The 144,179-nt window shown below is 41.2% G+C and overlaps 1 protein-coding gene and 2 long non-coding RNA genes across 13 annotated transcripts; 2 read left to right on the top strand and 1 right to left on the bottom strand.

Moving 5' to 3' along the window:
* Window positions 1–5,392: 5,392 nt before the first annotated feature.
* On the bottom strand, window positions 5,393–82,409 carry IGF1 (insulin like growth factor 1). Of its 11 annotated transcripts, none has more exons than XM_008256718.4 (5): window positions 81,906–82,404; window positions 76,655–76,811; window positions 27,553–27,734; window positions 25,971–26,022; window positions 5,393–11,612 (listed from the first exon to the last, which is right to left on the bottom strand). In XM_008256718.4, exons 1-5 carry the CDS (start codon window positions 81,966–81,968, stop codon window positions 11,587–11,589), a joined length of 480 nt encoding a protein of 159 aa, XP_008254940.1. In that variant the 5' UTR covers window positions 81,969–82,404; the 3' UTR covers window positions 5,393–11,586. The 11 variants fall into 11 exon arrangements, 9 of the variants coding, with proteins under 9 accessions (XP_008254940.1, XP_017197106.1, XP_008254941.1 ...); XM_017341617.3 differs by lacking the exon at window positions 81,906–82,404 and adding an exon at window positions 77,622–79,150; NM_001082026.1 differs by lacking the exon at window positions 81,906–82,404 and adding an exon at window positions 80,085–80,099 and having other exon boundaries at window positions 11,587–11,612.
* LOC127491067 (uncharacterized) lies at window positions 32,887–44,646 on the top strand. Its single transcript, XR_007919556.2, has 4 exons — window positions 32,887–35,533; window positions 36,884–37,069; window positions 39,053–39,111; window positions 43,755–44,646. It is a non-coding gene; the product is annotated as an uncharacterized lncRNA (long non-coding RNA).
* Window positions 82,410–82,855: 446 nt separating the features above from the next.
* LOC108176710 (uncharacterized) lies at window positions 82,856–111,715 on the top strand. Its single transcript, XR_001793427.3, has 5 exons — window positions 82,856–83,315; window positions 83,970–84,064; window positions 103,936–104,102; window positions 105,174–105,270; window positions 110,927–111,715. It is a non-coding gene; the product is annotated as an uncharacterized lncRNA (long non-coding RNA).
* Window positions 111,716–144,179: the final 32,464 nt, after the last annotated feature.

Raw genomic sequence — 144,179 nt, forward strand, 5'->3', positions numbered from 1 at the left:
GTGAGAGAGAGAGAGACAGAGAGAAAGGTCTTCCTTTGCCGTTGGTTCACCCTCCAATGGGAGCCGCAGCTGGCGTGCTACGGCCGCTGCACCGCGCTGATCCAATGGCAGGAGCCAGGTGCTTCTCCTGGTCTCCCATGCAGGTGCAGGGCCCAAGCACTTGGGCCATCCTCCACTGCACTCCCGGGCCATAGCAAAGAGCTGGCCTGGAAGAGGGGCAAACGGGACAGAATCCGGCACCCCGACCCGGACTAGAATCCAGTGTGCCGGCACCGCAAGGCAGAGGATTAGCCTAGTGAGCCACGGCGCCAGCCATTATTATTATTATTATTATTATTATTTCACTGTGGCTTTCATGATAGCAGCAAGCTCTTGAGATACCAGAGGAGACTTTAAAATATTAATAGTCTAAGAGAATCCATCTGTGTATAGAAAGGGGATGGGAATATTTATATTTCCAAATGACCTTTAGAGTGGAGAGAGGCAGAAGAAATAAGGTGACAAATTTGGTTCTAGGGTAACACTATCTTTGAGTATATGGAAGCTCTGGGCCATGTAAGATAGGCAAATTCGATTCTGGGTAATGTTTCTGTGTCTCTTTCGGTTGGCTCCTTCTTTTCCTCAAGGAACAATTATCACTACCCTCCCTTTTATCATTTAGAGATTTGTGGTTGGGAAAGGCAGTTCCATATTCCTGGAGAGGAATGATGGGTTCAACCACAGCACTGGTATGGAGAAGTCAAACAAAGCTTTTAAGACTCCAAATTTTCATCTGGAGGGAGAGTCCCTGTCCATGACCCCTCTGAAGGAGGTTGAGTCTGAAGCAGGAAACATTGAGTTCAGTCAGCAAAGCAGAGTTAGGAAATCACAGAACCGTGAATCTTTAACCCTCCTTTCTTTAACTACAATAGAGAAACCTCCCTGCCAGGCCAAATTTCCTACCTTACTTGAAGTCCAAGGTCGAATTTTACTTGTGATGTATTGCTGCAATTGTTTTAAATCCAATTTGCATCTGTTTCTGTTTTTAGTGATTGCTTTATTCTTTTCAAAGTCATCTCATCCCATCACGGAGTGAAGGAAAGAACATTTAGAAACCAGATGTTGTGTTAATCGTAACAGTTATCCTTTATTGGATCCCAAGAGGTTTAATTTTTATCTATAAAAAGGTGAGGAAGATACGAATTTTCAGCTCAACCTTATGCTTGGGAGCTCCATTGAGAAGGCAACAAAGGGTCTGCCCTCTATCTGCCATAAGACCCAGGGAGGCTCAAAATTAGTGTCCATAGCCTATTACTTTAACCTCATCAGAACCAAAACTCTCCTGTTCATAAAAATTTTTTTCATGATATACTCTCTAATGTTCCAAAGTGAAATTCATAAATAATACCACCATACACCATTTCAACAACAACCAAAATATGCCTGAACTATAACATAAAGGAGAAATGAAAGAGAAATGATTTATAATAAAATAACATGTATCACAAGCTACAAATGCTCAGATACAATGCTACCAGAAAATAAAATAAGGTAGTCAAATGTTTGCACCTATGTGGAGAATCAGAAATGTCAGAGCTGGATGTGCAAACTGATACAGGTGTAGAGCAGAGAGTTTCCAACAGTACTATTAACATTACCAATGATCAACTGGTTTTCTAAAACAGTGGGCAACACTCGGAAAGTTTCAAATAAAATAAATTACACTCTTCCCGTAGTTTACGTGGTAATTGCACTCACAAAAAATTCAGCTTAAGTTAAGATCATGCAAAAATACCTTGAGTTTATAAATAAATTGGGGTTATATTTTAGACTTAGGTTGTAATATACAGGGTGGGGGCCGGCCGTCATGGCTCACTTGGCTAATCCTCCGCCTGCAGCACCAAAATCCCATATAGGTACTGGGTTCTAGTCTCAGTTGCTCCTCTTCCAGTCCAGCTCTCTGCTGTGGCCCACGGAGGGTAGTTCAGGTTGGCCCAAGTACTTGGGCCCTGCACCCACATGGGAGACCAGGAAGAAGCACCTGGCCTCTGGCTTCAGATAGGCACAGCGCCGGCTATAGTGGCCATTTTGGGGTGTGAACCAACGGAAGGAAGACCTTTCTCTCTGTTTCTCCCTCTCACTGTCTGTAACTCTATCTGTCAAATAAATAGATAATAAATAATCTTTAAAAAAAATAAACAGGGTGATCACCTATATAAAAAGAGTGGAGCCCTAGGCCCTACTCAATGGATGCCAGTAGCAGTTTCCCAATCATTCTGACAACTCCATAGGTTCCCACACAGTTCCCAAAAGACATCTAGGGCTGGTAGTGTACCCATTGAGAACCCCTAGTGTGGGCTGATTGAATCTGTTTTGAAGGTCAGGGATATAAGAATATGGGTTTCATAAAACTCCAGGCTGTGAGTGCATATTTTCTCCCTTGAAGCCGTAATCCAACCATGCTACCAACTTGTATATGCTGTCAAGAGAAAAATAGGTGAATTGTTGCCAGAACTCTTAATAAGATTTTTATGATCAGCTTGCAGTTTTATTTATGTAAATGGCTTATCCCTGTACTGTGTAAGCATCCGAGATATAACCTTCCTCATTTGAGGTTTCCTGAGATTGGTTTACCTGTGGTTGTTACACAAGGTGTGATACGTTGTTGAGAACTAACATTGCAATGTGAACAAATAGAGGATGGAATGCCAGTGGGTAATGGTAAAAGTCCAGTAAGGTACATTGGTGACTCTGCAGAATTATCTATTTATCTAGATAATATCATAGTCAAAGGTGGTTTATCACTCAAGAATGTACTTTGCTACCTGTAACACATAAAACCAGTTGAATGAGAATCTTTCAGTGTACCAAGTTGTTCCTATGTCAGGATGGGAGTATAAATGGTAAAGTACTACAAACACAGGCTTTCATGTCCTCAGACCCTGATTCAGGCCTCCTCTGCTTATGACCTTCAGTAAGTTAAATAATGTCTTTGGCCTCCATGTCCTTGTCTGTAAAATATGGTTCATAATAATGTCTGATGCATAAGATTTTTTATAAGGACAAATGAGATAATATGGTTAAGTTGTTTGGCCTAGGGATTGACCACAGTATGTGGTTGGCAAATATTAATGATTATTATTGATAGTAGTAGTATCACTCACACATATCCTATTTTTTTAAAAGATTTATTTTATTTATTTGAAAGACAGAGTTACAGAGAGAGGCAGAGACAGAGGGAGAGGTCTTCCATCTGCTGGTTCACTCCCCAGATGGCTGCAATGGCTGGAGCTGTGCCAATCCAAAGCCAGAAGCCAGGAGCTTCCTCCAGGTCTCCCACATGGGTACAGGAGCCCAAGGACTTGGGCCATCTTCTACTGCTATCCCAGGCCATAGCAGAGAGCTGGATCGGAAGAGCAGCAGGGACTAGAACTGGCGCCCATATGGGATGTTAGCGCTTCAGGCCAGGGCTTTAACCCACTGCGCCACAGTGCCGGCCCCCATACATATCCTATTTTTAAAATATTTATTTATATGAAAGGCTGAGTGACAGAGACAGAGGGAGGCACAGAGCTCTTTCATCCATTGCCTCACTCTCCAAATGGCCACAAAATCCAGAGCTGGACCAGGCCAAAGCCGGTAGTTAGGAACTCCAACAAGGTCTCCTTAAAGGGTGGCAGGGGCCAAGCACTTGGGCTATCTTCTGATGCCTTCTCAGGTGTCTTAGCAGGAAGCTGGAATGGAAGCTGACCAGCCTGGATGCAAACCAGGTCAGGGATGTCGGAGTCACAAGTATCATCATACCAGCACCCAAAATTAGATTTTTAAAAATAAGGCTATGGTTTGACCTAGAGGACCTTGAAGGAAGATGGAATTCCTCTTAAGGACAGACTGACCCTTTTGGGTATGTTCAATAATAAAAGATGAGGTAGCCCTGCCTGCACTCTGCAAATCTGAATGGAGGAAGAATGCTCTGCATTAGAACATCATAGAATTTTCCCACAATTTATTTATTTTTATTTTTTATTAGACAGGTAGAGTTATATACAGTGAGAAAGAGAGAGACAGGGAGAAAAATCTTTCTTCAGTTGGTTCACTCCCCAAATGGCCACTACAGCTGGCGCTGCACAGATCCGAAGCCAGGAGCCAGGTGCCCCTTCCTGGTCTCCCATATGGGTGCAGGGCCCAAGCACTTGGGCCATCCTCCACTGCCTTCCTGGGCCACGCAGAGAGCTGGACTGGAAGAGGAGCAACCGGGACTAGAATCTGGTGCCCATATGGGATTCCGGCGCCACAGGCGAAGGATTAACCAAGTGAGCCACGGTGCTGGCCCTCCCCCAATTTCTTTCTAAGGGAGGAGATCAAGTGTTGGATATGAAGTAGTTCCTGGAAGAGGAAAAAAGTAAAGGAAGAAGTCTTGCTAAGATGAAAGGAGGCACAAAAGCATCCAGAAATTCTTTGATGGTTTTGTAGTAATAAAATGTTGTCTGACATTGGATTGGAAGCCATCTTCTGATCTTTGCTTGAGTGCCTTCCACTTCATTATCTAGTAAAAGGATGAACTAGGTTAGCCTAGTTTGAATGGGGAAAGGTATTGTTCTGGTGGGCATAGCAGGGAAGCAACACAGAAAACCATGGCTATGGGGGGGCAAAATGCTGAGATCCTGAACAGAACATTTAGAGGAAGAGGGGATTTGAAGAATGCTAGTCCTGGAGAAATCCCTGAAAATTTTGAGGGAGTGAGGTTGGTCGTGACCTTGAGTTGAGGTACCAAAGGTGTGTGCAAAATACCAAGGGAAACTTCTCTCTTTATTTTCTTAAAGCTGAGCACAGGGTTCATGACCCTTTTTCACATCTAGTTAACTTTCAAAATAGTACATGCCTTTATATATATATAGAGAGAGGGGATTTGCTCATTTTTACACCTTGTACTTCTACAAATGCTACCATGAGTTTAATATTCTTGGTATCCATCTAGTAAAGAATTAGCTAGTTGTTGAACATAAATTCGGTGTTGACAGCTTGCATTCTTATAAAATTTCTTGATATGGAAGTATATTAAGTGATATTTGTGTTTTATGATATGTTTGGATCTTTTGACATGAAAATCTTTTCCCGAAGGCTTTGTGTCAAGGATTATAACACACTGCTGGGTTACAGTGAGTGGGCTTGGTTACTTAAGATTGCTTTATTCTCAATGCATATATAATTCATACATTTCTTACCTGTACCTTGTTTGTACAAGTCCTTTGAAACATTTATTTTTAAATATCTAAAAATTCCTTAAGATACCTCCATTATGGTATATGATTGTTTTTATTTTTATGGGTATACTTTGTTGCAATGACTCTAATGAATGAAAGCACTATACAATAGTGAAATTCTAAATAAATGACACATTACACCAACATTATCCAAAGAACCAGTTAATCAAATATGATTAATTTTAATGTACTTACTAAAGAAAGATATACCATTTTATTATGACACTCTAGCCATACATTTTCAAAATATGCTTATTAAACAGTAAATGTAAGATAATGATTCAGTTAGTTACATTTTTAGAAGTCATTAAGATTGATATTCCTCTGCCATAAATGAATGAATAATAATTTCAAATACAATCAGAATTAATTTAATAAAAATATGCTTTTGAGCTAAAATGTATATAATGAATGACCTATCATTTTCTGGTTTCAAAGTAGCAGGGAAAATTAATTCAGTGGCTGTAAGTTTATCACTCTTGACCTACGAGTGTGATAAAAATACATGAAGCAAACTACATGATGTAATCCCAATTCTCATAGTTCATCAACTCTCTTAGTAAAAAGAGATCTGACACGGAATTTGGAACTTTTGTGTAAACTGATTATAAGCTGCATGATGTTTGAAAGTTGTTGATATTTTGAATAGACATTTAATGATACATAAACACAAATAAGAAACACGAGTAGACACTGAAGCTTCAGAGTCCCTCCTGTAGTGTGTTTAGCAGCAGGTACAAGATAAATATCCAAACAAAATCAGATTAAAGGATTAAGAGAAGCAATCTTGTTATGAGTGGGTGAGTGGGGTCAGTGATAGCTTGGAAGGGATCACAGAGTTCTATTTTTTTTCTACTTTGTATCAGTGCACTTTGGGCAAAAGAAAATGAGTACTATTTCCTTTGGAGTCCGGGCAAGTTTGTGTTTTAAAGCAAATTCTAAGGGTTGTGAAAGGTCATTCTGAAGGTGATAGGTGATTCAGCCTGGGATGTAAGTAGGAAAAACTTTATTTCCATCTTAGCTTGTGTTTCAGTTGGGCAATAACATTTGTATTTTTGTGTTCTTTCATTTTTTTAAATTAAAAAATGTTTTTGTTTCCCCTTGGAAGATGATATCAATGACTGTTGACAAATGGGGAAGGAGAGGGACCATGCCCAAGATCAGTGTCATCATCCATTAAGAGGCAATGGTGTGAAATACATGTTTTTATAAAGAGGTTCCTTTAATTTTAGGGTTTCAGCTTAGACAGCCCTCTACAAAAATCTGAGGCAGACACTAAAAAAACAAGGACTGGGAGGAGTAATAAAGACAGTTTCAAAAATTCCCTGGGCCTCTGTCTTAGCTATGAGAGGTTTCCTTAAAAATTAAAAAAAAAAAAAAAAAAAGAAAAAAAGAAAAGGATTGTTCCAGTCAGGACTTGATTATTTAAGTTGATATCTTTATCTTGTACCATACATAGTTAAAGCTTCAGTCAGTCTTTTTGTCTCCTTTTTTTTTTTTTAAAATAGAAATCACACAAAAATGATATCTATGTATCAGTTTCTAATATCTAACAGGAAAGTCTTATAGAATATTAAAATAGCAATAAGCAAATATGTACTATAGGATTAAATACTAGCATTGAAAACAAAAACAATAACAAAGAATCAATGAAAATTTCCTTTTGGTTTTCCCCCTCAAATCTGAGATTTCATGTTCATTGCAGGGAGGGGCACAAAGGCTCACGATTCTGTTTTAAAATAAATGATGCCATAGCATAGGTCAGATTCATCTTTTGAAAACATTAATGGGAAAGCCCAAGTGATTTCAGTGGGAATAGTCTTTCTTATAAGGAGAGCCAAACAGATTCTGCTATAATAAATTAGTGCAATCTTTTATGATTAAAAATAGCAAAACATTTTAAATAGTCTGATTCAACAAGTCAAACATATATTTCTATCTAGCCTATAGGTTAAAGAATCTAAATGGGTTTAACTTACTATACCTCCTTCCAATATGAACATAGAAGAAAAGGACCAAGTCATTTTGAACATTAAGATTTCATAAAGACTGTATAAGGTAAAAAAAGAAACCAAAAACAGAAAACAAAAAATCTTCACAGATTGTTAGCCATCTCTTTCAACAATTTCTCATAAATTCTCTCTCTTTTTCAGTAGATAACTCCCACCTCATAAGGAAATACTTTCCAAGATTTCCCAATGAGATCAGTGATTGCTTTATAGGAGAGCTACTGCTCTTTGAGATGTTTGGGTGAAGGGAGAACATGTTCTACAAACCAGTGAACACTAAAGAGTACCCAAGTAGGATGTGGCAGAAGCTGCTTCTAGTAGATGAATCTTTGTATGTTCTTCTCTTTGTTTTAATTTTCTTCACTTGCTGAATATCTGTTTTAAAGCAGAGAGCGCGCGCACACACACATACACACATACACAATCAATAACAACTTAATCATCTGTTTAGTTCTGCCATTTGACTAGAAGTTTTTTTTTCCCCCATTTATACTCCATGCTCTTGATCAATGTGTTCCAATTGGATCATATATTGCTACTTTGCTGAGTTGGAGAGGCAACAAAATAATGGAGCCTTCTAACTTTTACAAATTTCCATCTTCTGCCCCTCTACCCCCAAACTCACAATTTGGTGAACAGTACACTACTTGTGAGTGATAAAACGTTGAAAGGTGGTGGTGGCTAGACCTAATGCTATTTTATTAAGCCCTCTATCTATAGAATTGTTGTTTTCATACTTTAAAAAAATATGTCTATGCTTTCTTTTTTTTCTTTTTTTCTTTTTTTTTTAGTCAAGTACTTTCTTAAAGAAACAATAGCACCACATTGGCATAGCTGGCCAAACAATAAATGGGAAAGCAAAATGTGCTACATCTTCCATTCTAAGCAGTTTCCCAAGTGCATAAACTAGTAACAGAAACCCTGGAACCACATGCATGGGATGGTTTCATCTACACAAACATTGACATTCCAAGGAGGGGATGGATTCTCAAGGGAGGCCAGGCTCTTTTGTTTTTAATAAGATTTTCAAGGAAGTGATTTCTTCTTAGAATGTGTGTGTGTGTGTGTGTGTGTGTGTGTGTGTGTAGGGTAGGTATTGAGAGTTTTTCTTTACCCCTAGAAGAGTACTTTCTAGTGAAGAGAAGCATTAACCTTTTCAGAGGAGGTGCCTCATCTTAATATTCAAACAATACTTTATACTACTTGTGAAAGTGGGAACAGAAATTTGACCTAAGTATTGAGTAGTTGTAATTACATTGAAACTAAGCTTTAAATGGAAAGCTCATCCTTCGCAATATTTAGAGTCTTTTTATAACCGCCTTGCAATTTTCCCATTCTAAAATTTAAACCAACATAATTCTAAAGCAGAACTTACTTAGTTTTGGGTTGAGAAATTTTAAATGCTCACTTCTGTCAATCCCAGGTCACTTTGCTTCATTATATAGTGGTCAGTTGACTTTCAGAGTTCATATCAATTTTTCCTCTACTATTAATTTACATGGAAATAATTATGGGCTGGTATAATTACTGAATTTTTAATTATTTGATTTGTGATCCAGTTGGAGAGGATTATGTGTTGGGAAAAAGTTAAGAAGGATCCCATAGCATCACCTATTTGAGCTTTCCTCATTTGGGGGAGTTTTTGACAGTTAATTGAGTACAATATATCATAGACACTTGTAGAATTGTCAGGGAACTCATAAATCTGCAGAAGACTGACTGCAAAGTTTGGTTGGGAATAAATTGTTTTAGAAGGTATATACTGGGAACAAGAAATAAAAACCAAAAGTGTCTTTATGGGGAAAGTGGGACAGCATCTTATTCCATTGGATACATGTATCTGCCAAACAAGCAGAGGGTGAAAATGATGTAGTTTCTTTGGCATTAGTCCATGATGATGAACACACTGGTCAGCAGGCCCAGGGTGCTCGATTCAAATAACTCAGTGGACTGAGATTTCAGTGCTGCTTGACTGAACAAGACTGGTGCACAAACGAGGGCCTCTTTTTTGTCATTCAGTAGAGATCCTGAAAATCATTTCTTTTTTCCTGGTCTCTGAACCACAGAGTAGAAAACCAAAGGTGTTATTTGTTTGTTTTTCATATATACTTTCCAAGAACATAGATGCTAAAATTTGCATGAAATAATCATACCTGGATGCTTTTCACCAAGAAATTCTAAGACCAGTAAAAAGATCTGAATGCTAGGTAATTCTGTTCTAACAAAATCTTGATCCGTACATGGATAACATTTTTAGGCCGTCCTGGGCCATCCTCACCCTTTGGATTTTCTTGACACCCATTATCAGTGCATAAGACATATCCACGCAGAGCTAGGGACTACCTTTCTAAACCAATAGGAGAGGAGAAGGAAATTTTGCTTCTCAGTTAGTAACTCTGGTCAGCACATTTCAACGACAACAAAATTTTTTGTTAAAGTTATGTGGATACAACCAAAGAGTAAAGTTCATGTAAGAAAGTAGCTTTCAATATTTTAAATCTTGGACCATTTTCTTTGCTTGCCTAAAAAGAAGGAAAAACTGATTTTTAGAATGAATAGAATGTCACTTACAACACTAAAAGAGGTATTACTAGATAGATAGCAACTGTCTGGAAGATTCCATGAGTGCTAACAGTTGGAGTAACCAAGAACCACTTCACTGGTAGGAATCCTGTTGGTTTCTCCCATTTTTCTCTTCCATTCTCATCTTCATGTATTTGTATATTCACAAATCCGAATGTAGAATTCAAAATCAAATGGTTCTAACTTATTTTTAAAAGCATTTTAAAAGAGAGTGAACTGTGAGCTGTCAACAACTAGCAGTGGGGTGGTTTCACTGACAAGAATTGGGCTGTCAGAAATGTTTGGTTAATTAGTCTCTAGGTAGGCTGTGAATGGGTTTAAAGAATTCCTGCATCCTAGAAACTCAAGCAAGGGCTCTGATTTTATCCCCTCAAAGCAACACCAGGTAAAAGTCTGAAGCTTCAGCTTTTGCATCCTCATACCACCCCTTTGAGGTAGGTAGATGACGTATTGCCCCCATTTTGCAGATGAGGAAACTGAGGCACAGAGAGGTGAAGTGACTTGCCCAAGGTCACACAGTGGTGAGTCCGTGGCAGAGCTGACAGATGTTTGTTTCTTCGGTTAGATAAAGAAACCAGGTCTGTTAAAACTCCTGGCCTTCTGCTTTTTCCATTCCACGGCTTCCTCTCTGGTCTCGCCAAGCAAATTTGCATCAGTGGATTTTTGAAAAGCATAATTGGGGGTGGGGGGAACCCTTTTGCCTTCTTTCCCAAATGGATGGACTTTTCCTTCCCTTCCTCCTTGTGTTATCTTTGGCTCCAGGTTTTCCCTTTTGTTTTGCTTTCACCTTTTACCGTTTTGGCCAGACTCTTTCATATAACAAACTACAAAATAGCACCATTGTACTAAAAAACAGAGTTTTACATACTGTTTGATATATCCTGTATTATTGATATACTAAATTTACATAGTGCTCTATATGGAAAAAAATAAAAAGAAGTGACTAATCAGGTTGCACTCTAACTCATCATTTGAGGGAACCATTGAGAGTTTACGAGACTTTCTATGTTTAAAACATAAGCCTAAAAATGATTGGCCTCAAAGTCACAATGATCTGCTTGAAGCTTTTAGCATGATGTGGAAAAATAAAGCTTTGTGCCTAAAATAAATGCATCCAACTTATATTTGGTACAAATGCCACAGGTTGAATCTTGCAGGTTAAGAATCGGTGTGCTACTTTGCTGCTGCTTTTGAGGAGGCCAAATTTGGCAAATAAAAACATTATGAAAGGGGTGGTGGAGATAGATGAAGACGACTATTAAACACCATAAACACACAGCCTGTGTTGTATAGAGAGAAGTGCAAATAAGAAAACAATTCATAAACCACTTAGACAAGGTTGCTGAATGAATGGCTCCAGCAGCCAAGATTCAGAGAGAAATTTAGTGCAACTGGATCTCTACGACACCCATGCATTTGTGGCTCTTGAGAGGCAGGGACTAAGATATATATGTATTCTCTATAGAACATTATTGATAAAGGATCAACAGCAATCTACCAACTCCAGGACCATTTTTGCAAGGTGCAAAGCTTTGAACAATCACGCCTATAGACAATATTGGAATGTTTACTTGTGTATTTCATTGGGGGAAATGCCCATCTTTGAAATGTCATCAAACTTATTTTTTGGCCGGTATTCCAATGTTTCACAGGTAACTCGCGCAGAGCAAAGGGTCCTGCGGTGGCCTGTCCTTCTTCACTCCTCAGAAGGGTCTTCCTACATCCTGTAGTTCTTGTTTCCTGCACTCCCTCTACTTGTGTTCTTCAAATGTACTTCCTGTAGATAAAGGAGAAAGAGTGACATGAAATCAATGAGGTTTTATATACCGATCTGTTTCTTTAAAAAGCTTTATTTTTTAATTATTAAAATGTAGTTTTATTTTTAAGTGATCCATAGTAATTGAGTGCACTCATGGGGTACAGTGTGATTAGTCAACACATGCATACAATATGCCATGATCAAGTCAGGGTAATTAGCGAGTCCCCCCTCAAATACTGCATGTGTGTGTGTGTGTGTGTGTATTGGGAACCTTTGAATCCCTCTCTTCTTGATCTTTATAGAATGTATTATAAAATGTTATAAACTGTAACCATCCTATTGTGCTACAAAATAGTGCTATTCCTTCTATGTAACTAAATCCATCCATTTCTAACATTAGGGCTCAACCTTTCATATCTTATGATTCACCAGTCAACCTAAAAGAGATCCCTGGGCTTTGGTTTTTCTGAGAAAGATATATACAGGTGGATAGGGCTTTAGTTAATACTTGGCAGAACCTCACTCAGGCTACTTGCATGTACCCCTGGCGTGGATACCACAGATTGCTTTATAATCACACAAAGATGCACTTCTTCCCATCTGCCTCTGCCACAGCTTAATTGATAGGAAGGGGACATTACAACATCCAGCCTTCTGGCCTGTAGCATCTTTTCCTAGTAAGAAAAAGAATGAATCAGATTCTGGGATCAGCCTCTGCTGTTTTATCTTAGATTGTTCTGTTTTGATTTTTTTTTTTTAATTTTTCATCTTTGCTTCCCCCGGAAAGAGGCAGAGTTTTAGAAGTAGAAGATCAGGAAGTTTAGTCATTGATTTAGAGTCTGTAAAATCACAGACATCCTGAGCTGAGGTCAATCCTCACTCATCCATTTTCTAGCTATATACATTTGTGCAGGTGATGATCTCTTGTATCTTAGTTTCTTCATGCATAAATGGAATAATAATAGTATCTACCTTATAGGATTAAAAATGAAAGGGTTAGGGGCTGGTGCTGTGGCATAGTAGTATAAGCCGCTGCATGCAGTGCTGGCATCCCATATGGGCAATGGTTCAAGACCTGGCTGCTCCAGTTCTGATCAAGCTCTCTGCCATGGCCTGGGAAAGCAGTGGAAGATGGCCCAAGTCCTTGGGCCTCTGCACCCAAGTGGGAGACCTGGAGGAAGCTCCTGGCTCCTGGTTTCAGATCAACACAGCTCCAGCCATTGCGGCCAACTGGGGAGTGAACCAGCGGATGGAAGAACTCTCTTTCTCTTTCTCTCTCTGCCTCTCTTTTTCTCTGTGTGTAACTCTTTCAAATAAATAAATAAATAGTTTTAAAAAACATGAAAGGGCTAATATATAAGAGAGCACATCAATAGGCTTGGCACATGGTAAGCACTGCATACTCAGTGTTAGTAGTAGCAGTAGCTGCTAGGGTTATTTGCTCATTTTTCCTCCTCTTCTTATTATGTCAACTTTATTGGGCATTAACCATTCCAGGACTAAAAATTCTGGGTTCCCTGCACTGATGTTCCATTCACTCATCAACAAACAATGCTGTTGTTTGGAATATTGAGTTTTGTTCAGAACAGAGCTCCTGTGAGAGCAGATGCCTATCTGTCCATTGAAGGTTGAAGTCTCAATGTTTAGAACAGTGCCAGGGTTATTTCAGGTGTTCAATAAATTTCTTTAGAATGAATTAAATGAATGAATGAAACTGAAAGATCTCCTCATGACATGTAAAACTAAGTTATTATACTTTTCCTATAATTATTTTAGCTTTGTATACATTTTTTTTGGCAGGCAGAGTTAGACAGTGAGAGAGAGAAAGATAGAGAGAAAGGTCTTCCTTTTCCGTTGGTTCAACCCCAAATGGCCACCACAGCCGGAGCTATGCCGATCAAGCCAGGAGCCAGGTGCTTCCTCCTGGTCTCCCATGCAGGTACAGGGCCCAGGGACTTGGGCCATCCTCCACTGCCTTCCCAGGCCACAGCAGAGAGCTGGACTGGAAGAGGAGCAACCGGGACAGAACTGGAGCACCAACCTGGACTAGAACCTGGAGTGCCAGCGCCGCAGGTGGAGGATTAGCCTAGTGAGCTGCGGTGCCGGCCACTTTGTATACATTTAAATAGTAAAGTATCTAGAATATAAGGAGATATGAAATAAAACTGAGGAGAAAATCGCATTTACAGGAATACATTTAAGGTATTTATTTATGTGGGTTTACCTCTAGCCAAAAGGCCTTCTATATGAGGACATAATGGACAATTATTTGTATATAATGAGGTTCATGGAATAAGTATCCCTATTCCTAAAACATGTTTTTATTAAGATCAAAACGAGAGCTCTCACTATGATGGGTGGCATCTCCCAACTGTTCCTCTGGCTAAGGTAATGGCCATCCCCCTCCAAGGCATAAAATTATTATATATGTAGAGACCTTTGATTACTCATATCTAAGACCCAGAGTTAGTAGATTTAATACTAATCTAAATGGGGAAAAATCAACTACCACTTCTTGGAAATAATGCTTATGGTCCCAGACCCTTAGAGATCTGGTGATGTTTTTCAGCTCTGCCTGGAACATTAAACTTCTCTCCAAGTCCTTCATGAAAGGTAGCTAGCCCTTTGTGAATTGATGGTCAATATCCTTTAATGACCTACTAGAAAGAAGATGGCATCACTGTGTAAAAACATGTATTAAAATACCTAGCTCAGTGACCACTGCAAACATGTCCTGGTCAAAAGAAAGTGGGCATCTGTATCGAATATTTTGAAATGCCATCTGGTGAAAATCCTTCTCCCTGAAATAGCACACAAATTAACTTGCAAATGCAACAAGTGCAGTTAATATGTATTTATTGCTGTGCATTTACCACTAAGCCACCAGTAAACTTGTGTTCCTAATCCTCCGTCTCATTCTGCTTTCTTATAATATTCCTCTAGAAAAAGTGAAGAAAGGCATATGGGATCAGAGAGTAGGATCAGTATTGTTTCCAAACTCCATGAAATATTGTTGGATTCTCCTTGGAAACTGATGATGGGATATGGCTCAGCAAAGTTCTACAACAACCTTTATTAGGATACTACCTCTCTGCCAAATTGCTGACCAAATCAACTGGCAGGTAGAGAAACACACGGACTTGAATTTTACCTTTTTTTCCCCCTGCTTAAGGGGCATACTGGGATAAAGAAAGATTTTTAAGAATCTAGAATGCTCAAACTTCCCAAAATGTTCAAGAATGAAATGGCAACAAATGAAAAGGAAGCCTCACAAGGTGTTTAATCTTTAGTTTTCCACTGAAGCTGAAGTACTTTAAAATTTCTAGAAGAAGACATTCAGTTACTGTCTATGTTTCATCTTCAAGTTCATGAGGGCTGTAGCAAAAAGAACCGAGGTCAGATTGGCTGACCATGTAGATTTTATCTGCTGTCTCCCAACAGAGAGCTTATTTCTTTTCTCTTGGAGCAGAAGGTATAAAGTGTAAGGTCTTGGCAGAGCTATCCTCTGGTCTATTTCTTCTGGGTCTGTCTCAGCATCACAGCAGGGCCATGGCTGAAACTCACTTGAGTGGAGCCGACACTGCTCCAAGTAGCATGGTTCCCATGCACACACACGTACAGCTGAGGCCATTCAAGACCAGCTGGGATGTTGTCTGGTTTGCATTTGGCTCTCTTCCCAGGCTCTCACATGTCACTTCTTTGTTACAGACAATGGCAGTGACAAAACAAAAGCACTCAGGGACTTGGTCTCAGTTACATCTGTTGCTTTGCTCATTGTCTTAATTACACTGCCACCCTTGACAATGGGTGGCAAGCAGAGGCGCGTTAGAAGCAGCCGTCGTCAGAGTCAGAGCTGGCACCCACCTTCAATGCACTTCTTGAAGGGTTATGAAACTGTCCCACATTCAGCCAAGCAAAAACTTTTCACTTCAACAGCCTGTCCAAGACAAACAAACCAGCTGAAGCTGTTTCTAGTATGCAACTAGACAGTTTTTTGAAAGGAAAACAGTAGTGAGTAAATACTCTTTCCTATTGACACCAGAGAAGGTAAGAGTATTCAAAAAAATGTTGGTCCAGTTCACTGGGATTTAAGAAATGTTTCCTTCTGAAGGAAGAATTAAAGAACTCATTAGGGAATAAGTCTGGGAAGGGCTTAATTTGTGACATACGTTATTACATGTTTTGTATGCATGCGTATAACCAGATATTCAGGAAGATAGGAAAAGACCCAGAAGAGGCCATTTGCATTCTTTTATTATTTCCTGATACTTGTCCTGTCCAAGCTTTCCTCTGGAAATCTATCTACCAACATTTTGATTAAGTTCACTGAAGGTTAATAACAAAAAAAATAAGCTTGCTTAACATTTCAGGTGAGTTCCCACTTGAAGAATAATCTGAGTCTTTATGATTTGTGAGGTGATGCCATCCACAGACATCAGTCCCATTTACAAGCTAAGGCTCAATAGGACTTAGTGATGTGCTTGAGGTCACATAGGAATTTCCTGATAGACCTGGGACTGCAAAAACAACACTTCCCAATGCTTCAACCCTTACTATGTGCTGTGGACTATATGCATGATCAATTGCATCTATTTTTTATTTAAACCTCACTGTTCTTTTAGGGTCTGATACTAGTGTACTCACCATTTGAATTTTAAGAGATCTAAAGCTTAGAAAGAGTAAACAACTTGCAGAATTTTTTACAGTGAAGATGTGACAATTGTTGGGATTTGTGCCAATTCCTTCTGACTCCAGAACTCATCAGTTAGCCACTCTGCTATAATGCTTTCTCAAGGGATAAAACAACATTGGGTGCTTGAGAGCCCAAATCTATTTCCAGTAGCAATAGTGGATAATGTCATGAGTTATCCATAATCCCAATGGGTGGTAGATGCTGGTTTAGAGGGTAAGACAGTTCCTTGTGGGTAGAAGTCTCTAAACGTGGAGGTGCCCTCCCTTTGTGAGCTGAGTGCTTTGTGTATGATCATTTATAGAGGTTTAGTAGCACAGCATTCAATTAGCAAAAGCTACCCTCTTGGATATTATAACCCCTTCTTTTCTCTTTGACCGATTTTTTGAGATTTTGCTCAGGAGTTTGAAACTAAAAGAAAGATGATAATAGGCTCTTTAAATTCAGGGAGGAAGCGGTGATGTTTTCAATAGACTGTGTTTCCATCTCCACCCACTCCAAACAAGTTAAGCATTGTATGATATAAAGTCTAGGAAAAGCCTGGCACCCAATAAAACTACTGGGAAAATACTGTTCAGCACGGAATATTAGCAGCCTATTGTATAGTATAAAGTGCTAAATTTAGCATTGACTCTCTCCCAAAAAGGGCAAGATGCGGGAAAAAGAGCAGCAGATGATTGGAGAAATGGCCCAGATAGCAGCTCTTAGCCTCTTAAAAAAGATGTGCTGTAGCTATTTTGCTGGTTTGGCCTGCAGACATGTGAAATTGTACAGAATGATTTAGATGTCTTAGTATCAATTTTGATATCTCTTTACTTCAGGGAATCATAGGTTCAAATTCCAGGAGAATTGGGTCAGCCTCTCATCTCTGGGAGCCAAAGAGAGTGAATGTCACGCAATCTTCTCAGCACTTTGGGATGTGACTTAAAACCAGAGGACAAAATGCACATTTGGAGAGGTCTGTATTCCCTACATGTATGTCTGCATCTGTAACAAAGGGTGAAAGGTTTGAAGTGATGTTACACACTGTTGGTCTGTCCAGTCTCATGTAGGAGTGACTCCCTGCTCTGCCTTCCCTCCTCCCGTATGACTCTGTCCTTTGGCTTTGGTGGACTGGCCCAAGATGGCTGGCCAACTAGTACAAGCCAATGACTGAATATGATGGGGATACCAAGCAGACCCATTCCTGGAAGACCCAGAATTCCTTTATTGGCCAATTTCAGCTCAAAGACTCCCTGGTAGCTTTACTCAACTTTCCTTAGCAGTCTAGAACATTTCTGCCCAACCTTCTCTCCCTCTCTCCTTCACTTGGCTCAGACTTGCAATCTGACTGTTAGGAAAGGGCTCAGGGACCATGAACTATTTCCTTTTTTTTTTTTTTCCACAGGCAGAGTAGACAGTGAGAGAGAGAGAGAGAGAGAGAGAGAGAGAGAAAGGTCTTCCTTTTGCTGTTGGTTCACCCTCCAATGGCCGCCGTGGCCGGTGCACTGCGGCCAGTGCACCGCGCTGATCCAAAGGCAGGAGCCAGGTGCTTCTCCTGGTCTCCCGTGGGATGCAGGGCCCAAGCACTTGGGCCATCCTCCACTGCACTCCCGGGCCACAGCAGAGAGCTGGCCTGGAAGATGGGCAACCGGGACTAGAACCCGGTGTGCCAGCGTCGCTAGGCAGAGGATTAGCCTATTGAGCCGTGGCGCCGGCCCCTATTTCCTTTCACACAGGCAGTCCCCCCCTCTGATGAAGCCTTTGCTAATTTAATCTCATCTCATCTTCTATTTCTTGGAGGACCTGTGTTTACACATCTGGTATGTATTCCAGTACCTTATCTCCCACAGGAGTTGTGTGACCTTTGACAATCACTACACTGTTTCTTCTTCTGTAAAAATGAAAGGGTAGGGTAACACCACCTACCTCATGGCGTTCTTCTGATTGAATGTGATAACCTTTGCACATGTAGCTGGCATAAGGGAGATATCTATAGGTATGTTTAAGAGTGCATACTGTTTCCACAGCTCTTAAGTTAGACACATTTTGTGCACTTGATTGTCAGCAATGTGAATCTGTTTTGGTTTATGTGCCGTCAGAGTCCTTTCTGCATCTATGTTTGTTAGAGTCTTGATGTACTGGAGAGAAAATTCTGCATGTCTCCTCACTAAAAGGTAATCCCTTGAGGGTAGGTAGCATGTTTTCATCACTCCCCAGACCCAACTGGGGTGCTTTGAGCAAAGTTGAAAATCAGGAAATGCTTGTTAAATTGATTTAAATTTCTTGCAGTAGTGATGAACTAGAGTTCAGGTCAACAGCAAGTATTTTAGGCAGGCCCCCTACTTCTTCTTGCATTCTGTACAAGGACAAATAGCACCCTCCTGTCTTGGAACTTCCAAGTGTTAGCCTATGGTGTAGTAAGCATCAACTAAGAAGTGCAGGAGGGGGTTCAGGGAATAGTGAACACACTGGTGTCCACCTCAAGTTTAGATTCTGACCTGGCCACTTGTCAGAACAAGATATTTAGCCTTTCTCAGCTTGAGTTTTTTTTTTTTTTTTAATCTGTACAATAGGTATGATTATAGTGTTTACCTATAGGCTTATGGTGGTGATTACCTTAGTGAGGTGATTTGTTATAACCCTTACTGCAGGGTATCTGCCTAATAAATATTGGCTATTATCTTTATTTATTTATTTAAAATAGTTACTGTTGTCAGAACACTTCTTGTGCTAGAGTGTTGTCCCTTCTGTGGCCGAGTTTGGAGAGACAGTCACTACTTGTTGGGTTTTTTAGCATTCCCTCGAGTGCAGGAATAGAAGTAGAGCTCTTTGTTTCTAGTAACTGATGCACCCTTAGGAATCCCCAGGAATCAGGGAACATATTCATCCCATCACTATTCCAAGATTATCCTGATTTAGCAACTTTCTTACTCTTTAAAAGATATCACCTGGCTCTATTTCAACTATTTCTGCCTGTGATGTAATAAACTACCACCAGAATAATTAAGATCCTGGAGAAAACAAAAGAAACAAATACTGAAGGGTACATTCCTTTGCTGCCAAGAGACGTTCATATTGTTTTCTGTAATCTTCAAGGATGTTGTAAAACATGTTAGAATTCAGGGCTGCTTAGACTATTGATTTTTATGGGCAGCTTATTTAGTTAGCTGTTTTATTATATTTTTAAATTAAAAAGGGTTTAAGTGCAGTATCTGTCCCAAAGGGAATTGATTTGAGGACTGCTGAAAGGTTCAACTGTTGTGGTATTTAAAAAAGTGAAACACCAGATTCTAGTAATTTCACTGATATGTACTAAAAATTCAGCACATTCTTACATAAAAACTGCATTTATTCTTTTTCTCTTAAGCCTCCGAAATTGCATTGTTCCATCTGACATCTACTGATGCTAGAATTACTTAGACTAGTGTGTGCTGTAATTTATATTACAGTGTCCTTGGGAGATGGGAGGCCCAAGGTTTCTGGTGTTATTTCAGTGCAATAGTGATGAGTTCACAGGGTTAGTAGGAAAGGGTGTTGCTCTCTTCTATTCATTCTTTGTGTGTGTGACAAATCTGGGCAGAACATTCAAACTCTGTGTTCGAAATTTTTCTCCTCACTGAATTGAGAGACATTTTGGAAGTTTGGAAGGCTTACTTGAACTTTTAGGATGAACAAAATAACACTATGACAAGTTGAAGTGATTTGCATCTGTTTGAGGTTGATGGGAGCCTCAGCATATAAAAGTAAACATGCAAGGTGCCAGCCAGTGCTTTTCCAAGACAGAAAGTGGAGCAAGTTCATGTGTGCATACAGTTTTAAAAATCAGAACTGTTATATTGTGCCAAAAGCACCTCTACCTCCATCCTAGCATTCTTTTGAAGAAGGAAACAAACATTATTTATACAGATGCTGCACAGCGCTCAATAGTGACCTTGGTCAACCAATACTGACAAAATAACAATAATGATGCTATGCATTTATTGATTTAATAAATTTCTTCTATTCCTGCAATGCCTCATGCACTGTTCAGACATGCCACAAACTTGTGGCGTGAAATAAAGGTTGTACGTATCCAATGAACAATTGTCAACTGACTAGGAATCCTTACCCAGTGCTCAACCTGCCACAGTCTGACTCCTAATTATGTCAGATTTTTGTCTTGCCATAATTGTTATCTACAACTGTGAAAATAGCACATCACATTTTCACAGATGGCAGGACTGGTTGGTCCTTAATTACTTGACCTCTTGGTGTTGGCTTGACAGAAAGCTCCATGAGAGCCTTTGTAGATTTTACACAGAATTCTATTCAAGCTTTTGGCATATGAATCCCATCGTGGACTCTTGGGTTACTTGACCAGTTTGGGTTTGATGTAAAATATCTGGGTTTCTCGCTGGGAACTTTGGGGCTATTTTACTAGAGATAAGAATTGCTGTCATGCCCAGCCTTTCCTACATCTTGCCCTTAACATCCCATCTTCTTATGGAAATTTTGACCATGCTGGTTAAAGGAACCAAGGGAGACATTGTCAGTGCCATCTCCCCCCGCCCCCCACCAGAGTGATAATAACGTGTGCCTGCTCAAATAAATATGTTACTTTATGTGACCCAATGGGAATGAAGCCACATGCCAAAGCAAATACAGAAAGATAGAGGTTAAGAAAGGGGATAGTGGTGGAGGAGGCAAGTGATTTGCTTTTGTCAATAATCCCAATCTCTAATCGAAGTAGGGACAGGAATGATGGAAGGAAGATGGGATGGATGCACTGACCCTTGGTTGTAATGGGTCATGAGTTAGACCTGGAAATTTCTAGAGTTGCTAATTGGTCCTATGGGAAAGTTACTGGGATCTGTAGATGAGAAGGATCCAGAGAGTTCCTCTCTGTAAATCAGATGGGAAGTGAGTAAGCCCTGGATCCTGAGAAGGCACAATGGAAGGAAAACTAAGTTCTTCTTGCCCCTCTGAAAATGTTTGCTTTATTTCCCCAGTAACATTTAATTCAGGCCTGGAACTTGGGCCTTTGAGAAGACAAAGGAATCCTTTGGTTTCTCCTGAATAATCCCAATATGGGATTCCTGGCTCCTGGCTCCTGGCTCCTGCCTGGCCCAGCCCATTTGGTAAGTGAACCAGTAGATGGGAGTGCTTTTCCTTCTCCCTCTCTTTCAAGTAAATAAATAAATAAATCAGGGAGTAAAGGAACATGATTATGTTCATAGAAGTATATGTATCAACAATTGATAACTAATATTGAATCTGTTCTCTGTATTAATAGCACATTAACATGAGAAAAAAGAAAGTATTAAATAAAAGATCTTTTAAAATTTCCAAACTAGACTTGATTAGGTCAATGGAATTACTAACTGGATTTTAAGCATCAAAGCAGACATATGAACGTGGCAGAAAGTTTATGTAAAGACAGAATGCAAAGATCAATTTATTTTGTTGCCAATAATTTTTGAAATCCAAACACAGGTTTTTTTTTTCACAATTTGCATTTTCTATAAAAGTTTTGAGGACCCTATATTTCAGTTGAGGAATTCTAGGGTGATATTCTGAACTTCATAAAAAGATATTCCGCTTCATTTGAAACTACTAATCTTTTCATTGCCACCAAAGGCTTCCACTTTGACTTCAGACTATCAACTTTGCCCTTTGATCAAAAGTCAACTCCATGTTATCTCCTAAATATTGCAAAAAAAAAAAAAAAAATCCCTGTTCCTTTCACATAGGCAAGTAGCGAGAATAGACCTCATCTTCCCCCATGCATAATACTGGACTTTTATGACCAAAGAAACAGCAAAATTTAGTACCTAAGCATACATTATTTCTGGGTTGGTGGGGAGAGAGATGATCAGTGCCTTTTGGGAGCTCATTTTATGTATCCTTTTCCACCCTTACATCCTAACAGTACACACATTCGAAGCTATATGAGGTTTTATTTGTTTTCAAGAGACATTTGAAAGATCAAATGCTTCTGAAAGGCACTGGATCAGCAGCCCTAGAAACTGAAATGTCCCGGAAGCTGTGTGAGCCCGGAAATATTCCACATTTCTATTTATTTTGGCAATTTCACTTAAAACTAGAAGAGCTGGAGTTCATGCTACAATTAAATTTTCCCCAGGCACCATGAAATGAAAACACATATTACATTTGATTTTAACTGGTTGAGAAAAATGGTGGTTTTCTCAAAGTTCACTGTATGACCCTGAAGTAAAAGTTAATAGAGCTTCACCTGGGAGAGCTAACCTATCAGTCACTCTGGAATTATTGACAGAACCAGGGGTTCCTGGATTGGAAGGGGTCTTAGGTCATCCAGCTCTCTTCTTCTCCTATCCTATACTTGAAACTCTACTACAACAGCAACAAAAAATATTGGCAAGCATAGGCTCTAAGCTTGTAGTGATATGACATCTGCTTTAACCTCAGAAAACTGATTTCTTTTTCATATGGCTCTAATTTTCAAGAGTTGGTAAAATATTCTTAGTAAAACTTTAATAGTGCTTACTTTGTGCCAGGCACCCTTATAAGCACCACATACACACAAGCATGCATACACATTAACTCATGTTATCATTATAAATTCAATTTTATGATGAAACTGAGGCACAGGTAACATGTACTTGTCCAAAGACACACAGTAAGTGAGAAATCCAGGATTTGAACTCAGGCAGTCAGTGCAAAAGCTTTCAGGGCTCTTATCAACTACATTTTTCTGCCTCTCCAATGATCGTAACTCTCCTTCATACCTGGTACAGAGGTCTGTACATTGTAGTTGCTCAATTACAACTATTTTCTCAGGAATGTTATTTCAGCATAATTCCGTATCTATTCCAATTACTTTTATGTACAATCATCAATTTTCCCCAAGAGAAACAGTTGAAGTTGAAGCATTGAAATTTTACATGATTTAATACTCAATTTACTTCAGGAAAACATTCTCATTATCCTAATTAAGATGAGAGAAATCAATCTCAGCTATGCAAATGTTCATATCTTTCTACAATTATTCTTCTGCCTATACCATTTCATTTAATCCATCTACCTACCTACCCACCTGTCATTATATGCCATGATTCTCTAGGGGCTTGAATATTGGTACTAGAAAGGAAGAGATGGAAAGACAATAATAGATTCTTCCTGTTTTCTTATTTCATATTATTCAGTAATGTCTTATAGGTATTCAACGCATTGGCATTAGACTTGACAAAACAACTTCCAGAAAGAAGTGTGTTCTAATGCACAGCATGGAAGTTACGCATTCCTTAACATTCTCTTGTCTGCCTGCCTGCCTACCTTCCTTCCTTCCTTTCTTTCCTTCCTTCATTTTTGCTTTATCTCTTGAATGGAGTTTGGTATAATTACAGTTTTCCCAATCCTTTTACCAGACACAAATTCTTAATTCTTGTGCTGAACTGTGGTTCCTTGAAGAGTCATCTGTTTACAGGCTACTCCATGGTGATGGCTACAGCAGGTATTGGCCTGTGTCTGGCCCCAAAGCATAGATGTCTTCTCATGAGAACTCAGCCTCTCCTGAAAAAGGTAGCTGACCAGAAGGGCTCAGCCTGGCTTTTGTCTTTCTGTTCTCATAATCCTGGATCCACTTTGCAACCAGCCTGGCTTTTGTCTTTCTGTTCTCATAATCCTGGATCCACTTTGCAACCACAGGAGCAGTGGTTTGGCTCTCATCGAGGGTTCTGATGTGATTATGATTTGATCTTTTACTTCTGGATCTCATGAGCCTCAGCCATCTCCATTATATTCAAAGGATGCTGGGTTTTCAGTGAATCATGAAGGAAGGGTGATCCTGATGTGGAAACAATGGCAGGTGTATGAATGACCAGGCAGAAGAGACTTTTCTTTAACACCATGTCTTCTAGGTAGGCTACTTGGATGAAGTGCTTCACTTCTGGATTTGCCATCTTCTCATCTCAAGCATTTGATTGGCTGAGTACTTTTATCTTGCATCTTTTCTCAGTTATTATAATCCATGATTTGGATGATCTTGAGACTTCCTTATTATCTATGAGGACCTTAATCCCACTGATTAAATAAATAAAGGTGATGGGAGGAGAAGGTTTCTAAGACTTGAATTTTGTGATTCTATTTAGCTTTTTTTTTTATCCTCATGGAAATCCAGTAATTTACTCTCAATCATTCACTGCCTTCCTTCTGGTGTAATAATATTAAACTAATGGAAGCTTCAAGGGCCCATTTATTCCCCCTCTCTTCATTTTGGAATTCTTTCTTAGTTGACCTACTTTGATTATGTGCTATTGTCTGGTGGCCAGAAGAGCAGCCAAGAACCCAAGTATGTCTTTACTCATTTCTGGGTCTCAGTGTCTTTGTCTTTAAATGAAGGGATTATATGCAATGCTTTATGATATCTCTTCCAGCTCTAACATATCATGGTTCTAGTTTTGTTATGGAGCAAAACTTCAGACTCAGGATTTCACATCTAAAAATCTAGATCTCTGTGTATGTGGGGTGGTGGAGTGATAGAGGGAATTTCTAGGAGATGCAATAAAAAGGTACTATCAGACATCAGAAGTCTTCTGTTATGGGCTGAATTGTGGTCCCTTTCCCCCAAACTCATATGTTAAAGTCCCAACCCCCAGTAACTCAAAACATGACTGTAGTGTAAGGTCTTTATGGAGGTAATCGAGTTATAATGAGGTCATTAGGGTGGGGCCTGAATCAATCTGACTAGCATTCTTATACAAGGAGGATGTTTGGATACAAAGATATGCATGAAAGAGAAGGAAAGGGAGAGGAGTGGGGGCAGGGGAGAAGGAGGCCATTTATAAACAGAGGAGGGGGCTTGGGACAGATCCTTCCTATTGGCCTTGGAGGGGTTGATTCCTGAGTTTAGGACATCCAGCCTCCAGAAGTTGTGAGCAAATAAATGTCTGTGGTTTAATTCACTGTCTGTGGTGCTTTGTTATGGCAGCCCTAGCAAACTTATACATCTTTTATATCTGATTCCAAAGAGTTGGGGTTGGAGAGGAGTTCAGTAACCTTCTCTGAAATGTTGTGTGACAGGCCTTTCGGCAAATACTGGATGCCCTCTGGCCTAAACCTTGGACTTGACTCAGAAATGCAGCCCCCAATGACATTGCAGGAAAGGAAATCTGGGAAATTCTATGACACAATTCAGTCTTGCTGAGAATTTTGGGCTAATAGTTAACTCTGAACATATATTGACATGGACGATTCTTCCATTACAGATTCAAACAAAATTTTAAAGTGCATTTAAATATTAAAATTAATCTGAATTCTTTAATTGTATCTTGGGAAGGATGGGAGAAAGAGTATGTCTATTATAGTTTTTATTTATTTTTGCTTTTCATTTTTGCTACTGTCTTTCTTTGGATTTTCTTAGGTATTAGATTTTTCTTTTTAATTTTCCCCACATTCGTTAGTCCCATTGGGTAACAGGTTACTTTCATTTCTTTCAGTGTACTATCTAGCTCCACCAGGCCTACTTGTCTTCATTTCCTGCTTTGCTTTACTGCTCTCTGCTCACTCCTCTCTTATCATCCTTGCCTCTGTCTGCTTAGTCCTTCTCTCCTCCAGTTTCCTTTTTTGCCTCTGTGTTCAGTTTCTAGCTCCAGTCTCCCTTCTCTGCTCTTTCTTCTTTCCTCTGATCTGCTGACTTGCTTCTTTCCCCTCTTTCTCTTCCCCTCCTGGGTGTTTCTTTGGCCCACCTTTCCTTCTCCTCTGAGACTTCATTTTCTTGTTGGTAGATGGAGGCTGATACTGTAAACATCACAAAAATAATTGCATTGAGAAAAGGTGGTTCCCGTGGTGTTCCCGAAGGCAAAGACTTTGAATCATCCCAGAATGCTCAGGCTCCATATGACATGAGAGACAGGAATGGCACTGGAAGGGGTCTAGGCCTCAGTCATAGGACCCAACATTCCAGAACTTTGGGACTCATCACTAACACCCATTTACCTCCACCCCTACTATAAATTAAGAGGCACTGGGCCACTTGAGAAGAGACAGAATGAGGCTGTCTTCATCCCTTCAAGCACCCTTTCCAGTGGTGTTTACCTAGAAGTTTCTTCTGGGGTCCTAGCTCTCTGGCTATGTTCTATGCACCAGGTCCTGCCCAGTCCCCTTGCATCACTTGGGGTGGTTCCCTGGGGTTGTATCTCTGCTACGTCACTGAAGTCCTCCTCTAGTCTCAGCTGTGGTTTAGGACCAGGAAACAGCAAAGGTGTCATTCTGAACTTCTTGGTTTCCTATCTTATGCTTTCTGCTCAGTATGAGCTTTGGCTCCAAACCTTGAAACCACACATTGACAATTTTCTTTTCCTTTTTTTTTTTTTCTTAACAGAGTCCCCAAGGAGACCTAAATAAGTTTTTTTTTTCCTTTTCTTACTCATCATCTTTACTTCTCTTTTTTTCTTCCTTCACCTTCTGTTTAGTTCTCATTCTTTCTACTTAATGAGGAAAACTTGAGTTAGGCAATTATTTTATTCCATTCTTTACTCACTCATTTAACAAACTCACGTGCATTGGACATTTTATGTCCTTCTAATATGATAGATATTACCTCCAAGCTCTGCTTACAGCTTAACTCCTAGAAAAAAATGCCTACAGATTTTGATCATTAGAAATCTCTAGGCATTTTATAGTCAAATGGAAATTTCTATTTTTGATATTTGTTTTAAATTTACCATAGATTGTGAATTTTGAATCATTCCTGTCAGACTTTTTATTTGCACCATTGCACAATCTAAGAACTTGAAAGTTCACATGCTTTGTTATTAATTACAATTATGAAAGATGTTAACACTGGTCCAACAGTTACCATGCAGGTATATGAAAAGCATCTTAAAATGTACACATTAACTTAATGTTGACAACCAGATATGGTAGATATTATCATTATGTCAATTTTATGGATAAAACTGAGGCTTGGATACATTACAATATTTGGTAATGGACTCTCAGCTGGTGAGTTGTGAAGGCAAGATTTCCATTTTATCAAAGATTTCAGTTTTTATAACAAAGCCCACATTTAGTCACTGTTTTCCACCATCTTCCACCTATCAGACCTTCCAGAGAAGTGGAAGTTTAAGATTCCATGTGGAGTGACCAAAGGGCTGGCCATGTAAGGCAAGGCTTTGGTGGGGATGGAGATTTTAATTAATTTATTTAATTATTTATTTATTTTCTGCTGTCAGCCAGGACACCATGGGCAGAATTTAAGCTTGGCCTACCCACACCTATACTATGGAGAGTACCTGAGGGTGGCTAGATCCTTCCCTGGGGGCTTACCTTCTGAGTCTTGGGCATGTCGGTGTGGCGCTGGGCACGGACGGAGCGGGCTGCCTTTGCCGGCTTGAGGGGTGCACAGTACATCTCCAGCCTCCTCAGATCACAGCTCCGGAAGCAGCACTCATCCACGATGCCTGTCTGAGGTGCCCTCCGACTGCTGGAGCCGTATCCTGTGGGCTTGTCTGTACAAATCAAATGCAGAGTGGCCTGATGTTAGGGGATCTGCTGTCTTCAGAATCTCCCATCGAGCTCCTGATGCCTCACCTCTCCCCTTGTCTAGCAGCCCTACACCACCTCCAATGTCTCAACCTCCTCTTGAAGCCTCCCCAACAATTCCTGACTCCACAGAACTGGACTTCCGTGTGTCTCTTGTAGTTGGTACCACCCTTGTTAGCGCTAACTCATTCACAGTGTACTTTGTATTAATTTTCCCCAAGTTCTCAGAAACCTATAGGCAAAGATCTCGTGCATGCTCAATTCTAGTCTTCCTCATGTACTGTCTGAATTAAGAGGCTGCTAGGATTATTAATGAAAAGAAAATATGTTTAGCAAATCTGCATTTATGCTGAACTGCTACACTGTAAAATAAGATTGTATATCCAAGAGGTTTTCAGTCTAGAAATGGCTCTTCGTTTTACTGATGTGAAAACTGAACCTCAGCATGCAAGGCCATTCATGCAGTTATTGATGGAGTCAGGAGTCAAACCTGTTGTGGGAGCCTGAATAAGCACTTCAATACTTTAAGTCTCATTTTCTGCCCATTTCTATAATAGTGATAATATCTTCCTTGTAAGAGTGATGACATAATCCATGAATAGTGGTTAACACAACACCCCGTGCATAATAAGTTTTAAATAAATATTGGTTCATTTTTCTAAATATCCCTTTTTAAGATCTTAGGTGGTCTGTGAACAGGCAACATTACTATGGTTACATCCATAAACTTAGAATGGGAGAGGACTTCCTTTCCTATCACTCCAGAGATATCTGAACAGTTTTCCTATAAATTAACAACTTAGACTGAGGCAGACTGAAATCAATGCCCTTCTTTCACGTGATTCTGATTGCTCAGAGCAAACATCTGAGTCAAATTTCTTTTGATATTTGCAAATCAATTAGGCCTCTTTACTTGGCAAGTAGATTTTGATTTGGTTTAATTTTGTTTTGGGCACACTTTTCCTGGCTTTGGAATTAAATGAGAGGGCAAAACAAGCTTACATGGAACTTAAAATGCTCCTAAATTACTTGGAAGCCTTTTTTCAAAGAAGACTTTTGTTAAACCAAATCTCACATATGCACTAGAATATGAAACAGACAAAAATGAAGTTTCTCTGGCTCAGACAAGGCTAGAGGTACTGGATCTAGGTCTTTTCTCATAACCCTTGCCTCCTTTGAGAGATAGGAGGCCTGGATTTTCTCCACTGATGTCCAGGCTTTGTGGAAAAAAAAATTGTCCATGAGTGATCCAGAAGAATCCACTTAATGAATCTGACATATATTCCTGACAGAGGAAGCATTATATTTTAAGCATATATTTTATATGTATATAGTAATGACACCATACTTAAGGATAGGGTTTTGAAAGTCAAAATTCTCATATATATTTTGAACTCTCTCATTGGGAGAGATCAAAATCATGGTTATGGCCTCCTACCAAGTTTGGCTGCCTCCCTGCTCAGAGGGCCAGCAGTTCATGGCATCTCCTAAGAAGCTAATTCTTTCCTGATGCTTGGCGCAAGAGCCTGGTGGCTACTTCCTCCTGTAAGGCAGGTTTCTTGTCATTCCTAGGGCAGCTGGAGGTAGCAACTTAGGCTTCATTTGTGATATCTGTGGTAGATTTCCTTCTCTACCCTTACTCCAAAATGCTGTGGGCTCCTCATGATTGTGGGATTTCAGAGGGGCTGAGCAGCTGGCCAAAGGTGGAGCCTCAGCAGTACTTTCACTTGCCATTGGAGGATCAACTTAGCACAGAAGTCAACTCTGCTTCTGCTCGCCAGCCGCGCCCTGGCAAGCGAAGACTCAGCTGGTCCCCTGAGCAATGTAAACAATGTTTTCTGTTTTTTTGTTTTGATAATCTTTTCCTGGGATTATAAATTAGAACAAAGACACAAATGGGCTGTGATGGTTCTTTGGTTCTTCATAATCCACAAAGGACTTCTACATGCTTTTTGCTAAGTGACTAAGCCAGCCAAGGAAAGATGATAGACATTGGATTTTCTCTTGGGGGTAGGGAGGAAAGAAAAGGGGGCTTGAACTTCTTTGCAGTAATTTTCCTTGTAGTCCACAACAGGTTATGACTGTTGCTTGTTGAAATTACAAATTTCTTAATGAGACATAATTGGGATTTATTTTTTGAGGATGGAAGAGTAATTTGATGTTTGGGGGTGGGGTGGTAGGAATGGTGCCAGAAATTGTCAAGCTTGGCTAACTCAGAAACAACAGATTTCAAAATTCATGCTCATGGGTTGAAAATAGAGAGGGATAGGTTATGGGATTCTGGGACCTATTTAGCATTTCCATTGCAAGTAACTCACACATAATCCTGCTTCTGAGTTCCCATAGGTGCTCAAGCTTCCCTCCTGCTACAGAAGGAAGGCATCAGCCTTCATCTTAGGATGAAGAGGACTTTTTATGTATTACATATTCCTCCCTTGGTGACCACTGACAGCCATGAAACTCACCACAGGTCTATTTCCTCTTGTGAAATAAAGAGTAATCATTAACACAGTGAAATATAATAGCACACACCAGACATCTGGATTGTCACCTCTATTAGATGACTTTTGAGTTCAAAATGGCACAGTGTATGAAATAGCTGTGCCTTTTAGTTCATAGATTGATAAATTTTAGAATCAAGAATTGTAGGACTTTTCTGTAATGTCTCATAAAGAAAGTTATCTTATGTCCAGATTTTTAAAAAAGAGTGAAGTAGTGATACATAGGCTTAGATTTTGCCATAAATACAACTGCCAGTTATCTAGCTACCAAAATCTTAGAAAGATGTTTTTCTCTGTTCATAAGATCTACAATGGACTCCTTGTACTTCATTGGGAATATATGAATACAACAAGTGTTTACCTATTGCTTTTTAAAGTTCAATTCATCCTTTGAAGTGTTCTATAGGTTTGATTTCTGGTTCTACATCAAGATATTTAACAAACAACCCTTTCTCATCAATCAAGAGGCCACAATTAAGGGTCAAAGTTTTGTCCTTTATCTTCAAATGCCTCATATTACTTCTTTTTCTAGAACCACAATAGAGATAGTTACTGCTAGTGGCTAAAATAAGAAACTTTATACATTGTGTTTTATTACGCAATAAAACAGTTTGCTGCAGGATCAATGTTGACACAAATAAGTATTTTTAGTGATCTCTAGAATATAGTCATTTTGACTAGTTTTTAAATGAGATGCAATTAATTGCTCCATTCTTGCCTTAAAGTACTGCTGATTAATCAATATGTAATTCTACTTCAGTGGGCAGAATCATATTTGATATGTAAATTAAAAACACATTTGCTTAATATAAGAAAACCATTTCTGATAAGTTGAATTCAAAATGTTAAAAAATTGGACAGATCTCCTTGAAAACTAGTGAATTCTCTGTTGCAGAAAGCAGATACGCTGAGATCCTAGCACTGGGTACCTGAATTGAATAGAGTGGTTGATTACCGTGGTCCTTTCTATTCTGAAGATTCTATGGTAAGTAAAGAGAAGAAACACTCATCTAAGCTAAATATTTACTACAGTTGCATTGTCTTCAAGAAAAGGCTTTACATATTTTCTAACTTAGAAAGTGATAATTTGTTTTCTATTTATGTTTTGAGATGTGCTGCAACAAAAGACACAGGATTTGAAGAGTCTCTTCTACAATGAGATACAGTGCCAGAGTTCTGTTCTACTGGCACTATAAAGGGTCTACACACTTACTCAACTGCTAGCGTGAGCAGATATGCAAACATACCACAGAGTTTTTCTTGCTGACAAAGACTTGACATTGAAAATGTATATATTTATATACATATTTGGTCAGTAGTTTTGCTTCAGAGGTTTCATAGTATGTAGACTAAAGATTGCTTACCAGACAAGTTGGCCACCACCTAATCCAGACTTTGATTCTTCTATAAGTAGACATAATGTTTAGTCAGAATGCCCTGCTGAATCTTGAAAGTTGGCCAACAGACAAAATTCCAATGGTTAAGCAGCTGGCTTCTATAATAACAGCACTTCCCTTTAAATAATGCATGGTCAGTGAAGTAATTCAATAATCTTTAGGACAAACTTGCTAGTTACAAGGGTTTTGGGCAGAATTGTGGCATCATCAAAACCATATCAATTAGCTGAGTCTCACATTTTGTCATAGTTGCAAACAACCCTCTCCCTTCCATCTCTGAAGAGAAATGTGCAAAACTGAGATTTAACCAGGGCCATTGCTTCTAGAGCAAAGAGTTCTAGTCATCCATCACTGGTAAACATGGTACTACCTCCACTGGTACTATATAAAGTATAGTACTTTATAAGCTTGTTTTTCTTATAAATTTCTGGGAATGCAGTTGGCACACTCTATTTGAATTTAATATCTTTTGAAACCTCCCCTGTTGCTATTGAGAAAATTTTCCTTTAGTTAACTCTACCATTGGAAAGAAGGGACATCAATTTGCAGAATTAGCATTTAAACAATGAAATATGCAAATATTTTCCAAAAAGGGATACATCTGGGTTGTGACGACATATCCTTGTAACTCTTTGGTTTCTGAGTAGTGAAACTATTCTCTAGAAATTTGTTAACAGGAAGGGATTCCTAAATGGATCAACTGTTTCAAATCAGGAAAGAAAAGGTAAGATAAATAAAGTTGAATTTTGGGGGCTATTTCTAGAAAATTCTTAATTATGAGTCTCATAGAAGAGACCAATAGGATTATTAGCTATTGAGAAACTTATCTGCATTTAATTTTGATTACCTAAGGATTGACTGCACAACAGATATCATAGTTAAGATCTGTAGGTGTCAGAAAATTAGGCTTAATTCACAATGCCTTATTTCAGAACTCCAGAAACCTTGAACATTTACAAAACTCAAAATGTTTAACTTCTTATGGCAATATTTTTCTGTATACCATCTTATCCAATAATGCATTCAGTTGACATAATTTTGTGTGTGAAGGTAGCATAAAATTGTGTGAGATGTAATCTTAAATTTGTCCACATTTTAATATTTTAATTGTGATTTTATTTTGTGGAAAAAGAAAAAAAATCGCTTTCCAATTTGATAGCTTTATATGAAAAACAAACTCCTTTCATGAGTTCTTACTATAAGGAAAATTGTGGTAAGACTGTTATCCAGTTCCAAAATGTAATACATTGAAAGAGTGATATTTCTTGAATTCATAGGATTTGTATTTCATTTAAGACCTTTTGAGAGTCAACATTTTACCTTTCAAAAATTGGATGGAAATCATACATGGATTAAAACAACTATTGAGATATGTATCATTATGCACTTGGTAAAGGTATGGAAAGAAGGTTTTCCTATTGGTCTTATCATTATACCTTTAGCACAACATAGGTATGCAATCATATATACTCAGACACATAGCAAGGAAGTGATTTATTATTGTCAGTATCAAAGCTGATGTCAAACATTTTGAAATTAGAATTGTTTTTGAAAATATGAATATATACATATATACATATGGGCACATACATATATAAATGACCTGTTTTATACTTTGCTCATGGGTCCTACATTTGTGCTTTTCCTGTGGAAGTATCTTTCCAAGTAAGATTAACCTTTGGCATCTGTAAAAGTGAACACTGAGAAATGTTCTCTTTTCTATGAACTGTGTGTCATAAACTTTTCTTGAAAACCTATCAAATTTAGGCATTGATTTCAACTTTGGGATTGTGTTAATTTTTAATTGGCAGTGTTGGCAGGTCCCACTACCTCTCCGTTGGACGAGGTCATCTTTTCTAGGAATCATGGCCCTATCTGACCTGCCACCAGACTCTTCACTCAGCAACTCTTTCTCAGCTACTAATTCCCCATAACCCAAAACAACAAAGTCTTTCTGTTATTCAATAAAGTCAATGTTTGTCTATCTATGGGTCTAAAAGGAATGAAGTGAAGCTCTCTGGGGCTTCCCCTTTCTTGAGAGCCTCCCTTCTTTTGGAAGCCCAGCTCAAGGACAGGTGTGAAAAGGGTGCTATTCAGCCCACCTTGGCTTCCAAGACCAGGGAGCTGAAAGGAAGGCTTAAGGGCAAGAACAACTAGAGACTCAAAGCAGAAACATTACTTTTAGGACTCTGGAGAAATGGGCCGACAGAGTGGGAAGCAACATGATGTATTACTTTAGCCTAATACAATGCCCTGGAGGACGAGCGTCTTGCCAGGACAGCACAATTTACTAGCTTAGGTCTGATTTCAGGGCTTGGAGGAGATGGATGCAGCCAACAAAATTATACTTTGGCAAGAGAAATGCTTTGCTGGACAGAAATGTTGTCCTAAGGGAATGTTTTATCAATGTCTAAGGTGAAAGATAATCAAATGCCAAGAGGTCATTTTATGCCTGAATTATTTCAGAGGGGCCTGTTATATACATCAGTTACCATTTTCTAGGTAGGTAGTTTCTATTATTTAGAATACATTGCAGGATTTGGGTAAGGTCATCCTGTGACATCTGACAGGCAATGTACAGAGTGGTTAAAAGCACAGGATTTAGAGTTGGGCAGGTTTGGGATCTGCCATGTATTCATGTTTACCTTTGATTTGGCAAGGTAACAAATCTTCTATGACTTAGATCCTCATAGAAAATGGATGCAATAGGAGTCCCTCCTAGGACTGTTATAACCATTAAATGAGAATGTATGTAAAGTGCTTGCACAATGTCTGGTGTGCAGTATACAACAAAAATGTTGGCTCTTAGTATTATGGAGTTGAGTTGCTTAACATGGCTAGTTAGGCAGGTATCTTGTTCTGCCCTTACTCTTAAAAATGCATCCTTTCCAAAGTTTGGTTGAAACAGATGGCCTTTCTAGATAGAAGAGGACTGTTCTCCATTAAGAAGAATGACTAACTGTTCTCTTAAAAGGATAGCCAACTTTGTGTTGCATAGACTATCCAGAATAGTTTTTATCCAGAATAGACATCTTATGAGAATGGATTTTCTAATCAAGTCAAAAACAGGCAGAGTCAAATGGGCTTATTTTAGCCTTTGTTACCTTTGATTTTTCCCAAGTAACCCACTGGCTAAAATCATTGATTTATTTATTTTTTAGTTTTAGCTTCTATTCACCTTATTGCAAAGTAATACTGCAAGGCATGAGATGGGTGTGGGTAAAACTATGGTCAAAAGTTATTTCCCAATTACTTTCAACCAGCATTTGGATTTCTCCCCCTTTATCTCCACTTCATGTCTCACCTCTTTCTTTTCCTTTCTTTGTTCTTTATACTCCTTTCCTGCTATTGACAGTCATTGATATTTTGTTTTCTCACTGATGAAATTAAGGACACAAGCTTATGCCATGATGAATTAATGGTAGCTAGGATTTAGAATTTAGTTCTCTCTCCTGATTGACTAACTAGGACTCCCTCTCTTGCCAACCCTGCTTTGGGAATAAGCAGACACAAAGCATACCATACTTCCAGGCCCACTTAATCACTAGTCCATCTCAGACCCATACCTGAATGATAGGAGAACAAACAAAAGAAAGAATAAAAAAGGTTGAGGAATCCTATGTATGTACCACAGTTATCTCGAATTTTTTTTGAGAAAGACGGTGACGAAAATTGTAAGCTGAGTCTGGCTCCAATGTGAAGATTGTAGCCACACCACAGGCATTATCTCCTATACTTACATTGTGGTTGTTAGTTTACTCTTTCAAATGTGAGAAGAGAGATCTTGAAGGCAAAACATAAGGCATTCGTGAACAAAGAGAAGCGCCCTTCTTTCTGGTGCCACAGAAAGGTGAAGCAGCCAAAGAGGTATTAAAACACATTCTCTTTATTTTTCATTTCACTCTCTAAAGTCTAGTCTATCATTTCTCTTTTCTTTGCAACTTGGCACATGCCTTGTGTTCTCAGGGGCCCTGCTCCCTTTCAGTCTTCTCATTCAGGCCTCTGTTTTTTGCCTGGGTACATCTGGACATTTTCCCATGGGTGGGTATGACATGGTCAGGACTGCAGGTGAAGAGGCCCGGTCTGGCCTGTCTGAAGAAGTGTCAGGAGGTGGAAGCCCAGTAAAGAGAGGCATCCAGGCCTGTATCAGGAAGCCAACTGGTAGAAGACAGCCTCCACAGCAGCAGCAGAAACAGCCCTTGGTACCATGGCAGAGAATGAAGCAGCCAGAGACAGTGACAGATTGAACACAGGGAGAGAAGGAACTAGGGTTATGGCTTGGGTATTGCATGTTATAAATTATTGCGTAGTGTGTACTGGAATGCCACATGCATTCTATGTGGTGTCTTTCTTAGGCTGGTGTTTCAGCATTGTTCTTTTTACATCAAAAGATCCTCCTGGGGTGGGGGTACTTCTATATCACTATGTAGAGAGGGAACAGAAAAAAGAAAATATGGTATAATTGAAAACAACACTGTATTCCTGCCATAGATTCTTTGTGTGAGCTTACAAGTCACACAAACTCTCTGAGCCACAGTTGTTGTATGCAGACAACAAAAGCACTGGGTAATATCAAGTATACCTTCTATAAATATGTCCTTGTTATCTGGATGGTTATGATTTTTAATCAGTAATGCACTTATGGGACATATGAGTGCTTCTTCTTAAGTAAAAGGGAGCTACAGTAACAAAATGTAGCTGTGCTAAGAGAACCAGGATTTTTCTTTTTGTTAGGCTTGGTTTTAGTTGTAAACCTATTTTATAGGATGAATTTAAGGAAAGCACCTGAGGGAGGAAAATGAGAAAATGTCTGAATTGGAAGTGGGCTTGAGTGAGGAAGGGAAAGAGACAAAGCTGGCCATGAGGACTGCAGAAGCCAGCCAAGGAAGGGCACATACACTTGTGAATGAGAAAGAAAAGAAAAGAAAGAACACTTAGGAGAGTAATTTGCTGCAGCTGTTGAAGCAGTTGATAGAATTAAGCTACATTTTGAAAACCAGAGTTCTAAAGGAAGAGAGATGGGTACTTGGAAATGAGAATTACTGAGAAGAGTCCCTCTAGAAATCCTTGAGCATGACACTTTACCATTAGTTGTTAATATTGTTGAGCAGAAGGCTTAACTCCTAGCACTCAATGTAGGCTAATGTTTTATTTTGTTAATTTCCTTGGTGTCTATCAATCCACATGAGTCCTCTGTTGACATTCCCTTCCTTTCAGGTAGACAGATGAAGAATTTCCCTGGGAATATCTGGCTACAACTACATATTACCTCATCTCTGGAAATGTGAATGAACTTCCAGACAGGTCATCATCTAGTCCATTGCTACTCAACATCTACCCAGAGGACAAAATCAGAACATAAAGATTATCAGCATGGTTTGTTGAGTGCTACCCTCTTTTTTGGTAAATAAAGTTAATGCTAATGTTACTAAAACTTAAAAAAAACACTATAAAAGGGTTCTCAAGTGGTAGTATTTGTCATCAAAATAGCAAACTAGTGTGCAGACTGAGGCTGAATGGTTCATTTAGAGTGTGATTATATTATTTCAGTGAATTTCAGATAAAATCTAGACTCATCAGACCATTATTCATTTTTTGTTTGACAGGCAGAGTGGACAGTGAGAGAGAGAGAGAGGAAGGTCTTCCTTTTGCCGTTGGTTCACCCTCCAATGGCCGCTGCGGCTGGCGCGCTGCAGCCAGCGCACTGTGGCCAGTGCACCGCACTGATCCAATGGCAGGAGCCAGGTACTTCTCCTGGTCTCCCATGGGGTGCAGGGACCAAGCACTTGGGCCATCCTCCACTGCACTCCCTGGCCACAGCAGAGAGTTGGCCTGGAAGAGGGGCAACCGGGAAAGAATCCGGCGCCCCGACTGGGACTAGAACCCCGTGTGCTGGTGCCGCAAGGTGGAGGATTAGCCTACTGAGCCGCGGCGCCGGCTACCATTATTTCTTTCCTTTCTGTAGAAGTTTGCTGCTATTTTTCTCTTTTCCTCAGCATTCAATTGCTTAAACACGACTAAGAAGCTTTAAGTGCCTTCCTTAAATTATGGCATTTTATAATTTCCTATAACTATACATTAGAGTAAACTCAAGGTCAGCTGAAGAAGTTTCTTAGTAATGGTCCAGTAATGATTGAGCCTGTTAGGTTTTAGTCACCACACTTGCCACCCTGAGTTTTCTGAATTGAAGTGAGCTATGAATAAGGAGAGAGAAGGGTACATCCTGGCTTGAGTCCAAGGGGAATTCTGTTCTCACCTTTATTTTATTTGGGACCAACCTCATGCTTCCTTCACTGAATCTCATTTAATGCTTTTTAGCAAATAGAATTACTCTTCAAGAAAAATATCTGATTCTAAAATTCACCAAAGAATTATATTTTCAGTTTGAGATATTACCTGGAGAAATCACACCGCTCCATTTTTATTTCCTGTACACATTCAAACCCACTGTCAATGGCTACACGACTCCACTCATGACCCAACATGAGGAATGGCCAGTCACTCAGTTCTGTGAATTTCCTTTCTGAGAATTAGACACTCTTGCCCCAGAAGTCATTTTCCAATTTATCACAAAACCTATCTGTGGTTGCAGAATTAGTTGGCCTCTTTGAGAACAAGCAACGTGAGGCCTAATATGACACACAGCTGGGGAGGCTCCTTTGGTGCAGGGACACTGGGCCAGGAGAACTGCTGGTGGGCCATTTTATTTCCCCTGACACTTGTCTTCTGTCTGCTCTCTTTGGCTCAGATTTGTGTTTGGCAAAGCTGCATGGAGGCACTGATTATGCTAATACTTAGGCATGATTAGCTCTGTCCCAAATCTAGCAGCAAGCAAAGGACTACGTTCAGGGTCTAAATACAGTCTTTCTTTAAAAAAAAAAAAAAGTTTACTTATTCATTTTATTGATTTGAAATGTAGAGCAATGGGGGCAGTAGGGAGATGCCCCATTTCCCAGTTCACTCTCCAAGTGCCCACAATAGACATGGCTGGGCTAGGCTGGAGCTAAGAGCCAGAAATTCCACTCAAGTCTCCCATATGGATGGCAGAGACCCAAGTACTTGAGCCATCATTTTCTGCCTCCCAGGCACGTTATCAGGAAGCTGGGTTGAAGTAGAGGTGGGACATAATCCCAGGTCCTCTGATATGGGATGTGGGTGTCCCAAATGGTAGCTTAACCTGCTGAGCCACAAAGCCTACCCTCCTGATACATTCTTGCAACAGGGAAGCCTACATTTTAATCTCCATTATATAAACTAAATGTTTATTTGAATGAAAACTGCATACATAAACTTTAGGAGGATATGACCCCCAAGGTTCTGTAGCAACTTCTGTATAATTGGCATGGGAGGAGACAGGTAAAGGTTTGTTTTTGTTTTTTGTTTTAGCATTAGGAGTCCTGATACGAGAATGTGGAGCGAGCTACTGACATCCCTCTTCCTGAACTGTAAGTTCAAGTCAAGAAAAGGATGGTAGTAAAAAGGGATATCTTAGTTCAGGAACATTTTAATCTACCTCTAAAGACTAGCTAATTTATGTTTCTTCTCAAACAACTCCTCCTCCTCCTCCTTCCTCTTGGCCTCTCATTCAAGAAGATACACTGGCAAAGTTCACTTGTGAAGCTGTGGTCTTCTCATATCTGATTGCACCAGCACTCCCCCAGTCCAATGAGATTTGCCTTTGGCAGGCATTTCCTGCGTTTGGACTACGAACTGTCATAAATTCCTTTCGTTCTTCAGAACATCTGTGCCTTCTTTTGCCACATCTTTTTTCCTGGTACTCAACAGGCCACAAATCACCCCGTTCTTCTTTTTCCAGGCTGTTGATGTCTTAACACTCTCCTTTCAAACCAAATTCCTCTCTTGTCCTTGGCTGTGGCTCTTGGCTTCCCAGCTTTCTCGTCTCCCCCATCTGTGTTAGTCATTTGTGGGATCACCAACAGTGTCTCCTTCTTCTCCTGGCCAGAAATTTTGCATTTCTCTAAATGTCACAGGTACTATGCAGACCATGTTACCTGGTTGGAAGTTAGTTAAACTTCCTAATATGGTTTAAACACAGTGGTGCAAACAATGCCTCCATGCAAAGAAGAACACTCTCAAATCTAATGGATATTGATTAGCTAGTGAGAGAGAAGGCATTATAATGTAACTTGAAAAAATATAACAAAATACAGTTACAAACTTTTCCATTAAACACAACTTTCTCTTTGACATTTTGAAAAAAAAAAAAAAAAAAAAAAGAATCCTTTGCCATAACACACTACCAAGAACTTCCCTTTACTGAGGACTTTCTATTAAGCTACTATAACAAATGTTACTTTTTATTTCATTTATATTCTTACAGTATCTACATGGAATCAACATTACTATTATATTCTTTTTACATATTAGGAAGCTGAGGCTGAGCAAGGTTAAGTAACTTAACTAAAATCCTAATCTAGTTAGCCAGTTCACCTCCATGAACACCTTGGAAGTAGGAAAATTCTCTGATGATGAGAAAGTCTGAGGTTGATGCTGTCCTGGGATTATTGAGGGCACCTGATGCTAGCATCTATGAAGGAAATAGGTGAGGTCAGGTAAGTCAGCCCATCATCCTCAGGTTCTCAGCACATACAGTAGACCAAATTTTATCCTAGCTATTCTGGAGAATGCCAGAGGGAATACTATATGTGACTTTTGCCCTTGAGAAAGAAGTTTTGCACTTGTGCGGTTTAGAAAATGAATGAATATTATTAGATGCTCACACCCCACCTAGGTACACTGTAATGCTTTCAGTTTCAGTTGGAGCATTCAGTTCTGTCACATATCCAGACCATCCTGCTCCCAATACCCTTGAAATGTTTGAAGTTATAACAACTTTAGCAGACACTGAAAAGAGAAATTTTGCCCATAATCATGATAGCCCAACAAGTCACATTATCTTCATTTTTAAAATTCTTTCTTATTCTCATCCAGATGCACACATTATTCCGACTTAGCTACAACTGCTACAGCCCAAAGTCAATGTAGTATTAGATTTTTCCACTTGGCATTATATTGAAAACATTTCCCATTTTGCTTCATAGACTTCATAATAATTTTAAAACTGAAGGACATTTTATTTATATATTTCCTATGACTAGATCTTTGGGCTACTTCCAGTTTCATTATTTTAGCTAATGCAGCAATAAGTGTTTTTGTACACATAACATTCTACTCATAGATCATTGTCAGAATAAATTCTCTGGAATGGAATTACTGACTCAAAGAGTATTATCAGACAATCCTATTCTGATGAAAGCACACAATTTTGCATAAGGACCAGAAGGAATTTAATCAAAAAAGCAGAGAATTATATCCAGATTTTCTCCCAGGATTAGAAAGAGACAGCTAAGGTAAAGCACAAACAGGCTCTTACCTGTATCCCAGGAATTAGAAAAACAAACCCATTTCTGTTTTCAATTACTAGTGCAGTTTCCTCTGAAGGAAACATGGGGCATAACCAAGACTTGGGCTTGAAATCCAAAGGTTTGCTAAGTACTTGAAAAATAAAGGAAAATGAAATTGATGACAAGAGACCTTGGTTCTCAACTATCAAATCACCAAGTGCCTATAAAGTTTCTTCTCCAGGGTGTATGTGGGTGGGGATGGGGAGACTCAAGGAATGCAGCTGCCAAGGTATTACCACATCCCCATGGTATGGAGTTGGAGTTTGCATCCTAAATACAAAAGCTTTGCTCCCATAATCCTTCTGAGCCCAGATTCTCTTTGGAGAGACTTTCTCCTTCCCAGTCTGTTGTCTCTCAGTCTTCTTTCGAGGCATAATAATCCTTGGTAACCTGTCTTCTTATCCAGCCCAAAATTTGGCCAACAGCATCTGCTCTCCTTTTTACTGCATTCTTCCTCTCCTGTTTATCATCATTCGATCACAAATGTCTATTAAGTTCCTGCTAAATTCTAGACACTGTTCTCAGTATTGGAGATAAAATGTCAACAAAACAGGTATAATAGGGTAACAGGTCACCATTCCCTTGTAACCTGGGTTACTATGGCAGCCTTAAATGAAACTGTAATGTGGGGATTATATGCTCAATAATTCAATGACAGTAGCTTAGAACAATTGTTGAAGTCTGGCAAGAGAAGTTTCCTTCAGGCCCCTGGGAGAATTCTTATCTGATTACTCAACTCCTATTAATCTCTCTGGATATGTAAAATGATAATTTTGTTTATCACAAATTTATTCTTAATTACATACCCACACTAACCTTTATTTTCCATATTTTGAAGACTGGCCCATTTCTCCAACTTGATTACAAGCATTTTTAGGGCAGAAATCGCAACTTCCTGTTTCTGTGTCTAGAAGAACTATCCTGAGCACATAGGCACTTCCTAAATACTCGCTGACTAGTGGATGACAAGTGAGGTACACAAACAGCCCAGAAAGAAATAAGAACACTGGAAAGAAGAAACCTAACATCAAGATTAGTGTCGATGGCACCATTTCTTCTGGTGTTCAACCCTGGGGGTTGCTGTGAGCTAAGGCACAAAGAGAACTTGGAATAGATTGTGGCACATGGCAAGCCTTCACAAAGTCACCTTATATCATCTCATTAGCATCACTACTATGAATTCAGTGTGAGGTTGTGTGGTAATGTTATTAGAGCTCCATCTCTGTAGCCAGTCTGAATGTGTTCAGACACTGGCCTTACCATTTCTAGCTACATGATTGTGGGATGCTACTTAAGGTGCTAATGATGAATGAATCACTAAACATTTGGCAGCAGTGGGCTCTGTGGTGCAGTGGGTTAAGCCATCACTTGAGATGTCCACATCCCATATCAGAATGCCTGTCTTGAGTGCTGGCTACTCTACTTCTGATCCAGCTTCCTGGTAATGTGCCTGGGAATCATTGGATAATGATCCAAGTACTTGGTCCCTACCACCCATGTGGGAGACTCGGATGGAGTTCCTGGCTCTTGGTTTTTGCCTGGCTTAGCCCTGGCTGTTGCAGGCATTTGGGGAGTGAACAAGTAGATAGAAGATTCTCATTCTCATTCTCTCTCTCTCTTTCCCATCCACCCTCCCTCCCTCCCTCCTTCCCTTTTCCTCTTTTTACACTTCCCTTTCTCCCTCCCTTGCTGTCACTCTTTCAAATAAATAAATCTTTAAAATAAATCACTTAGCAAATGTTAAATTCATTCAACAACTAATCAGTGAACGGCCATTACCTGTCAGAATTCAGGAGGACAAAGAAGATAGTTCCTTTCCCTGCTGCCTTCAGGGGCCAGCAGTTCATAATGTGTCCTGTCATTCTGCATCACGTTAGCAAAATAGTCTGGACAACCAGCTCCTGGCTAACTCCAGGGAATGCCTAGCAGTTCACAGTGCACTCTGTCCTCCAGCCATTTCAACAACCCTATGAGTCATATCAAATTATTCCCATTGTATAGATGAGAAAACAGAGTTTAAGTGACTGGTGTGTCTGGAAGTGCCCTTGTTTTCAAATGGCAAGACTTCTCCACTCACATGCCTGACCTCAGGACCTATGGGAGGACAAGTGTTAGGTTCATGAATCTGTGGGGTTTCATGAGGCAGCTCATGCCCAACATGACTAATACACCATGAAGTGGGTGGGTGCACAATGACTGACACATATCAATGGTTCTTAAACTTGAGCCAGCATTGTTCTCACCTGGAGGGCTTTTTAAACACAGAGATTGATGGGGACCACCCTCAGAGTTGCTGTTTCAACAGGTCTAAGTTTGGGCCCAAGAATTTGCATTTCCACCATATTCTCTGATGGTGCTAAATCTCTTTGTGATGCCAACTTGCAATATGTAAATATATGACCAAATAGTAGAGCACTAGCAAGAAGGAAAGAGCTACCTAGGACTATAGTCCTGGCAATGACTTCTTAAACTTTAAGAACTCCAGGATGACTTCATATTTCTTTTGATAATTGCCCAATAAAGGCATCCATATGTTAGTCTGGTAGCAGAACCAGTTTTATTGAAAAACAAAGAAATAATCATAACCCTCAAATCAGAAATTTTGGTGAAATGAAAATCACATGTTGACCTTTTTCCCTTCCCTGCATTTTTTATTTGCACAGTCTGTGTCATTCTGAATTCCAGCTAGCACCTGAAGACAACAATCCAGGTCTCAGGGAAGGAAATTAGAGCCTTAACAAATTCCCCAGCCAAATGGAAAGCTTGAGACCCGGGGATATCCTCTGATATTGAGAGCTGCCTTTTCAAAGTACCACGTTCAATCTGCTGCTAAGCCTTCAAAATTGTAAGGTGGGTATTTAAGCCAATTTGCTCAATTGTAGAACTTAGCTCAGAAGACAGACTTCATGAGGGCCCAAGCCTATCTTTTCTATGTTTTCACCCTTTTGTACCATCTAGGGTAAAGCAGAGAGGCCATAAAGGTGGTCTGGGCTTTGGGAACACCTTCAGCACCACATCACAGTGTGTTTTCATAGATCATTCAAAACTCACGGCAAAAGAGAGGAAAAGGAAACACACCACTGATGAATGCCTATTCTCCAAACCAGAGGACATTCAATTTTTCAAAAAGAGAAATGATAATTTGTTATATGTCAGGCCATACGTAATCATCAACATTTCTTAAGCTAGTGTTCAGATCATTTTCACTGAGGGAAACTGGGTTAATTAATCCAATTGCTTCCATGCGGAAGTGCAGCAAGACAGTAAGTGATGGTCTATTTAATTTTCAAGCCTTTGCCATGAGATGTGTGGGAAGCTCTCATAGCTTTAAATCAAATGATGCCCCACAGGCAGGAAATTCATATTGGGAACATGAGGAGGAGAGACAGGGGCACTGCTGGCTTGACAATTGTAACCTGCCTCCAGGTCCCTGTTTCTATTTCCCTTTAAAGAAGAAACTGAGTTGTTCACCATTCTCTTTCTAGTCACTTCCTCTTTGTGGCCTTGCTAGGTTATTTCAGCATATGCCTTCTTCATTGGTCTATTTTTGGGAAGGAACAGAGGAAAAATGACCTCATTGGCATATGGAGAAGTCAACTGGGTATCCCCAGGGTTGGCTGGTAACCCTGCATTGAGGGGTCTCCCCATCCTCTCCTGCTGTTTCTTTCACAGCAGTCAGTGCAGGACCCTCTGAGGAGGAGCCTGTTGCAATCATAGAAATATGAGGGACCTCTAAAATTTCATGAAAAATTCACATTACATTATCTTTTAATCATCGTCCCACAAATTTTTGATGTTCCCTTGTATGTATTAGAATCCCTTGTGCCTTGAGCTCTTCAGCAAGGCTGAAAGGAATCTTGAGAGGATGTATGATACTTGGTCTGGTTTCAGGGTGTTCATAAGCTAATCAAAAACAGAGACCAAGAGGTCAACATATTCTGAGGGCAGAAACTTATTCACATTTTAGCACTGGTTAGGTTCTTAGAAGTCCTCCAATCCATGGATATGTTTTGGTAGGAGGCCTGTGAACCTTCTGCATGATGTATAATTATGTGTGTTAATGGATTTTCCTGGAAAGAGGGAACTGAGATATACAACAGTTTTCAAAAAGCTCCATTATCTGAGAAAACTAGTGAAGTCTAGTGCCTGTCTCATAGAGAAGCTGAGGCAAGGTCAGGATTCCCGCTTCCCACTACAGCCTGCTTTCTGTTATACATTTCAGAGACACCCAGGGCTAGCTTCCTCATTAACTGCTTGTGACTTGTAATGGCATTCTAAATGCCAACTCCAATGTCCAAAGACACTATAGGATCCAAGATATCTCCTTAGGTGGGCATTCATCAGAGTGTGGTTCCAGAGGTTGTATGCACAAAGCTTAGGAGACAGATGGGAATACTCATTTGGGAGAGTCCTCAAGTTCATTGGCCCATTCCAGGTTATAAGTTCTAGAGAGAATTCTATTTTATGGTACAAAGTCCACCTGCTCTCCCCACATTAAGTTAACCACTGGACTCCTGTTTTCCAGTCATGTCGATTAACTTCCTGAGGAATTAAGACACATCCTGAAATTCCTTCCATTTATCACTTCTCTTGATTAAACAACATGAAAGAGCAAGTCCTTTAGGAATGGAAATAATTAACCAAGGAACAGTGCATTATCAACCATTAACACTGCAGCAAAAGTTTGTTCTGGGTCTTGGAGAAGACAAAATGAGGAAGGTTGGTTTACTAAAGGGGATTGGTTCAGAATAACAGAACTTGGCTAAGCTGTAAGGTCTTCAGGGTCTCCTCCTCCTTGAGGTCTCCCCTGTCTACACTATCTAAGGTAGCCACCTCCTTCAAGTCTATCATCCCATTGTTTCTTTCAAAACATTATCAAGATTTGACATGGCCCTGTTTACTTACTGGTTGACTTGGGCTTTGTCTCCTTGTTCCCCCATGCTCACTGGAATGTGAGATCTGTGAAGCCAAGAGCCTTATGGTCCCTGTTCTCTGCTACAGCCATGTTTCCCACAATAGCTCTGCATAGAGTAAGTGCTTAAAGAATACATTTTGTATAAATGTGTGCTCACATGGATGAGTGGATTCAGAAACTGATTTGCTCATCTCTGAATCCTCAGTGTTTATTGTTGGGTGCTCAAAGAGAAGGTGTTTGTGGAATAAATGAATGGAGAGGGGTGATCTGTGTTGTTTTTCATGTTCAAACCTTGCTTTGGGAATGGGGAGAGCTGATTGAATGATATTCACACCTTCTAGGATGGATATAAATCAATATTCCTTCCTTAATAACAAATAATAGAATAGAATGCTCTCCCAGAGTGTTCCGAGTCAGGAAAAGAGCTTCAAATGTTGGATAGTAGGATTCAAATTTAAAAATGCCTTTCACAATGTAGAAAGAGGGTGTCATTAAAAGCAGAAAAAATGTTGAAAATGGACAAAACAAGTATTATAGTAAAATATTTGCAGGCCTTGAGTGAGAAACTACAACAAGTTGTCATATGAAGCGGGTGTGTGTAGAAAATTATAAAATGAAAGCCTCTAGAGTAATTTTCTGTAAAACTTGGCATGGCTGAGGTTTTAATTAGAGTGGGAACTCAGATTTCATCCTCCTATTTTAAGACTCATTTGGAGAATCTGGAAAGGATCCAGCTAGGAGTAAGAAAGAAAATGATTAACTGGGTGGAGAATGAAGTTAAAATCTATCCCCAAAATGAAAAGGCTAAGGGGTGACTTAATCACCACGGCCAGGTATATGAAGGGTTCCTGTTACATAGAGTATTCTTTCTCATCTCCACTGAGGACTAGACAAGGGTAAACAGACTTGAGCTGCATTGAAAGTATTTCCACTTTAAACATTGGGAAGAATTTCTTGATTATAAGGGAGAAGCATGTCGACCCTGGGCGCTGTGGGAAGCTGAGCAATTGCTACCCTGGAGATCTTTAAACATAGGATGACAACCATCTGCCTTGGAAGGCTTTGCAGAGGCAGGGGACTGGACCTACGGACCTCTTGGCTTTCCTTCCATCTTTGATTCTGTGTTCAGAATCACGACCACTCAGCACCCTCATTCTACAGTAATCCTTGGTTCCCGTCATTAGACAGACCCCACATTGTCCAAATCCGAAGGGCTTCCCCCGGGAGGAACGCGATTGTTCTCTTCTGAATGAGAAGGAAACTGATAGTGTTGCTTCAGCTGCTTCTCTTCTCCAGCCCCCACGGAGAGAGGCCAGCATTTGTCCTGATGGCCTCAAATGTGGGATGGGCCTGTTTCTCCATCTTGTGTGGGACTGGAAGACATGAATCCAGTTGATTCCTCCAAGAATCATGGAATGTTAGAGTGGGAAGACCTTTTAGAACTAATTCAGACCTATCCTCTTGCTACTCAAGTGAGGAAACTGAGAATTTGGGAGATTAAATGCCTCTCTCCAGGCCACACAGCCAGTTCTTTTTGCGTGGAACTAAGATCCAGGCCTTCTGATACCTTATTCCACACTATTTCCTTACTACCTCTGTTTGTACTTTGGTCAGTAGGAACATTTTTAAGGCAGATAGAATGTCTAAAATCATGTTTTCAGTAGTTGGACTGCAGGTGAAAAAATGAGCAAGGGAGAGCGGAAATTCTAGTAGTAGGATTTTTGGCAGCAGGATTCAGCTTGAGTGAGCAAGGATGGGTCACCCAGACTCTCCAGTAGGTCAGTTTCCCCATATGCAAGTTAGGTATTTGAGCCAGGAACATGTTAAGGTTTATGCCAACTGTAATATATTATGATTCTGTGATTTGAAATTTTAGTTACAGAAATAATAATGAATAGAAATTCAAGAGCTGGTCTAAAGGAATGAGATTTCAGGGGAGATTATTTGTGATGTAATTGGATGGTGTTCAGCTTTTTTGAGATTTAAAATGGCAATTTTCTTTTATTTCCATTTAAAAGTAATTTACAAATTCAGTATTGGGAGGGCCACTCTTTAGCTATCACCTATACAAAGAAACTGCAAGCCTATTCTTCTGTGCTGCCTCTGAGCTTTGAATCAGTATCTTAATGGTTCATCTTCTGAACAATCCACTGTGATTCAGTATCTCTAAAACCAAAGCCAACATCTCTGCCATTGGCCAAAGTCACTCTCAACCAAAGTGAAGCAAATCAAAATCAAATCCTCCTCGGGACCCGCTCATGCCAGTACCATTATTCTCTTGCTTATGCAAACTCAAAATCTTAAAATCATCTTTGACAACTTTCTACTACTTCTTTTTATACAGACAGGCAATCAAGCTCTCCACTATCACTGGCCTCAGCTTACCCTTTTAATGCCTATTCTTTCTGCTCCTGCAAAATTTCAAGCACTCATGACTCTCTTGTTTCCAGCTTTTGCCCATTCTTTAGATCAGCTAGAACGAAGAGGGTAGGTAACAGGATGGCAGTTTCAGGAGTCATGAGTGACAATTATGAAAAGGCAATAGTTGGAAGCAGACAGTGGAATGGACTAACGTGGGAAAAAGGGAGAAGCAAGATGCATCAATTCTTCAGAGCTTGTGGGCAGAGAATGAAATATGAAAAGAGATCACAAGTCATTTAATGTGGACATGCGAAAGAAGTATACCCAAGGAGACTGGCAAACCTGAGGACATCTGGCTTCCATACACACTATCTCATTTAGCTCTAACAACAATCTTATGCAATGGGCACTGATATTATTCTAGCTTAACTGTTGGAAATACTGAGCCTTGAAAAGTGTTATATTTCCAGGTCTGCCTATTAAATGGCCAGGATTCATTAAGGAGTTTCAAAATTCAAATTCAGGGCTTTCTGAGTATCATTTTACTATACTGCTTCTCAACTTCCTGCCTAGAGAGAAATTTCCTGCCTAGAGAGAAGCCAATGTGTGGTGCATCTTAGAGTATCTTCTTAGGGGAACTTAACACGAAACAATGTACAAAGCCCAGTATGCTCTTTTATCCATTTACTTGTATAGAGTAGCAGATGATACCAATGGAGTCACTTTCCCCACAGTAACTTTTTACATTAGTTTTCTTGACCTGATAAGCAAGGTGAAGCAAAATGGATGCTCTTTCCATTCTAAACATCGCACTACCCCCAAACCCAGCATTTAAATCTTTTTTTTTTTTTTGAGGTCTGCCAATCCTAATTGTTATCTCTTATGGCTCTAAGAAATTTATTAATTGCCTTTGTCTTGTTTAACACCATGCAACAAAGACAGAAAGGAAACGGCAACTGAGGATAATGATGTTCTCTTGAGTAGCCACTCATTTGCTCTAACGCATCTGCCTAATGGATGGGGTGTGAAATTGCTCAAGAAATACAGCCGTGAGGAAGTTTGTTAGTGTTTGCATGCCCAAGTTGTTCTAAAGCCTGGAGCAGAGCCAGTCTTATACACTGTCATGCAGGCAGAAATCATCATCATAATAAATATTGACTGAATATCTATTATATATCAGGCACTGTGCTAGCTCTAACTCCCTATCTCATTCTACAGGGATGTAAGAGGAAGGTATTATTCCATTTTTGATAGCATAGAAAATAGTTCAGAGATCCTATAGCTAGTTCATTAAGTAATGATGTCATGTTTGATGTCTGGATCAGGCTGACTCTAGATCAACCTTTAATTTGCACTGTCTTGATTTGAGCACCTAAGTGGCGTGACTTAAAGAGCTCAGAGATTGTCCTTCTGGGAGAGATTTCTAGTCATTGCTCAACAGCCATTCTTTTTCTTCCCCCCGGTACTGGAGACTCTAATCTGCATTCTCCTGGCAGCTATAGATGGCCAAAGTTAGTGGCTGTAAGTTAATGGGATATAAGTGAAAGTGTCCCTTGACAGCATCTGGGATCTTTCCTTAAAGAACAACCGAAATGTATCCTGTGATTTTAAAAGATCTTCCTGTTTGCTGGAGCATATGTGTACTGTTGGGTCTTCAAGCAGCCATCTTGGGCCATTTGGATGAGGACCACAATGAGAAGATGGCAAAACAGAAAGTAGCTGGACCCTTGTAGATTTTGTGGAACAGAGATGTTCTGTGTGGTATACAGCTCAGCAGCCCTGAACAATGTATCTTGGGATTACTTACATGAAAGAAAAGCAATATTCAATATTGTTTAAGCCAGTGTATTCTTGAAACTTATTCCCAGAGTAACCTCTTCTAGCATGAGCAAAATAATAAATTGCTTCCTGTTTACTGATGCCTTAAATGTCTCTACTACAACATTATTTTGTTAAATGAGGATACACTCTTACAGAGATTTTGAGGAGGAGGGTAATAGATCATCAGGGTGCATTAATGGAGTAAAAAGGAGTACAAAAAGTCAAGCTAGAGGTGCCTATAATTCTAGAGCAGGCCTCAGTGCTGCTGTGGATAGTGAGGGGTGAAGATGGAAGGAAAAGAGCAAAGCTAGGGTCTTCTGTCTTCTTGCCCTGGACCATATGGAAAGAGGAGACCCAATTTACCTTTTTTTTTTTTTTTGTCACTTAAAAGTGTCCAGCAGCTCTTTGCTTCCAGGAAATTCACCAGATTTGTGATTGCAGAGACCAAAAGTACAGGTTACATCAGCACTGGATTACCAGTGATGATACCTGTGGATCAGCAATTCTAGGCTGAAACAGCCCAGTCAGGGTCAAATAAATAAAGCATTCTACTAATGCTGCCTCAACTTCACAGGGGGAAGGGGAGAACCCACTATCAGTAGTCATTCCTTGATTAAATCACCTTAAATTCACTCAATAAACTTATTTACTGTCTACAATGTGTCAGGCCTACTTTTTATGGATTAAATATTATATAAATTTAAATATGTTGTGACAATGATTTCTAATCTAGATACTCTTCTTACATAACTAAACTGCAAGACAGCTTTAAAATAACTCACATTAAAAAGCAAATAAAATTATTGGTTGCCTGCCATGTTTAAGACACTTCCTTAGGGATTGTGTAATATGTGAAAATGGATGGGTAAGTCAAAGTTGTGACTTTCAAGGAGTTTATAATCTAGCAGGGAGATGCAATAACTCATAAATAATTGTAATTCAAAACAGAATAAGGTCAAGTTCCTAAGCAGGTACAAACCAAGAAGTTCAGATGAGGAGTCATTGAAAGGTGGCCTCCATTCATAAGGAAGGCAGACAAGTCACAGATTGGCATGGTGTCCCATTGCTGTGATTTTCTATTTGCAGAACAGGGGAGGGAGTTGTTTGTTGTCCCCATCTCGAGAGGATTTAAGCACAGGCCTCTCTCAGAATGTCAAAAAAGGGACTGCCTTCTCAGCAGTGACTTGATTAGTTCAAAGGTCTTTTCCAACCCTATAATTCTGCAGTTCCTCTTTCTCTCTTGATACAATTATCTTCGGAATATCTGGGGTTTCCAGTCCTCTCATATTATATCCACTTGGCAGAAATGAAGCACAAGTATAGGGAAGTAGAGGGACCTCCAGGGAACACCAAACACCACCCCCCTTTCTTCTCATCCAGTAGTGTAGAGAGAGGGCATGTTCCCACGGAGAAAGTGCCCAACCATGTCAAATGCAAGGTCACCAGATGAAGACTGAAAATTACTTTATTTTGAATAAATTCATCCAGAGTATATCTGTTTTATAGGTGTGAATTTTTACATAGTAGATTCTCTAAATAGGAGGCACTCTTTTCCAGGGCTTTTATATTATTCCCCTGTCCCTCTTTTTCCTTGCTAAATTTCATGCTTTCCTTGCCCAGTTCACTCATTTGTTGATAAAGCCTAAAAAATTCCTTACTTTCACACAACTCTCCTAGAAATTATTCCATGACAAAGAATGAAAGAGTAGCACAAAGAGCTAAATGAACTATTTTGGATGTGACAGGGGCTGTGTTTGCCTTTTGGCTCTGTCTAACCTTTGCTGCAAAGTCCCTCTTGCTCTGATTGGTCTCAGCAGCTTTCTGCCATGAATGGAAACATGGCTACCATACAATGTTCCACTTGAAGACAGAGGGGTTCCTGATGGTTCTGCAGCTAACTTAGACCTGATCAAATGCTGCTCTGAACTTCACAATGTCCTGTTCAATATCTATCTGAAAGCTAAGGTGGTGTACCACCTAATTTGGAAACTGTGGCTGTGACAAAGAGTAATGACTAGCAATTACAAATAAGTGACTTATTTTGTCTTTTATGTCTTCAATCTCATTGCTATGCTCAAATAGCTTCTTTGCTATTTCAACTTCATTTTCTTAATATCTATATGCTGCTTGCCAATACAATATCCTTATGTCTATGCATCTAGTTATTAGTTAATTCATTTGAAAGGTAGAGAGATAGAAAGTGAAAAACAGAGACAGAGAGGTCTACCATCTACTGGTTCACTGCCCCAAATGCCTGCAACAGCCAGGGCTGGACCAGGCAGAAGCTGGGGATCTGGAACTCAATCTGGCTTTCCCACATGAGTAGCAGGAATCCAAACTCTTGGGCCATCACCTAATTCCTCCCAGGGTTCATTATGAGCAGGAAGCTGGAATTGGAAGCAGAGATGTAACACAAACCCAGGAATTACATATAGGATGAAACCATCTCAGCTGCCACACGAAACGCCTGCTGCTATGCATCCAGTTTTGATTTTTTCTTTTCAGCTCTAATAGGACTCCAATAATGCTTTGTGTGAAGTTTTAGAAGAAGGGTTTTTGAAAGTTGCTCCTAAATCTCTGTTAATTGGAGTCAGGATTTGGGATCTAGGGTACAGAGTCGTGGAGGTTCAGCCTTGAAAGGGGCTTCTGAGAGTCTTGCTTTAGCAGGTTAGTATAATGACGTTAAAGGATAGCAAGAAGGATTTTGGAAAATCATAAAGGCTACTGGTGATAAAGTGAGCAGATATCAAAACTCATGCTCTAATTCTCCATCAAGTGAGTCACAACTGTCGTATATAGAATTGGCCAATGGTTCCCTACGCCTAGTTTGGCTTGTCTATTCCACGACCTTTTATGAGTAGACCAATTGGTCCTTGCAAAGGGATTGGGCTCATCAATGAAATTGTATCGAAACCTGTAACATCTTTATGCACTTTATTTTCAAAGATCAGAGACTATTAATTTCCCTTCTGCAGAGCAGTTCAGTATTTCTCTAACAAATAATATGAGAACTACTGAATGTTTCTTATTGTTCTCTACTCTGTTTAAACAGGACAAGTAATGAACTTCCAGGAAGTCAGTGCTTTCACAAACCTGAGATCGAGGTGCCAAGATCTAAGCCCAATGACATGTTATGGTTTCCTTTTCTGAACACTTCTGGAATTGTGAGCCTTCCCAAGACAAGAGAATGCAGTGTACCTGCAATGTCTCAGTGTGTAAGAAAACAGTTGGAGGCCACAAAATCACAAAATCTGTTATTTGTCTTGGCTAGCTGGGATAAAAAGAGGAATGATCAAGCCCAACCAGAACCTAACAGAAAAGTTTCTTTGCTACCAGGAATCTAAAACCAGTGACTCTAACAGTGAGTGTGCAACAATGAATACTGTAGAAGAGAAACAGGGAGATTGATGGGAAGTGCATTCTAACAGGTGGGAGGGAAAGCCTGGCAAATATACTATGGAGTTCTCAGATGATTACAGTACACAACAGTTGTTCTATTCCTTATTCTCCCCCAGCACCAGCCGTCTGTGCCTTTGTGGCTAAACTCTCAGTGGCTAATGCAGGAACCCCGCCAGTTTGCTTCGATATCATATTCTCATACAAGAAATCCTGTCATGGAATAGATTCTCAGTAAATATCTGTGTATGTACCAACCACAGTTTAGCACTAAACTTTCCAGATCTGTAATGCTGAAACTATATTAAGTTGGTTTCGTCTATTAGACAATTGTAGGCCACAGCACACGTTTATTTGACATCCTTCCAGAAGGTCTAATACTGTTCTTACCACTGTCATTAACTCTTTGAGTTTCAAGTTAAGTAAAGGCAAACATTAAACATACACTTTAAAAAAGATAACATTATCTTCCTATTAGCTAACCTCACCTATGGGAGAAAGAAATCTGGGCCAGAAAAGAACAGAGTGAAAGGGGAGAGCTTGGGCTGGAATCTTCCAGGTGAATTTGGTCCACAGAGACATCTATGCAGCAAAGTAATTTAAGGACATGGGCCCTAAAAGGAAAACAGCACCTGCCTTGCTGAGCAGTGTAGTCTGGAAACTGCTGGGTTAGCAACACGTTGCACCCTGTGAAAACCTGTGACTTCAATGTGAAAAAAAAAAAAAGGCTTTAATTAGATTGGATGTTTTTGAATCTCCCTCAGGAAGTTTGAGTTTGAGGGTTGAGAAGCTGAGAATTTGATTAGGATGAAGGGAGCCTTCTCAGAAATCTTGGAACTTCACAGCCCACGGTGAGCTACCTCACCCACGTGTGGCCCCGTTTTTGCATTTAGAAGAACTGTTGCAGCTTCTGCAGCCAGCCAAGGCTAAGCCTGGAATAGTGTGCTTGGTCTGTGGCCCAAGATTGTCTACGTTGTGCCTTTCCAAACTGTTTGTTATGGGTTTTAGGTTTTTAGGAGGGGGGAGAGTTCCCTGTGGGGCTCAGCATTTCTTAGTTTTCTGTTTGGTTTTGTTTAGATTTGATTTTGGAAAGATGATCTCAAAGACATATGGTTGGATCAGGGATATTTCTTCATGTCTCATCTTGTGGCCTCTGGTATTTAAATCAATTCAGTCAATGATAATTGAGCACTTTGTACATGCAAAGCAATGTCTCAGTTTCTGAGAATGTACAGAAGAATTATGGCATCAATTCTGGCCTGAAGAAGTCCACAAACAAACACACATTTTACTATAACTATGGTTGGGAAAGTTACTGTAAGTACAAATAAAGAGGGGCCTGGAGGAGGAAAAGATCAATTCTCACTGTTGAAGTAAGAGGTCTCCCCAAAGAAGGAACAGATGAGCTTGGCTTAACAGTTACCCCATATTTACACTTCTAGGGAAGAGGAGGTAGAAGAAAAAGCACAAAATAAAAAATAAAGATGCATTATGAACAGTATGTTGTAAAAGTTACCAGGTACCCTAAGTGCTTAGGTCAGATACCGGAGTTAAAACTCTGGTTTTGTTTTACTTAAAACCAATTGTCTTCAGGTACATTGTGTGCTTCTCTGTTTCAGTGGCCTTACCTATGAAGTACTGATAATGAGACTCCCTTATCTACAGAGAGGTTTGATGATTAAATGAGTTAATGCATGTAAGGGTGCCCAGGAAGACAGTGGAGGAAGGCCTAAGTGCTTGGGCCCCTGTCACCCTTGTGGGAGACATGGATAGAATTCCTGGCTCCTGACTTTGGTCTGGCCCTGCTTGGCTGTTGTGGTCATTTAAAGAGTAAACTAGCAGATGGAGTATCTCTCTCTCTCTCTCTGCTGTTTGCATAAATAAATCAATCTTCAAAAAAAAATACACATGAAGGCTTAGAACAGTATCATACATATAAGAGCTCTGACAGTGCTATTATTATTCTTCAATTTTAAATATTGTTCAACCTATCTTTTTGAGCTTATCTAGCACTACTCTCTACTAGCATAATCCCCAAGCACCTAACGGAATGTCTTGTACCCCTGCAAACACTTTGCTGTCTATGTGTTTTTTCCCTGGGGCAGTTTCTCTGCCCAGAATTTCTCCATCTACCAAAATCCTACCTGTTAAGGCCTAGCTTAAACACTAGTTGTGATGTGAGTATGCTCATTGGCTCATGGCACTTCACAGGCATGGTGGCAACTTTTCGAAAGCTCCCCTTCTGAAACTTAGCATGAACCAAAGTTATTACTGAGCCTCAAGAGTGAATCATGAAGCCTGGTGAATACAGAATTTTCCCTTCCTTCTCCCACAAGGGGAGTACATGCAGCCGGGGCAAGGGAAAAGTCATCTTTCTGCTATTCCTAGATTTCCCTGAAAGATGACTGCAGCACAGAAAGAACAAGATAAACACTAACATCAGATGGCCACCTGCATGTGCCAATGTTTGATTGAACCAAGACTAAAGGCCATTGCCACCTTTGTGAACAATCCAGGACCCAATGCTCTTCATAAAGCTCCCAGGAACATTCTAGGCCAGCCTATTTAAGATGGAAAAGGACTTCATTTCCTCAATTTTGAAAATTGTTCTTAAGTGGAGCCAGAGGAGTGATCCAACGTGAATGGAATATTCCCCATCAAGAGTCAACCGTCAGAGGCTAATATTGGATAGAGTCCGGTTATTGGATAGAAACCCACATCTTTGGGAATGCAGAAACAAGTGGGAAGAAGAAGCCTCTCCTATTTGCTGTTTACATAACAATCTGGGAACAAATTGGCTTCTTAAGCTCATGCCCCCACCCTCCACTGTGTCTGAGTCCACCATTAATTCAGTGCTCAACATAGAGATTCAGGGCTGAACACACAGGGTGGGAGCTACTTTTCCACTTGTGCTGTCTCAAGCCTGGAGAATCTTGGCTGGGAGTGTGGGGGAAGGGAAGGGGAGAAGGGAGCATATGGCCCCCAGCCACCCACCGTGCCATTCCTGGGATTTGATTAAAGGGGAAAATATTGGCTCTGACATTCTCAATTTGCAAGATCCAAATATATTTTGACTTTTTAGAAGAACGGAGAGCTCAGGTTTCAAGGGAATGTCTTGCTTAGAACTTCTGACTCAAAACTTAAAGCCACTGGCTTCTCAGTAGTCAAACGCACAGCAAGTGCAGTTAGCAAAGTGACACTGCTATGGCTGTGAGTTGCACAACAGCATGATGTCAGCTTTCTGATGGGAGTTGGGCTGTTGAGCAATGCTGCTTGGAAGAGAGAGGTCACACACAGAAACCTGTCCAGCAGTTCTAAGAATTTTATATCTTTAAAAATATTCAATATATTTCTTTATGTGCTGGGATCTAGGCTTTCCAAATCCCTGATTAGTGTTTTTCCACAAATCTCCCCTGAATCTCAGGTCAGGCAGTGAATTTCCAGTTGACAAGTTAAATTTCTTTAAAAATATCCCCCACTGAAACCATTGCAACCAGGGAGGAGTTTTCCAGAGGAGCCCCTTTGCATTGTATCTGCTTTCCGCTTCCAGCCACCTCTACCTAAAGTTCCTTTCTTCATACTGGTGGGCCTGGGAGATCCAGAATTGGAAGCTTCCATGAGGCAACTTGGATAGACTGGAGCAAGATTTCCCATCCTCTCAGGCTAGCAGGGAGGAGGCACACTCTCCATTGCATTCCAGTGTGCCTGGTTAAGGACTGAGGCACCCTGCTGCTCCATCCACAACCCCTCGTCCCAGGATGAACCTAGCAGACAGCTTGATGGGAAGCTGCCATTTCCCTTCCTGGCTCTGGGAAGAGATGAGTCATGAATGCGAGCAGAGGACAAGGAGTTGGCTAACCAGACCCAAAGAGCTAGAATCCCTCCAGATATTTCTCCCTCTACAATGAGAGAAAAAGGGCTCCATATCGGACCAGCGCTCAGTAGCAACTGTCTATGGGATGTGGCCCTTCCCTTACTAATGGTTTCCTTTATCCCTGTGGTCACTTTGTTCACTGCTGATGTGTGTTTACCAGAGATTTACACGTCTGTGGTAACTTGCTAAAGGATCTCCTACATGAAGAAGAGAATGTCTGCACTAGGTCACACAGGCGTCTTGGGAGAAAGTTTTGACCTCCTTTGAATTCCCAATATGGGCTTTTAATCTATACGTTTTTTCCATTTATAGAGAGATGTGTGTGTGTTTGTGTGCATGTGTGTGATCTAGAAAATAAGGAGAGATCCTTAAGAGCTGATGAAGTATGAACAAACTTACTTCAAAAACAACTAAACTGAATTCAAAACTCCAATGAGAAGGTGCTCATTAGGGAAAATCAGAGACAATACTTTAGGGAGGAAAAAGTATCAAATCAAAAGTATTACCATGTAATAATATTTTGTTAGGAGTTTTCCTCATTTTTGTTCAACTACAGACTTTTAGCTAGCATTAGTCGTCTAATCAAAAGAGAACGAATCTATTTATAATTGACATAAATGATAGTCCTATTTATAGTTCTCTTTGGCGTTCCATGTTTCTCTGTGGGAGATTTTCCCTGAAACAAAAGCCTACTTTTTGTAACAACTGTGTTCCAGGGGCAGCCTTGATCATTTCTGTTGCCCAAGAGATGTAGTTAATTAACCTCCTATCCCTACTTATGGGATGTCAGAATATGAAAAGCACTGACCAATAATACAGCGACTCCTAATTTTGCCCTTGCAATTGCAGTCCACAGAAATGACCCAAAAATAAATGGCAGTCCCCAAGCTCTTGTGGAAGGTGCATGAATACTGTCTTGGCTAACCCACTTTCAAATTCAGAAGGTACTCTTGTCCAGCACATCTTCCCTTCTAACAGCTTATCTCTTCAAACTGGTAGTGGGCCTTATTTATTTGAGATTTTTGTGATGATCCACAGGTATTATCTCTCATCTGACGCTCACAAAAACTCCTTTCAGTGGGCGGGTAGGGCTAACTGTAACCATTTAAAAGGGGTCAGAATTGCCCAAAGATATCCAGCTTATAAACAGCTAATTCAAAGCTTTCAGGCTAACCAGCTCTCCTCACCTCATAATCAGAACTTTTTTTGTTATCCAATGTTGTCTTTCCTGTACTAAAATAAATATTATTCAAATATGCTCACACACGCACACAGGCGGGCTTCTGCTTAATTCAGAAAAGTCGCTGTTTGGAGGAATCCTGGTGCTGAAAGAAGAGGAACCAATGATGCCTGCGTTCTCTGCATTGGAGCCTGTCTGTACGCGGGCATACAGAGGGGCAGGTGCAAGGTGAACCTGATAACCCCTGGTAGAATCTGGATTTGTCATCACATTTGAGTTGGAAAGACTGGCCTGGAAATTTCTTCACAATAGGAGGGCTGCTTTTATGAGCTTTGCATCAATCCAAAGTCAAATCAGGTTTTCCCCACACAGTATTTCTGGCCTTTCTCATGCTATAGATCACATCCATGCCTCTACTGGGCTGAGGATCAGGAAGGCAGAGAATGCATGAAGGTGAAAAATTCTTCCTCACTTTTAAATATCAGGAGAATAATTCACAGGACTATGTGCATGTCAGAAGAGGAGAATGACAGTTCTAGATATGCATTTGGGAATTCACTAAATCTGTTTTGAGATCAGCCATGTCTAGGAGCAAAAGGAAAAAACAAAAAATACCATTTTGTTGAATTATTATGTTCTTTACTGTATAGGTTTATGATAGTTACTCCTACATATGTGCAAGGTTGCTTGCTTAACCAAGTTGAAGGTCACCTTTCATATGCTGTAGGAGCATGGTAGATACTAATATTACTGTCTCCTCTGGCTGTCTCGTTCCAGCTTTCTCTTGCTTTCTTGCCCTATGCTGGGTGCACAGTAGTCCTTAAAGCATCGCTAAGTTTCCCTTTAAAGAGTGACTTTCTTCCTTCTGGTCAGTATTTTACAATTGGTCATTCCAATCAAAATTCATTAAGTTGGTTCTATTTTGGAGCCTGAAATTTGACTCCATTACCTTGTGACTTGTTGACAGCCCTCTGCCAGGGCGGACAGAAACAAGAGCCCCTTCCTAGGTATTCAGGACCGTTAGAAATGGACCCTTTTGAATGTAGCACGCAGAGCTACTTGTTTCATTTTTTTCCTAGGGTATTTGTACTCGACTTGGCATTGGTTCCATTCACCATTTTAGCCAGGTCCCCAGGAATCGAATCACTTCTGTAATTCTAACACAACCAGAGCATACTAAAGGGTTTGCTGATGTTCCTTGAGAGGCATACAATAGTGTTTTAATCTGTAGATCACAGCCAGCTTCCTACAAAAAGGATCATGTTTTGTTTACCTATGATTTCTCAGTAGTTCCCATTAGATACAGCATTTCTCACTCCCTACTTGGAAAATGCCTAGAAGTCCATGGGGCCTTCCTACTCAGCCATGTCTGCATTTGAAATGAGTTACTGTTTCTTATGGGCACACATGCCTAATCTAAACCTGTAAGACAAAAGAAAAATGGGTAACTTAATTAGGTCCATGCAGACATTGACTGTACTGCATATGACAGACTAAGTGGGACCTTATAGCAATTAATAAAATGTAGCCTTCACCTTTGAGGAGCTTATAGCTAACCATATGGTATAAGGCATGAACACTCACCAAAAAGCACCAAATAGAACAGATTATACATGCTGCAAGAATCATATTATTGCTTTTCTCTTCAGAGGAAACAGAGTTGACATCTGGTAGAAGATTTTACAGAGGAGGTGACATTTGAGAGAACAGGAGGAAAACCCAGGGAAAAAACACAGGCAGTAGTATGTAATCTAGATTGGATGTTGGCATATGTAGGGAGCATTTGTAAATCTGCTAGTCCATTGAGCTAATGACTCCAGGCCGAAAGCAAGTCATGAAGAGGTGAAGTGGAACAGACTAAGGCAACAGAGTGGTAGGAGTTTGGGTAAAGCAGATAGCATAAGCCAATATGAAGGAAAGAATCATTTAGTAAATATTGGCAGATAATTCAAATTTTTATAAAACTACTATATTTGCCAAGCTAAATACTTATAAAGACTGGATACAACTTACAGACTGTTAGTTTGTGAGCACTGCTGTAGGGAAACATTAGGAAATATAACTGGAAAGTCAGAGACCTTTCATAAAATGCCTCCCTGTCAAATTGGGGAGTTCGGATTCTATTTACTTAGCCATGGATGGTCACTGGAGGTTGTTTAGAAAAGGGATAAAGTGATTATAACTGTGCTTTGGGAAGATTAATCTCATGGGTGGGATGACTGGTGTCAAGCATGATTGGACACAGAGTGATCATTGAGGAGGCTGTTGCAATAGTTTGGGTGAGTGATGAGGAGGACCCAGTGATGGGACTGGAAGTAAGGATACATGTGTAATCTTCCAGTGAATTGGTAACAGCTGTTCTGGATCTTGGTGCAAAACAAACTATAATGCTACAACTTGCTTTGTCTAAGGAGTTGGGTTTGATGGTCTCTACTGTCTTAAACACTCTGGGTGATTGCATAACCTGTCCATTACATTGGCTGGGAATCTGGCCTTTCCTGCTTTACAAGGTCACTGGCCAAAACTTCTACTTGCTCTTGAAGAAATATCCCTTTAATTATCCTTAAATTATTGAATGTCCATTTTTTTTCCAGTTCTGTGATCTTCCTTCAAGCAGGTGCACTTGAGCTTTTAGCTGAGATATACCCTTGCTATGTTTGAGAACTATGACAATCTGTAAAGACAAGGCTTGGGTCTTACTCATATAAAGCAGCAGTGATTACTGTAGCACCTGGATGATAGTACAAAGGCAACTAATGTGTGCTGAACTGAATAAAAGAGAAAGGCAGAGGGGTAGTAGACAAAGAGATCTGCATTTCTGAAGCAGGAGTCTCATGGGTCACTCTGTGCTGAAGCCAGGAGGGTAAATAAATGGATAAAGGCTCCAAGGGCCCAGCTGTGAACAGGAAGGGCACACTACACCTGAAAAGCTCCAGAGGATCCTGCACTCAGGAATGCAGGTCTAGCCATTCTAGCTTGCTCTGTTTTTCAAGATAAGTGACTAGTCTTTGCTTTTATTCAAATATCTTGATTTTTATAGTTCTGAAGTTAAAAAAAGTTTGGCAGATAAAAAGAAAACATTTCTGTGGGCTAGATTCAGGTGGGTTTGGAGTGGGGATTGAAGCCATTTTATGACATCTACTCTACAATATCAAATCCATGAGCAGAGGATTTGTGCTTTTCTTAACATTTCCATCACCAGTGTATGGCTAATGAGAAGGTACACAATAGATGGTATGGACTGGAAAAATAGAGGGGAGAGATTTGACTCAAGCATGGGGTTGTACAATTGCTATTTAAAGGATTATTGTAAACTTGAGGGAAGCCTCTTTGAAGGTATGGCTTTATCTTCCCTTGGGTATTATGTAGCACAGAGCAAATGACCAAGCTGATGATTCTATAATTACATTGATTATTTCTGTAATTTTACTTTCATACACTTTGCTAAGGCACTGAGCAATAGTGCCAGAGAAGAATGCTAAAAGAAACAACCAATAAGCTTACATCCTGTTGAATTTCTTAAACAGATTTGTTTAGGGATTTCCATGAAACAGTAAATGTTCATTCTAGAAAAAAATTAGAGAATCTCTTGTCAACATTCACTCAATGAGTAGAACCTCAGGAGTTGGGAATATTGTATTAAAATAATTTGTATTGGAGGGAGGGAGGAAGCAAGAAGGGAATATCATGTTCTTGGATTCATATCTATGAATCATATTGAATCTGTTAAACATTAAAATAAAAAATGAAATAAATAATTTGGATTAACTCTGAACAAATCAAATACATAATTTTGGCCAAAGACCAATACCAACTTATTCTAGATTTGAAAATAGTCAAAAATAGCAAGTGCCTTAAATTCAATGGAAATGTACATGAAAACTGTTTCAATGACTTACTTTTTTCCTTGAAAAATTGGAAAAAGATCACAATTATTACACTTCAGAGGTGGACTGTCTTGGTTCATCTTCATATAATTACTCCAGTGGCAACAGGTTTTGAGACCGGGAGGAAGGTCACCAAATTGACCAGGTTATTGAGTGGTAGATTTCCTAACTCTCTAATTTAAGGCCCTCCCTTTTAACCAGTGTCATTTCAAGGGCTACCAGTTACAAGCCGGCCCTCTCTCACTATGACCTGTTGTGCTGTGAGATGATCTTATTTTGGCAAAGCAAATCCTTCAGGTACCTTGAACTTCTTTAATAGGTTGAGGCAGGGCAACTTGTCAAGTTCCAGAATGGGTCTAGCAAGGGCTGGAAGCCAGCTGTACCTCTTTGAAAATCAGTTTGGAGTTTACTCTTCACCTTCCCAAAGGTGTCAGAAATACAATTTTCTAGTCTTAAAATCATCTCTCTCTAATTTCAGAACGAACCCCATAGGAATGGATCAACTCAAGCTCATAAGCAATGATGTTAGGATCTGGCTGAGCATTAACACAAAGCAATGTGACATGAATAAAATGCACATTTGCCCACTCAATGCAATTAGAAGTATTTTTTGAAGCACTCTTACTTGGCTGTTCTTGAAAAATGTAACTATTGAAAAAGAAACTGGCAAGATCTTAAGGACTGGAGTTCAGTTCCTGGCCCCAGTGATGGGTTTGGAAATTGCAGTCACAGCAATTAGGAGTTCCAATTTCCAGTTCACGGAAAGTCAGGCCAAGAGGTTATCCTTAGAGCCATTCTATAGTTCTATAGTTCCTCTCAGAAAAACTCCACCAACTTGAGAGAATCTGGATTTGATGCGGGTAAATCAGTCCCTTTATTGTTAATGACCAGGAACAAGCTTGGCCTTGACATCATTTTTCAAATCTTCAGTGAAAGTTGAGCGCTATTTTGTATTCTCTGTTATCAGATGAGAAATACCAATTAACGTGTACCTATTATTTCCTACTGACTAGGCCAGGGATCCTCAAACCCTATTTCCTGAGTATCTGGTTAAAGTTTGATGAATTGGTTTGGGGTCTCTAGGGCTCCTGAATCTGCATTTCTTTTCTCTTAAGATTTATTTTATTAGAGAGAGAGAGAGGAGAGAAAGAAAGAGTAAGAAAGAGAGAGAGAGAGAGAAAGAGAGGGAGAGAGAGAGAGAGAGAAAGAGAGAGAGAGAGAGAGAAAGAGAGGGAGAGAGAGAGAGAGAAAGAGAGGGAGAGAGAGAGAGAGAAATCTTCCATTGGCTGGTTCACTCTCCAATGGCCAGAGCTGGGTCAGATTGAAGCCAGGAGCTTCTTCTGGGTCTCCCACAGGGTGTGGGAGCTCAAAGACTTGGGCCACCCTCTGTTGCTTTTTCAGGGGCACTAGCAGGGAGATGGGTTGGAAGTGGAGCATCTGGGACTCAAACTGGTGCCCATATGGGATGCTGGCATCACAAGCTTTACCTTATGCGCCACAGCACCAAATCCTGCATTTCTAATGAATTTTCAGGTTGCTTTAATTCTTGATCTATTATCACACACTAAGCTTCATTTTCATTAAACATTAACACGTGCCCCCTTAGAACATTTGCTAATCAAACCAAATTTGCTCATTATAAACAAGAGTTTTGCTTGCTGCAAAACACTTGCCATAGCTATGAACCAAATTCAGTTTTTTCTAGGAGATAGACTTCTCTGTCCTTTATTATTACTGCTGCTGTTTTATGCAATGGTGGGGGCATTGAAGTAATTTATATTGATTAAAGTCAATCACCCCCTGAACGACTTTATAACACTAAGTGTCCAGTGCCTACTTCAGAACCACTCAGAGGTAAGGTCCTCTGTGTCTTTAGCTTACACATCATGGGGGCTTTACTGAATTCTCATCTGCCTTATCTGGAGGGAGATTTTCATAATTGCTTGCAAAGCACTAATAATTTGCAGAAATTCCAACTAGACATGGCACTAATACCTTCCACAAGTCTTACTGTTCTTATGACTCAGGGTCCACAGACTATCTTAAAGGAAACCTTAAATGATGCCTATTCTATGAGTGTGAATTGATCTTCTCAGAACTTATCCCTAAAGATCTGTTCCATACTTTGAGGCAAAAATCAGGAGAAAAGAAGGAATCTTTGGAGAGCCAAAAACATCTCCACACTAAATTGAGAGAGTGGAATTATAAGGTGAATGCAATTAACTGGCATATGCTGAAAACAGTCATCCCTTTAATAGGGAACATTTGCTGTGCTTGACAGACTCAGAGTGGAATGGCTGGATCCATAGGAAGGAACATGCTGAAAATGGTTTCAAGATGATCCTGTTTTTTCACTTAATAGCCATTGATTGAGGGTGTCTAGCCAAAAACAATGAGACAATCAGCCAACAATAGTCTTACCCTTTGACCATATTAGATATAGTTGCAGCTGAAATTTGTTATGTGTTTCAGGAATAACAAAGCATCCATATGGAACAAATATTTGGCAGTGTGGCAGCTGATGAAACCAGGAAAAATTAGACAAATTATCAATTGCTCGCTCCCAAATTACCCCAAAGAGAAATTAGATCCATTTTCAGTAGCTTTGCCTTCAAATTTCTTAATTCCATGAGTCACCACTACCTTCTGCCAAACTAAATATGTCTATGAACGGCTGGAAAGTTTAATGGAAAGAAACATAAAACTAAAAATACGTAGGAAAATTTAAGCTTCTTCATGGAAGACCTTCATGGAAGACTAGCAAATCAGGAATGTGTGGAGACAGAGACCATGTATCATTAATACCTTTTGTTTCAGGTAACTTCTGAGTTAACAGGTAATACAAAATGCAACAAGTAGTCATCCAGCTGAGGTAACTTCAAATCAAAATTAGCTCTAAAAGGAAATTAGGTCTTTACTTTTTAAGAGCCTCTAGCCCATTAATTTACTAGCCTATTAATTTATGAAGATTTACAGTCAGATTGATCATATTTAAGATTAAAAGACTCAATAAGGTTAACCAATGGGTCATTGAAATTGCAAAAGAAGCCTTTATGATTGGTTAAATGCTTCAGTTTTCAAAGGCTATCTGATATATTATACCAGAAGAATATGACAGTCTCGGTTTATGAACTGTAGTTACCAGCACTGTCTTTACACGAGTTCATCAAGGCTAACTTTAAAGTGTCCAGCTGTGCAAAGAGCTTTGTACTGAGTGTGAGGTGACTGAACTGTAATCTTGGCTTTCCCACCAGTATGCTTTGTGACCTCTTGCACATCATTTTTTTCCAGACCTTGGTTCCCTCATTTGGGAAGAGAGCGCACTGGGCAAGATTGCTGTGTGTGGTTCTTTCTAGCTCTCTAATTCTTCAGTTCTGCTTTGCAAATAAATTACTTGTAGTGTTCTCTATAGACGGTTGCTCCAGCTGTTTTGCCTACTGTGAAGCTTATTTGCCAGCGAGGTACCATTTGTTGCATATCTTCCCTTGCCAGTTACAACTCCTTTCAAATAAATGGAATAATTGAGGAATTGAGCGGAGTTTCTGATCTCACAACTACAAGTAGCCTTTGAAACTTCCCTGTTGACTAAGGTTAGCTTACTATTGAGTTAGGAGTTCTCAGGGAGACAACAGTGAAGGGGTCCCCAGAGGTGACATCAAGTAGATTTGTAGACTTTTCCCCCAGTTCCTTCAATTTTAGATCCACAGTGATGGAAGTAGTAAATGGAAAGTCAGGGGGTATATTCTAGGAACTGGTAGAAGGAGACAAGTTTTGGAATGACTTTTTCAATATCAAATCAAAGTATTTGTTAAGTGCCCCATGCTGGATACTGTGGAGGACAGAAAAAAAAAATTGTTAAAATTTACTCCTTCTTTTTGGGAAAGAGCTCAAAATAAAACAGAAAATGAAATTCATAGCAGAAGCCAGTACTTGATTGTGTGGTTCAAAAGTTTCTTAGTTGCGTCAAATCTTGTGTCTCTGGGACATGAGGCTCCTGTGATAGAAGAACCACATGGCCCCTGGTCTGTATGGTAACAAAACTGTTTCATTGTCATCAAAATCATGCTCAAACAAAAAATTCAATTCCCCTGAGTTGAGCTGTGAAAAGGAAGTAGTTTAGATGGGCAACTCGAGAAGTCAAAGATACTTTTCTGATTAGTGAGTATGTTCCCTCTGCTGAGCACTGCTTTCTCGAGGCTCAGCAGAATTCACCAATAGCTGACTTGGGGGAATGGGAATCTTTTGCCTGTGTGTGATACCTCAGTGAATAACTAGCTACCTCATGGGGACACACACTTTCAGCAAGTTCAGTATGGTAAAGTGATAGCCTCCAATTCTTTTGTGCTTTGTCCAAAGAGAGCAAATGAAGAGCAACACAACCTGAAGATCTATATTTTAACTCTTGGGTGGTCTAAGTGCAAAGCGACAAATGAGCAGGAGATACTAGCCTGCTTTTCTTTTTAAGAATGTGGAGAAGCTACACTGCCAAATTAGCTTTTACAGATTATAATTGTTTATAAGGCTTTAAGCAAGTCAAACCATTGAACTAATTTTTGGGCCATGATTAGGGAGGCAAGGCAAAGTTTCCAATTCATTCCTTTAATAGTGATATGTCTGGGTAGCCCTTTCAGCTTCCAAATCTCTGTATGGTTTAGCTTCACAGTGACTCTGAGATATAATGTTTTTATTCCCATTCACTAAGGCCCAAAGATGTTAAGTAGCTTCTCCAAGGTCACAGAGCTTTTCAGTAGGGGAGCTGGGTCAGACCCAAACATGGAACTTCTGACTGTCACTGGGCAGTGAAATGACTGAGAATACTCAGTAAGGAAAGGCACAAGAAAGGAGGAGGAGAATTGTGGCTACTACCTTTGAACCAGACTTTTTCGCTGGTGAGGATTTGAGCGTTTATTTATTATGTGACTGAGAAGGGAACAGCCACAAATATTGAGGTCAAAGACAGCCAGCTTCTCTTTCATTTGCTCCAGATGGTCACCATCAAACTTCTAAGCACACAATTTTGCTCTGGACATTTCTGCCTGCCTTTACTTCTCTTACTAAAATAAATGAGTTCCATAGCTATAAGGCAAAAGGCAAGGCCTGCAAATGTCTTTGTGTAGCTTATAGGAAGAGCTTTTATGTTTTCAGAGTAAAGTTTTCAAAACCCAATGACTCTTCTCATTGCTTATGCTGGGCGAGGGATCACAGATTCCTAGTTAATCAGCGACTGATAGTTGGTATGTTACTTTCATTTATGGTTTTCCCTCCTCTCTAGTTGCTGGATGCTTGTCTACTCCTGTGGTTCTCAAAATCTCCTGAGGGTAATTTTGTCCCTCAAAAGGGACAGGCAGCCATGTCTGCAGAGAGTTTTGATTACCACAGCTCAGAGAAGAGGACTACTGGCATCTAGTGGGTAGAGATCAAGTATGTTGCTAAACATCCTATAATGCACAGGAATGCCCCCTTCCCTGCCCCGACAGTGCTGAGGTTGAGGGCCTCTGCTGCCCATGGCACCTCTGGGAAGGGGGAGTGGGCAGGATGAGACTGAAGCAGGACTTAAAAACAAGTCCCCTGGCCTCATTAAGGAGTTGGGGATAGGGTCAGGGGAGAGGGAGAAGAGAAATCCACCATGTCGTCAAAGCAGTTGAATCCAGAATTCTAACACTTGGTGCTCCTTTCCCCAGTTTCGTAGATGATCAGGAGTTGGCCACATGTAGTTGGCTCAGGATAGGCTTTCTAAATAACTTTCCTCTGAGCAAAGAGCCATTTCATCAGAGTAAAAGGCACAGGGGTAGTACCATCTTCCCAGAAAGACTCACAGAACAGTCTCCATGCCTGACCAATTTTCCGAGTTTACAAGGGCCCATCACACAGCCTCTCTGGTACCTCAGGAAGGCCACAGATAAAAGAAAATGAGGAGAGATTCATAGAATATTTGTTTAGAAATCTGAAAGAAATCAGGTGTAAATTTCTTTTGGCCTGAGACCATCAGGGAAATCTCCAGAAAAAAGTTGATCCAACAACTCGTCAGACTGTTTCAGATTTTCCAGGAGTGCAGCTTTGCTAAGTCATTCCAAAGCAGTTCTACCAAGTTGACTTTGGAGAGAGTGACCAGAGAGTCAGAATAATATAACATACAATACAGAGCCTAAATTATGACCTTAAGTGGACTTGGAATGCCTGAAGCATATATGAAATCTTTGTGTACCATTTAGGAGTCAGGCGGGGAGTTGCTTTTCTCTGTGCAAATTTCAGCAGCAAGGAAGAAAAAGGTGTTAAGTCTTAGGTGAGTTTATTGGAATAAAAGATATATCAAGATTTATGATCATTAGGATAAAGTTGCATGGAGGCCTCTCCTGGTCATATAATTTGCAGGAGGATTTTGACAGAGGCATGGTTAACTGATGCTAGATGGAGGAATACTGCATTGGAATCCAAAAACAGAAACAACAGTATCTCCTATTTCACTAATAGGATGTGTCACTTCTATCTGAATTTCAGTCTTGATGTTTGATAAAAATATTTTTTAAGCTTTCCAAGCTTGTAGCAACCTTAATTTTATTTACTTCCACCAATGATGTAGTTTTATATAGGAGATATAAGAGATCTGTTTTCTTTAATCAATAATGGTGTTCCTGGGTATCTTCCCAGGGATTTCAGAATGCCATTTTTTTGGGGCATGGAAACCCTTATCTCTGCAGAATTCTCAGCATTTAATGCAAAAGGTTTTAATTTAAAAGACTGTGTGGTCTCTTTTGGTTGCACAATTTCTCTTTGTGTCCTTGCTTTTGCTGATCAGATATTTCAAAGCCATTAATTACCTTAGGACGAATGCAGAAGGCCACGTGCAAAGGTTCTGGCCAATTGCAAAAAACAGTATGCCAAATGTAAAGTAAGTGGAGGGTTCTTCTTGGTATTTGAAGTTAAGTGAAAAAGTAAGAGGGAGCAGTTATGCCAAGAATGCAAAGCCAGATCTTGCCAAGTGCTCCTTTAAGTGGCTCTAGCCAATATGAGACTAAACAATGCATTAAATAGGCACACAACTTACTGTAGTTAGGGAATTATATGTCAAATAACAGTTCTTTGCTATGTTTTAAACACTATCTCACATATATATATAAAGACAAACAAAATGCCATCTTGTCATCTCCTTAGACTAACAGTTAATAAGGACTGGGGGTTTGAACTTTCCAGGCAACCAAAAGTAATTATTTGGGATGTAAGAGTTTGCTGTTGGTTCATAGAGATGTGTGAGGTGGAACTATGCCAGCACAGCAGCTCAATACAAAAATGATTTTTCGCCACTATGGTTGTCAAAGACGTCTGGCTGCATAAAAGAGCAAAGCCTTTGCAGTCCATCATTGAGAACAATGATAAGTCTCCTTGGGAGAGACCTCGTGCCTGTTTCCAGTGTATCTGATGCTTTGGTGTAGGCTGCTGGAGAGGAGTTTGGTTTTCATGGAGGCCCTGAGGAATGGTGTCTGGACAAGGTGTTTGGAGGCCCATTGAATTTGCAGAATGCCAAAACTCTTTCTTGGATCTCAAATGTCTGCCTTACCAGCTACTGAAGATAGGAGGCATTCTAATTCTACTGAAGATAGGAGGTCTTCATACAGATGGTTAAGTGATACCTGCACAGGTGGGAGACTTGCAACCTAAACTCCTGACTTCCCACAGTTCTTGTCATTGTCAGGTTAGGAAAGACTCTTCCTGTCTGGCTCATTGTCTGGGTTATGGTGCCCTGCAGCCACCTCCCTTTTACCACCACTCACAGTTCTCCAAGGAAGATTTTGGGAGTAACTAAACAAATCTTCCTCAGTAGGTCTTTGGGGAAAAAAAAAAAAACCAATAGCTGCAAGAAATGAATCTGCTGGGGTTTGCTGGCAGAGGAAGAACAGAACTTGAAGTTGTCCAGAGGAGAGCCTCACCCAGGCCACACTGCGTATTCTGGTGTTCACAGGTGATCTGCAATGTTCTATCAGACTGGGTTCCTGGACTGTAGCCTATGAAGGCTCTGGTACAGCAGTAGCCTCTAATCAAAAAAGACTTTTTGTGTGAACCCTGAAGATTTCTATTACCACTTCCTCGAATTTTCCAGAAGGCAAAATTTAGGGTCATTCCACGGGTCTCTTCCTCACTTCTCTTTTGAGGGAAGTATTAAAAATCAACTGGGTTACCCTGGGATGCCTACTCTTAATCTCTCAAAGGACTGAATTGGACTTTGGAAACATCTGTCTGTGCTGCGATGCCTGTATACAATGTGAAGAACTGAATGGACAAACTTCTTAGAGACAATAGGCTTAGCTTTGGTTTTGGATCCATCCAGCAAAGTAATTCAGAAAATCTCCATGTTTCACATTTCTTATTTGTTTAATGAAGCAATATTCCTTGCCCATCAAGAACTGGGTAAAGACAAAGTGGAAAAGCTGATACAACTTGATTTTGAAAAAGTAAATATATTAGACAAACACAAAACACTCTTCTTGTTACTATTACTAATATGACTACACAATTGCTAATACTACTAATAGGTTTCATCAGCTGTTGCCAAGAAGAGAAAATGAACATATAATTGGACTGTTCAGATACCTCAACCTTTGCCACAAATTCTGAAACTGATCCCAGAAGAGAATAAGTATAATAACTAACATGTGTATGGTGTTTACCAAATGTCAGAATCTATTCCAAGTTAACATATTCTAATTTGTTAACTCATTTAATCCTCACACCAATTCTAGAAAGCAGGCTCCATTTTATAGATGAGAAAATTGAGGAACAAAGAGGTTAAGTAAATTGTTCAAGTTTATTCACCAAGATTGTTGCAGAGCTGGGGTTCAAGGACTAGACAATTGGCAATAGATACAAAGCTCTTCGTTTTAAACCATTTACTTTCCTGCTCATAATTCTCCATCATGGAGAAAGTGGTATGGAAGAGCATTACCATGTTAGAAAAGTATAAATGACTTTCCACTCTGGCACAGAAATCAATGCCTTCTTAATGGTCCCTTGGTTGCACAGACTGGTCCTCTTGAGCACATCTAAAGAGCAGTAGCAAGCATTTGGAGTCAATGCAAAAATGCACTGCTTTTCTCGAACAGTATCTGTGGGCTATTAGCTTCGTGGCACTAAAGAGTCTAAGATCATAAGGGCAAATTCTGCAATAGTACCAATTAGTTTCAAAGATAAAAGCCTTATCACAGCTAGCGACTGCACCCCTAACTTTGAACAGCTACCACATAAATGTATGGTTGACAGTCTAAGGAGTACCAGGAAAAGGAAAGCAAATGGTACAGCTTAAATTCAACCCCTGTCAAAACAATGCTGATACTGGGTGAAGGTATCTTTGGGTGCCTCAAATTGGACATGCTTCTTCAATTGAAATAGGGTTAGGAGCCTATAGAGTCTTATTTTTCTGTTCTAACTTAATAAAGGGAAATTGTAAAATGAACCTATTCACTTGTCCTCACTGCCAAGAAAGTGAAAAAAAAAATGTAAAGATGAGAAGTGTCAGCCAGCTCTTCCCAACAAAACAAAAACCAAAACACAAAAGCTGGTGGTGTGGTTTCCACGAAGCGTGCTCCTTTGACCAGGTGACCTGCGTGTATTGCATTATTTCTGGGCTTCTATTCCATCTCTGAGGGGTTGAAGCCCAACTTGAAACAAAATAAAACAAAGCAGCTGGATCCTCTTTCCTCAAGTGGGTGGAATCTCCTATCTTTGGGGACCAACAGAAACTATGTACAGAAGATAAAGGAGCCTGAATGTTCTTTGGTCCCTACTTAAATCCAAGGTTCCCCTTTCTTTAAAAGAACCAAATCCTTGTTAATTGCAACCTAGACTATGAGTCTGTTAAAGTTAAAAGAAGTCATTTACTTTAACAAAATTCCCTTGTTTCATAGACAAGGACATCCCAACCTCGTAAGTGTAAATATCAGCCAAAGTCATATAGCTAATGAATGACAGGTCTGGGAGGAGTTTTCTGGGCATTATATGTTGAAGGGAAAAAGGTTGAATTAGCAAGAATAATCTCAGGCTACGAAGGTTGTTGCAATCCATAATGATGAAAGTTAATCAAGTTGCAAAGTTTCACTTAAACTCTCTACAAAATATATTTTAACACAGGAAGAATGCCATCCTTTTATTCAAATGTGTTCTTAATAACTACACATTGGAAGTATGTTTTACAAAAGCTATAAATCTGGAGCAGCTAAAAAGGTTTCCAACTTTCTTTTCTAATTGATTTACTTCTCTTTTTCCCCAGACTGCTGAGGTAAAACATATACATTATTTAAGGGACTGTTTATAGACTCTTAAAACTAAAAAGGACCCCAGAAACTCTCTTGCTTTTGGTTGCTCTTAATTGAAACCATCCAAGATGGTTGGTTGTCCATCAATTTTTAAAGTATCTCTAAGGAGAGAAATTCCACAAGCCCCTAAACAGCCTGTCAAAATGGTTAATCACCATGGCTGTCAAAATTTATGTCCATGGCAAGCTTAACTTCTCCTATTTCATTTTACCTCTTGCTGTGTTTCAGGCAAAACAAGGTTATAAGGAGCCAGCCTCTACAAGGGCTCCATCAATCTGGTGAGATAATAGCTAGCTCTTTCTGAATGTGCTTTCACCTCCATTAAGCCACCATTTTTCTCACAGGACTATGACAGCGCAAGGCTGGTTGATAACTCAGATACACAAGGCAGAATCATTAATTAGCTCTACACTGGATCTTTCATTTCACAACATGTGTGGGGAAGCCACATTAGTTATAGTTCCACGTACATGGGGAAAATGTACACAGCACAGATCATGTGGAAGGTTGCTTCCACTGTGCTCTACAGGAACTTGGGCTTGAATTATGAGCTCATTCACAACACTCTATCAATCTGTTAAAAATAGGAATTACAAAAAATCTTTACTCGGAACAGTTCTAGTAGCATTAGAAAACTCTCCTTGTTAAATATTCTGGATTGACTAAAAATACAGAGGGAAGCAATTTTCTTTCAGAGGTTTAAAATCCAAACTAAGATCAGAAACTGCTTTCCACTATTAAAAACTCCAAAAGAGAGTTGAAGCAGCTTATAATACAAGGCATAGCCACAGCAAAAGTTTGAAAACAAAGCTAAGAAAAAAAAAAGTGTCAACCAACAGGCGGTAAAAGTGGGGAAGTAGGGAAGAATGCTTTTCTTTAAAAAGTATTTCAAAGACTGTAAATGCCAAGATTTGACTTCTCTACACACAGTAAGTCTCAGGGGACAAAGAGGAAACTCAATAAAATTTGTTGACAACAGTTAATGCCTGTAAGAATAATTGGCTCAGACACAAAACAGATCATCAGTGTAGCTTGGGGATGACCAAAATATAGTTTCTAAGTCATTGTTAATATACATTATATTCAATTGAGAAAAAAAAAGATGGCTAGTTTTATCAAATAACTGGGCAAACATGAAGTGAGGGGTAATGTCCAAAGTGTTTGACAACCCTAATTCTCAATGGTTCATAGCACAAAGATCCTATGAAAAAAGTAATTCCATTATATTGAATTGGATTCAATCCTGTCAGCTCAATAGTCAAATATGAGTGGTTACTCTGTCAGCCAGGCATGAACTAGATACTAGGATCGAAAATATTCAAGAATGTGGCCTTTGGCATCAAGAAGCCCATTGAGAAGGTGTTATTCATGGGAGGGTAGAACTTGGTAAGGTGATGTTAAAAACTGAAAAGAATATTCAGAGAAAATGCAGAATATACAACCTATTCTTCCAAGACTTTTTCTTATGACACTTGATAATATTTATGTGCATTTTTTTTCACCTCCCAACTAGACTGAGTTCCTTGAAGTCAAGGTCAACCTTCCATTCATTTCTAGGCATCTAGAATAGTTTCTTGCACATAACAGATGCTCACTTGATGTTTTGAATTAAATTAAAATACCTTAAAGAGGTAACTTCTCCTGGACAAACAGGATTATCCAGTTTATTAAAAAGCTAACAAGAATAGTTTTGAGGGTCTATGTCAGATGGGGTATTGAAATAAATCAAGGAATTTTGTAAGACAAACATATGAAACATATCCTCTTCATGACCATACTGACAATAAAACATTATTTATAAAACCACTTTCTATCCAAAGTCATACTCTAAACATAGAGTTGCTATATATACATTTCCCTTTCAAGTTATTAAAACAAAATTAAAAATATTTGCTGAAATTTGATTGTGGTAGTGACAGAGTAAAAGAACTCCTTCAGTGCCTTGAAATTGATTTCCATTACAGTTGTCTAATTCTCTTAGGTGTTTGTGTGAACATATATAAGGATCATAGAGTTACTTAGGGTCAAGTCATTCTTTCCATTCTCATTTTTCATCATCTAATGCAAACATCACTGGCATGGAAGGATCTAGTTTCCATGTACCATGCATGGAAATCCTGGAGCACATCAAGCTGAGCCTCATAGTTCAACCTAGCATGTAACAGAGGACACTTGTGGGCTTGGCAATTATCCACTGAACTAGATGAAAGGAAATCTCACAAATAGATTGTCAATGTAAAAACAACAACAACAACAACACTCATTTAAGGCATAATAAGTGAGAACCACTTCTTCATTGAAAAAAATGCTGATCAGAAGCAGCAAATTATAGAACAGTTAAAACTTACTGTTGGGTCATGTTGGTGTCACACATTTACCTTCCATAGGATTTTTTTAAAGGCAAAACAAGTCTGCTTTTGGAAAAGCTTCCACCCAATGAACTCACTCATCTGCCCTGCTATAGAAAACTGGATAGAATAGCTTTATTGCTGGAAAATAAATGAATTCACTTAGTTAAAGCACTGGTTGGAAGCAGGGAGTGGGAATTTGCCCATTTAAATGACTGAAGGTACTTCTGGTTGTCTGTCACTAGCCATTTAAAGATTGTTTCCTGCCAACTCCATGATCAATATAGACCATCAGTCCCCTTACCAGCTTCTTCCTTCCTATATGCCCTACCTACCTCCAATCTGGCATACACACTCTCCACTTTCAGCATACACTATTACACACACACACACACACACACACACCACCTACCCAGAGACAGGCTGATGTTTGGGAAGGAGATGAGAGAGACTTCAAGTGCCTGAATCATCACAGGAGCTAGTCAAAGCTTAGTGGGTAGCAGAGGTAAGCTGTCTACACTTGGGTGATGTGAACCTTTAAGGATGATTCATGCTCAGTTTCCTGGAATCCTTTAAAATTCCAAAGAAGTATACAGAATGAGCATCTGGCTTTACATCTTCCACTAAATTGTAATAGACAGTGAAGCAGATGCCTGTGAGGTAGATTCTTTAAGTGATCAGCTCCCTTAGGAACCACTGACTTTTGTTTGCATTTGTTATTTGCAGGCATTGACTTGGCTGTCTACTTTTTATTGACTGTCAAGTTTCTAATCACCTGAGACCCACTTAGGAGATAAGTGATGCTGCACTTGTCAGATACCCTTGCCCAGATGGAGATGTCCCTGGCAAGTCCCGAGAAGAGCTGTGCCAAAAGACAGCGCTGACAAAAACATCCAGGGCAATTAGCATGGATGGAAAATGAGTATGGCATTTTGGCACGCCTTTAGAGAGAACCTGCGGATTTGCAAAGGTGCCTTTGAGCGAAGTTCACCTTCTGGCTGTCCGTGGTGATTTTGTATAGCATGCAGAAACGTGGGATGTGCCCTCTTAATTCTCTCCCCTGGTGCCCTGGACTGGAAAGTCCTTCCTATGCTACCCCAAATTATGTACAATTAAAACAGCCCTAAACATATTCCACAGGTTTAGAAGGGTCTCAGACTCAATACCCCAGGGCTGTTCTGCCCTTATCCTTTTATTGAAAGAACCGAAGAGTGAGGGAAGTTCATAACAGCTGAAAGAAAGCTCCATAAGAAATAAAGACAAACTGTTAAGGAGGAAAATTCCATCGTAAATCTGCAAAACCTGCCACAGCCCCGCTGAAACTCTATGCTTACTTTAAGGTGAGGAATCTCAGAGGCTGAGGATGGCTGCCAGCCACGGGCAGTCATTCAGTTATTCACACACTGCCTGCGGTTGTAAATTCACAGAGCCATATACTTCAGACTTGCACGGCGCAGAGAGAGGGAGGGCTACTTACTGAAATAAAAGCCCCTGTCTCCACACACGAACTGAAGAGCATCCACCAGCTCAGCACCGCAGAGCGTCTCCGGTCCGGCTGTGGCCGAGCTGGTGAAGGTGAGCAAGCAGAGGGCCAGGTAGAAGAGATGCGAGGAGGACAGGATGCGCATCTTTACCTGCCAAGGAAACAGCAGCAGGGTCAGGGCTCCTCCTGGGTCCTTGCGCGGGGAGTGAGGGTGGGACGCGGGTGCTTTTACTCCCAGTTTTCCAAATCTGACGCTGATCAGAACCACCTGGCTCACAAGCGCAACCCAGTGTGTGAGCGACAGCTGGGGGTCACGCGCTGAGCATGTCTTGCATCAGACAACCTGTGTTTAATTCCCTTGTTACTTGGAGTCCTGGCAGGAGTCCTCTCAGACCCCTTCTTTTGGGATTCTGATTACAGCTAATGGAGATAAAACATCCAGAAACACTCACATAAATGAAAGATGCTTGCATTAATTACCATCAAGTATTACCCACACCTCTCTGAAATCCTGGTAGAACTTTTGAATGATTGAAGGTTAAATTGTCATCAGGACAGATTTGAGACCAAATATATTTGTTAGTTTAAAATCACTAAAAATTGGCAATCACACATGGCATATGCATTCGTTACTGAACAGAATATGAAATTAATCAAGACATTATTCCCAAGCTACTGAGGAAAAATAAATTGCTGTGGCTAAAAAAGAACTTGTGAACACACTATACAGCATTATATTTTCTTTAGAGAGGGAGAGAGAGACTGATCTTAGCTGGGGAATATCAACAATTAATACAACCACAAGTAGAAGGAAAAACCAGAAACAGGAAAAATATCAGGATTTAGAAATGAAATTGGCTCATGCTGCAACAGGAGCACCCATCGTTAGGGTCACGTCCAATACCCCTATAACAAAAGGTTAATAAGAGAAAAGCATAACATTTTAAAATCAAAGTTTTACCTGAACCAGGAGACTTCAGAATGAAGACCCAGAGATCCAGGGGAACTCTCTGATTTTTATGCTTAGGTCCAATGAAGCATGGACAGTCATGTAGAAATGTGATTGGACAAAAAGGGTATGATCTAATGCTAGGAGACTGAGGTGGGGAAACCCAGCAATGCTTGTCTCTTCAGATTCTTCGTGGCCCCCCTGTATAACAGTTCTATCTCCTGGGTATAGGATGTGACCCCTCCTGGAGTGTCTTGTGACCCACTATAGGACAGGATAATTTCTTTTTGGCCAGTTCTCACACAGAGAGTCACAGAACGGTGAGAGTAATATTTCTAGGTTTTGTGTCTGGCTGTGGGGAGGAGGGGTTCTAGTTTCTGTGGTCTGCTGGGAGCAGAAAGAGGCGCAGTGGAAAGTCAGAAAGAGATTTTGCTTCCAAGGTTTTCTTATTTCTTTTAGTTCAAAGCACACAGCATGCCTTAGAGGCACGCTTTGGGGTATTGTTTCTGAGCTTCCACACTAAGTAAATGCTACTCCTTCTGCATCCTTGGGCCCTTCCCCCATGTCCAATATCAAATCCACACAGGTGGAGAAAGTCTCTTCCATGGCCTGGGCAGTGGGCTCAAAACCTGCCAAAGCCTTTCTTCTTCTTCTTCTTTTTTTTTTTTTTTTTCAACACAGGAACTCTGACTTCATCTCTTGGAGGGACTTGCATGTCACTGTATCCATTTTACAGCAAAATCTACCAAGGGACCCTGGTTGGCGTGACTTCGCCAATGACAGCCAGCCAAGTGGCAGCCCTGCCAAAGTCAAGATTCCTGTGGCTCAAGTCTCCCCCTCACTCTAAGCAGTCAAAAAGAGCTAAGATGATCATTAAATTTTTCCATATTGCTACTTGTGACACAGGGATGTGCTTTTTTCCAGGAAGCTCCTAAGGTGAGCAACTTCGCCTTTCTCTCACCTTTCGCATCTACTTTCAGCAGCACAGGAAGAACCACAGACAGGAAGTGAGGTGAAGGACCCTATCCCAGGGGTCATGGACTTAGGCTGGAAGCCATAATTATTAAAGAGCCTTGTTTTGAACCTCTCCAGAGGGGCAGGTCCATTGAATCCCATCAGTTTTGGAGAAACAGGCTCAGTCATTGATTTTCTGGCCACCCGCCTTGTCCTCCATGAACTCCCAACTTAATGGCTCTGCATCAGTGGCAGTGTTTGCTCCATCATTTTAATTAAGATTTCCATTTTTGTGGCCAGACCTTCAGCCCAGCAACTGGGAAAAAAACCCAAACCCTGACTCTTGTTAACACAGTATAAATATTTAGTTAATGCTTGTAAAACAGTGGAAGATGAAAAGCACCCTCTATTTGCAAATCATCATAAATAATAGACATAAAATATAAGAGGAGGTAAAAGCTCATCTGGACATTGACTCCATTTTGACAACTCATTTTCTCAGCCTCAGCATGGAACCCTCCACTCCCACAAAGCCAAAGCTGCTGGGGCTGTGAGGAACAAGTCATCACCCAGTGCTCATTTGTCTTAGTTGTAAAAGAAGTAGTTGGGGGTTTCCCCTTCAGTCTTTGCAGAGGGAACCTCAGCCAACCCACCCCACTGTACTTCATGGCTCTTTTCAAAAGAGCAAAGCCGTGACTGACCTTACAGAGCGTGTCCCCACACCCTGGCAATGGGCCAGCTCCAGAACCTATGTGATTTCACCAGTCCTGCTTCTCCACCCCTCCCTTCCTGGAGGAGCTGATGATAATGCTGAGAGCTAAGCACCTGCAATGGTGGATGCCTTCAAGTTCTTTACTTTTTGTGCAATCCAGGGTGGGGGAGGGGCTGTCTCAGTTTATAGCCTTAGTGAATTCAGAACTTGATTAGGTGGCAAAACCCTATTTTTAACAGCTATTTCTGATAGAACACATTTAAGTCCAGCAATACTCCTATATCTCTAGCATTTACAAATTTAAGCTTTCTAGATAGATTTTCCCCCCTCTTTTTCTGAGTTCTATTGTCAGATAAATATCAGTACTTATAGTTCTTGCCCAAGATAGAACCTCCTGTGCATTTCCTTTTGGTTCAGGGAACAGTCCAGTCCACCCCCAGAGAACCAGAGGATTTATCACATCATGTTCCCACCAAAGAAAACAATAACGAACTTGCTTAAGAGTTAAAAGTTTGAAATAAGTGTCCCCATATGCTCCTCATTCCCCTGGCCTTTTATTTTGCCAAATACAAAAGCCTTGGCGATAGAGAAAAACAGAAGATGTGATAGAGGGGGAAAAGGAAGAACCAGAAAGAGAAGAGAAAAAAAAAAGCAATATAGTTCCTCAAAAATCAGTCACCAATCCAGATTTTTTAAGAGTTCTCTCTTTCTAGCTCAGAGAGATGGCATATCAGTCGAGCCCAGATGTCTACACTGCACCAAAAATGCCCAGTAAAATTTGAGGGCAATAGTCATAAGAAAATACTCACTGTAGGTGTAATCATTTTTGTTTGTTCCAGGTCTTTTACAGCAGGTTAGGGTGGGTATTATGAGGCTGATGTGCATAGAAAACGAAGGACTTAAAAGCATGTGCTGCCTTGGGGGTGGGGTTTGTGAAAGCTTCTAGTTACATTTGGACACCCAGGCAGGTATGCTGTGAGCCTGAGTAAACTGCTTTTTGTCAATTCAAACAATGAACAAATTGCACAGCTGGCATCTGAGTCCATCCTCCCTCCCCCCACCCCCCCAGTCAAACCACTCATTTCCACCGTGTGTCTCCTGCAGCTGGCCGGGAAGAGTGGCCCGAGCCCCAGCCTGCTCCTCTCCTCCCTTGCCCAGGCTCACCAACTTGGAAATACCTTGCCACTGGGCGTACAATCAGCATCTGGTTTCCTGGGGGGTCTGTCTCTAGACAGGACACTTACGCTGTTTGAATTATGTTTGAACCAGCACACAGTTCCCTCGAGCCACTTCCTGCTGTAAGTACAGCTGCCAACTCCACTTCTGAAACGCTTAGCGTACACGGCATGAAAAGTTCACTTGGAGACAATTTCCCCAACTTGTACTGAATGCAGACAGAACCCTCCACAGCCTGGCTGCTGCTCACCTAAGCAGGCAGACAAAACCCCCAGCTGCCTGACCCCCGAGGTGATATATGCACTGCCTGCCTTTCTTTCAAAGCAAGTTGGCCAGAGCGTGTGTTGGCATCTCAAGGACAGCAGAATCAGGTGCCTGACAAGGCTGTATCCTCAACTCCCAAGCCACTTCCTCTGCTAAGAAAGATCCGAGTGATGAAGTACTGAAAGCAGCGAATGAATGCTGCACTAAGTGGCTGGGACGGTTTATGAACTGAGCCCTCAGGCAATTGCTTCGGAGGAGCCAGTGACAGCGGCTTAAAAGTGCTTGCAAATTGAAAAAACACAAGTCGTAAAGGATATAATTTTGCTGAGAATGGAAACTTGAACCAGGGCCAGTGATCAAAAACGAGAAGTTGGTGCATTGACAACGGCAGCCAAATTTACCTAAAGAGACTTTGCAACAGGGCAGATAAAATCAGACATTTACAACACAAAATCCCAAGTCCAAACTTTGCCCAGAAAAAGTCCTCTCCGGGAGAGAAAACACTGGACAAGCAGCTGCTACAAAGTGTCTGCTTCCCGTATACAGTATGCATTTGTTTAGATTGTACGAATATGCAAGGTCAGCAAGAGTTGTCAAGGACTTCTTTTTCATAAGAGCAAATTAAACTTTGCTCTAACTTTGTCTCTCTGGGCAGTAAGTGCAGGGAGTTCCGGAACCTTAGATCTAAAGATCATATTTAAAAGCTTTAATACCATCTGAAATGGAACTCTTTACATGAGGCATGTCTTGTAAAATAAAGTCCTGACAAGCACACACACACACACACACACACACACACACATACAGCGGTCTTAAAAATAAAACATCTGCACCTGCAAAAGAAAGAAAAGATCCCAAAGTTCATATCCACGCTCTGTAGCCCTTAGCCATAGACAGGATTTAAAGGAATCTTCTATAATGACACCACCGAAGCCCTGCAGAAGTGGAGGATTTAGCATAAGTACCTTGCAATAGTTTCTACTCATAAAGATATCTATGCGAATGCATCCATCTCCCGGAGCTATTTTTTCAGATCCCACAGAACTGCATATTCAGCAATTTATAAATAACTCCCAGTTCCGAAACAATGAAAAATGTAAAGTGAATATCAGTTCTAGGCAGAAGAAAAACAGTACACAATTTAAGTAAAATTCCCCCAATGACTTCAAAGAGAAAAAAAAAATATTTACCTTCAAGAAATCACAAAAGCAGCACTTAAATAATTGGGTTGGAAGACTGCTGATTTTTCCCATTGCTTCTGAAGTACACAGTCTGGAAATGAATTGGTTAGCAGGAATAATGAGGCAAAAAGAGATCCAGAGAGATGGGAGATGTTGAGAGCAATGTCACATTTCAATTTTGAGGACTTTATTCCATTGCGCAGGCTCTATCTGCTCTGAATTTAGCAGTGACAGTGAGATTTAGCAAACAGAAGAGGGATTTAGAGAAAATCCTCACATTTATCTACAAAACACAGACACTGTAGACAGGAAACAGCTGGGGGAACATTTGCCTTCTCTCTCTCTCCCTCTTCTGGCAAAGTTATCGAGTAAGGACTTTTTTGGGCATGGTGACAAATAACATCATACCTTTGCATTTTAAAACTAGAGCACAGAAGAATTTTTTTCCCTTAAAAGAATGTGTGTTAGTGACAGGGTTAGTAGGCATGAAGACACTCAGACTGCCATGGAAAATAAGGGTCTGCTTTCTGAGCAAGTCTGCGAATGCCACTTACCAGTATGACAGGGATACACGTGGGGGATGGGTGAACAATTTTCTTTTTATCTTAGGGAAAATACAGTTTTTTTTTTTTTTTGAAAATAAAAAAAAAGAAAGGAAGGAAGGAAAGACCACCTCTAGCAAACGCTACAATTTTAACCCTGAAATGACCAGAGATTGGCAGACAGAGCTCAGGTGACCCCTTGTCACAGGTGCCAAATGAGGGAAATGATCTCATTTCCTAGAACCTACTTACAGAAGGGGCAGGTGGCATTGGATTGGCTCCCTTTAGGATACTGGCCGACGCTTTTTGCCCAGGTCGAGGCAAAGACTATGCTGAGCTGTAAAACGAACTGAAAAATTAAAATAAAATCGTGTTCTTCATTTTTGTTACCATTAAACATTCTAGGGGAATGGCACTTGAGGGGCAAACTATTGTTCATATTTTTCTGCAAAACTGGAACCTCTGTGTGTGTGTGTGTGCGTGTGTGTGTTCTTTCTCCAATCTGTCTGCATTCTAAATAACACCAGCTGGCTAGCTTTACCCTCTCAAGGGTTATGATGTCATTCAAATCCCTCAACTGGGTGAGTGGCCGGCAGCAGGGTCCAAGCCAGCTGTTTTGCTATTTATAATGTATACTTGGCTTGGCCCGGGAGAATCAAGGTCTTATCTTTTGTGGATACAATTTGTACCTATTTCTCTTTGGCTTTCCGAGGCACTTGATAAGAAAGTGGATTATGAAACGTGGTTGCAAAAGCCCAGATCAGACATAGTCCTTCTCCTGGATGTTTCACATGCATGGTGGAAATACCTGGATCTCGTGTGTTACTTGTCACTGTCAGGGGACTTGACAACACTGACACGTCGACTGAACCCCAAGGTGGCTGTTTATATCCTCCTGTAGCCAGAAGTTTGTGTGTAGAGGGAGACACTTTCAAAGGAAAACTTATTTGTTTTTGCAGAGGGTTGGGTCTGGTGATGTCTCCTGCATGGTTAATAACTCAGCAATATTTACCTTCCAGAAACACCAGTGAGAGATCTGGGGTCATGTTTTATTCAGCATCATTTTTCTGAGGACCTACTATACGCCCAATGACACAGATCCATAGAGAGACAAAAAGGGCCAAGCGTAGTCAAGACTTCTTGGGGCTTTTGGCTGAGGGACAGGGAGGGAAAGTTCATTGTCATGTGGTGAGTATGTGCTCTTTTAAAACTATGAACAGTACACAGTAGGAGGGAGCGACACATTTCTCTGGAAAGACAGGGAAGTGAAACGTTTTCGAAAATCCAGGATGGGGGAAGAGGGATTGCCTACAAGAGGTTTGAGGTACAAAATTGGGACGGGTCAGGGAAGACCTGAAGAGTATACAAAGTCGTGTCATCGAGAGACAGCCGTCTGGGTGAATCCAGATATGTGAGCAACCCCTGCATTGAAAGAATCATCCAAGGCTTCCTTTCAAAAGTTTTCATTGCGCACTTGATTTATGACTTGACTTACCCCATGTCTTTTTTTTTTTTCCTGCCACTTTCCCAGATCCCACCCTCTGCAAAAAAGCCAAGTCCATGCTCTTCTTAGGGACCTTGATGACATAGTGCATGGAACCAGAGTTCAACTCATGTGTCTCGCAGGTAAGAACGAACTTTGATTTCCAGGTGTGCAGGGTCAGGTGCAGGCTGGAGCCTTGGCTCTGGTCCTTTGTTCCACCACAGGCTACCTTCCCAGGGGCAAGCCAGCACTTTGTCCCATGCTTCCCGTTGCTGTGTCGGCATCCCATGACCATTCCAATTTCTCCTGGAGGCTCACTACATTTGCCTGAGTCTGTCCCCCTGTCTGATGTGCCCCCTTGGTACACACTGGGCACAGATTACCTTATCCTCAGACCCTTCTGTATGAAATACTGCTCTGGGGACAGAACACCTACCATCCCCTCACACACAGCACTCCTGCAACATCGACACACCGACGATCTTGGTTTTATAACCCCAATTACCCTTAAAGGATAATTGGGTTTTAATTTATGTCCCAGTTTTTGTCACAATCAAAGAAAACTGAAATTTCAGTGGGTCATAATTGTCATCAGCTGTGCTGTGGAACCATTCCGATGTGAGCTATCAGTTTCCAATGGAGGAAGCAATTTCCTGAAGTGATTAATGTAGATTTAAATTTGGAGAAGGGTCTATATTTCTGGTGGGGGGGGGGGGGACTAGCAACAGAGCAGGGCTGTCGTTCCTAGAGAAACGGCCGTCTTCTTGGCTAATTCCAGGAGGCAATATGAAAGGAAGGGCAATAACTGGGCCACGTGATTCCTTTTTAATGACTGACGGCTGTCCCTGATTAAGGGAAAAGGAAACAAATGCACCTATTCCTAGAGACTCGGAGGTGCTGGTAAATCTGGCGCCGGGGGCAAGTTCAGGTCAGGAAGTCCCACTGGAGAGGAACGTTTAGGGTCATTCTGAAACTGCTGAGCATTAGGCAGCCCTTCGCCTGGAAAAACATCTGACGAGGAGGCACGGGAGTTGGGTGCCACCAAAACAGCTAACTGCCAGGATGTGCTCATCCTGAGAACATGCACTCCTGGAAATTCAGATTCACAGCTCACTTTTTGCATGTGTAACGCCTGTGAGATATAAATGACCCTCTGTGAGCTGGCTTCCTGAGTAGCGCATTTGCATAAAAGCTACAGCCTCTGGGGACTTCTGACACCTTTCTTAAAAAAAAAAATGTTCATTTCCTTAAAGGGCAAGCTGGCTGAGGTTCACAGAAAGGGGAACCCAGGGTCTCCCTCTTTTGCTATGTTCCCTGCCTAACCTGGAGAGGAGGTCACCCCAAAGGTAATTTCATACCCATGTGCAATAGGACATATTTGCGATTTATTTCATGAATAATCTTTGCTGACTCCCCTCACCCCCCCCCCCAAAAAAAAAACCCTTAGAATGGATATTTTAAGGAAAGAAAACTTTGGAATCGAATACAGGGTGAGGCCTAAGGTTCCAGGGCAATCTATAGGGGAAAGAACTTGTGGGAAACCATTGGGTATTTCTCTTGGATCATGGTTGGTGAGGACTGTAGTCCTGAGATCAGGTAGTGCATTCTCCAGTGTTTGAGGTCAAGAACTTGTCCATCCGGAATGTGAAAGAGGAAAAAGCTGGACCTCAATCTGCAGCAAGAGGGCTGATGTTAGCTCTGAAAGATCTGCTCAGAAGGACCCCTGTCACCTCTCCTAACACACACACACACACACACACACACACACCCCACCCCTAGAAGATCTTAGCTCCAGGGAGCATTCCCCCCACAGCTAGGAAAATGGTAATAGGAAGGAGAGAGAACTCCTCGGACTAAAGAAATCAATGCTTTCTTTTCAACACCAAACTTGGATCTTATTTCTTCTAAAATGTCAAAAGGACAAATGCTGGAAACAAACGAAATTGTTGTGGTTTTGTGAGCAAAAGAACTTCGTTATGGCAGCGGAGAAGTCACTGCATGGGGTAAAGATGGGTGGGTGGAATGAGAGAACTTGAGGGCTCACCACATTTGCCCCATGTTGAATTCAAAGTGGGAAAACCAGACACCAATTCCAAACCTCAGGGGTACAACCCACGTAGGCGCTTTCTTTGGGAATTGAAAAATGTGCGCGCCCTCTAGTGGGCTTCTGTAAAACTGTCGCGGCTATCTCAGCTCGGGATTTGGGGGTCTGGCTGCAGTAGGGGGTATTGGAAAGCTCTGGATTCAGATACGTTTGAAGCTGCTTCCGTTGATTAAGTCCTATGAAAGAAATAAGACAGATACGCGACTCACTGTAGTCTACCAAGGGACAGAGTACAAGATGTATAAACGGGGAAGAAAGATGATAAACCTCATGAGGACATTGTCTTCTTTATGGCCATATTAATAATGCTGAACTCCTGGTATGAGCACAAAGCACTGTGTTCAGTGAATACAAGTCTAAAAAAGAAATGAGTAAAGTATTTAGAACATCATGTCACTCTGCCTTTCAAATAAATCAATACGTAATAAATTTATTTTAAAAAGGAGGTGGGCATTGTGGTACACTGGGTTAAGCTCCTGCTTGGGACATCAGTGTCTCATATCAGAGTGCCTGGAATAGAGTCCCACACCCACTTTTTTTTTAAAAAAAAAAACAGATTTATTTATTTGAAAGGCAGAGTTACAGAGAGAGAGAAAGAGAGGCAGAGAGAGAGAGAAAGAGAGGCAGAGAGAGAGAGAGAGAGAGATCTTTCATCTGCTGGTTCACTCTGCAATTAGCCGCAACGGCCAGAACTGTGCTGATCCGGAGCCAGGCACTTCCTCTGGGTGTCCCAAGTGGGTGCAGGGGCCCCCTCTTACTTGGGCCATCTTTTACTGCTTTCCCAGGCCATAGCAGCGAGCTGGATAGGAAGTGGAGCAGCCAGGATTTGAACCACCACTCATATGGGATGCTGGCACTGCAGGCAGCGGCTTTACCCACTATGCCACAGCGCCAGCCTCCCACCTCCACTTTTGATCCAGCTTCCTGTTTTCTGCTAATGTGTTCCCTGGGAGGCAGCAGGTGATGGGTCAAGTGCTTGGTCCCCTGCCACACACATGGAAGATCAAGATGGAGTTTGTGGCCCCTTACTTCAGACCCAGACTTATCTCTGGTTGTTGTAGGCATTTAGGAAGTGAACCAGCGGATGGAAGATCTCTATCTCTTTCCTCGTCTCTTTTTGTCACTCTGCCTTTCAAGTAAATCCATCTTTATAAAAAAGAGAGACTGAGATGGGTATAGGTGCTGGATAGAATCATGAATGACTCGCAGAAGGAGACAAACGTAGCTCCTGACAACCCAGGCTTCACCACCGGCTCCCTGTCTGTTCTTTGTGTTTTTCTTTTTTCTTTTTTCTGACAGGCAGAGTGGATAGTGAGAGAGAGAGACAGAGAGAAAGGTCTTCCTTTTGCCGTTGGTTCACCCTCCAATGGCCACCACGGCTGGCGTGCTGCGGCCGGTGCATCGCGCTGATCCGAAGCCAGGAGCCAGGTGCTTCTCCTGGTCTCCCATGCGGGTGCAGGGCCCAAGCACTTGGGCCATCCTCCACTGCACTCTTGGGCTACAGCAGAGAGCTGGACTGGAAGAGGGGCTACCGGGACAGAATCCGGCACCCCGACCGGGACTAGAACCTGGTGTGCCAGCGCCGCAAGGTGGAGGATTAGCCTATTGAGCCACGGCACCGGCTCTTTGTGTTTTCTACCCTCAGCTTTCAGTGTGGGCTCTCACACCCACTGTCAAAGACCGTGGTGTTAAAGTATCACTTCGGCATGGAAGCAGCTCCATTTTAAATTCTTTTTCTATCCTGAATTTGCCAGGAAGACAATCTCATTTCAGTACAAGTCTGTTTGTAACGCCTTGCTGACACTTCCTAAGCCCCAAATCTTTGCAGGTGGCAGTTTCTGTTTAATAAAAAGTAGGAACTGCATAATAGAATTTAACAATGCCATTTTGTTTTTATGGTATTTGTTTTTAAGAATACCTTCTGTGTAGGGCAAGAGATGCTGTAATTAACATAGACATTTTTAAATTAAAAAAAGAAAAAAGTAAAACAGATATTTTAAAGTTGAATTTAAAAACATGTGCCTCTAAGTCTTAAAATATCCATGTAGGAGACTATGTATTTAAAGTAAGTAAATAATATTGCAGGTGGCCAACTGTTAGGATAAACAATGTGCAGTTGGTATTTGCAAGTCTGATGTATGAGATTATTCAGTGCAGGGTAAACCTTATTGTGTTAAGAAAGTGCATTCATAGCCACAATGTAAGAGCTGGGAATAGGGGCCCTGCCTATTACAACGGACCACCAGACAAATGTGTTCCCATGTTCCTAGATGGTTGAGAGCCCCTCCCCTGGGGCATCTTTTACAGGGCCTGGAGATGTTGAAAAAGCCTTTGCTGAGAGAATAGTATTTGAATTAGGCCTTGAAGCGTGAGTTCACCCCCAAGATAGAGGGAACAGCATGAGCAAAGTTACACAGCAATGCGGAGAGTTTCAGCCTTGGGGGCTAACTGGCCATGAGCTCAGGGTCCTATGCTGTGGGTCCTCTTTGTTCCCTCCCTTCCCCACCAGCCATCTTCTGCACATCTTGGAAGACTGGAGAGCAATCTGAACTCCCTCATGTTGCCCTTGTACACGAGCTTTATGTGTAACCAAGTCTGTGATGAACCCTGGGAACAGGCGGTGCCTCTGACAGAGCTGGTTACCTGATGACCTAGGTCCCTCTGAGCAGTTTCGGGGAAGCATCCACCTGCAAATTGACCACCCAGTGGTTTTGCCGGACACTCCATTGTGAAAGATTTAATTATAGCGTTTACACTTGGAGAAGTTTTTTTTTTTTTTTTTAAAGATTTATTTGAAAGTCAGAGTTACACAGAGAGAGGAGAGGCAGAGAGAGAGAGGTCTTCCATCCGATAGTTCACTCCCCAGATGGCTGCTCTGGCTGGAGCTGCACCAATCTGAAGCCAGGAGTCAGGAGCTTCTTCCAGGTCTCCCACACCAGGTGCAGGGGCCAAGAACTTGGGCCATCTTCTACTGCTTTCCCAGGCCATAGCAGAGAGCTGGATTGGAAGAGGAGCGGCTGGGACTAGAACCAGCGCCTATATGGGATGCCAATGCTTCAGGCCAGGGCGTTAAGCCACTATACCACAGCACCATCCCCAAGTTGGTTTTAATCTTAAAAAATGAAGAGATTATAGCTGATAAAGATTTTCCACTGTAAGGGTGGAGGCCAAAAGGTCAAGGCCTGGACTCTGTAGGAGTGATGGTTTATCAGCATCGTTGTCTTCATGTGGATCCATCCAGGAAGTTCTCCTGTGCTCGTGGAGAGCAGGGTGCACAGCCTCCAGCCTCAGTTTCGTACTTCAAGGTGTTGCCAGGGAGCCTTGCAATCTGCCTCCTCTTGAGGTCTATCTCCTAGAACGCAGTTTGAATGTTCAATTGAAGAGGAGATGCTATGGAAGGAAGCCCTTGGCAATGATCCATCCTTGGAGATGGTGCCTCATCCTTTGCCTGATACAGACCCTTAAACACCTTGCAGATGCTCAGCTGTGCCTATAGTACACTGTCTTCCTTTTTACAACACCCCAGAAAGTCCTCAGCCTCTCTCAGAGATCAAAATAAAATTTTAAACTCGGGGGGGGGGGGGCAACATTGTAGCACAGTGGGTTAGGCTGCTGCTTGTGAAACCAGCATCCCATATCGGACCGCCTGTTCAAGTACTGGTTGCTCTACTTCTGAGCTGGCTTCCTGCTAATGTGTCCAGAGCATATGCCAGCCCTGAGTACCTTGTCTCCTGCCTCCCGCGTGGCAGACTGCTGCCTCCTGGCTTCTACCTGGCCCAGATCTGGCTGCTGTGGCCATCTAGAGAGTGAACCAACGATGGAAAGGAAGACATCTCTTTCTCTCTCTCCACTCCTCCTCCCTTTATCTTCAAATAAATTAATAATTAATTAATAAAATAAATCTTTTCCAAAAGCCCAGTTATGTAGGGTTTTCTAGAGAAACCAAATTGCAGGATATAAACATGTCTATGGTGAGAGATTCATTTGAAGGAATTAGCTCATGTGATTGCAGCAGCTTAACAAGTCCAAAACCTTCAGGAGCCAGCGACCCAGCAGGCTGAAGGCCTGGAGGAGTTGTCATTGGGTCTAAGGGCTGTCTGCTGGCAGAATTCCTGCTTGCTCTGGCAAGGTCAGTCTTTTCCTGCAGCAGGCCTGCCACTGATTGAGTGAGGCCCACCACTGCCTGGATGGTGATCTGCTTTACCCAAAAACTACAGATCTAAGCATTAGTCTCAACTCAAAACAATCACAGAAACTTTTAGCACAATGGCTGAAGAGATATCAGAGTACTGTGGCCTAGCTAAGTGGACACGTGAAATTAACTTGCACTAGTGGCTACAAAGGTGGTCTTTTGTCAGAAAAACTGAATAAAATAATTTTTTCCCAGTTGCAAAAAAGACAACTCAAAGAAATGGATTATGTTTTTCCATTTCTAAATTTTCTTCCCATGCATTTTTCTTAAACCTCTGGCTCCCGAACTTCCCGTTTCTTGAAGATTGCTAAAAGGAAGTCACGGGACACTTGCCTCAGCTAAGTCAGTAATATTCCACAAAAAGGCTGCTGATTGGCGACAAGAAAATAAACAGTGTTTTGCTTTCTTTCTACCACTAAGAGGAACCAGTGTGTATAGAACATACACACACATGCCACGACTCAAACCCATGCACATGAACACGTATATCACATCTGTGCCTACTTCCTCTGGATACTAAGACGTGTGTTCATTCCCTTCTAAGAACTGTCACTGTTTAGACCAATAGGAGAAGTGTCTGCCTAAGGTGATGTTCAGGGGTGATCTACCCTTCAGCAATGGATCAAGAGGTTTTGTCCATGCTTAGGACTTCGGGGACTGACTCTGTGCCTGGTCCTTAGTGGAAAGATGTAATCGGAAGGTGATAAATGAATTTTAATTTTATTAACACCTTTCTGCATTTAACACATGGAGCAAGTATGACTTATATAATCAGGAAACTTAAGAAACAGCCATTAGAACATCATTAGTGGATGCTGTATTATCTGTTTTTAGTGTAAGCTGAAAATGTAGCAGGTATGTGTGTGTGTGTGGAAGTCTCTTTCATTGGGGACTCTCTATTATCTTGGTCTTGGTGTGCTTTCTTGGCTTTTGTATCCACTTGCTCACCAAACTTCACTCTCAGTCTTCCACCGCTTCGTTAAGTGTCTATAAAATCCACACCCTTCCTTTCCTTTGGCCTACTGCTTTCCACACTGGACTGATGAACTTCTGATTCCTGAGTGGGCTTCTAACCAGTCCTCCCTCCCGCTGATCTGGCCACTGTCTGCTTGCTGGAATCATCTCCCTCACATGTTCCTGGGTCTCGTGCTTTCTCAAAGCCCTCTTCTCACATCTAAATTTGCATCCTGCCACTTGAAACACTCCCTTCTTCAGCACCCTCATCTCCTGCTATGGCCCAGCATGGCTTCTTAGCAACCAGCCTGTTACTGTTTAACAGTACATCTCTACTCTCAGCATAGTGTAAACATTTAATTAATAATCATAATGATAAAATGCCATCATTGAGCACCTATTACATTCAACTCTTTATTTCATATTATTTTAAGGATATCACTTAATTCTCACACACCTCAATGAAATACTAGATTTCTTTTTTCATTTCAGAGTCCCTGGTGCAGTTCTTGGAACACACCAGATTCTCAAAACTATTGTTCCGGGAGAAGTTAAATGATTTAACAGATGTCACATGGCTAGTAAGTTAGAGATTCAAGTTCAGGTTGGACTACTACGCAACACTATGTGGCTTACACAGGTTCCTCCAGGTTTGCTATCGGCAAGACTATGCTATAGTCATGTTCATCCCAAAACAGGCAGGCAGCACAGCAGAAATAGAAAATGACTCCACAGAAGTCCAAACCAGAAGCCCAGGCAAAGACTGACTCTGACCAGAGATCACTTCTGTTCTACCAGTTACTATAAGAACACAGGATAGGTTTCCTGGAGGGTGGTCTTGCTGGAACTTCAGCTGTGGGAAGCTGAAATAGAACAACTCACCATGCCAAACATCTGTCCACTGTTTTGATCAGCCATAAGGCCTTCATGTATTCTATTAATGCTTGTGATGCTCCACTCCTGAGAGTCCAGAGTCTAGGTCGAAGCAATCTTTGGTGTCTCTATTCCCAAAGGGTAAAGGAGCATCCACAGGTTGTTCTAGACTAGAGAACAGCAAATCTCTCCTAACCTTCCCCAGAATCTGTGAAGTTTGGCGGTTCTCAGAAAGCTATGAGTTTTCCTATTTGGCAATTCCCAAAAGGGTTCATGACAGATTATTGACAGTTCCTGAAGTTGTGCTTACTTTCCTGCAATTCAAGATGGGGTAGTTAGAGTGGGATGTATGCTTATTGACCTGTATTTTGTCTTTTTGCTTCTAATTTTCCTTCCTTTGTCTCTTTCGCTAGCTAATGAATACTAGCTGAACTAGCTCTAGCTTCCTTAATCAACTGCTCTCTGGCTTCACATCTCTGATTCTTTACAAGGAAAATGGTGACTTCAGATTTGGATCTTGCTAGAGTTAGAACACTGCCAGCCCAACTGGCAGGTTCCTTCCCCTCTTGGGTTCCCATCAAGGTAGCAATCCCACATCCTGGACTGGCCAGCTCCTCTGCAAGGCGCCAGTGTTGTTAAACTCACTCCACTGCTTTGGAAAGCAAGAGACATCCAGAAGCAACTGTAGCATTTGCAAAGTTTGAAGAGGCTAGGGATTTCAAGTGAGGGCATCAGTTTTTCCAAAGAGGCTATCTAGGTCAAATCTTCTAACGTCTGACCTTGCTCAAACCCCTCCATTTTGCGGATTTTGCAGATAAAGAAAATGTTTTTCAGACCACAGATGATTCACCAGGTGCTACCGCAATAGACAGGCTCACTGGGGCAAGGAACTCCTGTGAGCCAGACTCAGCCAACTCTTAGGACCCAAAGGCAAAACAAACAAAACATAAAGTCCAACACTCCCAGGGATTGAGGGGAATTTTTGCAGTGGGAGGGAAGAACTGAGAACAGATGCTAAGTATAGTCAGGAATAACGAGATAATAGCAGTCATCAGCATTCAGCACCAGTGGTGATAAGTTTGCACTTTTGCAGTTTATAAAGAAGAATTCCACAGGATCTCCCCTGAGCCCTTTTGAAAAATGTCAATGGTACCTATGTCCCAAGCATGCCAAATCCAGTGCTCCACACAGGGATCTTCTCTGGGAAGGGAAAGCAATTACTGAAATGAATGACTAGGTTGTAACTCACCAGCGGGCCAGTCCAACCACCCACGTGGAACTGGGTCACCCCAAGCTGGAGAAAACTCATTCTCCTGGAACTACTAACCTACATTTCCTGGAGAATAAATCTACACAGCTCAGTGTCAAGTAAGTTGCTGAAGTCCAGAAAATGGTCAGGAAATGCCAGGCTGGGCTCACATGGGTGCTTTGAACTACGGCATCACTTTGAATGGGACTATTATGTACCTTAATAAATCAATGTCATGTGGCAAAATCCTGCCTTATACGAACCAGCTGAAGAGTGTGATGTAACTATGTTAACACTTCTTTTATAGTCCTGGAAGAGTACAGTGGGGTTGGGTCTATCAGTAGTCATGTAAAGAAGCTGAGTATACATTCCAGATGTTCATTATGTCCCAACAGTTCACTGGGAGCTAAGTGGGAGCATTCTCATTGCCCAAGAAGTTGATTTTAGTAATTGCGAGAGAAGCACACTTGAATACGTTTGGGATTATAATGCTAAATCCCATATATCTTATTAAGTAAGTGTGCATGTGTAAAACAAAGCAAGCATACAAAAAAGCCATGAAAAGAAAGAAAGAAGAAAAAGGAAAGAGAAAAAATAAAGAAAAAAAGAACAAAAAAATCAAGCAAACATAATGTGATGGGACCTTTCTGTCTGAGATCTTTCTTTCCCAGTTCAACCTTATAACACCACGCTCATTTCTGTCCTCAAACTGAACCTTTGCTAGAAGGGTCTAGGGACCCAGAAGTCAATACAGATGCAGATCAGATCAACCAACTCACAGAGGAACTGAACGGTGCAAAAGCAGACCATTCAATGATCTCCACTATCAAAAATATTTTTATTTGTTATGTTGCTTAAATTTCAAAATCTCTTCCAAAAGAATTAGTTTTAAGCAAACTCTAATGAGTTCCTTTAAAAAGCATTCAGACTTTTAGACTGTAGAAATTTGTTTCAAAATGTTCTTTTTTTAAAAAAAATATTATTTATTTATTTGAAAGAGTCACAGTGAGAGGGAGAAACAGAGAAGAGATATATCTTCTATCCGCTGGTTCACTCCCCAAATGGCCACAATGACCGGGGTTGGGCCAGGCCAAAGCCAGGAGCCAAGAGCATCCTCCACGTCTCCCGCATGGGTGCCCATATGGGAGCCCAAGCACTTGTGCCATCCTCAGCTTCTTTCCCAGGTGCATTAGCAGGGAGCTGGATTGGAAATGGAGTGTGTGACTTGAACTGGTGCCCATATGGGATGCTGGCACCACATGCAGAGGCTGCTGTGCCACAATGCTGGCCCTTCAAAATGTTCTTTATCCTAGAGGCTGAGATGTTGAATCACCCTGACTTTTTTGTTGAAGATGTCATGGAATTCATACAACATCCTAAGCCCTTTAGACTTCAGCTTGAACTGATCTTTGCAAATAATCACACAATACATGACATTATTTTGACTGTTCTGACCAAATTAGACTACTTATTTTAATTATGCCTTGTCCTGTTTGACTTTTAGTTCCTGCTAAGGGATCTTCATCCCCATCTTGACCCCAACTCTTGGCTGAAAATTCTAGCACATTTGCCATCTGTCCTATATCAGTCTTTCTCTCTCTTTTGTGTTCCTATGTTTGTACCAGTTAGATGCAATGGCTCATCCCTGTGAGTTTCCCTGCCACTTTGTTCATGCCTTCTCTTTTTGTACATATGTATGTAAATAGATAGGCTTTTAGGCATATATTTATTTATTTCTTCATTAAAAAATCATTATTGAACATAAGGCACACACTGAGAACTAAAACATAATGGTGATTAAAACCACACACCAGCTCTCCTTTCATAAAACTTAGTCTAGTGCAGGATATATTAATGAAATAATCATACAAATGACTATATACTTATAAGCTGAGTTATTTATCCTGCAGGAAATTGCTCTTCTTTACTTGCTCTTCCAAAAAGGGCAAAAAATGTATTTGATCAAAGTGTGGACTGAGAGGGTTGGAAGCAAAGGAACAGAGAAGTAAAGAACTGAGTTATAGTTATTTCTTAAGGTAGCATTTACACAAAACTCTTTGTTCCCCAGGATTCCAAAAAGAGGGAGATGCTCAATCCACTTTTTTTTTTTTTAACAGTATGAATAAGAAATAGGTGTTTTGAGTTTTCATTCATCTACGCATTGCCCACTCATTCATTACATATTTATTGTGCCCTCCTACTTAACAGATATATTTCTTTGTGTGTTTGGGAAAAGATGAAAAAAAACACACAAAGAAAAAAATTTTTTGACAAAGTGGACAGTGAGAGAGACAGAGAGAAAGGTCTTTCTTTGCCGTTTGTTCACCCCCCAAGTGGCTGCCAGCATACCGCACTGATCCAAAGCCAGGAGCCAGGTTCTTCTCCTGGTCTCCCATGCAGGTGCAGGGCCCAAGGACTTGGACCATCCTCCACTGCACTCCCAGGCCACAACCGAGAGCTGGACAGGAAGAGGAGTGACCGGGACAGAATCTGGCGCCCCGACTGGGACTAAAACCTGGTGTGCCGGTGCTGCAGGTAGAGGATTAGCCTATTGAGCCGCGGTGCCAGCCATACACAAAGAAATTAATAACAACCTATGAAGTGCTAGGTACAACAGATAAATGAAAACAGGAAGGGTCAAATAGTCTAATTTGGTGGCGATTGACTTAGAGACATAGTGGAATTGACCTAAGTTGGCCTTCATTGAGAGAGAGGGACACATGTCTGTCTCAGATACTTAACTTTGTTTCAGAGGCCATCATTATATTGACTGATCTCTTAGAGTGGAGAAAAAAAATACATTTTCCTCCCCTATTCAACATTTATAGTTATGGCCCCTCTATCTATAGGCATATTAACAAGAGGAAAGCACACACATCTATTTAATATAAGGAGCCTACATTACGAAATGAAGACCCAAAGAAATAGGTAAACCCAAATATGTTTATGCTTGGTTTGATGAGAAATATGATGAGGGCAAATGGGAATGCTGTAATGATAATAAGCTGGGGCTAACTTAGCAAGGCTTTTTTGTTCAGATTCTTCTCCATGTACCTTTGTTCCTTTTCTCCAGTTATAGAGTGGATGCCTTTCACCTGACTGCTTCAGGAGAAAGTGGTGGGGGAAGGTGAAAGTAACCTTCTTGCTTCTCTTGTTATTTCAAGTATCAAGGTGCTCTATTTTGGGAGCTGGGTTTTCTTAATCCTCATCACTTTTTTTTAACTTTTATTTAATGAATATAAATTTCCAAAGTACAGCTTATGGATTACAATGGCTCCCCCCCGCCCATAACTTCCCTCCCACCCGCAACCCTCCCCTTTCCCTCTCCCTCTCCCCTTACATTCACATCAAGATTCATTTTCAATTCTCTTTATATACAGAAGATCAGTTTAGTATATATTAAGTAAAGATTTCAACAGTTTGCACCTACATAGAAACACAAAGTGAAAAATACTGTTTGAGTACTAGTTATAGCATTAAATCTCAATGTACAGCACACTAAGGACAAAGATCCTACATGAGGAGTAAGTGCACAGTGACTCCTGTTGTTGACTTAACAAATTGACACTCTTATTTATGGTGTCAGTAATCACCCTAGGCTCTTGTCATGAGTTGCCAAGGCTATGGAAGCCTTTTGAGCTCACGGACTCTGATCATATTTAGACAAGGTCATAGTCAAAGTGGAAGTTCTCTCCTCCCTTCAGAGAAAGGTACCTCCTTCTTTGATGACCTGTTCTTTCCACTGGGATCTCACTCACAGAGATGATTCATTTAGGTCATTTTTTTTTATTTTGCCAGAGTGTCTTGGCTTTCCATGCCTGAGATACTCTCATGGGCTTTTCAGCCGGATCCGAATGCCTTAAGGGCTGATTCTGAGGCCAGAGTGCTGTTTAGGACATCTGCCATTCTATGAGTCTGCTGTGTATCTCACTTCCCATGTTGGATCATTCTCTCCCTTTTTAATTCTGTCAGTTAGTATTTGCAGACACTAGTCTTGTTTATGTGATCCCCTTGACTCTTACTCCTATCATTATGATCAATTGTGAATAGAAATTGCTCACTTGGACTAGTGAGATGGCATTGGTACATGCCACCTTGATGGGATTGAATTGGAATCCCCTGGTATGTTTCTAACTCTACCGTTTGGGGCAAGTCAGCTTGAGCATGTCCCAAATTGTACATCGGAAGCCAGGAGCCAGGAGCCTTCTACAGGTCTCCCAAGAGGGCACTGGGGCCCAAGGTCTTGGGCCATCCTTGGCTGCCTTCTGGGGAGTACCAGTAGGGAGTTGATTTGGAAGTTGAGCAGCCAGAACATGAACTGGTGCCCATATGTGATGTCAGCATCTCAGGCTGCAGCTTTAACCACTACACCAAAATGTCAGCCCCTTAATTAATTTTTTAAATATTGCTAGGGAGCAGAAGAGAAAATTTCTCAGAGTTTAAGATTTCTAAAAGTCTAATTCCAATAAGATCAATTTTCCTTAGGAAAAAAATGCCTCTGAAAAGTAGGTACAATGGAAAGAAAATGGGATGAAAGTCAGTACTTATATTTATTTATTCTAGGATGACTATGCAATCAACTGCTAGCCAGTGAATAAATATCCTCAGGCCTATTTCTTCATGCAGCTCTGATTTCTTGGAGTCAATGAACACTTGGAACCCAAACCATTAGTAGATCAGGTACTGTTTTATATATAACTATAAATGTGATCATTTCAGTCTATTAACAAGGAATAATTTGTCTTATAGAACTATACCAAGATTGTAGTAGAAGTAGGTAGATTGCTATTTATAAAAGTCACGGAGAATCAGAAACTACCACAGACCAAGCTCAAGTGATAATGAGCCAGAGGAGTTTTTAATGCAATCAACCTGTAGCCATCTAGGGGCAGAACATGAGCCACTTGTGAAGTAGGTGTCTACCTCAACCTCAAAGGTAAGCCAATCAATGGTATCTTTCCATCTTACTACTGAGTGCTCAGAATTCTTGGATTGCAAATGTAGAAAGCCATGGCCATTGTCTCTCTTGATGCTCAAACCTTATTACTTGAAATTATAGAAAAACAAGAGAAATGGAAATCTAACATTTAACATAGTCACTATTTATATATTTTTTCGAAGTGAGTGAGGGAAAAGAAACAAAAATACATGTCTGTTACCAGGGTTAATTTTACCACAGTTCAAGATAAGAATCAAAAGTATAGCAATGATAGACTTGTGGAATTTTAGAATTTGAAGGGAATTTAGAGGTTATCTCAAGTCCAGCTGCTTATTCATTTGGTATCTGATGGAGATGGAGAAAGGGAGTATGATGTGGGATAATATATAGAATAATGAGGTGTGGTAACCTCACTGAGGCAAGAAAACAGGAGGAAAAATGGGTATTTCATAACATATTTTTAATAATATGCCTCTTTATGAAAGAGGCAATGTATGGATGTGCTGCATTCTTGGACATAGTGATGGGCACCTGCTTGGTTAAAGCACTTCTTCTAGATTTCTGCACCTTAGAGGAAAAAAGGCAACATTAAAGGAAAGGAAATTTAGAAACACATTTTTGGGGGATAGGCCCAGATTCAGAATGGTTAAGTTAGGGTCAGAGAAACATTGTGTTTGAAAGGGTAAATAAATATCTCCCCAAATAGGTTTCCCAGAGGTTGAAATAAGGCCAGGGTTTATATCTGAGAAACATCATTGAGTAGTTCTATGGCCTTGAGAAAGTTGTTCTCTCTGAGTTTTCCTATTAATAATTCCAGGTTGAGATGGACTGGGATTGATATTCCCAGCATCATCACTGTGTGACCTTGGGTGACCTATTTATTCTCTGAGAAACTCCTTAGCTTATAAAATTAAGATAGTAACACATACCTCAAAATGTAAGCACACAAAAAGAGTAGGTGTTACTAATATAATTATTTTCACATATTTCATGCAAGCCATTAACCTATAATGTTATCTAATTTGGAACCCATTGTGCTGTGTCATCTGTAAGCAAAGTTTCTTGATGGTCTGCCCTTGGCAGAAAAGTTGAGTTAAGGTCAAGTTGACCTCTTTCAAGTTGATTTTGGTTCTCTCAAATTTATTTGAGCCTTGAGGAATAAGCCAGCTAATATGAATGATTGCAAAGCTCTCAGGAAGTATCATCTACTATAAAGTTCACCATCATTTTCACCAATCCAAAATGGACACCTAATTTGAATGTTCAACATGAATAGTTGCCTAAAAGAATTATAAATTCTGCAGTTTAATTCAAACCACACATAGTCACATTGATCTTTCATATTTATTAGCTGTCATGTGAATGTGAAGTCCACTATTAGGGGAACACCATGCTTGACTATTTGATTTTGATGATTTGATTATTGGAGAGATGGAGCAGTAATCTTTTGTGTCATATTAACTCTATTTGGTTAGCTGAGCAAAGCAGGAAGCACACAATTTGGGTCAAATGAGGCAAGAGGCAGAGGCTCAATTTCTCTTCCCTCTTTCCGCTTAGGGAAAATGGCCTTGTTTTAAAAATACAGACCCTGGGAAGGTTATGCTTCATGGGGAGCTTAAAAGGACTTGATTTAGGGTTCCACGTAAAACTAACAAGGTTTCTCATAGATTTTAGCAAAACTGTGATGCCTTCCAACACTCCCCATTTCTTTACTGAAGATTGCCTTGGAGAACAGTCTCACAAAGGAGTCCACAGCCAGAACTGGTCGCTTACTTCCTTCTAAAAGACCACATTGACTAATTTCACATACTTTGGGTCCCTCTTTATGTCCTGTAATTGGGACTGGCTATATTTCTCTGCACATTTCTTATTCTGGCTTAATGTTATATATCTTTCCCCAGATCCTTCTTTTGAGCCCTTTGGAACTCATAGCACAGCATCAGCAAAATCCCCAAATAATTCATCTTTTTGTGCTTCCCCTTTTTGCTTTGAAAATCATCTGCCTCTAGAGGATGCTGACTTTGCCCAGCCTTCTCTGTGGACTTGAATTTCATATACACAAGTTCTGGAGATAATGGCTAGGTGTTCTCCTTTATTCCCTGTGACTATTTTCAGATGATCTTTGCCTCCTCTCCCCTAAACCACTCCATCTCCAGCTAATCTGGTGCACTAACAGAATATACCACCTTCTTTCACACTTTGTTGCCATTATACGTGGTCTTCCTTGTTACTCTCCTTACTTCATTAATTATTTGTTGCCTGTGTCACTGTCTCTCTTTCTACCACTGTTTTTGTTAGCATTCTTGAATACTTCCGTACCTATGTAGACATTTCTCGGACAACTTGGCCTCTCAACTCCTTGACCTCCTTGTGTCCAATCATCTGTGCCTTCATTTTGCCTCAGCTTTCAACTCCTATTATCAAACTTGAGATTTTGTTGACTACATTACCTATGAAAGCTCCATTTCAAGTATCCCACTTCCTGCATGCCACCTTCGATTTTTTCCAGTTTATTTTGTCTAATACTCCACCTCTGAACAGTCAACCCTCATTGAGATTTTGAACGCTCTGATTCCACCATGATTTCCTCTCTGTTATCCCCTTATGTTCTCAGTTACCCTGTACTCAGATTTCATGACCCATAAAGTTAGAGTACATCTATTGTTGTTGCCCACCTAGACTCTGTTAATCCTCTGTTAACCCTCTGTTACCACTATCCTGTTATTCTGGAAGAAACTAATCTTGTTCTCCATTCAGCAGCCTCATCTTTCTCCACCACATTGTGCTCCTATGCTTGTATTTGCTTATCTCTGTGTTTTATATACTCTGTGTCTCCCTCTGGAATAATAGCTTCTCATGACTAGGGACTTTATTGTTCCTTGTTGTGCTTACAGAACACAAAGCAGTACCTTGTACCGTGGTAGCCACTTAGTGTGTATTAAATAAATGAGTGTCAGTTTAGGTCTGGGGTTGATCCTTAAGCCTACCTCCAGGGTTGATGATGTGACTCAGCCTTAAGAAAATAATCACATTTTACTCTGTTGCTTTAGGATGGACACCCAAGGCAATATATCCCTGACATTGTTACTATGTACTTTTGGAGCTCCAAGGGGTCACTTAGAGGAAGCTGGGCTGAAAATAATGTCACTCAAATGGATGTAGAATAGAGAGAAAGAGAATAAGGACAAATTCTGATGATCTTTTTAAGATCCTGGATCAACGCAAGTATATTACATAAAAAAATTCTAATTCCATCTTTTATTTAACTTTGCTTCATTAAACTGAATTGTATTTATATCATTTAAAATCCAAAGAGTCCTGCCTAATACAGGTTGTAGCTTGTGATGATGTTAATAGAGGAAGAAACAGACGGAGCAGATTATGTGAGAATAGAACTTTATGAATAGCCGCCTTTAATGGATGAATACAAAAAGGAGACTTAATACAATCAACTTAAAAGGTAAAAGAAGACTAGTTCACAGCAACAAAGTGAAGAAAGAGTATCAAAAGGAAGAAGTGGCAGTAACTTTCATGCAGTGGTTAAGAGGATGCTTGCATACCATATTGGAGTGTTTTGTTAGAGTCTGGCTCCACTTCCTATCCAGCACTTTGTTGCCATTATACATGGTCTGCTTCCTGAGAAGCAGAGGCTGGGGAAGTGTAAGACCTGAGTGCTAGCATAATGTATTGGAGGGGCCCAGAGAAAATAGATGAGGGCTGCAGGCAGAGGGGCCAGCATTTATGAGCAGTGGATGGAGGCAGGTGTGGAGAGGTTTGACTAGGGAGGAACCCATATTTGCACTGCATAGTTCTTTTCTTAAAATAGAATGCAGACTCATGTACTTAGAGCAAGGAGAAAGGAGTAGAGCAGGGAACTTAAAGAAAAACAATAAAGTTTGAAATAAGTGCTGGGAAGAGAGAGAGTGTTGACCATTTGAAAGCACAATTTTTTTAGGGCATCCAGGGTGAGCTGAGGCTGTGACTACAGGATGTAGACAGACTTTGCCTAAACAATGCATGAAAGCTTGGTTTAGAGCAGAGAAGCACTCTGTGGGTTTTATCCAGGGTAGGGGTGACTCTTTCTTGTTCTTTTGAAAACAATAATACCTCCATTAACGAGTGCTTTGGGAATACAGCTCTTTACTATGAAAACAGGCAGTGTGGAAAACAAAAACATGCCCATAAATCATGAAAGCAAAAACATTTGTAGTTGTATGACAAAATTGCTCAGTATGCAGTTTCTTTTTGTGCTGGATCAGAGTCTAGTCTAGATCACCATGTAAAATCTTGATCATCTTCTGTCCAAGGTCCTCTTGACCCACTTCAAAGATCTGACATCTCTTACTCTCTTCAACCCCACCCCTTAACAAACCTGGGAAGGATTTCATAATCAGTCTTGATCATGCCTTTTATAGATGGCTATGGTATGGATATAGTTTGAGAGTCTTCCAAAGGCTTAAGTTGGGGGTTTAGTCCCCAAGGTGGTGATATTGGGAGATGGTGTGGAACCTTTAAGAGATGAGGTTGAGTGGGAGACACTTAGGTCAGTTGGAGACATGTCATTGAAAGGATTAAAATGCTTGTGTGGTACTCTGTCTCTTTCATGAGCATCCTATAAAAGCCTAAACCTGGCCCCTTCCAGGATCTCTCTGGCTTCCTAATTCAAAATTGCTTCCTCCCACACACACTTTCATCATCTACTATGCAGTCCTTCCAAGAACATATACCATGTTTTGTGTGGACTTTCAGCTTCCAAACCTGTGAGATATATAAGCCTCTTGACTTTATAAAGTTAGTCTTTTTCAGGTATTTCATTATAGTAATGAAAAGCTAACACAGAAATATTCACTATCCTTCACCCATGTGCTACCCGAGTCAGGCTTATGTATTTTCAATGATTTTTCTCCAATTGTGGAATAATGTTATATTTTTCTTCCTTAAGAGAAGTTTAGATGTTGCTATGATTTGGATATGGTTTTTTTTTTCCAAAGGCTCATATGCTGTAACCTTGGTCCTTAATATGATAGTATTGAGACATGGTGGAGCCTTGAAAGGTGGAGCCTAGTGAGAGGAGATTGGATAATTGGGGGCACCACCCCCAGAAGAGATCAATGCCAGTCTCATGGGAGTGGATTAGTTACAGAGGGAATGAATTGGTTATTACGAGAGCAGACTGTCGCAAGGCTAGTTTGGCTTATGCAGCTTGCACCATTCAGTGTTGTGATGTAGCCAGAAGACCCTCACCAGAGGCCAAGAAAATGGAGTTGCTAAATTTTGAAATTTCAGCCTCCAAAACTATGAGCTAAGTAAACCTCTTTTCTTTTAAAGGTACTCTATCACAGATTTTATGTTACAGCAACACAAAATGGACTAAGACAGCTGTCAACTTCAAAGTGAAAGGAATGCAGATATGGAGATAGTGTATCTGATATCCAGAACCTTTGTTATACCCAGAGATCAGAAAAGTGTCTAACAAAAAATACTCACGAGGTATCAGTTGAATGAATGAATGACTGAATGAATGAATGGATAAACAATACTAGTGAATTGGGGGCATGACAGAGATTAGGGGGGAATGAAGAACAGACATTGCTAGTAGAAGTAAAAATTATTATAAACTTTGTGGAAGGTAACTCTTAGTTGAGCTGACTCAGACAAAGATTTGAGGTTAAGTAGTTGGCTTACTATGTTTTATGCTTCTAGGACAGAATACTGAAAACTGAGTACAAGAGAAATGTATTTCTCCCAGTTCTGGAGGCTGAGAGCTTAAGACGAAGGAAGCACTCACATCTGGTAATGCTTCTTGCATTATCCTTACATGACAGAAGGTGAAAAGGCAAGAGAGTGAACTACTGCAAGCCCTCTTGTAGGTGAGTTAATCCCATTAAATAGCCTAAATACCTCCAAGTAGGTCCCACCTCCTCACACTGTTGAATTGGAGATTAAGTTTCTAATACGTGAATTTCAGAGGACATATTCAGATCATAGTAGTGGTTTATTTGGAAGGCAAACCTACAAAGCAATGATAAGAAAGTGGGAAAGTGAGAGAGGGAAGAGGAGAAAGCCAATAAAAGGGTACACTTAAAAAGAGGGTTACCACAGTGAACAACTAAGCCTCGATCTTGGGATCTTGGTACATATAGGAAAGTAGACGGAGTTGTTCTTTTGCAAAAGAGAGAAAACACTTACACATTTGTGCATCAACTCCTATTTGTCATTAGCTGAAGACTGTTCTAGAGCCTGTGCACGCCTCAACCTTTCTGGCCTACTCTATAGGTAGACAAAACGCATTCTGAAAGCCAGGGAAATCCCTCAATCAGAGTACTGCAGGTGCTTGTAGTAGAAAACCATGACTGACTGGGGAGGGGGCACAGTGGGACACCAAGAATGAAGAATCAAAGTCAGTTCAGCAACCTCTTTCAAAATTTTAAATGCACACATCCTTCCATACTGTAATGCCACTTCTATAAAGTATGCACTTGATAAATGTACAGATATCTACAAACACACACATAAATACACACAGGATATTCATAGCAGAATTCTTTTAACAATAAATATTGAACACAATGTCAGTAGCCATCAGTAGGGGGTCATTTGAATAAATTATGGTACATTCATATATTGGAATCCTATACATCTCCTAAATAAATGAGGATATGTATTATTAAATCAGAAAGATCTGCAATATACTTGTACGTGTGTGTACTAAATCAGAAAGATATCTAATACCCACATATTATTAAATTTAGAAAATGATCTAATAAAATCATATGTAACCATGTATTTCATACATACATATATACATATATATATAAAGAAAGCTCATGGAAATGTATCTTTTGAAAAATTTTGCATGGATTTTAACTTTATTTTTCACTAGAATAAACCATTAATGTAATTTCCACAATATTTTTGCAATGTACTGTGTGTGTGCGTAGATGTGCATAGGCTATCACTGGAAGGATACACAAGAAATGGGAAACAATGATTCCTCTGGCATGGAAATTAGGAATGGAAAAAAAGGCAAAATGGAAGGTAAACATTTTTGTTACTGTAATCTGCAATATTGTCTAATTTTTAAAAAATATGTTCATATATAATCTATTGTAAGAAAGTAAAATTTAAGTGAATTGTAGTTGCTGCATGTGTATGTGCACGGAATGTAGTTAGCAGAACAAAACACATGCTTCTTCCCCCACCTCTGTTCTCCCACATTTTAATACCAAGAGAACTGAATCACAAAGGATTGTACTGGTTTTATGGACCTCTAAGATGCCCTGAGGTTGAGACTATTCTGTTCCGAACCAATCATCAATGTGACCTCCTCTAAGCTTCTTTTCTCTGCTGAGTTTTTCACAGGTCTGTGCTTTCTTGTGACCCAAGGACATGGTGGCAGATAAATGTCTTTAAGGCACACACAAACAACAAATTACTTCTGGTTCAAGGCAGACTAGATGTTCTTGATAGTAAGTTGCCAGTAGAAATGTTTTCATCCTTGGAGAAAGTGTCTCCAGTGGTCATGACACTCTCAAGCAGGATAGCCACTCCTTGGGGGTGCCCAGAGTGTCTCCACAATTGGCTGGGCAGTGACGTGTACACAAGTATCTAATTAGCATGGATCTTCAGTGTGAGGAACTGGTGCTTTCTCTGGAGTGCTGGGGGACAGAGAAACTAATTTGCCCTTGTGAAACTGGTCAACTGCTGAACTGCTTTCTTGGCCTCTCCAGGGAGGAGAGGATTAATCAGCTAATTGTCCAATTTAATCAATATGGGCAGCCACATTTAACACAGAATGCCCAGATTAGATGGTTCAGTTTTTGGCAGGAGTCCAAGGGGGGAGATACAGAATCTCTGTTTCTCTTTCTCAGTGCACTGAATGTTAACAACAAAGATCATAATTTTTCATCTGGACTATTGCAACACTAACCCAGAATGCTCTTCCTGTCTCCACTCTTGCCACTTTTTAAATCATCTTCCAAGATGTGGCTTAAGTGATCTTTCTAGAATATGGATAGAATTCTGATGATCTGTTTTTTGAAATCCTTTAGCAGAATCTACTTTCCTATAAAGTAAAATATGTTCCACTAACCAGGGTACCAAAGTCTTTTATGGCCCAGCGCCTGACAACGTTTCCAGTTACATGACTTACCATTGTCCATATTTTTGGATTTTTATTAATGTTTGTTGATCCCTGTATGCAGTTCATGTTCTATATATTTCTGTATTTTTAAGCTCAGAGGTGCTGGCCCTCTGGGTTTCCACAGCATTGTTAGACTTTCCCTGTAAGTTTTATAGTACTTATTACACTGTAATAATTTTAATTTTTTGTTTCCTTGCCAAAATCCTTTATTATATGATAAACATTTCTAGATAAAGATATTCTCTTATGTTTATGTTCACAAGATGTGGGAAGCATTCAATAATAGTTGTTTACATATATCAACTTCCTTCTACCCCTTTCCCATCAATGCCTCTGCTTGAGTGCCTTCAGTTCACCACCTTTGTAAACATCTCACCCCATTAGACTATTTTAATCATGGTTTAGAAAAAGGGTGGTGGCTGGATTCCCCAAGGAGAACACTCAAATGCAAATCTGCATGCAAGAATTTGAGGGGACATTTCAGGATCAGCACCTGTGGAGGAAGTGAAAGCAGCAGATTGGGAAGAGAGAAGTTGGGCTGTGGTGTAGAAGCAAAAAGTCTTAATTGACCCCACAGAAATTTGTGAAGCTGGTTCAATCCTTTGGGGTTGGCTCAAGTTGAGGAAAAGATGCTGAATTTTTAATGTCTCTGCATCAACCAGACATTGGATGTCTGCTGCCCCAGAAAGGAGTGTGATCTTGAACAAAGGAATTCTCTTCATCAATTACTGAGAGCTGTTGGTGGGTATCATATCCAGCATTTGAGAGAAGAGGTCTTTTGGTCCTGAGTGGGAATCTGGACAGTACAGCCCCTCTGTATCAACTACAAATTTGGACTCTGGAGTCAGACTGCCAGTGTTCAAATGTGAGCTAAGTGAACCATTTGCTAAGTGATCTAGTTATCTGTTGCCATGTGATGAAACACCTTAAAAACTTAATGGCTTAGGAAATGCAATCACTTCTTCAGATGACAAACCTGTAAGGCTGAGAGGGATAGTGTATTTCTGCTCCTCATGGTTTCAACTGGGATGGCTCATCTAAGATTGGAAGATCCACTTCAAGAGAGCTCACTTGCATAACTGGAAATTGCAAGATACCTAGGGTTTCCTTATTGCACAGTGACTCCAAAGTGCCATAGTCATGCATTTTCCAGAATCAGAGGGAAGACACATAGACCCCATTTCTTGATGGGAAGAATATCTTATTGTAAAAAGATCATGTGTGATGGGAAATATTATTAGAGTGATACTAAAAAAAAGTTAAATGAGCATATTATTTTGCCTAAGTATACCCAAAAGGGTAGTACCTGGGAGGAGACACACTACTGCAGTTATTCTGGCCAGCATAGAGTAGAGATAATCCACCTGTTTCTTATCCTTTACAACAGAATTCTGTAAAATATAGTCTGGGGTTATATCCAGCCCACTATCTGTTTGTGTCAATAAAGCTTTATTGGAATGCAGCCACACTCATTCATTTATATATTATCTATGGGTGCTTTCACACTGTAACAGCAGAGTTGAGCAGTTCTGATGGAGACCATCTGGTCTGCCAAGACAAAAATATTTGCTGTCTGTTCTTCCACAGAATGTTTGCCAATTCCTGCTTTACATCCTACTCAATTGTAGAGAGTTAGAACTGAAAGGTGCCTTATAGATAGCCCTTTTGAGTGCACCTTTTAAGTACTGATGTGAATAGTGAGGCTCTCCAAGGATTATTTAGACTGCTTAGAAGGAATGACCATGTTTTCTGCCATTTCCTGGATACTGTGTCCTGTGCAGCTGACATTTTACAAATAGTCTTTTCTTTCATCCATAACAAGCTCAAGGGAAGTCTTCATTTTAATTCTCAATTTATTTCTGAGGAAAGTGAGGACTCAGGTTAAGTAATCTTTCCAATTACAAGGTGCAGAGCAGGAATGCCCAGGTCTCCAGAGCCCATGCTGCTAACCAGGGCAGCAGGTGAAACCTGCATTCCATGCCTCTCTCAGTTCCACCCACCTGAGCCCATAGTACCACACATCAGCTAGACTCACGGTTTATGACCCTAGCTCTATATTGAAATCACCTGAAGAGTATCAAAATATACAGGTACCTGTTAAAAATATAGACCTACTGTAGATTAGGAAAGTCTGTTTTCAACAAATTCCCACTGTGATTCTGTTGTCATTTAGGATTGAGAACCATTATTCCCTGTTCACTAGAATCAAGTCCTTTTAACTCCTTCTTAGGAGGAGTTCAATGAAGAGTTGTATTGTCCAGCTCTTATTTTTCCATCACTTCCCATTTACTCCATTTTTTCATGGCATTTACCAGATACCACGAGAGCTGAGCCAAACACTAATGTGACTTTAAGAAATCAACAAAGAGCCGGCGCCGTGGCTCAACAGGCTAATCCTTCGCCTAGCGGCGCCGGCACACTGGGTTCTACTCCCGGTCGGGGTCGGGGCGCCGGATTCTGTCCCAGTTGCCCCTCTTCCAGGCCAGCTCTCTGCTGTGGCCAGGGAGTGCAGTGGAGGCTGGCCCAAGTGCTTGGGCCCTGCACCCTATGGGAGACCAGGAGAAGCACCTGGCTCCTGCCTTCAGATCAGCGCAGTGCACTGGCCGCAGTGCACCGGCCACAGCGGCCATTGGAGGGTGAACCAACGGCAAAGGAAGACCTTTCTCTCTGTCTCTCTCTCTCACTGTCCACTCTGCCTGTCCAAAAAAAAAAAAAAAAAAATCACCAAAGAGTCATACATCTGTTAACCACCTTAACTTATTCTTTCTTCTAAGTATATATTCTCCTCTGAATATGTACTTGCCACAGGTAGTGGCAAGCCAAATCCTCATCCTGGAGCTGCAGAGCATTGAAAAGACTAGAGAAGAAAAAAACAAGGAATCCTGGGATCTTCCATGTACTGGGGAGCAGTTCTCGCCCAACACAGTGATTGTTGGATTTCAACCTTTGCTTCTCTTCTGCCTTCTATATGCACATTTGCAGAGGATTTGAAAGTGGAATGGAAACGCTAACAACAGTTTTTTTTTTAACTTTTATTTAATGAATATAAATTTCCAAAGTACAGCTTATGGATTACAATGGCTTCCCCCACCCCATAACGTCCCTCCCACCCACAACCCTCCCCTTTCCCTCTCCCTCCCCGCTTCCATTCAAATCAAGATTCATTTTCCATTCTCTTTATATACAGAAGATCAGTTTGGCATACATTAAGTAAAGATTTCAACAGTTTGCACCCACATAGAAACACAAAGTGAAAAATACTGTTTGAGTACTAGTTATAGCATTAAATCTCAATGTACAGCACACTAAGGACAAAGATCCTACATGAGGAGTAAGTGCACAGTGACTCCTGTTGTTGACTTAACAAATTGACACTCTTGTTTATGGCGTCAGTAATCACCCTAGGCTCTTGTCATGAGTTGCCAAGGCTATGGAAGCCTTTTGAGCTCACCGACTCTGATCATATTTAGACAAGGTCATAGTCAAAGTGGAAGTTCTCTCCTCCCTTCAGAGAAAGGTACCTCCTTCTTTGATGACCCGTTCTTTCCACTGGGATCTCACTTGTGGAGATCTTTCATTTAGGTTGTTGTTTTTTTTTTTTTTTTTGCCAGAGTGTTTTGGCTTTCCATGCCTGTAATACTCTCATGGGCTTTTCAGCCAGATCCACGTGCCTTAAGGGCTGATTCTGAGGCCAGAGTGCTGTTAGGACATCTGCCATTCTATGGGTCTGCTGTGTATCTCACTTCCCATGTTGGATCGTTCTCTCCCTTTTTTATTCTGTCAGTTAGTATTTACAGACACTAGTCTGCTAACAACAGTTTAAATTACAGACAAAGCCCGAAACAAATAACTTTTTAAGTGATTATTGCACACATGAACTCATTTAAATATTAGTACTTTGAAGTAGTGCAACAAGTATACCTTCATTTTAAGTATAGTGATGGTTTTATTTACAGAAGTTGTGATTTCTACTATATCACTGAGATTTGGTGAGTTCCCCAGTTGGCAGAGCAAGAATTTAATTCCTAGTATTCAGGCACAAGAATGGCAAGAGACATTTCTAATCAAGATTCTCACATTCATAAAGAATTAAAAACCATTGCTAGGGCTGAAGCAGTGGCTTTTGAAAAATTATAGATTCTTTGGATGTGGGAAGAGATGTTCTCTTTCCCATTTTGCTCATTTAACCTGTTGCAAAACTTGACAATGTTTTGCAAAACTTGACAGTCTCTTGGATTTAAAAAAATATATTTTGTAATCCAGATGTCAGATGAGGTCTCTAACTCCCATAACTACACATGTGGCTGCAGGGTAATTAACTACCCTGGTTTGCCCAGGACTGAAGTATTCCTGGGACATAGGACTATCATTGCACTGAGAAATTCTTGGGAAAAATGTTATGTATTGGTTGTCCCAACTTGGACACAGAATTCAGCTATTATTTCTTGCACTCACAAAAATGATCTGTTCACCAACATTTCTCGTTTCTGTCCTCTTTCTCCATCCCACCATGTTTCAGGAACAAATAAAGTTTTCTCCTCTTGTGCACAGGGGTCCTGCCTCCCTTCCTGAAGCCTGACACCAGCCATTTCATGGCCCCAAAGCCTTGACGTCTACTCCCAGCAAGCTTATCACAACTGTGGCCCCCTGAAGAAGAATGCTGCTGAGTAAATTTCATCTTATCTCATTGCCGTTTGCTATACAGAGCCGTGTTCTAAATGGATATTTTTTTAACATTTTATTTCAGAATATTTTTATGTTTATGAAACAAAGATTGTCAGGTAGTAATACAAACTTCCCATATAACCCCCACCCTATCTCCCCATCACCATCTCCTATTAGCACCTTCATGTTGAGTGAAATAAGCCAGATGCAGAAAGACAAATACCACATGTTCTCCCTTATATGTGGGAGCCAAAATTTAATAAAGCCAACTCAATTAGAATACACAATATTGATTACCAGAGGCTAGGAAGGATAAAAGGTTTTTGGATGGAAAATTAGGGGAATCAAATGGATATATTTTATGCAGGTTCCTCCGAATCCGTGGTAATCTCCCCTCACTGGTCACATAAAGCTCAGTGTGCTTGCTATATAGAGCCATAAATGAAGGACATGACTAACCTTGTGTCCAAAGACAGCTCACCTGGCTCCTCTGCGTTTGAGTGCCTTATGTTAGAAGAAAGAGGAGATAAAAACAGAACAATTTCTGAGATTCCTTCCTACCCTGACATCCCTTTGTATTATACATTGAGTTAAATGCAATCAGTCACAAAAATCTTTTACATGCACCCTGGAAAACTCACAACAACATCCTTCAAACATGAACCAATACAGAATGGGGAAATAGCAGCAAAGTTGATCTTTAGACCTTTCTCGTGATGTAACAATGCCCAGAGTGTCCCCATCGTTCTCAGAAATCACTGTTCTCTACTCTTTCCCCTGTGGTGGGGCATGATGCTATTTTAAGAGTTGTTTATGAGTTAATTACTTAGAAACAGAAAAAAATCCTTTCTTCCCAACCTATTTTGAAGGAATTGTAATACTTTTTGAAGACTGTTGAAAACTTGAAAAATAGGCAGATAAAAAAATCACCAATAATCTCTCTCTGCATATATTGCCCTGGTAAACTTTTGGTGTATTTGGTTAAAAAAAAAAAAGCATACCAGGATGTTTTAAGCTAGTTCTATTCACCTAGCAATAGATTACACTTTCTCATTTCATCATAAGATTTCAAGTGGCTCAATTGGGCTCCATTCCATGAATAGTCACAATCTATTTAATCAAAGCCCTCTGGTTGCCTATTGAAAGGTCCTCCTGCCCCAAGTGTTTATGAACAATCATTTAATGAATTGTTTTTTTACCAAATATTCTGATTTCTGACTAATTTGTTACCAGACATTCTTAGTGATGAATTTCTAGGATAGATGTTGTATGCATTTTTGATTTTTAATGTAGACTGTCAAATTGTCTTCCAAATGGTATCATTAATTATACTTCCTCGACAGGATAGGAATTGGCTCCTTCTTTCAGTTTTGCCAACAATTTGTCATCACCAGCACTCACATTGGCCAAGTCCTTTGAAGAGAGGCAAAGTCCAATGTGACAGCCAAACACTGATAACTGCTGTTTGATATTGATGTGTTTAAAATACATCTGAAAATAGACAGGAAAGCCAACAGTGACATTGATCTTTGGGGCCAAATTCATCTAATAAGTATTGGAACATATAAATGTGCATCAGGGATTCTTATCCCACATGTAACAGTCTGCGCCTACCTGAACAATCCTATTTATTTATTTTTTATTTATTTGAGAGGTAGAGTTATAGACAGTGAGAGAGGGAGACAGAGAGAAAGGTCTTCCTTCCGTTGGTTCACTCCCCAAATGGCCGCTATGGCCAGCGCGCTGTGCTGATCCAAAGCCAGAAGCCAGGTGCCCCTTCCTGGTCTCCCATGTGCCCCTTCCTGGTCTCCCATGTGGGTGCAGGGGCCCAAGGACCTGGGCCATCCTCCACTGCCCTCCCGGGCCACAGCAGAGAGCTGGATTGAAAGAGGAGCAACTGGGACTAGAACCTGGCGCCCATATGGGATGCCAGCGCCACAGGCAGAGGATTAACCAAGTGAGCCACGGCGCCAGCCCCTGGACAATCCTATTTAAACTGGAGACTATGGCTGCCAGTAGGAAACTGGACAATAAATGTTTATGAAAAAAGAAATCTTGCCATGGTAAGTGCACTTTCCATATGCATCAATCAATTTCATCCTGAAAATAGTGTGGGTATTTTTTATACCCATTTTATCAGTGAGCAAGCTGAGTCCTCTGAAACTTTCTCCTTGGTTTGCAGTTAATTCAGAACAGATCTGGTGTGCTGAGCCATGATTTTTCTGGCTCTATGCCAGTGCTGTTTCTAACACAGAGGCCTTCCTGGAAAGGAAGAATGAGACTGAGATTAAACTTAAAGTGTAAAAATAATGCTAGGTTAACAGCAGAGTGTCTAGTACACTGTAGTACTTGAATGCATGTGTATGAGTGAGAGAAGAGCCTGGGCTTCACACACATGCTGAATGGGGGTAGTAAGGTTTTCTCCTCCAGAGTTGTTTGTTCCTAATCTTCACCCTTTTTTTTTTCTTTTCTTTTTTTTTTTTTTTTTTAACAGGCAGAGTGGACAGTGAGAGAGAGAGACAGAGAGAAAGGTCTTCCTTTGCCATTGGTTCACCCTCCAATGGCCGCTGCGGCTGGCGCACCGCGCTGATCCGAAGCCAGGAGCCAAGTGCTTCTCCTGGTCTCCCATGGGGTGCAGGGCCCAAGCACTTGGGCCATCTTCCACTGCACACCCTGGCCACAGCAGGGAGCTGGACTGGAAGAGGGGCAACTGGGACAGAATCCGGCACCCCGACCGGGACTAGAACCCTTTGTGCTGGTGCCGGAAGGCGGAGGATTAGCCTAGTAAACTGCGGCACCGGCAGTCTTCACCCTTTAATTATGCGATATTTAATGATGCGATATTTAATGATGTCATATTTCTTTCACTCCAGCTTAGTCCCAAGCATCCTACAGTCGCTTGCTATGCTGTGTCTGGGTGGGAGAGGCAGGTGAGCTGAAATGCTAGGCAGACATGAGCTTCCCTGGTGTTAAGCATGTCAGTCATTTCATGGAGTTCAACCTAAGGCTCCGAACCTCAAATGCTGGTAATTCTTTCTATCATAAGTGCCTATGAGGGAAACAGAGGACTTCTTTCTCAAGATCTTGTGGATATCCTTCCCGAGTGCATACAGGAGGGACCAGGGCAAATTTTGCTTGCTCTTAATGTAACAGCTCTTAATATGGCCCATCATTGAGGTGTGGACTGCTTTGGGAAAAGGTTGAGGGTGAAGGAGTATGGGAAAGACTTTGATGGGGGGCAGTTAAGAGGGTTAATCCAAGGGACCTCGTTGATACAGCAGGCAGCATGGCCCCAGCCATAGGGACTGGGATAGGGGAAGGGCAGAGGGAAGGCACAGAACAAGGTGGAGCTTATCTGTGACCTGAGAAAGTGACATTTAGATTCAGGAATAAGACACATCCTCAGGTGTGAGACTTCAGGCGTGAGTTGGGAGGAGGTATAACCTTAACAGAACCAAAGGTGGAGCTTGGAGACCTAAGCAAATCAGAGGTCTTTTAACCATTCCTAGAGCTAAGCCAGGCTGTGTAGGTACACAATGGTATGACTATATCTGTCCCCTCAAAATCTATATGATGAAACCTAATCACCAAAGTGATGGGATTAGGGGATGCGACCTTTTGACCTCATGAATGGTATTAATGCCCTTGAAAAACAGGCCCGAGGGAGCTCACTCTTTCCCTGTTGCCACTTAAGGACAAGGCACTGTCCATGAACCAGAAAGTAGGGAATTATCAGACATGATACCAGCTGCTTGATATTGGATTTCTCAGCCTCAAGAACCATGAGAAACACATTTTTGTTGCTTGAGAACTAGCAGGTTTAAAGTGTTCAGGTTACCACCAGGTAGTGTGGTGAGCAGTCTAAAGTGTTCAGGTTGATGTGAGGAGTCAGGCTTTCTGTATTCATAAGCTTTTAAACGTTCACCTTAAAGGATGCACCCAATAACTAGTTATGGAGTTTGTTCTCTGTCATAGGCATTGTGTTCTGTGTTGACAATACAACAGTGAATAAAATAAATAAGTTGACTTTGTGGAACTCTATTTATTTAAGATTTTATTTATTTGACAGGTAGAGTTATGACAGAGAGAGAGACAGAGAAAGATCTTCCTTCTATTGGTTCACTTCCCAAGTGGCTGCAACAGCTGGAGCTGCGCTAATCTTGAGCCAGGAGCCAGTAGCTTCTTCCTTGTCTTCCATGCGGAGGCAGGGGCCCAAGCACTTGGGTCATCTTCTACTGCTTTCCCAGGCCACAGCAGAGAGCTGGACTGGAAGAGGAGCAACCAGGACTAGAAGCAGCACCCATATCAGATGCCGGCGCCACAGGTGAAGGATTAACCTAGTGCACCACAGCACAGGCCCATGTGGAACTCTATTTAAATGAAGAAGTGGGGAGGGGGGCATTGTGGTGTAGTGGGTGAGGCTGCTGCCTGTGACACTGGTATCCCATATTGCTGGTTTGTGTCTTGGCTGTTTCAATTCCAATCCAACTCCCTGCTGATGGCCTGCAGAAAGCAGCGGAAGATGGTCCAAATGTTTGGGACCCTACCACCCACATTGGAGACCCAAATGAAGCTCCTGGCTTCTGATTTTGGCCTAACCCAGCCATGGTCATTGCAGCCATCTGGGGAGTGGACCAGTAAATGGAAGCTCGCTCGCTCTCTCTCTCTCTCTCTCTCTCTCAGTGTGTCTCCCTCTCTCTCTGTAACTCTTTCAAATGAATAAGATATTTTTAAATGGGGAAGAGAGATAAAAAAAGGAACACTTGATTCCATATAGAATATTTGATTAATGTTAGGCTGGCACTGCTGCTCAATAGGCTAATCCTCCACCTAGCGGTGCTGGCACACCGGGTTCTAGTCCCGGTCGGAGCGCCGGATTCTGTCCTGGTTGCCCCTCTTCCAGGCCAGCTCTCTGCTGTGGCCAGGGAGTGCAGTGGAGGATGGCCCAAGTGCTTGGGCCCTGCACCTGCATGGGAGACCAGGAGAAGCACCTGGCTCCTAGCTTCCGATCAGCACGATGCGCCGGCCGCAGCGTGCCGGCCACAGCGGCCATTGGAGGGTGAACCAACGGCAAAAGGAAGACCTTTCTCTCTGTCTCTCTCTCTCACTGTCCACTCTGCCTGTCAAAAAATAAAAAAAAATAAAAAATAAACTAAAAAAACAAAATCAAAATGTACACAAATATTTGCATTTTTATATGTCCATTATACCTCACTAAAGCATACAAAGGAAGAAAGAAAACAAACAGAACTGAGTCACCTGGAAGCACATAGAAGAGTGATGTAACTTTATACATTAAGAGCCTTAGGTTGTCCAAGGAATGGGAGTTCCATAAATATTGGTTGAAAAACATTTGATGTTATCCAAGCCATCAACTTCACTGGACCTGTTTCTTCTTTTGAACAGAGGAGAAAATCTGGACAGGAAAACATCAGTTTGTGAGGAGCTGGGTGTGTAAGATTTCTTGGTGTCGCTCCCCCTCTTCGCGGAGGAACGACACAGGACCCTGCGCTGTTCTTTTGTCTGCTCTGCCCTTCCCGGGTTTGCTGCTGGTCCTTCCCGGGTTGGCTGCCGACCCTTCCACCTCCGTGGAAGGGCGGTTCCCCCTGGCCACTTTCCCCACTTCCGCGGGGGAGCAGCACACCACCGGCCGGCTCTCTCGGGGGCTGCTCAGATGTTATCCGGATGTTCCCCTTAGATGTTCCCGGGTGTATGTTGTCTCTCTCCTCCTTTATAGTCCTCTTCCACCAATCCCAACTCTGCTACCCACACGCCGAGTACGCTGCTCTCCTCCAATCAGGAGCAGGATCAGCTCCTGCAGGTTATTGGTCGAACTGGAGGCAGCTGTGTAGAAGTTGTTTACTCCTCTCCCAGCGCCATATTGTGGGAGAGCAGATGCATAGAATAAGTCTTAATTCCAGTAACTTAGTCTAGTCCGAGTTGCTCCCCACACTTGGCATGGTGGACATCCTATCATGGACAAACTGGAAGGAATATCAGAATGACATCACTTGAGCAATCTTAAAATTATTACAAGTAGGGCAACCAGACATTGCAAACCTCCTGTGTGGCACAATATTTGTTTACAGGAAATAATGAAGATGGAGGAGCATGTTGAATGCTTCTAAATACATGAGAATCTCATCCGTCAAACCTAAATGTGGACAATTTTCCAGGATTAGTGACCTGGTTTCTTTAACACAATGCATGCTTTTGGGTGAGGAGGTATCATTAGATTAAAGGAAACATAAAAGACATCTTAATCTTGTTTGGAACTTCATGCCAACAGAATAACTGTAAAATGACATTTTTGAGACAAGAAATGAATTCAACTTGAATATAAGCTTGCATTAAATTGTTATTATTGATGTTGTTAAGGCCAGTAACGGTGCTATGGTTTTATTGTAGACAGAGGTCCACAGGTATTTTCTGCTGCTATCTGGATGAATATTGATGATATTACCATACACGAAACAAACCAGGCATGAAAGGACAAATGCTGTGTGGTTCTGGTTTTATAAGATCACTAGAATGGCCAAATTCTTAGAAAGTAGAATAGTAAATTTCAGCAGCTGGGAGGAGGGGAATGGAGAGCTAATATTGAATGGATGTTTGTTTAGAAAGATAACAATATGAATATACTTAATATCCATAAACTGTACACTTAAAAATGGTTAAAATAGATGGCAATGGATGTTATGTTTATTTTATCACAATAAAAAAAAGTCCTCAGGTGTTAGGGATAGATGCTAGAGTAGTTAAGGGTGACTGACATGATGCCTGAGATTTGCTTTAAAATAATCCAGTAAGACAGAACAGAAAACCTGGAGGAGAGAGAGTAAATAAGATTGGGAAAATGCATAGAATGATGAGGAGTGATGGGGAATAAATTAAACTATTGATTATTTATGATAAACCGTATGAGAGTATATGAAGTTTAAAATTACAGCATCACATTTTGGTGTATTGAATTTAATCCTCTAAGAGGCACTGCACATTTATACTCTTTTTAGAGGACTCATTTTAAAAAAATCTTGCAGCACCTTAGTAACATGTACTGACCTAATATGAAATTGAGAATAAAATAGCCCAAACTCATGGAAGAGGTCATGGAGAATGCAACCCTCTCATACATAAATGCAGGGATACTTATGTTGTTCTTGCCAGATTGTTGGGAAGAATAAACAAGATCATGTATGACAGCATTCTTTATTGCTGCCTCCATCATAAAATATGAATGCTCAGGCTCCACCTCAAACCAATGGGAATAGAATCTCTGAGGGTGAAACCCAGGGAAATGTGTTTTTAAAAATCTACCTAAGTGATTCTAATGTGCAAAGAGCTACTAGTGTATGAACTGCCTGGTACATAGTAGATGTTTACCAAGTGTTGATTGAAAATAAATCTAACACAAATTTCCCAGGATGCTGTATTTTAGCCATTTGTCAAAGCCTTTTATGAAAAAGAATTTCTATACAACCTTTTCTCCTTTTTACCCAAGGGATCCAACTACCAGAAGCCATAAACTTATTTCTTAGTCTTTGCTAGAGCAGGCACACTTTTGCTCAAGAGAGTATTGTGGTGACTGTTAGCAAGAGCCTGCAAAGATAAGAACAGTTTCAAAAATGTTTTTGGTGCATCACAAAAACCCCATTGTAACACAATGCTATTTGGAATAACATTAAAGAAAAGTGAATTATGCCTGTTTATCAAAGGGAAAATGAAAGCCCCTTGGACATGAGTCTTATTTTGAAGCTGAAGCCTTTAATCAAATTCACAATAAAAGATAGGGTCCTTCTATGAACTGGGGAATGATAAGCAGCCATTATAATCTCAATTTGTGGCTGCTGGTATTTAACTCTATGTTTCACCCCTGTTGTGCTGAGAATGGACAGATTTGTATGATTGTTAGAGAGGGAGTCCTTACACCCATCCAATTAACTGAATAAACTCCACATGTCTTTCTTCCCTCACCTGTACCTTGGAATTTGGAAAGAGTGTTTATGAGACAGACACTTCAAACACTGAACAACAACACCAACAAAATCTAAACTTTCACTGCAAATAATTACTCCATGTAGTATTATAATAAATGATCCTAAATCTTAAGTGAAGGGAGATGGAGTACACCTTTATCTTTCTCCAAAGCCACTACATTGGGTTGCCAAATTTAGTAAATAAAAATACAGATTTTTCAGTTAAATTTAAGTTTTGGATAAATGCAAATATTGCCTTGGACACACTTATACCAAAAAAAAAAAAAAAACCACCCATTTTTAACCTGAGATGTAAATTAGTTTCCTATATTTTATCTGGAAACTAGACAAAAAAGAAAAGTGATCTTTTCTCTCAGACACCCAGAGTCTAAATATCTTAACCAGGATGGCTGAGAGGTACATATAGTTAATGAATGTCCAAGAATATGGGCCAGGAAGCTGATATTGGCAGTCAGTACCAAGGAGACAACATCAGGTAGTAATTGTTTCCTAACAAATTGCCCTCTAAATGCTATGGCTTGAAATAAACATTCATTGCTGCTAATACTTGTGTAAACTGACTGTAGTTTGTTCACCTAGGCAGGACTCGAGTGAGTTACTCTATGTGTCTGATTGGGTTGGGGTAATTGAGCTTAAACTTATGGTGGCTAGGGAAGCTACGCTCCACAGGTCTCTTCTGCCTCTGTAGACCAATGGGATACTTGAGGCATGGTCCTCTCATGGTGATAAAGGCACCAGAGTACAAATGGAAACAGGAAGTTCACTCAAGGGCAAAACTGGGACCAGCACACTGTCATTTCCACTCACATGACATTGGCTGGGGCAAGTTCATGGCTAAACCCAAAGTCAGGCAGTAGGAAAGTACATATATTCTATACAAGAAGAGGCCAAGGCAAGGCAATGCAAGTGGAATGAAGAATTGGGGCTAACAATTTAATCGACCACAAGCAGACATTGAGGTTTAGGAAAAGGTACTTTCAGAACTAAATAGGACTCAGACAAAGGGAGAGGGAAAAGCAGGAGATCAGTTACTGGGGAGCTGGGCTACCAGCATCAGAGAGTCTTAGATGCAGGATTATTAGAATCTTAGTTTGAGCCCTTGTCTCCAATATTTCTATGTTTTCTTGGGAAAGCTGGTATAGACTAGTTGAGGTGGAACATACAGGTAAGGAGTTAATGGTCTTGGTTATGGAAATTAGAGGACAGGACAATGTTTTCAGATCTCTTAAATTTTGCTGCGTAACTCACCTACACTCCTTCCCATCTCAGCTATGATTAGGTACTCCTTCAGTTGAAGAGGCAAGACATTGTAAAAGACAACTCATCTGCATTCCATTAGTGATGAAATCAGTACATTTTCCACTCAAGGAAGAGAAACACTACATTAACTAGTTCAAGCTAAAAGGAAAGTTACTAATATATAACTAAAAAAGCTAGAAATTTTAGTTTCAGGCAGAGTGGGTCCAGGTGCTCAAGTGTATCAATAGAGATCTGTGTTTCTTTACTCCTAGGCTCTGTTTCCATCTGTGCTGGCATCAGTTTTAGGCAAGCTTCTGCTTTGTGACACCACAGTGGCTGCTGAGTTATACAGGAAGAAAGGTCACAACCCTGAAAAAATTCCTGAAATTGGCTAGACTTACTGTGGATCAAATGTCTACATCTGAATCAGCTGCCATGACTAAGATACTGATTTGCCAAATCTGGGTGTTCAAACCTGGATTGTGAAGTTTTATCAGCCCCACCTAAATCATGTAGACTGAAGAGGAGAGGGATGGGAAAACTGGGGAAGTGTATCCAAAAAGGGAGACAGGTCTCAGGCAGACAAACAGGCAACAGCGGGTTCTCTCTAATGACTCCCCACGTTCTTTGGAAGAAATGATCTTTCACCATCCGCCTTCCTCAACTCTCACTGCCCTACATCATCCCACATCATTCCTCTGCCGCTGTACTGACCACTTTCCTCCTGTACAAGCAGTCCAGGATCTCCTATGTTAAGGACTCTGTCATTTACTTGGTCACTTTCTCATGGAGACTGTCCTAAACACTATTTTAGATAGCAATCTGAACCCTCTCTCACTTCTGATTTCTTTATTCTGATTTACTCTTCCCTACCTTTTTCATAGTACTTTATTCATTACATAATTCACTTATGTACCATGCTTATTGCTTACTCTATCTCCACCTACACCACCATCCCCTGTTTGCTTTCCAGCTGCACGATTGAATCTGTATGATTTAATAATACATCTCAAGTGCCAACCACAGTGTCAGACACATAGTAGGTGCTCAATAAATTTGTGTGTTACAGTTCTTAAGAAATGTTAAACATCAGGTCAATTTGAGAGGAGAGGAGAGGAGAGAATTTCCAGCATTGTAATTCCACAGCAATCCATCTTCCCAACTCCCCAGTTATGTACGCATGATAGGAACATCCTTTTCCTCTGTTGAACTTGGCCAAGGTCCACCAGGTAGCTGGTTTCTTGAAATTTAGAAAGCTATGCTCTGGTCTTGCACATGAAATTGAAGGCATATCTCAGCTTATACATGGTGGAACCAGGGAGTACCAGATACCTTTTCACATGGTGGTGGTGGCAGCTGTAGGGTAGAGTGTGACTGAGGAGATAGGTGACATCAAAGTGGAGGTGACAGACATTGAAAGAGAGATATACCCGTGTCTAAACAAAATTAGGACTTGCTATTTTAGACCTTATCTTAGAAGGAGATATCCTAGCTTCCTAGTCCAAAATCAAAGTGGGTCAAGTCTTTTTTTTCTTTTTGGCCTGGGCCACCTCTGAAAGCTGCAGTCCAGTTACAAAGGTCACAGAATCTTCCAGGTGTGCAGGTCAGCTCTCCCCTTATCTGAGCCAAAACTTTGCTGCTTTCCGAGATACAAACAGCAATGATTGGGTCTTGGAGAATCCAATTCTAACTGCCTAATCTTCGTTTGGTTTTTTGGAGGGGTTAACTCATTATGCTTAGGCTGATGCTATTGAGAGCTGAACGTGTGCTGATAGTAGCAGTGGATGGGAGTGGGTGAAATTTCCAGCAGGATGAACCTTTGGAAGGCCTTGTTTGAAAGGTTATTTCTTATGGCTTTTTTGAGAGAGCTGTGCTTCGTTTAAACAACAGCAACAGTTAGGAAGCTTGTGGTAAAAACAGAGCAAAAGGTGGGAGCCCAAATGAACACAAGGGCCTGTCTTCACTTGGGGAGCTTCAGGACACAGAGCTGTGAGAGCATCACTCCTTGCCAGTGACCTGTGCACTTATTTAATCATCCAGTTGCAGATTCACCCTGACAGTTCAGCAACGGAATGTTTATTTATTTATCTGAGAGGCAGAGAGAGCAAGCTCTCAGCCACTGGTTCACTCCCCGAATGCCTGCAATATCTGAGGCTGGGACCCAAGCCACGAGCCTAGAACTTAATCCAGGTGTCTTACATGTGTGGCAGAAACCTAATTATTTGAATCATCACCAGTACCTCCCTGGGTCTTTCCTGGAAGGAAGCTGGAGTAAGGAGCCAAAGGTGGGAGTCAAACCCATGCACTCTGATTTGGGATGCAGGTGTCCTAACCATTAGGTTAAATGGCTCCTTGGAGCCTATAGGTTTCTGGTGACAACTCAGGCTGGAGTAAGGAAGAGATGCCTATTAAGGAACCCTCTGCTTTTCAGTTTTTTCTTCTTTTTTATGTTTCTGTGTCATAGATGCTGCTGCTTGAGTTCTCTTCCTGAGATTTTACTACCATGTCTACATGGTAGTTGGCAACAGTCAGTTCCTGTCCTATGCAAAGAGTGGAAATGAGATCTGAAGAGGCAGGAAAGACCCTGGAGAAAGCAGAAGAAAGGATGTTTAAAAAGAAGGAACTGCTTTTGACTCCCAGTCCCTCCACCATGACCAACTGTGAACTGAAACACCTGGAACAGTGAGATGGCATTGGTACATGCCACCTCGATGGGATTGAATTGGAATCCCCTGGTATGCTTCCAACTCCACCACTTGGGGCAAGTCAGCCTGAGCATGTCCCAAATTATACATCTCTTCCCTCTCCCATTCCCACCACCATGTTCAACAGGGATCACATTTCAGTTAATTTTCAACACTTAAGAATAACTGTGCATCAATTACAGATCTAAACCAGTCATATTAAGTAGAACAGATAAAAAAACTACTAAGAGGGATAATGTATTAAGTTGTTCATTAACAGTCAGGGCTATGCTGATTAAGCCACCGTTTCCCATAGTGTCCACCTCACTCCAACAGGTTTCCCTCTTGGTGTTCAGTCAGTCGTCACCGATCAGGGAGAACATATGGTATTTGTCCCTTTGGGACTGGCTTATTTCACTCAGCATGATGTGTTCCAGATTCCTCCATTTTGTTGCAAATGACTGGATTTCGTTGTTTCTTACTGCGGTATAGTATTCTAAAGAGTACATATCCCATAATTTCTTTATCCAGTCTATCGTTGATGGGCATTTAGGTTGGTTCCAGGTCTTAGCTATTGTGAATTGAGCTGCAATAAACATTAGGGTGCAGACCTCTTTTTTGTTTGCCAATTTAAATTCCTTTGGGTAAATTCCAAGGAGTGGGATGGCTGGGTCCAACGGTAGGGTTATCTTCAGGTTTCTGAGGAATCTCCAGACTGACTTCCATAGTGGCTTGACCAGTTTGCATTCCCACCAACAGTGGGTTAGTGTCCCTTTTTCCCCACATCCTCCCCAGCATCTGTTGTTGGTAGATTTCTGCATGTGAGCCATTCTAACCGGGGTGAGGTGAAACCTCATTGTGGTTTTGATTTGCATTTCCCTGATTGCTAATGACCTTGAACATTTTTTCATGTGCCTGTTGGCCATTTGGATTTCCTCTTTTGAAAAATGTCTATTGAGGTCCTTGGCCCATCTCTTAAGTGGGTTGTTGGTTTTGTTTTTGTGGAGTTTCTTGATCTCTTTGTAGATTCTGGTTATTAACCCTTTAACTGTTGCATAGTTTGCAAATATTTTTTCCCATTCTGTCGGTTGTCTCTTCACTCTCCTTACTGTTTCTTTTGCAGTACAGAAACTTCTCAATTTGATGCAATCCCAATAGTTGATTTTGGCTTTGACTGCCTGTGCCTCCCGGGTCTTTTCCAGAAATTCTTTGCCTGTGCCAATATCTTGAAGGGTTTCTCCAATGTTCTCTAGTAACATTACTAGAGGGGTGGAGGGACTGGGAGTCAAAGGGAGCACATAGACAAGTCTAGTACCTGCTAACGCTAACCGATGGAGTAAATAAAGGGGAGAGTGATCCAACATGGGAAGTGAGATACTCAGCAGACTCATAGAATGGCAGATGTCCTAAATAGCACTCTGGCCTCAGAATCAGCCCTAAAGGCATTCGGAGCTGGCTGAAAAGCTCATGAGAGTATTTCAGGCATGGAAAGCCAAGACACTCTGGCAAAAGATCTCTGCGAGTGAGATCCCAGTGGAAAGAACAGGTCATCAAAGAAGGAGGTACCTTTCTCTGAAGGGAGGAGAGAACCTCCACTTTGACTATGACCTTGTCTAAACAAGATAAGAGTCGGAGAACTCAGAGGGCTTCCATAGCCTTGGAAACTCATGACTGGAGCATAGGGAGATTACTGATGCCATAGACAGGAGTGTCAATTGGTAAAGTCAACAACAGGAGTCACTGTGCACTTACTCCTCATGTAGGATCTCTATCCTTAATGTGCTGTACATTGAGATTTAATGCTATAACGAGTACTCAAACAATATATTTCACTTTGTGTTTCTATGGGGGTGCAAACTGTTGAAATCCTTACTTAATGCATACTAAACTGATCCTCTGTAAAAAAAAGAAATTATCAATTCCCAACTTGACTCTCACTGGGATTAAACATGACAATAGGTCTGCTCTGATTTCATCATCATTTAAAAAAAAATCATCTATTATTTTTCACTTTATGTTTCTGTGTGGGAGCAAACTGTTGAAATCCATACTTGATGTATACTAAGCTGATCTTCTGTATATTAAGATAATCAAAAATGAATCTTGATGTGAATGGAAGGGGAGAGGGAGTGGGAAAGGGGAGGGTTGTGGGTGGGAGGGACGGTATGGGGGGAAGCCATTGTAATCCATAAGTCGTACTTTGGAAATTTATATGCATTAAATAAAAGTTTAAAAAAAAAAAAAGAAGGAACTGCTTTTTTGCACAAGCAAAAGAGAATTTCTCTAAACATTTTCCAGAAACTTCTAGCAATTATTATCCCCGCAGAGCTGTACAGGACAGCTGAAAAGGGACGAGCAGGGGAGGAAGACTTCTTTTCAGTTTCTCTCTCTCCACACTGTTTGGTAAGGTTATCTTCCCTATCTATTGTTTTTAATTGGAATTGTAGAAAAGACTGATTTAATTAAAACAAAATAAATCGCAGGGACTTCATTCACTTGGCCTTTATTCTCTATGATCCAGGAAAAAGGGCTTCATTTACCAGCTGTGTGGACTTTGGCAAATGATTTAACCTCCCTGTAGCCTATTACCTCATCTGAAAAACAGGGATAATAATAGTGCCTACACCAACGGGTGGCTTGTGAGGATTCAAGGAGATAAGGTGCGTACAGCATTAAGCTCTGATTACCATAGCACTCAATGATCCCCACCACCACAGATGTTATTCAAATGCTGTCCTAACACAGAACTCAGCAATGAAGTCTGGTTTGTCCTAGAACTGGTACCTAATGGTCATGGAAAGTGACAGTGGCAGCTGTCTCATGTCCTGTTGTCACTGGTCCCATGACTGGGGCTATCATCGACAGTGATGCACAGTGGATAGATGGTTTCTGAAAATCCAGTGTTTCAGAAGGGGGGGGGTGAGGAGTGGGGAGCAGCTGTTTGGGATCAGAACCAAAGGAATAGGCAGAAGGCAAGGTTGATGGGGTCACAAGCACACCTGTCATCATCTTAGCAAAATAAATTGCCTTCCATCTTGTCCTGAATGCATCTGAGACAGATATGGAAGGAATAGAAAATGTGGTGGGGCTCAAGTGGTAAACAGAAATGTTCTTTAATTCGGTTACAATGTGGAGTCCTCTGCCCATCTCCACCAACACCAGTTCATCTCTTCACCAAACATGTTAGGGGCTAGAAGGATCTTAGCCGTATGTGGAATCATAAACTTGTTGTATATAAAGACTGACAGGAAGGAAACACATAAATGAATTGGGTAGTATCTCTAGTAACAGAACATATAATTCAAACTAACATTTACAAGCTGGACGTGCATTTATCTCAAATAAAGAGAAGTTAAGCAGGAGAGAGTAGGCTTCAGGTTTGGTTGACTGACTAGCTCAACAATGCCGTGAAGTTCAGGTTTTCTCTGTCTCCCTGCTCTACCACTCTTGGTGTGTGAGTCGTGTTTGTGTTCTTAGACTGTTTTTTAAAATGTTTTAAATGGCAAGTGCAGTAACATGCTTTCTTGTTTCCAAACAGTGAGAGGACAGGAGTGGAGCGAGAACCTGTCCTGCAGGCACGGACTAATAAGTGCATCTTCGTGGAGTGAGTCAATTTAGGAAACCCACTAACTTCTGGACCAATATTAGTAACCAAGTGCATACCTTGTGGCCACTGGCATAATGGTGGCTAGATGGATCCTTTGTGCTGATTGGCTTAAGCCTGAAATTTTAAACCAATTTCTCCAAGTAATGGAGAAGAAATCATTAGCTTAGACTGGATTTTCAGCCTTGGCACTATGTTTGGGGCTGGATAACCCTTTGTTGTGAGGGATTGCAGGATGCTTATCATTCTCCATCTCTACCCAAACATTGCCAAGAGCAGGGGACTGTGTGGAGAGAGGTGAGGATGAAAAGGCAAGGACGAGATGGGCCGACTCTTGTAGGCCATGCTAACGATTTTAGTTTTTATCCTGTAAGAACTGGGAAGCTGCCAAAGGGTTTTCATTAAAGAATATTTATTTCTGGGCTCCGGAGAAAGAATAGCAGATGAGAAGGAGAGGCTGGTGACCAGATATTGTCATACAGCAGGTGGTCACTGAGGCTAGTTTCAGTGAGGGTGGTGGAAGGAGAAACAGAGAAAACTGGACCTAGTTAAGTTCTGTTTAGGAACTAAACTAGAACCAGTCCAGTGCTGAAGTTGATATGGGTGTGAGAAAAAGAAAATATTGAAGATGATACACAGGTTTCTTATTTGCTCCTTCTGGGAACACTGAAGGAGGTCAGATTGTGGAAGGAAGTCCAGGTCTTCATCTGTTGGTTTTGAGGCCTGTTGAGAGATCCCAACAGAAGTGTCAGGTGGGCAGCCCGAGGCACAGGTGTGGTGTTCCAGGAAGAACATCAAACTGCGGATCTTCATTGGTGCTGTGGGCATTGCGGGAATTGCTCTCAAGGGCTTGGATACTTAGCAAAAGAACCGGCTGACACCACGGCTCACTAGGCTAATCCCCCACCCTAGCGGCACCGGCACCCCTGGTTCAAGTCCCGGACGGGGCTCCGGATTCTGTCCCGGTTGCCCCTCTTCCAGGCCAGCTCTCTGCTGTGGCCAGGGAGTGCAGTGGAGGATGGCCCAAGTGCTTGGGTCCTGCACCCGCATGGGAGACCAGGAGAAGCACCTGGCTCCTGCCTTCGGATCAGTGTGGTGCGCCGGCCACAGTGGCCATTGGGGGGTGAACCATCAGAAAAGGAAGACCTTTCTCTCTGTCTCTCTCTCTCACTGTCCACTCTGCCTGTAAAAAAACAAAAACAGAAGAACCTTAAATGTTGGAAGAAGCAACCAGAGAAGCAGGAGGAGGCTGGAAGGAGTAGAAGGGATCCCTGGAGAGGACTTATTTTCTTAAATCAAGGGAGTGGGGGCATCTTGAGAGGGAGGGGAGGGAAGAACTGAAAAATCATTCTTTGTATTTAGCGACATCATCGTATTGTGAGACACCACAGTCCATGCCTTTCTAACTCTTGTTTATACTGTGGATCCCCAGCTGCTGGCCATACCTGAGATAACCTGGTTTTACTTTGAACTATGCTGGTTTTACTTTGAACTATGACATTGCACAGAAAGCATTTCATTTTTGTGTGCGACATGAAAGAATCTGAACAGGACACAAATCTTCTGTAAGTTCAGTCTGCCTGGAGTCTGTGAGAGAACTCGCTGTGTGTTCTCGTGCAAGTTACTTGAATTCTCTGTAACTCAATTTCCTTAGCTGTCTAAAGGGAGTAATTGTGGCCTCCCTATCACAACGAATGGGAATGATAAAATAGAGTAATCTTTCTACAGGGCTCATATGGTGTCTGACCCGGGTTAAGTGCTCAGTAACTGTCAGCTGTAACTGCTTAACTTTGCCTTCCCTGAAATGTTTGGGACCAAAAGTGTTTTGGATCATGGAGCTTTTTAGATTTTGGAATATATATGAACAAGATAGCTCGGGGAAGGAACCCAAGTCTAAGTACAAAATTTATTTATATTTCATATACACCTGCACACCTCATCTGAAGGTACTAGGACTATGCTGTAATGGTTTTCACGCATCTACATTTTGCCTTAGACCTGTCATGTGAGATCAGCTGTGGATTCTTCAACTTGCCATGTCACATTGGTGCTCAGAAAGTTTCTGACTTCCGAACATTTCCAACTTTGGAGTTTCAGATTAGATGCATTCAGCCCAACCTGGGGGCAGAAGGGTGGCTGTGTTCCAGTCCATAAACAGGGCAGCAGGAAAAGGATGAATGCATAAATGCACTGAGAGGAGGAGAGAAGAGTGAACAGAGAACGAACAGGCTTTTCAGAGGCCTGGATCTGCCTTCAGGATGTGTGAGGCACCCCTGAATCTTGACACTATATCCTTCCTGCTGGTTTATGCTAGCTCAGTGATTTGCAAACAAATAAATAAGACACAGCACTGGCTGAGGCCGCACTGGAATCTTAGTTCCCTAGCTTCCAGTCTGTTATTCTGATTATTACCATGCACAGTTTGTTTAGGACCAAGATATTATGGAATTGAGAAAAATCTCCCCAAGGAAGAAAGCAGATCTTCGCAGCCAGCAGCAGATTGTGTCTGGGATTAAATTTAGTGTCCCAGGTTTCAAGAGTGGCCAATTACTGACCTTCCAGCTGCTGCAGTCAGCGCCTGACTGAAGTTGCTGAAGGTGTTGCAGAGATGCATGGCACGGAGAGCATGCCAGCCCCTCCTGAGATGTTCTTCTCCATGGTTATTCTATGACCTCATCTAGAAATTGATGCATTGGGTGTCTTTTGCCTGTTGCTGAGTGTGAGCTTGCCATGAATGCCTATCTCTCCAAAGTTCAACTTGCTCCCTTCTCTGTGCCTGGAGTGTTGTATCTTCCTTTGCTGCTTCCGCAGAGCCTGATTTTGTGGAACTCAGATCATAGTAGGCTGGTGCTTCACCTGTGGGATCTTGTGAAATTACATTTCAAAGACCCTCCCGTGTACTCTGTGTCCAGCTGGGAGGAGCCCTGGAAATCCCCCATGTGTAACAAGCACCCCAGATGCTTCTAATGTAGAAAATTCAGGCACCTGTTTTTAAAAGCATTCCACACACTCTTTATCCAGATCTTCTGGAAGGAATTCTAGAGTGGAGGAATGTATGGAGTGAGGTTTTTAAAAGCAATGTTGATATTAAATGTTAAAACTACATGGGGACTTGATTTTAATTTGGGCCTCAGTTTTCTGGTCTGCCAAATGGGGCTAAGAGTAGAAAAGCCTTTGTCTCCAGGTTGCCTCCGCAGCTCAGATGAACGCAGTACAAATGAGAGTGGCTGTAAGGCCACTGGCTTTAATAATTATTTTGCATTAAAATATGATTTTGTGTTAAAATATGTCTCAGTGCTGGAAAGACCTAAAGGGCTATGTAATCTGACACTTAAATTTTCGGCAGGGGAGGGCTGATGCAGGAAACACTCTTGTTTTCTACTCTTTGCTTTGACATAGCTCAGAGCCCACTGTGTAGCAGCCAGCTTAATTTTTGTTGATACGGACTCAGAATTTTTAAGTTTTTGAATGTGAATGAGTCATCATCTAAGATGCTGATTGGTTGATACCAGTTCTATTTGGTCAGATACTAAATAATGAGGAGGGGAAAAACTTGTGATTAATGCAGAGAAGCTAGGAAAAGGCAGTGAATAGCACACAAAAATAGCCTCAATAATTATAAGTCTTACAAAGCCTGTTGTGACGTACTTTATGAGTCAAAGATGAAGTGTGTGTGACATGAAATGAATCATTCTGTGAATAAGAGAAGGAATGTTACTTATTTAAATGTGTTTTGTCAGCAGTAATGCTTGCTTCTGAATAATGCCTGCTCTTAAACGGAAGTGATGGATAGCTTTGCTGGTCTAACATAAAAAGTGGTACAACTTTTTGTTAAAAAAGGAGGAATTCATGGTAACTCAGTATTAAATTGACTCTGGCCTCACCTTAATAAAAAGTAAAAAGCAATAGCATACTTAAATAATTCTCAGGTGTCAGCTTTCTGCTTTGTGAGAATGTAGGTCCAACACCTTTCCTTGACTTTAGAATTGGCTGGAGAGGAATAAGACCATGTCTTTTTCACTTAGCTCCCTCCAGAGCAATCTTTCAATGTTGCTATGTGCTGTTCCCACATTTTCTTATATAGTAAAACATTTTCTTATATAGTATATTTTCTTAAATATACAAATTTCATATTTGTATATTCATATTACTGAAATAATTTCCATTGTTTCTATTGGGGGGTGGATGGGATAAAATAGGTTTCATTGGTGTAGTAATCCCTTGCTTTCAAAACAAAATTGAGAAGGCTATGTTAAAGATTACTGTCTTTACTAACTTGTTTTGATATTTTGAAGGTTTTGGATTTCAATAAATACATTTCTTTTCCACCTCCTAGCCTGCAACAATAGAGAGACCCACATGGGAGGCAGGCCACAGGAAAGATTGACATTTGTACTTCATGAGTGATCAGCTGTAGAGAATGTGCTTCTAGACCACAATTACGTGGGCTTGCTAAGATTTCCCTCATGAATGAGTTAGCCAAGGCTGCTAGTTGGCCCTTAGTATACTCTTCTTCCTTAGGAATAGAATCACGTTTTAGCAGAGCACAGTGTCATGGAGAAAAAAAAAAACAGCTTCTCAGCTTCTTTTGCAACTAGCTCTGCCCACATGACTAAGTCCTGGCCAGCAAGATTTAAGTGACACATGTAATTAGGAAGTTCATTTTTATCTCCTAACTTCTGTTTATTTTCATTTTATCTGAAAGGCAGAGAAACAGAAGGAGAGATGAACAGTGAGAGGGAGAGAACTTCCACTTGCTGGTTAATTTCCCAAATGACTGCAACAGCCAGGACTGGATTGGGCTGAAGCTAAGAGCCTGGAGCTCAATCCAGGTCTCCCTCATGGGTGGCAGGAACTCGGTTTACTTGAGTCGCCATCTGCTGTCCCTTAGGGTACACATTAGTGGGAAACTGGGTCAGAAGCAGAATCAGGACTTGAACCCAGGACACTCTGAAATAGAATGCAGATATCCCAAACAGCATCTTAACTGTTCCACCAAATGTCTCATCCTATCTCCTAATCACTTAAGACTTTATATTGATTGTGAGGCCTTTGGACCTCATTCTAATTGAGAAAGAGCACCTCTGGAGGACTGAGCACCGAGTCATTACCCATGAACCACATGCAGTCTGCCTTGTGAAGAACAGGAAAACCAAATGCCCACCAAACGCGGAGATCGAATCAATCATAGCAGTCAAACCACAGAGTATAGATTGACTTAGAGTTTCTAGTGGATTTGGAGGGAATTCCATGAGGAAATGTTGAGAGAGAAAGCCAAGATACAGAAAATTACAAGTAACATCCCATTTTTAGTAAGGGCTGTTGCAACTTACCATATACACGTGAATATATCGTTATGGCTATGATTATATAACCATGGGGAGAATTCTGGAAAGATGCATGTTAGATGGTTCACAAGGGCTACCTTAGGTTATTAGAGGAGTAATAGTTGCAAAGGTAGGGAGAAATGAAAAAATTATTGCTCTTAAAAATTCAGTATGTCTGAATTGAACACATTTAACTATTATCAAGAGTGTTTATGCTGTGTCTATGCACATTTCTTTCTACCTATAGATTGTATATAATTATGTATAAATGTCAGAGTGGTATATAGATTCTGTATATAATAAATTTTGTTATAAATATGGCATCAAGTCTATGACACAAGCCTAACTTCACTTTTATGTGGGGTCACACACCCCACAGCAGGTGCTCAGGAGGAGTTAAGTTCCTGGAGGTCTGATGCTACAGCCTGCATTTCTTCCACTTTCTCGCTTTATTTATTCCTGCATATCATTTCCTTCCTCTTACACCTCCTAAAAGGAGATAATTTTCCTTAGCAAAAGCAGAAAGAGTTATCACTTACAAGATTTTCCATGAAGAAATAAAGACTTCCTGAAACTTCTGAAATCTAGAAAAGCGTTCATTTCCTAGCTTAGACCTGCAGGGAGTGTGATGTTCACAACAGAGAGTGTTAGGAGCATCTATGGTGGGGTAGCCAATACAGTTGTTAGGCCACCACTTGGGGTGCTCACTTCCCCTTTTGGAGGTGCTTGGTTTAAGTCCTGGCTCCTCTGCTGTTGATCCAGCTTCCTGTTAATGCACTCCCTGGGAGGCAGCAGTTGATGGCTTATGTCCTTGCATCCTTGCCACCCATTGCCAGACCAGATTGAGTTTCTGTTTTCTGTCTTCAGCCTAGTCCAGTCCTGGGAGTTGTGGGCATTTGGGGAGTGAACCAATGAACTAAAAATGTCTCTTTCTCTGTCTCAGTTTCTTTCTCTCTGTCACTCAAATAAATAAATACTTTTTTTTTAAAGATACACTTATTTATCTATTTGAAAGAGTTACAGAGGCAGAGGTAGAGAGAGATGAAGGTCTTTCATTAGCTGGTTCACTCCCCAAATGGCCGGAGCTGGGCCAATCTGAAGCCAGGAGCCAGGAGCTTCTTCTGGGTCTCCCACATGGGTGCAGGGGCCCAAGGACTTGGGCCATCTTCTACTGCTTTCCCAGGCCATAGCAGAGAGATGGATAGAAATGGAACAGCCAGGACTCGAACCAGTGCCCATATGGGATGCCAGCACTGCAGGCAGTGGCTTTACCCTTTATGCCACAGCGTTGGCCCCAATAAATACAATTTTAAAGGAAGCATACCAATATTAACATGACTGCCCTCTCCCCTGGCACACTTAGAAAAATAAATCACCCATTTGGAAGGGAAACCTAAAGAAAGCCCTACTAGAAAACAAGTAGCAAAAAATCACTCAAGTTGGAGAGGATATTAAGACACTGGTAACCTTGTGCACTGCTAGTGGGATGTAAAATGATACAGTTACTTAGAAAAGAGTATTTCTAAAAAATTTGACATAGAATTACCATAGGATCTGATAATTCCATTTGTGGGTATGTACCCCCCACAAATTGGCAGTAGGGTCTTGACAAGATATTTATATGCCCAATGTTCACAGCAGAATTATTCACAATAGTCAAAAGGTGAAATCAATCTAAAGGTTCATCAATGGATGAACAAAATGTGGCTTATACATACAATGCAATATCATTCAGGCTTTAAAAATATTCTCGGGCCGGTGCTGCGGCTCACTAGGCTAATCCTCTGCTTGCGGCGCTGGCACCCCGGGTTCTAGTTCCTGTCGGGGCGACGGATTCTGTCCTGGTTGCTCCTCTTCCAGTCCAGCTCTCTGCTGTGGCCCGGGAGTGCAGTGGAGGATGGCCCAGGTCCTTGGGCCCTGCACCCGCATGGGAGACCAGAAGGAAGCACCTGGCTCCTGGCTTCGGATTGGCGCAGCGCACCGGCCACAACGCACCAGGATAGCGGCCACTTGGGGGGTGAACCAACGGAAAAAGGAAGACCTTTCTCTCTCTCTCTCTCTCTCTCTCTAACTCTGCCTGTCAAAAAAATTTTTTTAAAATATTCTCATACATGTTACACCATGAATTAACCTTGAAGATGTGTTGCTAAGTGAAATAAGCCAGGTATACAAAAGGGAAGATATCTTATGGTTCTACTTGTATGAGGGACCTAGTGGAGTCAAATTCTAATTTGAAGGGAGTAGTAGAGTAGAATAGTAGTGGCAAAGATTAGTGGGGGAATGGGGAGTTAATGTTTTTGGATGCAGATTCATTTTGGGAAGATGAAAAGTTCTGGAGATGAATGGAAGTGATGATTGTACAATTATACTTAATGCCACTGAACTGTACATTTAAAAATACTTAAAATGGTAAATTTTGTTACATATAAAACATGCAACATAAATATGTTTCAACATAAATTTAATAAAAGGAAGTCCCACACAAGTAAAAATCGACCATTCCCAAGTGGTTGGGTTCCCAAGGAGATTGTCTCAAGAACAATTTATTGCCCCTCTCTCTAAATCCTTTATGCAGTGGAACTGGACACTTTTGTGTTCCACATTTCCCAGCGTCACTTAGCTCACAGCGACCCTGGAGGGGTGCAGCCAGGCAGCCAACTTTCCTGGACGTGTTCCTCTTCCTGCGCATGATCTCACAACCTGATTAAGTGTGTCCAGATTCGCAGGCTCCTAGGGGAGGACAGATGACAGCAGCCATCAATCACAGAGGCAGGCCATGAAGACAGCCTCGGTGGGATGCATCACCTTCAGAGTCAACCCGGTGGAGCTGGGGAAAATGCTAGAAGCATGCTCTGGCAGGGGAGAGACGTGTGGAACTCGGATGGGAGTAGAGGCAATAATCATATTGGAATTTCCTAAAGTTATCCAAGATTCCATTTCAGTGCTGGTTGTGTTTAACCTTCTTTTTAACTTAAGCCTTCCTCTCTTTTAGACGCTTACATAAACATTTTTCCACAAGGCGGAGGGAAATTCATTTCACTTGACCAGAAGCAGCACCTTTGTGGTGGCCATCTGCCAGCCAGATTTGAGATGACAGTCTCAGGTAAGAGAAGGCTTTACCAGTGCCCCCTCCTTTTTTCCTATTTCAAGTGCCTTGTTGGTACAGGGCCACCCTGTTTCTCATCCTCCTTGCTCCTTCATCAGTTCCTTGCACCATGTTCACAAAGAAGGGAACGTTCCGTATCAAGTGTATACTGTGAGTGCTTGGCAAACCCCTGTCAGAACCACCCATACTTTCTGATCTGGGCATCACCTGGCATACAATGCCTCCATGGAAAAACTGTCTTTGGCCAGGGCAGTTGATGGGAGAGAGAAATTGATGCTAAAGATCCAAGGCATTTCTGTTGATGGAAGGAGGAATAGCAAGCCCAGGCTTAGGTTCTATTACCTTTAGGGACTACGGGACTTGAAAGATGCTACTGACCAACTTGTGGGGACAAAGAATTAAACAGGGCAAGAGTAGATGGAAAAACAAATTCTTTGGAATAAAACCAGGCCATTTACAGCTGTGGGTATTCTGTTGCTTGACTGTGAACTCTCTCCCCAGCCTCACCTGTGCCTGGACTATAAGGAGGAACTGTAGGGCTTTTGCTTTGCCTCCAAACTTTCCTCCCAAGTGTTCCGTGACCTGCACCACAAGAAGCTGAGTTCTGAATCCATCCCTCCCATAAGGTCTCCACTGTCTCTCTCTTGCTCAATATTCTCTCTCTCTCCCTCTCTCTCTCTTCTCTTCTTCTCTTCCTCTCTCAATATTCTCTCTCTCTTTAATATGTGCAAAGATCAATTCCTTCATCATGAATCAGAATTATCTGGGTTCAAATCCCACATTTCTAGCCCTCAGAGTTGGCCAAGAGTGGGTGGGGGAGCTTGGGTGGACTCAAGAATCCCTTTGCAGCGCTAGAAAGAGGTGGGTCCACCCCACGCTCCATTGTCTGGGAACTGACTGATGTTCAACTGCAGTTGCTTTGTTAATACATCCCACATGTTTCCTTGCTGGCTGGTGAAAGAACACTCCAGTGTCAGGTTGTGCCTGAGATCAAGTCAGAGCAGCTTCTCCCTGACATTGCTGTGATGCTGGGCAGATGTGCTTCCAGGGCAGGGCAGCATGACCACCGGTCCACAGAAAGCCTGTGTGTGTGTCAGGACAGAGGGGCTGGGCACGTGCAGCTGGAGGAGCAAGCACCTCTGAAAGACACCCTGGGTGATGAAGCCTCCAGGGTTTGAGCAGGATCTTTGTGAGCCCTGTCAGCTACTGAAGGCAGCACAAGCCTCCACTGGCAGGTGTGTTTTGTCCTTGTAGGTACAGGTTTTGCTGTGAGACCTCTCCAGTGCACCTTTGGACATTCTCTGCTCCACTCACACCCTCTGCCAGAGGGAGCAGTGTCTTCACTTTCCTTTTACCAGTGAGTAAACTGGGATTCAGAGAAGTCAGGGAATGTGCTTCAAGTTACCTAGCAAGGAAGCAGTGAGGTCTGAACCTGGACCTCCTGGTGTGCTTTCCTCTGTGGAGGAGATGTGGGCTGATTTTGCTGAGCACCTGGGAAAGGTGAGGCAAAGGAGATAGCAGGCTGCAGGGAGAGGGTTTCGAATGGATTCCAAACTCTGCTCTGAGTCGACCTCTTCTCATCTGGAAGGCAAAGGGCATGAAGGATTTTCAGGTTTCTCTGATACCCTCTGTTCTCTTTTGTTTGCTTGCTTACTTTCTCTCCAGTGTAAAGCCATGTCTGCTTTATGATACCTTAGCTGATGCCAGCTGTCCAAGGGCTTTTGTCTCCAAGCCTAGCACCAAGCCTAGACAGGAGTGTCCTCAGGACAAGAGGATATACAGTAGGACTCAAGGACCAGGATGGCAGAGGAAGACCTCTGCTAGGGCTCCGGCCTTGTCGGGCACTCCTGTCCTTACCTGACCATACACCAATCTGCAACTTCATCTTCATAGTCCAACACGGTTGTCACTGCCACTGAGTGCTCTCTTCCCATAACCTGTGCTCTAACCTTCCCCACATAGATGCCATCATGGGGGCAACTGTAGCTCATACCTGTTTTTGGAGCTGTGATGTCTTGGGTTCATCACTTATTCACACACTAGTCTTCTCTGCTGATATGAGGGAAGGGAGGAAGAAATCCAGCCTATTCTCTCTTCTGCAATTGCACACTTACAGGAAAACTTCAAAGTGCATGGGCCTGTCAGCAGATCTGTGCCATTATCTGATGGGATTTAGCTTGCTTTCTTAATTTACCCACTTCCAGAGCCTTACCCTGCAGCCCCCATCCCCCTCCACACACACAGCACACTACCGCAGCTTTACCTGTGAACAATGCACTCATTTTAGTAGTTTTCATTTTTCTTACTGTTGAAACCTAGAGAAATAAAATGAAGTCCCCTTTAATCTCTCTTTAGCAAGACTCATGAGCAACATTTCATTTCTTCAGGTCCATTTTGATGTCTGTAACTTTGACTTCCATCTTTCTGTTCTCTCCTCCAGGAAGCTTTACATATCATTCATTAAATGTGTATGTATACAGCATCAAGCAATAATCAAAGATTCAAAGCTGCTTTCTTAAAGCATCTCTGAAAACTTTTTACTTATTTGTCTAAAATAGAAGCTGTGTTAGAACTACAAGAGAAATAAAATTCATGAGGTTAGAAACAGTGTCAGCTGTAGGCACATGGTGTCATTTCTACAATTCAGTTGTACTAAGATGTGTTCAAATGTTTCTAGTAGCTCTCATACTGGCTTTGAATTCATCTTTCTAGAACTGGACTGAGATCATTGCTTAATCCATAATCACAGCAATTCAATAGTCACTTAGCAAATATTTGTTGAGCATCTACTATGTTCCAGGTACTATTTTTTTTTTTTTTTTTAAGATTTTATCTGTTTATTTGAGAGGTAGAGTCACAGACAGTGAGAGGGAGAGACACAGAGAAAGGTCTTCCTTCCATTGGTTCACTCCCCAGATGGCTGTAATGGCCAGAGCTGCGCTGAACTGAAGCCAGGAGCCAGGTGCCTCCCTCCCAGTCTCCCATGCCGATGCAGGGGCCCAAGCATTTGGGCCATCTTCTGCTGCTTTCCCAGGCCATAACGAGAGCTGGATTGGAAGAGGGGCCACCGAGACTAGAACTGGCACCCATATGGGATGCTGGTGCCACAGGCAGAGGATTAAACTACCGCACCATAGAGCTGGCCCCTCCAGATACTAAATTCTTAAGTTTCACTGTCGTGATAAGACATAAATGCTTATTGCTTCATGAAACTTTAATTATATGGAGAAAGAAAAAGGCAAAAAAAGCAAAGAAATATCTATAATAATTAGTGTAGTAAGTACTGTTAATGAAGTAACTTGGAAGCCAAGACAGAAGAACATGGTTATGAGTGACCTATTTTCAATAAGGTAGATAGGGATGAACAGCTCTGTTTTGAGACCAGAAGAATGTAGAACAAGTGGAAGCTAATTTAAGGCAGCGGAGCATCATGTGTAAAGAGCCTGCAGTATAATGTGTTTTAGGACTTGGCAAAAGGCCGGTAAGGCTATCACTGAATGAGAAAAGCAGAGGAAGCATAAAATGAGGTGAGACAGGGATATAGGGGCCAGGTCATAACCTTTTGGGCCAGGGTAAGGAAAGTGAAGTTTGGCCAAAGTTTAGTGGAAAGCTATTTTATGTTTTAAGGCAAGAAGTGTCATGATTGATTTTATGTTAAGATGTTCTGTGGCAAGTCGCCTACAGAGAGTCAATAATGGAAGCAGAGAAATTTGTTATGAGGCAGACAAATGTCCAGGTGGGAGATATAGCCTAGATTAGGGTAGTGGCTACAGATAGGAATGCCAATGTTGCATTTGGATATATTTGGAGACAGAAAGGATGGAACTTGCTGATGGTTTGTATGTGGGGGTAATGATAAAATAAAAAAATCAAGCATGGTCCCTGGAGTCAAAATATAAGATGTCAGCAGGGATATGTGAAAGAGTTGATCATATTTATGGAGGAAGGATTGCAGTTCAATTTCACTGCAGGGTAGGCTGGGAGGGCATGGCAGGAGTAAGGCTGGCATAGCCATGTGTGAATTCTTAAGGGGTTGAGTCCTTACCTTTTGTGAGATGGAAATCAACACAGGCTTTGAAGCATGAAATGTGCTACAATCAGAATTGTGCATTGAGATGGAGAATGGATTGAATGAGGTGGTCAAGACAGAAGTCAGGGGGTCCATTTAGGAGGCTGAAGCAATAATTCAGAGCAATGTCAACAAAGAAGGATCTAGAAGCAAAAATGGCAATATTCACAGCTCACAACTCCATGGCACTTTCTCTATGCCAAGTACTTTATATACACCGACAAATTTAATCTTCATGACATTCCTACAAGGTCAGTTCTATTTACTACTTCCATTTCTCATACTAGAAAACTGTGATGTAAAGAAGTTAAATAATTTGCCAAAATCCTATCCCATTTAGTAAGTGGTGAGTAGAGATTTGAACTCAGACTGTCCTGCTTATGGCTAAGGAGTGGCCCAAGAGGGGCGACAATGATGGTTGAAAGGAGAAAGGGCCCTACTTAATGATTCAGTGGGTAGGTGGGTGGGTGGAGGCACAGGAGGGAGAGGAATCAGAGAAGGTTGTGACTTGGGTGCTGGAAAAAGGCATTGGTCCATCTTTTGTTTGTGCTGCCCACAGGGCAGCAACTTGGGAGAGCCCTCCCTGCCACTTGTGTGGCATTAAAAGAGCCTCTTGTAATCCTGTTTAATCTGGGGTTTCCCAGCCAGGGTTGGCATGCATATGTGTAATGTGAAGACTTCCTTGGAATGTCACAGGAATTACAATCCTGCCCTTCCGACCTCCCAGGGATATTATGAGCAACAAATGAGATAATGAGCTGCAGCCTGGAAGAGTGGGAAGCCAGAGGGCTTGAGCTAAGTTCCTTCTGTCTCTCTGAAACCTTGTGGGAAGTCAAAGAATGTCGCTGAGCCTCAGTTTTCCTACTGGGGAGAAACTGGGAGTCATTTCTCTCTTGGTAACTACAAAGGGCTGCCCAGATATGGATGAAGGTCATTGCTCGATGGATGCACTTTGGAAATGATTGGGCATTTCTCGGACACAGGGGTAGTTGCTAGGCTAACGACAACATGCCAGTGGGAACATGAGTGCTACAGGGGGTGTGTGCCACCCAGGCAAGTCATTGTCGTTGATAAATGTGTGTAAGTATCAAACAAGAGTGATATATAAGCCTGAAATCACTGATATTTAAAAGGGATAGGATGTATTAAGTGTCCTTAGTTTTAAATCTTTTAGTGGCATCTCTAGCCAGGAATCAATTTCATGAGAACTTTTTAAAGCACTGGGCTGGGCACAGACGTGAATAATTCAGAAACATTCTCAGGCATCAGTGAAATTGTAGTCTGGTAAAGGAAGACTGAGAATACACAAAGAAATAACCAAATAGACAAGCTACCTCATTTCAGACTGCATTTGTAGGACCCCAAAAGCGGTGTCCTTTTGTGACGACCCCAGAAACACAGACTCCAGACCAGACGATGCAAAAGGCAGGAGGCAATTTTATTTCATTTGCGCAAATGGGCCCTCTACTGCCGCAAGCAGCGAGCAAGAGAGAGGAGCCCCGAACAATCATTTTACACAGTTTTTAAAGGGCAAAACCACAAAATTAACATATCATAGGGTGGCGTAAGTTTATTGGGCAACTACAAGGGGAGGAGGTCGTCGAGGAGGAGGAGAAACAGGGGGCTACGTGCCCTACGTGTCTAAGCTTGGATATGGGGAGGGGGTCCTTGAAGAGCAGAAAGGGGTGGCTACGTGCCCTATGTGCCTCGCGGTTTCTTTGTTAAGCTTGAACAAGCACAGGGGAGGGGGCTTAGGTGCGTACCAGGATGTTCTGTCGCCCTTATCTCTGGGTAGTAGCCCTTATCTCTGGGTAGTAGCTATCTGCCTTCTCTGTGAACTTAGTTTACTCCCCATTTCCCAGGACTGTTTTATTAAGGCCATTCTTATGGCGGCTCTTGGCTCTCGGCCGTTCCTTTCACATTAACTGCTGTGAAGGAAACAAGCAGGGTGATGAGGAAAGAGTGGCAGCTGCTGTATGGGTGCGGTCAGAGGAAGAAGGGAAAAGTCATGGGACGAAAAGCTATGCTCACAAAGAGGACCTTCTGGGCATCAGGGCTAGAGTAGAGACCTTTCATTAGGAACCAATCTACTCTACTCAAGAAATAAGAAGGCCAGTGTCTCTGTAGTATTACAAGGGTGGGGAACCCTGACAACAGATGATGCTGAAGTGCACAGGGACTAGGAAATATAGGATGTGGTAGAGTTTGACTCTCCCCCAGGTGCAAAAGGGAACCATGGAAGGATCATTTGGGTTAAGCTTCTTGAAGACTCCTTCTGCTACTGAATGAGCTTAAGATTGAGGTAGGGCAAGAATAAGCAGGGCGAGATCAGTTAGGAGGTGGTCATTCAGGCCATTGGGCCTCAGGGGCTGCAGAGGGGTTTAGGATATGTTTGAGGAATAGAGGTGATAGAGCTTTTTGATGCATTAGATGGGTAATGAGAGAAAGAGAGAAGCTGAGAAAGGATTCTAGGCTTTAAAAAAAAAGATTTATTAATTTAGTTGAGAGAGAGAAAGAGAGAGGGGAAATATCATCCATCCCCTGGTTCTTTCCTTAAATGGCCACAATGGCTGGGGTAGGCCAGGCTGAAGCCAGGAGCCTGGAGCTTTATCTAGGTCTACCATGTGGTTGGCAGTGGTCCATGCACTTGGGCCACCTTTTGTTGCTTTCCCAGGCACATTAGCAGGGATCAGAAGTGAAGCAGACAGGACTCCAACTGGCTCCCATATGGGATGCTGGAATCATAAGTGGTGGCTTAAATTGCTGCACCACAATGCTAGACCCTCCTTGCTTTTAGGTTTTGACCAGATAGCAGGAAGCTCTGGAACCAAACTTCGTGCTGTGAATTCTCCTAGTCCTATGAAACTCCAGTGCGAAACTACAGTCAACAGAGACATTGTTTTTAATCTACACTCAGAATCACTTGGACATCAAAGCAAGCAAGTCCTACTCCAAATAGAGTTTTCAAAACTAGAGAAAAAAGCTAGAGAAAGATTGAAGAAATAAGAGATATTAAGAAGTAGAAGTATGGAAAGTGTTCTGGTTTCCTTCTTTTCTTTCCACTGAGGCTATCTATGACTGTTTTTCTACCCCAATAATCCCCCTTCCAATCTGTGCAAAGTCATAAGTAAAGAAAAGCATCCTAGGATATTTATTATATTCAGTTCAATCCTGATTATTAATTCTCTTTCCATGTCTTTTTTGAGATTATCTGGCTATGCTGGGCCATTCAAGAGCAGAGAATGGAAGGTGGGTGGGGAGACACTAAATGGAGACAAGAGAGGAAGTAAAAATTCACAAGGAAGAAGAGGCAAACGTGGTGAAGTTTGCTTCCCATGCCCCTATTCCAACCCTACATACAGGACTTGGGGTCACTTCTGCATTCACAATGGCTGATCTAATTGAAAGGAAGACACACACCTGGAAGAAAAGCTTATATAAGAGAATGCTTGAGTTCTCTTTCATCCCTTACAGTCTCAGAGTCTGCCCCAAGTTAACTCTGAGACAAGAAAGCAGGCTTAGTGGAGCATTTATTTCAAAGTTTCATAATCTCCTTTTTGACAGCAGCTGATGGTGCAAAGTGTGGAGCCTACTGGATCTGATTATGTAACAGATGGTTCTGTTTTCAAATTTACTCCAAATGTTCAGATGTTTTTTACTAAATTCATATTTCCCATCTGATGCTACCCCCTGGGGCTGAGCTTTAATCTGGGTTGCAGTTTGTAAGGTTTTGTTGTTTTTTCCTTTTCCTTTTAATCTTCCAATAGAAAGAGAATTCACCACCAGTCATGCACAGGGTTTGGATGGGACTGCAGATGAATATAGGAGGATTGTTCTCTGAGGCAGGTTTTGTCTCAATCAAACCTCCTGCCAGAGGTGGACTCAATATGCTCTACTTGGAGAAACCTCAAAACTCAGTCCCAATGACCTTGAGATTTGAACAGTGTGTTCCTTTACACGGGTAGCACATGTTAGCACATCAAAATTCTTAGTAGCAAATTAAAACTCCTTTAGTACAGAATAAAGGCACTAAATAACTGTTACTGGCCCATTATGTGTCTCTAATTGTGTCACCTCGCTCCTCAGTAGGGTTTTCCGTTCATTATTTCTAGGTCCTTTTCCCACTGCTGTGCGTTAATGGTCTCCCTATTCTTTCTCTTCACTCCAGCTGCCTACAGCTGTCAGCCACCCACTCCAGCTTTGCCTTTCTAGTGTTTTCATCGTCCTGCCAGCATTATGAAATTTAATTTATAACAAAAAGTCTTCTCTGAGCCTTCTTTTAAAAAAAATGCATTTCTGGTTTCTTTCACCATTTAGAAACTTCCCTAGTTTCCCAAGCACCTGTTCCTAAGGTCTTCTTTTGACAATGTTGCTTTTTCTTTGTCCAAAAGCATGTAGACACGGGAAAGAAAGGAAAGGCTTGGGAAGGTGGGACATGCTTGGGAGGTAGGGTGGTGCTTAGGGTGAGTGTCCTAGCTTGGAAGCCTAGTGCTGAGCCTTAGTGTGGCATACTTCCAGACATTGTTCACATAGAAAATAAGGTAGGTGGTAACCTCTGAAGCCATAAGATAATGAGGTTAGCGCCTCCTGGAGTTGTGCACAACAGCATCTCTCCTGCCAATGATATGTGAAGCTGGGGACTATTCACATCACATCTCTGGGATTCCACTGACTCATCTGATGAGGGAGATTTGTGTGTAATACCTACTAAGATCTTCTTTTGCCACCATCTGTAAGGCTCACCCGTATGTATGTATATCTCAAATACATATTGAGCTGTCAACTAAGTAAATGGTGGACCTAGTGCAAAATGAAGGTGTGGAGCAGAGACCCTTGTTCAGGGAGGAAGAATTTTAATATATTGACTGTTGAACATTAAACCAGGTATGTAGCCCTTCTGAGCTCAGGGTCTTGTATAACTGTGCAAGTTGTCCATGAAGTTGGTTCTGATGGTGCAGCTATCATATGACCACATGGTAGCTACTGGGCAGGTTATACGCATGGGAAGGTGTGGTTTTCTCAGGAAGGGGAGTTCATTTCCTGAGTCAATCAAATGCATTATAAATGGATCCCCCAAAAGAAAACCAGATAGTGGAGGTGGGCATTTGGTGCC

This window comes from Oryctolagus cuniculus, chromosome 11, assembly GCF_964237555.1.
Source record: "Oryctolagus cuniculus chromosome 11, mOryCun1.1, whole genome shotgun sequence".
NCBI lineage: Eukaryota > Metazoa > Chordata > Mammalia > Lagomorpha > Leporidae > Oryctolagus > Oryctolagus cuniculus.

Excerpts from the sequence above, each read along its gene's own strand:
- IGF1 (XM_008256716.4), bottom strand. The coding sequence starts at position 81,968 with ATGGGAAAAATCAGCAGTCTTCCAACCCAATTATTTAAGTGCTGCTTT. Across the intron at positions 76,812-81,905 it reads GCTTTTGTGATTTCTTGAAG|GTAAAGATGCGCATCCTGTC; the intron begins GTAAATATTTTT and ends TTTCCTTGGCAG. Across the intron at positions 26,023-27,552 it reads ACATGCCCAAGACTCAGAAG|TATCAGCCTCCATCTACCAA; the intron begins GTAAGCCCCCAG and ends TGATGTTTACAG.